The sequence below is a fragment of the Phyllostomus hastatus genome, unplaced genomic scaffold, assembly GCF_019186645.2.
Source record: "Phyllostomus hastatus isolate PE091 unplaced genomic scaffold, TTU_PhHast_1.1 phas_contig_17, whole genome shotgun sequence".
Classification (NCBI taxonomy): Eukaryota; Metazoa; Chordata; class Mammalia; order Chiroptera; family Phyllostomidae; genus Phyllostomus; species Phyllostomus hastatus.
In genome coordinates this window covers 11,358,838-11,499,698 of record NW_025333664.1, presented here as the reverse complement: position 1 = coordinate 11,499,698, position 140,861 = coordinate 11,358,838, and the positions used below count along the sequence as shown (strand labels likewise).

Genomic DNA, 140,861 nt, shown 5'->3' with positions numbered 1-140,861 from the left:
GTTGTTGTTACGCAGCGGTAGGTAACAGGCATGCTGGCTCCTACTCACCAGTGCCCCAACAATTGCCTTTGTTCTGTTAAAACCGACGGCAACTTCTGTGGGTACAGAAATCACAAACTGATCAGCAGAGAAAAGGAAAGAAGGGCAGAAGCAAGGGAAGAAAATTTCTTCCCCCCAACAGCGTGGCCCAAAGCCTGCTGGGAAATTTGCTACCTGGCTGTGCCCTGGCGGGGACTTCCACCCCACATGCACGTGAGTCTGGCTTCACAGACCCTCTGCTGGAGGCATGTGAACACATGGAAAAACAAGATGAAAACACAGGACAACCCCAAATCCCAGATGGGGTGATGACTTGCAGAGTTGCCTGCAAGGGGAGCCTCAGTAGCCTGCTTGCTTCAGGGCCGTCCTTGAGCTTGAGTAGTCGCCGGCTGACTCTGGAGGTCCATGGCCCACTGGGCTTTGTGGGCAGTACTTGGGGTCATAACTGCTGGCCCAGGCCAGAGATCTGGCCTCTTTGACTGGTGCCCTGTGTGTAGCCCATCTGCACGGAGGAGTTGCCGCACTTGTCGGTCCCCAGCTTGGTATCTCAGATATGCGGCCAGGTCCTGGGATCCCTCGTGCCCAGTTGGCCGGCACACGTGTTGGTGCCCAATTGCAAGCGGATGGTTGAGTAGTCCGTGGGTGGCAGGATATGGTTCTTGGGGTTGTCTTTCCGTCCGTCATTATGCCTGATGGGCTGGCACACTTGTTGGTGCCCACCTGGAGCCTGATGACACATTGGCCTGTCCTCACGATGGCGTCATGGAGGTCCTGCACCTGTTTCTCAGAGCACCTGATGCCGACGTTCGCATCGCTCCGCAGCCCCTCTGTCTTGGCCTTCCCTACCAGAGCCAGAAGACACGGCTGCACCGTGTCATGTTCCCGCTGTAACAGGTCATTGGCCTTGAACAAGCCCACAGAGTTCATGCTATAGATGACCATGGCCTCCGTGAAGTTGGAGAGGGTTTCTAGCTGGTGCCAGCTTTGCATGGGGCCGTTGATCTTGGGTACCGAGCCCAGCTGCAGTTTATTGGTGAACGTGCACAAGATGATTCTGTCCTTCAGACCCTTCTGGAAGTCAGGATTGATGGAGAGGCTCGTGAGTCCCTCAATCCAGCTGCAGAATGCTGCCTCCTGCTAGGATGCTGTTGGGACAGAAGCCAGTTCTTGGCCTCAGCCGAGAGCCTGCAGAGGCCCCTTGTTGAACTGCGTGGAGCTCAGCTACGATGCGACGAGCCAATGTGTGTGTATATACTGTGAAAGTGTCACCAGACAGGCTCTGGGCCCAGAGCGGGTCTGCCTCGGGCCAGCCAGTAGCGAGTGGGTTCTTGACTTTGTGTAGAAAAGATTTCACAGCACGAGTCCATGTGATTTGGAGAGGATGTTTATTAAAGCTGGGGACAGTGAGACAAAGGAAGGGCTTGGGGTAGAGGAAACAACAGGAGAGAGAAAGTCAGAGAAAAATGTGGCCTTGGAGACAGGGTCGGGGGGAGGACCGGGGACCAGCTGGTCCCCGGGGACCAGCCTGCTGCCCCCTGGCTGCAAGTCTCCTGGGGTCTCTGCGTGCAGGGGGCAGGCAGAGGAGATACAAGGGGCGGGTGTGCTCCAGCGAGAGCGTGTCTGTGTCCTTCGTATCAAGGCTTTTTCTCTTTCTTTGGCCAGCAGGAGTCCTAGGGGAGGCCTTAGGGGAGGGTCTTAACAAAATTTTTATCAGCTTTTCAGGTGTGTCCTTCAATATGTGAATTCATCAAAGTAGGTATATACAGAGGTCAGGGGTTATTTTCTAGTTATTTTTATTTATTTATTTTTATATTATACTGTAATTTCGGTTAGAGCATTTTTAAAAGATTTGATTTATCTATTTTTAGACAGAGGGGAAGGGAGGGAGAAAGAGAGGGAGAGAAACATCAATGTGTGGTTGCCTCGCACACACCCTGCACTGGGGACCTGGCCCACAACCAGGCATGCGTCCTGACCAGGAATCGAACTGGTGACCCTTTGGTTCACAGGCCGGCACTCAACCCACCAAGCCACACCCTCCAGGGCTCATTAGTTTTATCTTTAACGAACGTCATCAAGAACGTCACCGAAGAGGGACGGGGACTGAAGCCAGTCTGTCCTGGGATATGTCAGCCACTTGCTCCTAAGTGTCCTTGGTTGGGAAAAATAAAACTTTGTGATTCATTGGCTGGCTGTAAATTGCTCAGGCTGTGTGGCCTTATTTATTATTTTTCCTCAGTTTCCCTTATTCTACTTGTTAGGGATTTCCCTAGCTTTATATTATCCTGCTTCAAAAGAATTCTCCCATCAGGTTAATTAACACACCCATCACCCCACATATTCTCTCTCTTCCTTCCTTCCTTCCTTCCTTCCTTCCTTCCTTCCTTCCTTCCTTCCTTCCTTTCCCTCCTTCCTTCCTTCCTTCCTTTCCCTCCTTCCTTCCTTCCTTCCTTCCTTCCTTCCTTCCTTCCTTCCTTTCCCTCCTTCCTTCCTGGTGAGAACCTTTTAGTCGTACTCTCTTAGCACAGTTTAGTCATACAAAAGTGTTATCAGTCAGCCGGAGTTACCATGTTGTATGCAAGCACCTCAGACTGTATTCACCTGACAACTGTCAATGTTCAATAACGCCTTTATTGAACTCTCCTCAGTTACTCAGTTTGACTGTGTTGCCGGGTCCTGGCCAAGACCCGGGGGACACAGGCTGGCCTTGAACTTCACCCTGTCCGTCCACACACCACGGGCCAAAGTCTCCGGAGCTGGAGGAGGAACTGAGAGAGATGCTTCCCCCACACCGCATGCCATTCACATGTGCAGACAAGAGAGGCGCCTTCTCAAACACGCAGGATTCCCTCGCGTGTCCTTCCTGAACAAAATCTAGGTCACGACCTCGTGCCGGCCAACGGGAAGAAGCCCGTGCAGACAGAAGGCACGAGTGAGGCTGCCCGGATCTGCAGCTGCGCGCTCCGATCAGGGGTGGCGGCGCCAGTTAAACAAAGACTGGAGCTGTGACCATGGCGTCAGCAACTGAGTGCTCGGCACCAAAGCAAGTGTCAAACTTGTGCAGGGGAAACATGAGTTCTGTCGTGAAGAAAAGCGGGCTTCAAAGGCAGATGGATTAGTGAGGACAACCCTAGCTACTGCAACACATCGACTTTTACAAAGACCTGGCAGAAATAAAGTGTGCTAGAAATAGCGTTCTTGCTCATGTACCTACCAAGTCCGGGTGGGTGGTAACTCTCTGCTCAGTCCTTCTGGGACTTGGGCTGAATCTTGTGGGTCTCAAGGTCGCCTTGAGGCTCGTGCTTATTCCAGCCATTCAGAGGGGGAGAGAGTATCAAGGGGGCGGTTAGGGTTTGCAGGGGCCAGGCTCAGAAGTGGCACATATCACACGTCAGCCCCCATCCAGTCCCCACAGCTGGGTCACGTCGCCACAGCAAGCTGCGGAGCCCGGGGAAGGCCCCCAGCAGCCAGTGCGGGAGGAGAGAAGGGTGGGGATGTGGGTGAGCTTCTTGCATCTCTGCTGAAGTGGGAAAACGTGTTCCTTGAGGAAGCCCTTTTGCTCTTTCTTTTTCTTTTTAAGCTTTTTTTTAAAGATTTTATTTATTTATTTTTAGAGAGGGAAGGGAGGAAGAGAGAGAGAGAGAGAGAGAAACATCAATGTGTGGTTGCTGGGGGTTATGGCCTGCAACCCAGGCATGTACCCTGGCTGGGAATCGAACCTGGGACAATTTGGTTCCCAGCCCGCGCTCAATCCACTGAGCTACGCCAGCCAGGGCCCCTTTTGCTCTTTCCACACGACTTGTCATCGTCTTCTGTGTATAACGAAGTCATGTGACCTCGTCTGACCCCACCAGTCAGGTAAAGGGTCTTCACAGATAGGACAGGCTCAAATGATCTCGGATCTCCAATACTGACCCAGGGCTGGGTAGAGAGTGGGAGGGGGTCGTGTGCTGGTGGAATGATGGGGTGTAAGTGGGCGATTCAGGTCACTGTTCCCAAGCTCCTGAGATATACGGGAAGCCTTCACCTGAGCCCTTGACCTGTGTCCAGGCCTGCCCAGGGCTCAGGCAGCCTTGGGTTACAAGAGAGCAAGTCAGCGCCTGAGGAGAAAGATTTCAAGATAGGCAACTTAGGAGCTTCCCTTTCTGGGAAGCACGCCCTTGCCTTCCCCTTCCCCATCTTCGTCTCCCACCAACGTGTGTCTCATAATCTCTAAAGGTTCCCATGACACTTGCAACCAGGGGAGCAGTGGGCAGCAGCAGCTCGTCCCAGGCTCACCCGCTGAACTTGTCCCCAAGGTCCCCTTTTCTCGGACTTTCCAGTGAGTCAAAGCAGGCCTGCCTGGGCTCATTTTTTCCTATAACATTTCTGGAAAGTCGAGGCAGCCCCGTCCAGCCTCTCTCCTATTGTTTCTTCTGTCCTAAGCTTTTTCTTGTTCCCTTGCCCCCAGGTCATATAAACATACCCTCAAAAAAAAAATAAAGACACAGGCAAATTAATCCGTCCCATCCCACACACTCATACAAAACATATGTCACAATAATAGCTACTATTTCTCGAGCTAGTCACCAGGGGAAGGGATTAACGTGCATCATCTCTGCGAGGAAGGCACCGTCATCAGCCCCACTCACTAGAGGAAAAACCAAGGCTCCCAATGGTCACAGAGAGTCACAGTGAGAGATGACACTGGAATTTGGGTGTGAATATGCCAGACCTCAGAGCCTGCGCTCTTGACCTCTGTCAGTACTCAGGAAAAAGCAGCGCAGGTTGGACAGCAGCCAGGTCTGGGGGCAGAGCCCTGGCAGGCGCCTCTGCTTGGCCATCCAGCTGTGTGGCTGAGGGCAGGTCACGTCGTTCATTCAGCACACGGCTCCCCAGGCTGGCCCTGCCCCGGGCACGGAGGTCGTGGAGAGAAAACCCACTCCCTGGTCGGCTGGCTCACGATGCCGTAGGGGAGCCTGTGCCGTCGATTTGCTACCGTATGACCAGGGTCATTAAGTGTCTCTTCCTCCTTGGTTCTGCTGTCTTCCCCTGTGAACTTCGGGCAAGTGGTGGGGAACGAAGGATTGCAAAAACGCAAACGCTGACAGAGCAAGTGTGAAACGCAGGCGGTCTGCGGGCCCGGCTTCACCTCGGACAGTTCTGTGACTTTGCACAAGTTCTGTCCGGGCCTCAGCTTCCTCCTCTGTTGAGTGGGGATAACACACGTAGTGCCACACTCACAGGGTAACACACAGACACACCTAGTTCGTAGGATAATCCACATAGACACCTAACTCATAGGATAACCTAGCTCATGAGATAACCTACATTTGTACGTGTGGGCTGCATTTTGCCCCTGGCCCTGTGGACTCCTTAACTAAGGTCTCTGAACGAAGGATTCTGATCTTCAAGGTTCTCCGAATCGGAAAGAGGGCAAGGGAGGGATGTCTCCATCTCAGATTTATCAGCCAGGATGGGGATCAGATGCATACAACACCAAATCCTAAATTAACCACAGCAAAAAGTTTACTTCTCTGTCATGTAAAAGGAGTCTAGGGCAGGCGATGCGCGGCTGGTGCAGCCGCCCCACACAGATAGGCCCTTCCATCTGTCCCCTCCGCCGGCCCTCGCACTCCGTCCTTATCCTTGGGGCACACGACGGCTTTCCTCCTTTAAGGCTACCACCTGGTTTCCCTGCAACAGATTCCACATCCACAGTCCCGTGGCCACTCCTCATTGTAAAGCAGATTGGGGAAATGCCTTGAGGCTGGAAAGCGAGGTAGAGAGCCAACCCTTTCCCGGCAAGCTAGGAGTGGGTGGCAGGTAGGAGAAGGCAGCCGGCCATGTCTGCCGCATCAGATACCCTGGCTTGTGGGAAGGGCGTGTGGGTCGGAGGAGGGGTGTTAGCAGGCAGCCAGACTCTGCCATCCAGTCGCCTCTTCTGCCTCATAGCTTCCAACCCCGGCGATCAATGAGGTGACAGATGTCGCAACCAGATCGCCCTCACATCCTGCCTCATAGCTTTCAGACCAAGACATTCGGAGAACAAGACAGAAAGAGGCCATCGGAACGTAATGACGCCAACAGCTCGCCCAGGACCTCCTCTATTCCGGGCCCCGTGCTGAGCTCTGCAGGGAACGTTATCTCAGATTTTCATCTCCCAGCTTCTCCCACGAGTGGGGCCCCCTGCGGCGGTGGGGAGGGGTCGTGTCCTGCCTGTGTCCGCTGGGGCAGGAGACCTCCAAGCCCACTTGTCCCCCAGGTGGATAGCCATCCAGTCCTTCCATTGTCAGTCCTGCCCTGCACTTTTCTGAGGATCTCAGACTGCCTTGGGTTCTGATCACTCCCCCCAAACAGCAGGTTTCACCTTCTTGGGTTTCTTAAATCAGCCCCTGCTCAACATCTGCTTTCCAGCTTCCGGAATTTGGTTGATTCTTTTTATCTGCTGTTATTTCTTCCCAGGTTCTCCTTGTCCCCGTGGGTGGGTGTGTATTTTTTTAAATGCCTTTATGCATTGTTTTTGGAATTTCATCCATATGTTATTGGAACTTCAGAGAACAGTGGCGGGAGATGTGTTCAGTCGGCCATGTTTAACCGGAAGCCTCCTGCCCGTGTTCTGGTCTGGAAGAGCCCTCAGCAGTTGTGTGGATGGTGTGGCATTAGCACCCTGGCCCCCTCCTTTCTCACTCAGCTCAGGAGCCCTTGGGACCATCAGCACACAGGGCTCTGTTTCTCCCTCTCTGAGCCCAGGCTCCTTCCTCTCCTGCCTCTGCAGCCCCAGCCCTGCCTCGTCTTCTCTGCAGAGAGACAGCAGCGGGTGTGAGTCCTATGCCAGATGGGTGCCAGGTGGGTGTGAGTCCTTGATGTGGTTCATTCCTGAGAAGTCAGGTATCCAGTGTAGGCGTTTAATGGGTTAAAATTTAAAGGCGGGGCTGAAATCCAGACCTTTCTCATTTGGAATGTCAGAGTAAATTCCCCCCCACTAGAATATCACCTCTGTGTTTACCATGGAGTCCAAAGTCAGAGCTCAAAGGAAAAGCCCGCTATGGTTGCACTGGTCCTTGCAAACCCCTAAAGCAGGTGCTAGTTTTATCGCACACACACACTGTCACTCAGTGAATGGGACACAGCCAGCATGCCCTCCCTGTGTCTTGGATGAGTGCCTGCAGGAGAACTTGGTTTGCATCGAGAAGCCTTCCAGTGGGAACAACTTGCTCCTTCAGATCCTAGAATCCCCCTCAGTGGGTCGTGACGCTCACGATGCTCCTGGGGGAAGAGGCACGAGGTCCCCAGGACCTAGGGCGACAAGCCATCCCTGCGTGGTGGGAAGGAGGAGTCTGCTGGGATGCAGGACCTTCTGTGCTGAAACTAAGGCAGTTCCAGTGCAAACCAGGACGGCTGGTCACCCTCTGACAATGCCTGTCATTGCAGGCTGGCTTCTCACAAAGCCTCCTGGGCATGTCCATGTTGCAAAGGCAGCTTACAAGGGCGATTCTGTGCTGTTTAACCCCAACCTACCACCCCCACCTCGCTTGGCAAGGCAGATGGGGGTGGTGCAGAGGTGGGCTCTAGAACTAAGGCTCCCCAGGTCCAAACCCCAGCTCCAGCACCCACCAGCTGTGAAGCAAGTCACTCCACCCCTTTCTGCTTAAGTTTCCTTATCTACAACATGGGAGGAAGAATGATAAGTTCTGTTCCACAGGGTTATTGCAAGAGTTGGATGAGTTAACAGATGGAAAGGACTTAGTCACACCTGGACTTGACTAGTGTGACTCAGTTGGGTGGGTGTCATTCTGCAAAGTGGAAGGTCGCTGGTTGATTTCTGGTCAGGGCACATGCCTGGATTGCAGGTTTGGTCCCCAGTAGGGCATGTTTAAGAGGCAGTTGATCGATGTTTGTCTCTCACATGGATACCTCTCTCCCTCTTTTTCTCTCCCTTCCCCTCTCTCTAAAAACAAACAAGCAAACAAACAAACAAACAAGCAAACCCCTGCTGTCTCAGGGCCCTCCTGAGTCATGGGATTAGGGGAGTTTGGGGGTTCAGAAAGCACATGCCGTGTGTTCACAGAGCTGTGGGATCTGGGTGAGCCTCCCCTAATTAGACTCCTTCACGTTTCTGCAGAGAATAATGTCTGGGTATTCACATATCTGTTCAAGTTCGGTTTGGGCCACCAGATGAGTTTTGGCGCTAAACTGAAATGAATTTGTTCAGAATGTTTGGCCTCAGAAGTGGGGGGCACTGCTGTAGACCTGCGTGAGGGTCTGCTGGCATTAGCAGCATTTCTGGTACATCCGGTGTAACTGCCCTGGAATCACTTCTTTCCATTTTTTTTTTAAATTTTGAGAGTACATTTATGAGAGCTGCGGACAGTGAAACAAGGAAGAGCTGAGGACAGAAGAAGCAACAGGAGAGAGCCCGGGTGGGCCCTGCTTTGGCTCTCTGGAAATGTCACAGGCAAGAAATGGGCCAGGGGTGGGGCTGCTGTTAGCTCACTGAAGAGTCAGAGAAAAGGGGACCTTGGGGGCAGGTTCAGGGGTGAGCCTGGGATGAGCTGCCACTGCCCATTGCTCCCCTGGGTGCAGGTTTTATGCGGCCCCTTAGAGTTCAAGAGAGGCATGACTGTGCGGGGTGGGAAGAGGAGGACGGGCAAGACAGCTGGGATCACTCCTTGAGGACGACTCAACTTCCATGCCCGAGGCCCCCGTGGTTTGTGGAGCTTTCTGCTGAGGCCCTCCTGCACCAACAGCTCCAAACGGCCCCTGAACACCGAGGACACAGCCACTTCTTCTTTCTCTACGTGGGCCTTCAGTGTCACGATGTCTTCCTGTCCCTTCCAGTGTGGTGATGGTGGGGGTGGTGGGAGGGCAGTGGTTGGAAGGGGGGTGGTTGCAAATTCAAGTTTCCGAGAGCCTTTGTCTGTCTGAGCCAGAGGAGCCGGGCCGAGTTGGGGGGACGTCAGCCGTGGAGAAGCGATGAGCAAGCTGCGTTTTGGCCAAGCTGCTGTGGGTTCCAGGCAGCGGTCTGGTCTGAGCAGATGAGATAGTGGAGCCAAAGGGGGGCTCACGGGCCCTCGGGAGCCCCTGGGTGTCCACAGATGTGCTGGCCTTACAGGAAAGTGTGCAGAGGGGGGCCTGGATGCTTCTTTAGCTGGGGTGCGTATTTTCTGAGCCCTCCAGGAAAGGCATGGTGGACAGGCGCCCCAGGCGGTGGGGAGTGGCGGTGGGGACCAGAGTGGGAAGAGAAGCCCCGGGCATAGCCGCAGGGGAGGGCTGGCGGGAACCCAGGAAGCCACCCCCACCCCTCGCTCAGCTCCCTCCAGCCCTCTCCGCGGGAACATTCCTGGGGCAGTGGCCTGTCACGGAATCATTTTGCAAGTGCTTGTCTTCGGGGCGTTAGCAGTCTTGGAGGGATCATTGCTCCTTGTCAGTGGAGTTTTGTGATCAAGGACATGGGCCCTTTCCCAGGATGGAGGGAGAGGGGAGGACCGGGGCCAGGCGCTCCCAGCAGGCACATGGATCTGCCTCGGGGAGGGAACCTTCACTGCCTTCGGCGTTTCTAAGCCTTATCCCAACTGTGAGGTCATGTAAGAGTAGTCACAGCTTCCCCACGTTTCTGCCCTTCACCCCTTCACCATCGGGGTGCTCCTTCTCCTTTGGGTCCCTCAGCTTCCCCACCACTCCCAGAGAGCCCCAGACACTAAAGTCTCCCTCTTTCTCCTACCTCCTACTGAAACCTCCTGTCCGCTCACAAGTAAGACGGTTGCAGCCAGCTGGTTAGTAGGTGGTGTCAGGTCAAAAAGATTTGATTAATAATCAAGGAGACGTTCTCATGCTTCCTGAAACCTTACAGCTCCTGTAGGAAAGAAACCCAAGAGAGGGTTTTCTAAATCTGATGACAATCCTAAAATTGTATGGTACTAGCAATAAGAGCTGTGAATTTGAAAGCAATTTTTCTAAACTATCAACAATAAAAAACGTCTGGTCAATTGCACTAGAGAAAAGACTGACTTGTCTTCTTATTCTAAAAGAAAATGCCACGGCAAAGTCAAGGTCATATAAAGAGGTTACTCTAAAGGCATGTAACCAAAACAAAGGAATGAAAGTTTTATGGAGCCATGTCAGGTGGAGAATGTAAATAATATTGTTCTGAACATTGTGTGGTGTTCATCAGCTTTTAAAATTTGTTGTGGTTTTGTTTCTCGTTCTACATGTTCACATTCTTATCTCATTTTGTATTGTTTTTTTTTCTTAAAGGCCTGCCAGCTTTAGAAGTTTCCGGGACATAGAGTCTGGATGCATCTCTATGAGAAGACACGGTGCGTGCAAAGGCCCGGGGATCGTGGGGTGCGAGCTTAACTGTGCTTGCGGAACAGAAAAGCACGGAGAGGACAGGCCGAAGAGGAGGGGAGGGGACTGTCCCTAATCCTGACTTGCCCTGTCACTGGCTGTGTGGCCACACAAGGGAGGGGATCTCGGGACCCTTGTCCAAAGAGACAAAAGCCCAAGAAAGGGCCTCATCAGGCATTTCCCCCACCTCCCACCAGCGCAGGAGTCCTCTCCCTGGTGTCCGCCCGCTGAGCCCGGGCCCTGCACACCTCCGGGGATGTACGAACCCTCGCGCACACGGGCGACCTTCGAACAACATGGCTCTGAACTGGCGGATCCATTGTTCAGCAGAGTTTTTCCAACAAATACTGTAAACGTATTTTCTCTTCCTTACAATTTTCTTAGTAACATTTTCTTTTCTGTAGCTCACTTTATTGTAAGGATACAGTGTATATAAGACATACAACATACAAAATATGTGTTAAGACTGTTTATCTTATCAGTAAGGCTCTTCATCCACAGTAAGCTATTGGTAGTCAAGTTCTCGAGGGGTCACAAGTTATACGTGAATTCTCAGCTGTGTGGGGGCGTCAGCTCCCCAACCTCCACACTGTTCAAGGGTAAGTGTACATCTTTTATTGGTTGTTTTTTTGGAGAACTCTCACTGATACAGGGTCTGTCTCCTAATCTCTAGTCTGCATGTATCTTTTTTTATAATCTCTGTGCCTTTTTATTTTTTTATTAAGTCAACATACTTGTATATCTTAGTAAGGCATCTAAGATGCCTAATACTTCCCCATCACCGCGTCCTGTGACACAGCACACTCAACGAACTGGTCCAACGTGATACTTGTGGGGCGGTGAGATAGTCACGCAGAGCTGGGGAACTGACCTAGCCTGAAGGGAGGTGGTGGCCGTGACCTGCTGCCCCTGCCCGATGACCTCGACTGCTTCCTGCAGGAGAAGGAGCTTTGAGGATTACTTGGCTGACTGGAAGACACGGGGGAAGTCGCTTCCCTTCTCTGGATCTGTCTTCTTGTCTGTGAGACGGGAGGGTGACGAGATGACCTCCAACGACCCTGCCATTCCTCCTAACCCTGAACTCCTGCCAATGCTCAGAGCTCCGTGTCCGGCCTGCTGTGGGATATTGCTGGTCACTGGTCCTCAGTCCTCTCCCTTGAGAAGGACAGCTAATCGCCTGCCTCTTTGCACGGCCGAGCAGCTGAAACGCGCCGCAGAGGTGGTGGGCACCGCGATCAAGGGCGCTGGCGTCAGCGGTCGGTTGTATTCAACTCTGAGCCTCGGACCCACAACTGCGCAGCTGCTGGCTGCCACCTCGGGCAGCTCACTTCACCGCCCTCAGCCTCAGCTTTGTAACCTGCTGCACGCAGACCAGTGCGCCTGCCTGGAAGGACTGGGGGGAGGGTTGAATGAGATCCTGACTGCAAAGTGCCCTTCGCACCTTAGCCACCTGATGAGTTCCTCGGCCTCTTTTCTGCCTGAGCCCATGTGGCCACAGTCTTTCAAAGCCGCAGCTTCCTCCTGTGTCAAATGGGAATAGAAGCCCCACTCACTACAGCCATAACTTCACATGGTGCTTTAATTCACTAAACGCCACCTGCTAGACAAATATAAAGGTTCACAGTAGTCTTTTCTGCTGGGGAAATGGGCCCAGAAGGATTTTGGGGCAGTAGATGAGTCCAGGTGAGGGGCATGCACTCCGCTCCCTTAAGCACTGGGAAGGGGTGGGTGTGGGCAGGAACAGGCCCAAAGAGCGGAGGGAGAGCGCAAGAACTAAGTATTTGGAGCCTGTGGTGCCCTGTGGCTCTCTGGGGCTCCTCTTGGGAGGAGAGGAGTCAAGTAGGTGACACAGAGACAGTCACAATGGGAAGGGTACCAGGGCCAGGGGCCCCCAGCAGCCTGCCTGGCCCCTCCTTGCTCGGGAAGGGAAGGATCAGCAGTCACCAGACACCTGACCCCCTAGAGGCCCAGCAGCCTCAGCTGGTCCCTGCTCCAGGCCGGGCTGCACCCAGTGCCCATGATCTTAGAGCAGGTCTGCCTTCCTGTTCCCTCCTCCCCTGCCCCTGCGGTGTCCTGATCCCCCAGGAAGCTCCCACTCCGCCCGTTGTAATGACAACCATTCGCACCCACTCTGCCCTGCACGGTGCACCAAACAGGCGGCCTGGCCTGCAAGGGACGCAGTGGAGGGGGAAGGGGCGAGAGAGAGACTGGGCAGATGACCGCGTCCCTCTTACAGGTGAAGAAACCAGGACCCAGAGGAGGGCCTGTTTATGCATCTGCCTCCCCTGGGACTTCGAGGAGAGGGATCAAGTCTTGATCATTCGGTCATTCCTTCCAGGCAGTGGAAACGCCACATGCAAAGGTCCTGGGGCAGAGGTGCAGCTGGCAAGCTGGAGAAGCGGCTGGATCCATGAGCAGAGTGCGTGAGCGATAGAGGAGACGCGTTGAAGACGTGGGCACCGGCCAGATCTCAGGAGGCCTCGCAGGATGCGGACAGCAGTCTGGCTGTTACTCCAGTTGCCGAGGGGGTCACTGGAAGGTGCCTGCCCTGACAGTGAGTCGGACAGGCCTGTCCCCACCTGTCAGATGCAGGAGGCAGCCAGTTACATGAGTGTGACCCATGCCATGCCTGGGGACCCACAGGGGCTGCAAGATGACAGAGCAGGGACCCTGCCTGTCTCAGCCCAAGAGCTCTTCCCGGGTGGGGGGGTGGTAGAGACATTTCCCCTGGGACCTGAAGGCTGAACCAGAGTTAGCCAGCTGGACAATAAGTGAAAAGAAAGGGGGTGGGTTTGGCTGTGGTAGAGGGGGGAGTGGTTGGGGGAAAATGCAAACGACTGTCTTTGAACAATAAAATAATTACTTTTAAAAAAGGAAAAAATAAAAAACAAGAAAGGGGACAGGGCGGCACTGAGGACAGAGGGAACAGTGAGTGCACGTGCCCGAGAAGGGAGAAAGCCTGGGCGTTTGGGGGCCACAGGCAGCTCAGGACTGCCGGGTGGCAGGGTGCGGGCAGGGGCTGGTCCGGGTGGAGGCGGGGCAGCGAGGGTGCCCAGCTGGGGCTGCGACTCTCGCCCAGTGTGCTGCGAGCCCGCTCCTGCTGGTGAGCACGTGTCCACCGCACGAGCTCCCAGGGCTGCACCGTGTTCTTCCCCCGCATTCTGTTGGGAGTAACCATCCCCACCCCCCCGCCCCCGTGTCAGGCAGGCAGGCTCTTTCTGGGCTGTCCCTATTGCAGACAACGCGGTGATGAAAACCTTTGGCGGTACATCTTGTGCACACAGCCATTATCTGTGTATCTTGCAGAGTAAAGATGGGAGGTCTTGGGGCCGGCCCTGTGGACAGGCTTGAGCCTGGCCTCGGGCAGGCCTGAGCCGGCCCTGTTTGCCAAACCAGCCTCTGGGCCCCCCAGGCGGCCCCTTGCCAGGGGTCTGCTTCAGGGCCCCTAAGCAGGGAGATGCTGGGAGAAGGCCCGAGGGAGCAATGAAGACCCCTGACCATGAGCTCCGGCTGCCCGAGCCAGATCAAGGGCCGGGAGGAGCCCCAGATCCTGGGCCCCACATGTCTGTCCGGCTGCCCTGGCGCACCAGCTCCCCGCTCCTTCCAAGGAGGAGACAAAGCCCTTCAGGTTCCAGCTGTGGGGCTCAAACCCTTCGCTCCTCAGGGAGCGGCGCGGGTTGTGCGCTCCCTCCCGACTGTGCCCTCATCCCCACAGTCGGTGGGGAAGGCAGGGCTGTTGTGAAAGTCGAGGGAGATTAATGTGTCCTTGGCCCACAGTCCGTGTTCCCAGTAAATGATGATTTATATTTTCATTGGCATCCTGGTTCTCCGTTCTTTTTTAAAAACTATTCTAACAGCTTTATTGAGATAAAATTCACATTCCATATGATTTACTCATCTATAAAGCAGTGTTATCCAACGAGTGTGCCGTGAGGATTCTTAAAACCGGCAACATGTGACGATTTCTTCAGGGGCACGGAAATCTTTTCCCTTAGATGGTAAGATAAAACACTGACAGCAGCCAGTACAACTCTGGCTGTCCGGGATGAATGCTCCGTCTTTACCTACAAATATATAGGCTATCCAATAGAGTTGCATCTGATTGGTCATGTTGCATAATATAGGTTGCATCTGATCGGTTAATTCTTGGTACCAGAAATTCTTAGGTATAGAAGTATAGGCACCTGATTTTTTAAAAAAGTCACTTTGGAGCAAAAAGTATAGGTAATTATTATTATTATATATTTTTTTGTAAATCAGTAAAAATTTTACCTTTTTTTGTCAGACCGGCAAAAAACATATAATTTGGCGTGCTGCAGAATTTGAGTCACTGATGATGTGTTCCATGAAATGAGAAGGGTTGAAAATCACTGATCTAAAGTGTACAGCTCAGTGGTTTTTCCTAGGTTTATCACAGTCAAGGCAGGAACTTTTCCATCATCCCCCCCAGAAGCCTGTGCGGTTAGCCGTCATTCACTGGCCCCTGCTGGTGTCCCCTCCCCGCACCTGGCAATCACCTGTTCACTTCCCGTCACCACGGATGTGCCTGCTCTGGACCTGTCATGGAATGGAAACAAACACATCAGAAATCCCAGGAAGTCTTTTATTAAAAATATATATAAAATCAATATATTTTATTGATTATGCTATTACAGTTGTCCCATTCCCCCCCTTCACTCCCCTCCACCCTGCACACCCTCTCCCACTCACATTCCCTATTTAGTTCATGTCCATGTGTCATAAGTTCTTTAGCTTCTAGGCTTCCCATACTATTCTTGCCCTCCCCCTGTCTATTTTCTACCTGCCATCTATGCTACTTATTCTCCGTACCTTTTCCCCCTCTCGCCTTCTCCCACTCCCCTGTTGCTAACCCTCCATGTGATCTCCATTTCTGTGGTTCTGTTCCTGTTCTAGTTGTTTGCTTAATTGGTTTTTGTTTTAGGTGTGGTTGTTAATAATTATGAGTTTGCTTTCATTTTACTATACATGTTTTTTATCTTCTTTTTCTTAGATAAGTCCCTTTAACATTTCATAAAATAAGGGCTTGGTGATGTTGAACTCCTTTAACTTGACCTTATCTGAGAAGCACTTTATCTGCCCTTCCATTCTAAATGAAAGCTTTGCTGGATAGAGCAATCTGGGATGTAGGTCCTTGCCTTTCATGACTTGGAATACTTCTTTCCAGCCCCTTCTTGCCTGCAAGGTCTTTTTTGAGAAATCAGCTGACCGTCTGATGGGAACTCCTTTGTAGGTGACTGTCTCCTTATCTCTTGCTGCTTCTAGGATTCTCTCCTTCATTTTAATCTTGGCTAATGTAATGATGATGTGCCTTGGTGTGTTCCTCCTTGGGTCCAGCTTCTTTGGGACTCTCTGAGCTTCCTGGACTTCCTGGAAGTCTATTTCCTTTGCCCGATTGGGGAAGTTCTCCTTTATTATTTGTTCAAATAACTTTTCCACTTGTTGCTCTTCCTCTCCCCCTTCTGGTACCCCTATAATTCGGATGTTGGAACGTCTAAAGATGTCCTGGAGGTTCCTAAGCTTCTCCTCATTTTTTTGAATTCTTGTTTCTCCATTCTTTTCTGTTTAGTTGTTTCTTTCTTCCTTCTGGTCCACTCCATTGATTTGAGTCCCAGTTTTCTTCCCATCACTATTGGTTCTGTGTGCATTTTCTTTCATTTCACTTAGTGTAGCCTTCATTTTTTCATCTAATTTGTGACCAAAATCAACCAATTCTGTGAGCATCCTGATCACCAGTGTTTTGAACTGTGCATCTGATAGGTTGGCTATCTCTTAGTCACTTAGTTGTATTTGCTGTGGAGCCTTGAGCTGATCTTCCATTGGGGCCATTTGGGGGGGCGGTGTCTGATCACGCCTGTTATGTATGAGGGGCAGAGCCTTAGGTGTTCACCAGGGCAGGGCAACCCACTGGGTTGTGATGCTGTATGTGGGGGCGGAGTCCGAGAGGGGACAATGGCGCTTGCTCCACTTTCTGTCAAATTTCAGTCCCTTCCACCACTTCCCCCAAGCAAACTGGGCCCTTCTGGTGCTGATTCCCGTGTGGGTGGGCCTGTGCATGTTCTAGGACCCCATGGGTCTCTCCAATGCACTCTCCTGTGAGGCTGGGCGTTTGTTCCTGTGCCTCAGCCCCCACAGGTGTCTTCAATCAGTGACCCGAGGTTCTATTTCCAGCGCTGGGACCCTGGGCTGCGCGGTCTGTCTTGTTCCCCAGTTTTACCTGGTTTATCTGCGCGTGAATGTGGGACCGCCCAGACAGGCAGGCGCCTTGCTGGGTCTGCCAGCCGCCTGCGTGCCCAGGGTCCGCCCGCTCTGGTCTTGTGCGCCCAGGATGCCTCCTTACATGCCCCGGATGCTTTACGCGCCTGGTGCCACCGCTGTTTGGGTCATGACCCCTCTCTGCCCGGCTGCCCAACTCCACCCTTCCTACCGGTCTGGATGAATGTGTATATTTTAACTCCTTGGTTGTCTGACTTTCATACAGTTCAATTTTCTGTCAGATCTAGTTGTTATCTTGCTTCTAAATTGTTGTTGCTGACCTTATTTTGGTTGTGCAAGGAGGCACAATATGTCTACCTACGCCTCCATCTTGGTCGGAAGAGCCGCATGAAGTCTTTTTGCCTGGCTTATTTTGCTTAGTGTGATTTCCAGGGCCAGCCACGTTGCAGCAGGAATCGGTACTTCATTCCTTCTTTATGGTGAAATAACCTTCACTGTACGGACACGCCATATGTAATACATCCGCTCATCAACCCGTGGACATTTGGGTTGTTTCCACCTTTTGGCTCCTATGAACAATGCTGCCGTGGATGCTTGTGTGTGGGCATATATTTTCATTTTCTTGGATACATATCTAGGAGTGGAACTATTGGGTCACAGAGTAACTCTGCTTGTTAACCTTCGGAGGAACTGCTAGACCGTTTTCCAAAGCAGCGGCACCATTTTACAATCCCACCAGCAATGCGTGAGGGTTCCCCTTTCTCCACATCCTCGCCAACACTTGAGATTGCTCGTCTTTTATAAAATTATTGCCATCCTAGTGGGCAGGTAGAGGTATCTCACTGCAGTTTTCACTTGCATTTCCTTGATGACTAATGTCTTCACCTTTTTTAGTGGAATCGCTTTGTGTCCAGGGACAGATAAATCCTGGGACACCCTATTCCCAAAATGATAATATTCACTTGTCCCAAAGAAAGAAAAGAATCTTATATGGCCATTACTGACTTACCTTTCTTTCTTTTCCTTCCTTCCTTCCTTCCTTCCTTCCTTCCTTCCTTCCTTCCTTCCTTCCTTCCTTCCTTTTCTTTTTTTATAGAGAGAGAGGAAGAGAGAAAGAGAGAGAAAGAAACATTGATCTGTTCTTCCACTTATGTATGTATTCGTTAGTTTCTACTTGTATATGCCCTGACCAAGGATCGAACCTGCAACCTTGGCATACTGGGATGGTGCTCTGACTGTTGAGCTACCTGGCCAGGGCCTGACTCATTTTTCTTTCTTTTCTTGTTTTTAGAATTTATTTATTTATTTTTAGAGAGAGGGGAAGGGAGGGAGAACAAGAGGGAGAAAAACATCGGTGTGCAAGAGAAACATTGATCAGTTGCCTCTTGTGTGCCCCCAACCTGGCCTGTGACCCAGGCATGTGCCCTGACCAAGATTTGAACCCGGCAACATTTCAGGTCATGGGAAGGGCACCCGACCCACTGAGCCACACCAGTGAGGGCCTGAATCACATTTCTTAAAGTGGATCTTCCATAAGCAAACGAACTATATCCCAGTTTCGGGGCATTGAGAAGTTTCTAATCTTCTGCTAACTTCTCTAGCAACCATAAAGACTGGTTGTCATGGCCTGGAAAATGTCCATGATGGGCAAACAAAAGCAGGATAAAAAATACTCACTTTTGTCAGCTAAGGTGAAAAGTATGTCTGATAACCGGTTCAGCTGTGTTTCAATCACCGCCCTCGTGGCGAGCCCTGTGCTAGCCTACCTCTGGATAAAGCCTAGAAAGGACTCTGGGTGACAGGCACCCCACCCCTCCCTACCTCTGGTCCCCAAGCTCTCCCCATAGCTGTCATGTCGTCTTGGCAATGACAAAACTGAGGGCAAAAGCCAAAATGGTGGATCTAAGGATGACAGAAGAAACTCGTCTTGAGCCAGACCCTCAAAGCTACTGCTTCACGGAATCTCAGCACAAACCCTGGGAGGGTAATAGTAACAATAGCTAATGTTATGGCACTCACTGTGTGTCTGGCACCCTTCCACCAGTCAGGTATTATTATTGTTCTCTTTTTACAGATGAGGAAACTGAGGCTGGGCAAGGAGATGCCCTTCCACTTCGGTGGTCTGTCTTTCCACATCACTCACACCCGAGCAGAAATGTATGAGTATGTAAACTCAAGCTCACACTCAAGCCCACGCCTGCACCCACAGACACACACACGGCTGCATGTGCCACAGCCATACACACGTGCACTCACAGGACCACTGTTTCTACACTTATGTGCATGGGAACACATGTGTCCATGTGGGCTACGTGCACATTTACACCCATGTGCATGCAGGCCTTACACTTTTGGACATGCATCTAAGAACGAGGAAAGGGGTGCAAATAAAGGGGAAAAGTCCAGTGCTTGCCTCCTCCCGGCACCCTGAGAGTGCCATCTGCTGTTGGCAGGCGTGGGCAGGTGGCTATAGGCTCAAAGGGCAGAGATGACCTTGCACTAAAAACCCAGGGCCACCCACTAACTCCCCAATCAATGTCCCCAACAGGGCTCCAGCAACTAAGGGACATCATCTGCTGTGCAAACCGCAGCCGGAGGGCCTGAGCTGACTGCCTACATCATGTCCAGCTGCATGTCAGGAGCTCCAGGGGCTTCAAAAGAAGGCATGCTCCAGGTCTCCCAGGGGACCCCAGGGGGTCGAGGAGAGAAAACCCACACCCTGCAGTCCCTCCACGAGGCAGAATGGCACAGTGGTCAGAAGCAAGTGTTCTAGTGACAGACCACCTGGAGGAGAACCCTGGTTCTACCATTTACTCTGTGTGGTCTGGGCAAGTTAGTTAACAACTCATACCTCAGTTTTCCCACCTGTAAAATGGGGACAATTCTAACACCTGCCTCAGGGTTGCTGCTCAGCAACTGGTACATAAATAGGTATTTGTAAAATAAGCTGCTTCAGGCCAAGGGGTGTGGGGGTGTGGGGAGCAGGGACAGCACTGGGTGATAAGGAACTTCCTCAGGACCCTGGTCCTGCACCCACTAGCTGGGTCACCTTGCACAAGTCACACAGCCTGAACTTCAGCTCGTCATCTATAAACTTCAGTCATTCTCGATCACTGAGGAAGTATCTGTGGAGGACCAGGCGCGGTCCTGGGCCCAGAGATTGCAGCAGTGAATAAGCCAGCCAGTCCCTGCCTGCATACAGCTGAGAATCAGAGGAAGGATGAAGCAACATATCTGGCACATAGTAGGTGCTCAATCAATGTTCCTCGCTCTGTTCCTTTTCTACTATCGTAAAGCCGATGCATGACTGTCATAGAGAGTTTGGAGAATTGGGGAAGGGAGCTGAAGTGGGGGAGATCTAAGATCTATCACCCAGAACCTCACCACCCCTAACAAAACTACTGGCTTCGTCTTTGCCCATCTCGTGAGCCAGTGCAGGTCTTGGCTCATGGTGAGGCGCTCAGCAAAAACATTTTGACAAAGCAATACGTTACATCTGTGATCAGCAGGAAACAGCTAATTACACTGTAGTGTATTCACGCGATGGAAAGCCACACGCGCGATCGCCACCATCCCTCTGCATATAGGGATGACATTTCCATTTTATGCAAAACGAAATTGAGGCTCCAAGAGGTCAAGTCGCTTGCCCAGGGCCCCACAGACAGAAACGCCAAGAGCCAGCTCCAGGAGTCGGAGCTCCTTTGCCCACTCTTTCTGGCTGTGGGATGCACCGAGGGATGAACAGTGGGTCTTCGGCATGACGACCTAGCTGGCTCCTTTCCATCCCTTGGAGCCTGAAGTTTGGAGACCCCTTGTGGGCCAGGCACAGCCTGCCCTAGGAGCAGAGGATCCCTACCAAGCTCTCAGCTTGCCTTGGTGGGGGCTCTTTTGAGCCCCCAGAAACCCCTCATTCTTATCCTGGGGAGCTTGGGAGGCTGAGCCTCCAGGGTGCAGAGCACACTGGACAAGTTTGTGAATTCTGGTGCCCTCTAGTGGTAAAAAAAAAAAGAGAGAGAGAGAGAGAAACCTGTAGATCCCTCAGGGAGCTGGGAGCCAGGGTTGAAGTCAGCAGCTCCAGCTGCCAGTGGGGGCTACCGCTCCACCAGCACTTACCACGGGCAGGCACTTTCACACCTGATCTAATGAAGTCCCGCAGCAAGCCTCTCAGAGTAGGAGTCTCTGCTACCCGTTGGTAAAAATAATCTGGGGGACTTGGGGAAATGACTTGCCCTGGCAGAGCTGGATGTCACGCCCTTGGAGCTCAGAGGCGGAAGCAAACTTCCTCAAGGAGGGCTTCCAGCACTGGGAGCCAGACCTGCGCGGTTGGACATGCAGGCAGGTATGCCTGAGGTTAAGGGAGCTTCGGGATGCCTCCCCCTGCTCGCCCCCCACCAAGACCGTCAGAGGGTCTCTGCGACGCCATCACATGGTCACATGCTTTATAAAATGTACAAATCAAGACATTCCAGTTGCATTGGTTAAGATCACTGTCTCTACTCCAGTGTCTAAAATAATAACATCTTTGCATAGTGGGCGATGAATACGTATGAATAAATAAATAGTGTGTTTAGTAAATTGTGTTCAGTGACTAGACGACAGAGGAATGAACGAACAAAGTGGCATTCAGTTCAGTCTGAGCAAAGGGCAGGATTACAGGGACCACTTCTCATGCGGTCTCGGGTCGCCCCCCACAGGCAGTCCAGACTCAGGCCATGGCTGGTCTTGAAGGCCAGGGCGAGAAACTGGACTGATTCGGCAGGCAGGGGGGAGCCATGGGGGGTTTTAGACATAGGAAAGATTCAAGCGCAATCGTCAATTACGCAAGAGTTGCATGTCAGATAAGAGGACAGACAGGTCCCTACGGCACGGGGTCATACGGGGGTGGGGGTCCCAGGCATCGCAGCCCGTCCCAGCCCCTTGCTGTGAAGTGAGGTGGCCGTCCTACAGCAGAGGAAACTGAAGCTGGCTGGGCAGGGCGGACCCGTGGAAACCCAGCGGCACCCCTGCCTCCTTTACTGGGTGTCAGGCCACCCCCTCTCTTCCCGGCTCCAAAACAACCCAGCTGCCGCCTAGTCAGCACTCGCTCCGTGTTGCAGCCATTGTTAAGCACCTTCATGTCTCGTTACCTCAGGATTCCTCCAGCAACCCTGTGGGTGAGAGGAACCGCTGCCATTTTCATCGTATTTCACAGATGAGAGGGTAGCGAGCCCAGAGAGGTGGAGTTACTTAACCAACGTCACACAGCAATAAATGGACGTGACATTGAACCCAGACTCCACAGGACCCAGCTGCTGGGCATCCTCTTCTGGCCCAGGCCGGAGTGCAGGAGCTCGGCCTCGCCAGCAGAGGGAGGTATGCCCTCAAGGGTAAGTGCTGCTTCCAGAGCTCTGGCCACAGAATTCACCTGCTGGGAAGAGCCAGCTACCATTCCCGCAGGATTCAGCGATACCTGGCCTTAGTCCCCGGTCCTGCTGGGGGCCAGGGGACCACAGAGAGGTGTTTATAGAAATATGAAAACATAGCCCTCGGGTGAGGTGAGCCAACAGCTCACAGAAGAGGAAATGCCAGGGCTCTTAGCAGGTAAAACAGGCTCACTCCTACTCAGGGAAACTGGTGTCAGGTGCGCGCTGAGCAGGCACTTTTTATCTATCAGGTGGGCAGTTATACAGGTAGGGGCATGGGGAAACGCCCCACCCCCCACAGGGCTGGCGGGATTAAAACCTTGTGATTACTTTAAATCCTTACCTAAGGATATGTGTATTAATTTTAGACAGAGAGGAAGGGAGACAGAGAGAGATATCGATGAGAGAGAACATCAGCAGTTGCCTCCCACATGCAACCTGACCAGGAATCGAACCTACAACCTTATGGTCTGTGGGACGACGCTCCAACCAACCATGCCACCTGGCCAGGGCAACACTAGTTTGAACACCTGTGGAAGGCAATTTGGTTGTATCTATGGAAACCAAAAATGCACAGGCATCCAGCGTAAATGCACAATACACGAGCCCAAAGACTCGCATGGGACCTGCTCTATCTGCCACGAAAGCCACGGCCCGTGGCCGCTGAGCACTTGAAACACGGCGAGTCGGAGCTGAGATGTGCCTGCCGTCGGTGCGAAAGGCTCGTGGGGTTTCGTTAGTGTGCAAAAAAGTAAACTAACGCCTTAATAATGTTTTTATATCGATGATGTGCTGAAATGGTAATGTTTTTGACCGGTCAGATTAAATAATTTTAAAAGTCAATTCCACTCATTTCCTTTCACTTTTTAAAATGTGTCGCCTAGAAAATTTTAAATTACATAGGCGGTTTGCCTCTGTGGGTTGTATTATATTTTTTATTGTGGTAAAATACACAACACCAAATTTCTCATTTTAACCACTTTCAACTTTACAGATCGGTGACATTAAGTACCTTCTCACTGCTGGGCCACCATCACCACGATCCATCTCCAGAACTTTCCGTCATCCCGAACAAAAACGCTGCACCCGTTCACCCACAGCCCCCCACACCCTCCTCCTCTCCCCAGGCCCTGGTATCCATCATTCCATGTTCCTCACCCTTGTGCCGAGTCTACCCAAGAGGCCTTGCCCCCATCACAGGGTGGGCTGGGAGATGCAGACTAGCTGGGTGGAGGCCTGATTCCCCAGCTGTGAGAGCACTCACTTCTGCTCCCAGGGCCTCCCTCATCTCATCTGTAAAACGGGGTTCAAACAAGAATAATCTCTTCCTATTGATTAGTGGTGACGGAAGCCCTCTTCGTGGAAGCCTCAAACTGCAAAGAAGTGGGTGGCACTGGCCCTGCCCTCGGAAGTGTTAATAACTAGGGTGGGGGTGTCACACTCATTTCCACCGGGGGACACATCAGCCTCGAGGTTGCCTTCAAAGGGCCAGATGTCATTTCAGGACTGTATACATGTGACTGCTCCTTAACAGTTAAGCGAGAGCTCGCCACTGCTGCCCTGGAGAAACAAGGTGCCAGGCCAGGTAAAACCAGGTGGAGGGCCGGATTCGGCCCGGGGGCCTGGTGTTTGCCACCTGTGGGTTAGGGGGGAATGAGAATTCAAGACAGACACCCAGACCTGGGGAGACTGGAGGGGGTGTGTTAAGGTGGGGGGCAGGGCAGCCATCAGAGGGGCGGCCACGGGAGAGGGCCCTCGACCTTGACAGCTGACCAGCAGCGGGGTCAGAGCAGACCCAGGAGCGAGGGGATGGCCGGGCCGGGCGGGGCCAGGGGGAGAAGGGGCCTGTGCAAAGCTGGGGAGGCTGAGACACACGTGGCAATCTGAAGGGTCCTCGGCCCCAGCACCAGAAGCAGAAGTTCCCGGAGCCGGGGGTGGCCCGGGCTGGCCCAGGAGCTGACGCACAATGCACACTTCGTGCTTGTTCCTTGGCAGGAGAGATCCAAAAAAAGAAAAGAATGAGAGATTGAAAACAGATTATTGGGGAGAAAAGTATTTCATGCTCAGGACAGCTGTATCCGCAGCCTCTGGCTCCCCTCCCACCCATCCCCCAGCCCGGATGCAAGGCTGGCTGGAAGAAGGGGTCTCCCCGGGGGCTGAAGGTATTTCTTCAAGCCAAGGGCCCTTCAAGATGAAAGCCTGCTTTGTTCCCTGGCCTGGGCTCTGAACTCCACTTGAGGCTTAAATGTACCCACAGCCTGACAGCGGGCCTCCGGCCGTGGTGATGTTTTCCATTCTCCTTGAATTCTCCCCTCAAGATATGGCCTGTTATTGTCCCCATTTCCCAGATAAGTAAACGGAGGCTCAGAGAGGTTACCTGGCTGGTCCACAGCCACACAGCCAGCCAAGGCTGAATGTGACTGATTTTATTGCCTTAGCGTGGGCCTGGGGTGCAGACAGAGCAAGCAGAGGTTTAGCGCAGCAAGGAAGAACGTTCCAGAGGGTACAAGGGTCAGAGAGGGAGATAGCATGGTGCAGTGGTTATGTGCTTGACACAGGAGTCAGACTTTGGGGGTGTTTGTTACAGCCGCATGACCTCGCCTGCATCCTGACTGACACAAATCACGATAAACTGAGTTACACGTCCTTAACGATGTTGGGACTCACTCATCTCCCTCCTAGAAGCAGTGTTTAAAAGCTTTTTGACTTTTTAAATGTTGGCAAAATGACACGCAACATAAAATTTGTCATCTTAACTTTAAAAAAAAATCCTCGCCAAGGGTATGATCATTGGTTTTCGAGGGAGGGGCAGGGGGAGAGAGAGGAAGAGGAACACTGATGAGAGAGAGAAACATTGGCCGGACCCACAACCTTCTGGTGCCCAGGACGGTGCTCCGACCCACCCAGACGCCCGGCCAGGGTGCCACCCTGACGTGTTTAAAGGTCCAGGTCAGCAGTGCAGGGCATGCACAGCGTCCACCTTCGCCCTCGGGACTCCTCATCCTGCTGCACTGAAACCCCGCACCCACGAAACGACTCTCCATTCCCCCACCCAGCCCCTGGCAGCCACGCTCCACTTTGTTTTTGCGACTCTGAGCACCCTGGGCACCTCTCCCGAGAGGGATCACACAGCATCTGCCTTCCTGTGGCTGGCCTGTGTCACTCAGCATGATGTCCCCAGGTCCACCCACGGTGCGGTGTGGGCCAGATTTCCTTCCCTTTGAAGTCAGAGTGACACCCCATGGGACACCTCCAAGTACCACGTTTCCCTTATCCGTTCACCCATCTGTGGACACAGAGGGGTTGCCTCCACCTGTTGGCTGCTACAAACACGGGTGTGCAGATTCCACGGGTGACGTCGGAGGGAAGGGCCCTGACCACGAAGCTAGGACACCAGGTCTCCAGACCCGACCACTGACTCCTGCGTCACTGTCTGCATCTGACCCGGACTTGCTTCCCCGCTGCCTGGCTCACAGCGGCTCAGCGAGACCCAATGAGACCGCGGATAGGAACGCTGGGCAAAGAGAAGCCACGAGAGACTGTTATTGTTATTACTCAGTGGGGTGAGAGCAGTGACTTCCCAAAGGCGTGAGTCACTAATGGTGACATTCCAGGCATCAGGAGAGGCAGTTCTGGGCAGCTGAGACCAGATTCCACGCAGAGCAGTGACCCTGACCCTGACCCTGACCCCTGGGGGGAGCCACACCCTCTCTCCTTGGCCACTGGCTGTTATGAGGAAGGAGTCACTGAATGTCACAGGCGTCTGAGTCCTCAGGGTGGAGCCTGCAGCCCCATTCCCTCACGTGACAGTAAGGAGGCTCAGAAAGGGTGACGCACTTGCCCGGGGTCACACAGCCAGAAAGTGGTGGAAGGTGGACTAGAATGTGAAACCCTAGACTCCCCGCCCTGCACACACTGCCTCCCACGCGGTTCCAGTTCTAGGAAGAGGGCATCAGCGTGGGGCAGGGGGGTCAGGAAACCCACGCAGACTCGGGGTGAAGCAGAACCTTCCTCTTTGGTATCTCATGGAGACGGACCGAAGGACCTTTCAGCTTAGAGCCCCGTCCGCACCTCCAAAGTCTTGAGACCACAGGCGACAACAACAACTGCTCCTGTTAACCGAGCCCTTCCTAAGTCACAGGTTTAGACCGAGCATTTCACATGGCCGGTCCCATTCCATCCCTCCTGTGAGCTAGGAACCAGCGTCACCCCCTTTGAAAGCCCCCAAACTTTAATCCAGTGGCATTTTCAAGGTCACAAGATGAGCAGTAGAGGTTGGAGCTGGACTGAAACCCAGGGCGGGAGGCTGTGGAGTCTGTCTCCTGAAGCCCAGCGATCTGCTGCGGCTGCTGAGTTCGGCTGCTGCTCTGCGAGGTGGAGACGGGGAACCACGGCGCCCACCTGTGCAGGAGAGACACTCAGGCTCCGGAGCGGACTGTGGCTCGCTGGCTGGCGAGAGGAACCAGGGCTGGGACCGCCCCCCCCCCCCCACCCACCCAGGGCAGACTTCCGTCAATCCAGCTCATCCGCTCCGGGAAGGGGGAAGCTCTTCCGGCAGGGCCCGGGCCCTGGCCCTGGCCACACCTCAGCCTGGAGAGGTGGGACAGGGAGGGGGAGGTGACAGACTCTAAATGTGCCTCCCCCACCAGCGAGGACAAGGGCGACCAGCACTCCAAGGGCACACACTGGGTTCCAGGTCTTCGCTTAGCGCTCTCTGTCGCTGGTTTCATTTCATCGTCACCCATGGTGAAGGAATTAATTTTGCAGATGAAAACACTTCGGTTCAGGGAGGTGAGCTCACCTGTCCAACAGACCAGACCGGGCCAGGAAGCTGTGGAGATGCGAAATCTGGCCTCTTATCCACCGCTCAAATCTCCCTCCCCGGGGAGAGTGGGGAGAAGTGGCCTGGACCACCCTGCGTGCCCAGCCCCCCGGGGCCCTAGACTCTTGAGGTTCCGTGTGCTGAGAGACCCGGACATGTGGTTCTAAGAACCCCAAGTTCCTCAAGTGGAGCCACCATCTGTGATGGCCCTCTGGATGACTCTCTGTCATCCAGGGGACGATGCACGGGGTGTGGTCCAGAGGGCTGCGTCAGCCACGCCCTGGGAGCCCAGAGAAGCTGGTGACCACACTGACAGGCGTGTACAGAAGCCTTCCCCTCCCTGTGTGCGACCCTCTGGCCCCGCCACATGGGGAACGCAGCCATCTCCCGAAGCCCAGCCCCAAACCCCTGCTCACCCCGCTCCCTGCCCTCATCCTTCTCCAAAGCCTGCCTGTGTCGGGTGCAGGTACAGGGAGGGCAGAATACCCAGGCAGAAATCTCTTCCCCAGCCCCTGCCTGAGCCAGGCAAGGTTCTCTCAGGTCCCCTTGGCCGGGCTGACTCTTGCTAGCTGCTGTAACAAACACACCTCCGCGGTGTCGGCGGCTTCACACCACAGGTGTTCCGTAGTTTCCCCCATCACAGCTCCTGAAGTTCGGGAGGGCTCTCCCCTGCGTGGCCGTGGAGGGACTGAGGCACCTCCTGTCTTGTGACCCTGGCTTCCTCGACCTCAGTGTCCTCTCCATTCAGCAGTGTCCTCTCCATTCAGCAAGAATCGTGGGTAGGAGATTTTACAAGTCAGACCTGAAACCGGTGCAGCTAATTTTGCTCACACTCCATTGGCCAGGACTCAGTCACGTGGCCTCATCTAACTGCAAAGGAGGCGGAGACAGACAGCCCAGCCGTGTGCCCCAGAAAGAAGGCGGGGATTGGTGACCACTAGCAACCTTCCACACGACTGTGACCCAGTTCCGGCCGAGGAGACAAAGGCTGCTGCTGGGGGTGGGGGGGTCTGAGAAGGACTTGCCTTGGTTCAAAAGGCCTTGCAGGGAGGTGGTTCCCCTCTTCTTCCGCTTCAAGTGGCTGTGTGACGATGTGATGTCTGAAACCTTGGCAGCCCTGCTGAGACCATGAGGCGGCCCAGCCTGAAGGCTAAAGCCACACACTGAGCGTGCTGGAGCTGCAGTCTGGGTCCTGGGTGGCGGCACTGAGCCTCTGAATTAATCAGTTCTGGAACCACCCCCACTCTGGGTTTCTCGCCCACGAAAAAGTCGGGAGGATCAGGATGTTCCGTTACCTGCAGCCTGAAACCTCCTGAGTGACCGACACTCAGGAACGAAGGCTGAACATCAGGGAGGCAAGCCTACTCTGTGCTTGCCTGGGGGGAGGGGCAGGACAAGGGGCAGTAGTTCAAACACGAATTGATCGCCCACTATGTGCCAGGCCCTTGACACAGTGTCCATGTGGAGGCGAAATGCCCAAGGTCAAATCCTGGCTCTACCGCCTCACCAGCCCTGGGACCTTGGGTCAGTGACTCGGCCTCTGTGTGCCAGTCTCTCCGCCGCTCACATCAGGGTCCCTATAAATAGTCTACCTAATAGTTAGACGACTAAGTGTCCAATTTTGGTCAAGAGTTTAGCACATTGTCAGTAAACATGAACTTAAAAAGTCCTGACCAGACCCTGTGGGATGTGAGTTGTAGGAACTCCCCCGAGAGAGAGGCAGAATCTGAGGCTCAAGACTGCGAGGCCCCAGGTCATACAAACAATAAAAGACAGCCTGGATTTGAACCCAGGCTAGTTGAGCATCTACTATGTGCCAGGCACCTGTTATGTGTCAGGTCTCACACAGGAGGTGGTGTCGTTGCTGCTCTTGTTACTGTTCGTCCTGTCGGACAGGCGGGAAAACCACGGGTCAGAGAGCTAAGACTGGCCTCTGGGCCACATCAGGATGTCAGCGTTTGAACCCAGGCCTGAGTCCACGCCTTTGCTTTTTCCACTATCTATAAGCCTCCCGAATGCAGACCCAGAGACTATTTTGGTGGAATCGAACCTGTCAGAGTAATGATGCGTTTGACCCCCAGGGCAGTTCAGGGCCCCGAAGCTGGCCACCAGTTCAGCCTTCGTCCAGGGTTGTCACGGCGATGGCAGCACCCCTGCACTCCCAGGAGAGCCCTGGAGTGGAAGGCCCTGGGGCGGGGGGGAGGCTGGCTCACTGAATAGAGCAGGACGTTCGAATGATTCGAGCTGGTCCTTCACAGAGCGGGCTGCCTGGCGCAGACATGATGCGCTCCTGGGTGACAGAGACACCTCCTGTGTGGGAAGTGCCATCGGATTCGATCTCCCACAGCCGGGACCGTGGGAGTCTCCCACTCTGTGTCCTCGGCTCATCTAAGACTGCATGACATCCACACTCTAGGACTGTGCGCACTTTGTGCCTGGGGTTCTCTGTCCCCTGTCCAACAGGGAGACCCGGGAGCATCTACTGACTCGGGGAAGGAGAGGACAAGTTTTTAGGTTTCGAAAGCCCTGTTTCATTCCAAAAACAACCATTCCAGAGGGGACTTGGGGCATATTGATTCCTAATGAATCAGAGAGAGGCGTGACCCGAAGCTCCCTCTGTCCCTCTGCTGCACAGCATTCAGGTGGTGGCTGCTCCAGCGGCCTGGGTCCTGGGGTGCGGAGGCACAGGGTGGGGCTGCGGCTGGCCCTCCGGGGAGCGAGGTTTGGGCGTGGTTGTTACAGCACCCTAACCTAGCCGGCCCTGACGGATGCACATCTCTCCCCTCCCGGCTCTCCTTCCCCCCAAATAGAAAGGCTGGGAGGAGAGCCAGAGAAAAAGCTACTAGTGAGCATATTTTTAATTCTGTGGGTCAACGTGACCCCGAGAGCTTTGAAGAATCCAAGAGTAAAGGGGGGAAGACTCGAGAAATGAAATGTCACAGGGTGTGTCCGAGCCAGGAAGGCCCGAGACAAACTCTGAGACACAACCCCCGGGAAAGTGTGTGTGTGTGTGTGTGTGTGTGTGTGTGTGTGAGAGAGAGAGAGAGAGAGAGAGAGGTGGAAGAAAACAAACGAATTGACCAAGATGAATTTTCTTCCCCATATAGGAAATGGGATGCCATTATACAAATTAACTCAAAACAGATGACCTCCTCTGACCATCTGAACTTGGAACTGGAATTGGTACCTGCCACACAGAATTCTACGATTTCAGGATCCCGAGAGTCCTGGGCCTGGGGCTTTGCCGTGACTCCTTCACTGGAGAGGGCTGGACGTGGACCCTGGGAGCGGCCAGGGGCAGACACCGGCCATCTGAGCGCTGCCCTCAGGTGTCACGTCCCCTGACCCCCTGACCACTAGGGTTAAAATGCAACTCCCCCCATCGTCCTGGGCATTTGCAATTCCTCCTCTTAGTTTTTCTTCAAAGAACTTAGCATGAAGGGATATACTGCAAGCTTTACCCATTTGTTTATTGTCTGTTCACTCACTTGTAAGTTTCCAAAGGGTAGATTCCTCCCTCCCTCCCTCCCTCCCTCCCTCCTTCCCTCCCTCCCCCTCCCTCCCCCCTTCTCTCCCTCCCTCCCTTCCCTCCTTCCTTTCCTACTTCCTTCCTTCCATCTCACTTCTCTTTCTTCCTCACATTTATAAAATATTTAAAACATACAGAAAAATCATAGAAAACATATAATGAACAACGGTTTGCCATTCTGCCCATCCCCTGGTCTTAACAACTGTTAACATTTGACTACATTTGCTTCATTTCTTTTTGGTGCCATCATTTTCTAAAGTAAACAATCTTTGTCACAATTTTCGTCTTTTAAAGCGTGAAAGCAGAGGGTTTGGTCTTTTACTTAGTGTCTGATTACTCACCTCGGGGAAGTCGGTAGGCCTTCAATAAGCAGCTGTTGAGTGAATGGATCTCATTTAATCCTCATGACAACCCTATGGAGTAGGTAGTATTAATATCACCCCCACTTTACAGAAGAGGAAACAGAGGCACAGAGAGGTAAAGCAACTTGCCCAAGGCTACACAGCTAGGAGGCGGCAGAAGGGGAGTCTGAGCTCAGGTGGGCTGACACAGGGCCCACCCTTACCGCACTAAGACTCTCTAGGGGCTCCTCCCACTGAGATGTCCATTCATCCGCTCTCTCCACCTGGCCCACCCAGATGCTACCCACAGAGGACACCCAGAGGAGAAGGTCATCCCCATCTGGACACCAGGGTGGTCTCCATGAAGGCGGGGGCCCTCTCTCCCACCCTGGGGTGGAGACAGAACGCTCCTTCCCAGACGGGTGACCTTTGGGTTTGTTATGAATAGAGATTCCTTCTGGGGAGCGTGACGGCCAATGACGGAAGCCTGGGTCCCCAGACTTAACGCCCTGGAATGTAGGGAGAAACCTCCAGGCTTCCGCCCTGCCAACCAGAGAGGAGGGCAGCCCTCCTGGTTGCTCCTGGAGCCAACCTCCTCCACTGCCTGGCTTATTTCATGTAGCATAACGCTCTCGGGTTCCATCCATGCCGCCGCGAAGGGTAGGAGCTCCTTCTTTTATTGCTATTATTCTTACTGGCCGCTTTGCACAGTAGGCTGGGCCCTGACCCGGGTCTCTGTCCGTGGCTTCCACCGTGCGCACCGCACCCCCTTACCGTGGCTCGTTCCCCTCACGGTATTTAATGACTATGAACTTCACTACTTCCCCTGTCCTAGGCCCCTGCTCTCTGCAGTGGCGTCATAACTACGATTGCTGGTGTCTGCTGTGTGCTCACCATGTGCTGGGCACAGTGCCAAGCAGGGCACGCCATGACCCTGTGAGGTAGGAACTACGATTGTGCCCATTTCGCAAATGAGGAAAATGAGGCACTGGAACATTATAAGTAGCTCGTCCAAGGACGTGCTGTTAGGGAGGGCCAGAGAGTGGGGGCAGGGCAGTCGGCCAAGGTGGTCCAACCCCACAACCCACACTGTGGAGCCCAGAACACAGCACCTTCCGCCTCTTGCCATCCTTTGCCCGAGGGGTGCAGGCAGATGGCTGGGTCCACCGGCCCCAGCGCCCGTGTAGGCAGGCTGACTCTCCTGCGCTGGGACAGGTCCCGGGCACCTGGGGACAGTGGGTGGCCCAGATGCCCTCTCGCCTTTTCCAGGCCACTGCCAGAGGTTTCTGAGTTCTCCCCAGGGCCACAGTGGCCTCTGCCTTCAGGCCACAACAGTGGCCTTGAGCTCACAGTGACCGAGCATTCACTGGAACCGGCACTGCGCTCCATGCTTCACAGTCAAGGTCTCAATCCATCCTCACAACAGCCCTCCCATTTATTATTGTTTCTATGTTTCACACGAGGGACACCTCAAGGCCAGGGTCACAGTCCAAATATATGGCAGGTCCAAAAGCTGCACTCCCATCTGGATCGTAGGTGAGCTGGGGGGCGGGGTGAAGGCTTGGCTGCCGAGGGCCCTGTGGGCGCCGGACCCCAGTCACTGTTACCTTCTGTGCCCCCACCCAGTGCTGGCAGCTGCCGTGGCCAAAACGGGGTGAACCCCAAGCGAGGCCATTGCAGGGGCTGGGGCTGCGGCTGGGGTGGGAGGGAGACACGTGACTGGGCTCCAAGGACTCTGAGTCTGGCTGTCGCATGCCCAGGAAGCACGTGTGCCCACATATGCGTGCACGCGTACACACACACACACACACACACACTCACAGCTTTGGATGAAGTGGAACGTAGGGCAGGTAAGTTTTGCTTTGTGGGGAGATAGCTCCTCACCAGGAACGACTCTGAGTTTTGTTATTTGTGCGCATGAGTTTTCCCCGCCTCCCACCTCCTGCGTTTGCAATGCACCTCCGTCCTGCCCCCTGGAGTGGCCGTCTGTCTGGCCTCCTGCAGGCTCTGCTCGGGACTGTCCAGGGGGTCTTACCGCCCACCCCCCTCCAGGACCATCAAACCTCTTCCTGGCTGTCAGAGCTGGTGGCGGTCATCCCCTAGCCTTCCCTCCGGCCACACGCTGGAGTCCCACACGCCACAGTCGTCACTATGCCACAAACAGGCCTTGTCGCGGAGACTGGCGCAGGGGCTGGCCTGGCCTCGCTGCCTTCCCCGGGCTGGTCTCTCTGGCTAGAACGTCCTCCCTCCTCCAAGATCCTTCTGGGTCTTCTCCGGCTGGGCTGGGCCCAGCTCTGAACTCCCAGGCCTGAGGAGGGGGCAGGCTGTGCAATTAGCTTAGTGTTAAAAACCCAGGCTTTGAACTTGGACAGATGTGGATTCCATCCCGGCCCGGCCATGTACCAGCTACGGGACCTTGGGCTGGCCTCCGTGGCCTCGGTTTGCTTCTCTGAACATAGAAAGAATGCAACGACCTCCTCCACTGGGGGTTCGGAGGGGGGTGGAAGGAACCACGCACTCGAAGCTCTGGGCTCGGCGCCTGCAACTCAGTCGGGCCCAGAGAGCGTCAGGTGGTCTCAGACTTGCTGGACAGCCCGGTGGAAATGCCCCCTTGGTGTCGGTCTCTACGCTGCGCTCCGGAATAGAGCAGTCAAGGGACACGTGTGGCCCCCTAGAGGTTGGACAGGCAGACATCCACCAATTAGTTGTCACTGTGACTATAGGTAGGCAGGTCGCCCCCACAGCTCCAGGGTGTGGCTGGAACCTTGACTTTGAACCTCTCCAGGGCAGAATCTAAATCTGATTTAGCTCCATAACCTCAGCTCCTCCTCCTGGTCTAGATGCTCCGTTCGAAAACATTTCTGTAGCAAACACTCGGTGTGTGATAGCAGCTCTTCTAAGCCCTTTACAAATATTAAGTCATGTACTTATATCAACACCCCTGGGAAGTATATACTATTACCACCGTCCCCATCTTCAGATGGGGAAAGTGAGGAACAGAAAAGTTAAGCAGATTTCCCAGAGTTTTATAGCCAGTGAGGGGCACAGGCAGGATTTGAACCCCGGCCATCTGGACCCAGACTCCACTTGACCCATGCCTCTCCTGGGCTGATGCAGCTCTCCAGGGGTGTCAGAAAGGGCTGGTCCCCTGCAGGGCTCCGGGGTCTCCAGTGCCGCTCACTCTGGACTCCTCCTCTTTCCACTCCGAGCAGGTGGGCCGAGGAGGAAAACAAGGTCCCAGCTGCAGCCCGTGGCGTCCCCTGCCAAGCTGGCACTCTGAGGCTTGGGGGTGCCTCAGGGGACCCCAGCCCAGCAGCTGGGGCAGCTCCAGGACCAGCGTTTCCGTAAACACCCAGTGAGCCAGCCTCTCGTGGTGAGTCCACGGGCTGCTGGCCTCAAGGGCAGCGGTTTGGCTGACCCTGTGTGGTTTCCTCTAACATGGCCGCTTCCACCCCCTCTGCCTGGCTGGGCTTCCAGTAATAAAGTGTTTCCTCTGGGACCGGTGGGGCTGGCGAGTTGGGTCATGGGGGCCTCCTGGTCTCACTTGCCCCCTCTTGGGCTCCTGAAAGCCAGTCTAGCAGCTCCTCATGGCAGCCTGGGCAGCCCGGGCCACCCTCATGCCTGCCGGGCGTCCGAGGGCAAACTGGATCCAAGGGGACAGGGCTTAGGCGCTGAGCCCAGGGGGAGGGTGTGGCTGGAACTTGCCCTATTGCTCCTTTCGGAGAGTTTAGGGGGGTTGGTGGAACAACTGGAGACAGAGCCAGATAGCTTGGAGATGGAATGGGATGCCTCAGCTGCAGCGCTTACCTCCTCCCCAGCCAAAGAGAGTGGTTTCAAGGGGCCATGGAGGGAGACGGGGGAATGTCAATCACAGTAAGTGCACTATCTCCTGGATGCAACCAGGCCCCAGCCGTTTAACTCTTACAACCACCCTGCTTGGAAACTGAGGCCCAGAGAGGTAAAGGCACTCACCCAAGGTCACACAGTGAGTGACAAAGCCAGGATGTGAGTCTCCCCCTTCCCTCTGAACCACTTCTTTCTTCCTGTCTGAACCCCAGACGCTAGGAACTGGAGGGTGTGTGCAGGCCATCCCCTAAAAGGCAACATGGTACAGTGGGTGAGAGCAGAGACTCGGGGACCAGCTGCCTGGGTTCAAATCCCAGCTCCACCTCCTATTGGTTATGTGACTTTAGGCAAGTATTTCACTTCCTGGTGCCTCCGTTGCCCCATCTGTGCAACAAGGACAATACAAACAATCCGAGGGGCTGTGAAGATTACATGCATCCACAGCGCACAGTAGGCCCCGACCTGAATGCAGCTATTTCTCATCTCCCAGCCTTCCCACAGCGGAGCTGGGGAGACAGGCCCGGAGATGGAGGCGAAACCATCTGGGTCTTGTGTGGGGCAGGGCACAGCTCTAGCTCATGTCTCTAGGGTGCCACTGAGAAGCTGGCATGTCTCTGAGCCAAGGGGAGTGGTCGCACAGGACACACAGCTTCCCTGGGGGAAGGGAGGCCCACAGAGGGAGGGGGAGGGTGGAGCAGGCGCTTGCTTTACTCTCAGTGCTCCACGTCCTCCATGGCTGGGGAAGGGCAGCGTAGGGGCCCAGGAGAGGAGAGGAATGAGTCAACGTGCTGTGTGACCTCAGGTCAGTCCCTTCCCCATCTGGGTCTCAGTTTCTCCTCCTGAGGGGTGAGGGCATTTGGATTCTTGGACTCAAAGTGGCTCCTTAGGGCCTCGGGGTGGGAGAGCGCCAGAGCCCGGCTGGGGACCTCCACCCTCTGCCTCATCCCGAGCAATCTCCCTTGGGCCTTTTTAAACGTTATAGTTTCATGTGGGATTTTTGTTCTGAACGAGGGTCTTCTGTCTTGAGAGGAAGGGCTGTGGGACAGCAAGAGACACAAGTGGGCCTCCCCTTCTCCACCTGGGGACCCTGGGGCCCAAGCTGATGACTGGTTGGTGACTCACTCCCTTCTTAACTCTTCCTGCCCCATGACTGGGAGCCCCCCAGGGGCAGCCCCTGAGCAGGGTCTCCTAACCAAGGACCCCCACCCCCCACCAACACACACAGGGCCTGGGAGCAATTAACTCCCTCCTCGGGCCCGGCCAGATGTTCACCGGGTATCGGTTTTGCTGACCGCGTGTGACTCAGGGACTCACTCCCTCAGAGCCGGAAGGGTCCCGGGAGGCACAGAGGCCAACCCTGTCATGGCAGGGGACTGTCAGGGGAACCGAGCCCAGAGAGGTGACGGGACCTGTCTAATGCCACGCAGGAGCAGAGGGGAGGGGGAAACTGGCTCACTGACGCCTGCCCCGGAGCTTTTCTACGTCTTCAGACTGTCCCTGGGGGTCCCAAGGTCTGGGTCCCTGTTCCCACCCCCAGCCACCAATGTCCTCCCCAACTAACGCAGCCGGGACTCCGCAGCCTCACCTCCCCCCACCTCCCACCTCCCACCTGGCTCTCCAGGCTTCCTCCCAGCCGGCCACTCACAGCTCCCCATGCAGCGCCTGCTCTCCTGCCGTCTCCAGGCCTTCGTTCTCTGCCCCTCTGATTTAGTTGCCTTCTCATCCTACTCTGGCTTCAAGACTCCACTCAGGGGTCGTCTTCCCCAGGAAGACTTTGAAGGCCTCCTCTCCCACCCCCCAGGCTGGGTGAGGCCCTGCCCCCTCATCACCCTCAGTACCCGGAACTTGCCGCCAACTGTGCCGTCGTCATCTCTTTCCCTCTGTGGGTTCGCTGTGGGCAGAGACCTTGTTCTTGATTCATTATTTAATAGTAGGGCGTGGCCTACTACTTCCAGTGTTTGTTAAATGAAGGCATGAATGGATGGATGGATGGATGGATGGATAGAAAACCACATGGATCAATGGATGGACAGGCGGATTGATAGACAGATGGATGGGTTAGATAGATAATGGCCTCTGTAGGGACCCAGACAGCGAGAAGTAAGTCCCCAGAGACCGGATATCCTGACTGAAGAGGGGCTCTTGGCTGGGGAGGCAGTACCTGTTATTTGCCTTCTCCAAGGGCTATCTGGCCAACAGCAAAGCCATCCCCACCCAGGGTCCTGGTCCCTCCTGGCCAGCTGACTCCAGCTCATTGAGTCTCATTGAGTCTCACTGAGACCAGCTCATTGAGGTCTCTTGAACTCCGGTGATTAGTTTGACATCAGAGAGTCTACAGGACTCTGGCATCTGTAACGCTGCGTGCCTGAGGGCCCTCCCTCCATGCTCCCCCTTGGGCTGGAGCTTCCACTCCAGCAATGCTTCCAGGCTAGACACAGATGCCTGGAGCCAAGAGGCCTAGAGAAGACAGCATCCATCCATCTCCTGTTTCGCAGAGGAGGAAACTGAGGCCAAGCAAGGGCATGGAACTTGCCTCGGACTGTGCAGCAATGAAGCTGGGTTAGGCCTTGAGTCCTGAGATTCATTCATTCATCCATCCACTCATGCAACAAAAATGCACCTAGCACCTAACACATGCCAGGTTCAGTGCCTCTTTCCTGGCATATTAGGTCTGTAAATAAACCCTGGTGCCAATTTCAAAGCCTTTTCCATGTCCCATTATGGCTTCCTGCAGCTCCCCAGCAGGCTTATCTATGCCTCCAGCTGCACCCTTGGCACGGCCCCTGTGCCAACCCCTCACCCAGCAAGTGAGGACAGCCTCACTGCCAGGAACTCCCAGCTCACCCTGGTATGTGCAGCTGTGCGCAGAGTTGGTCACATGCGTGCGCCGAGAGCTCTGCGTCTCACCCTCCGGGCTGGTCCCTGCACACAGAGGCTGGCCAGCTCAGACCGAAGCCAAGTGTGAAACTGTTCAAGCCCCACGGCCGTCCTGGGGTGGTGGGGGGGAGGGTGGAGCTCATCGAGGCACCTGGGACCGCAGGGCCTGGGGCAGGCCTCTGAACTCCCACCCAGCCTGGGGAATGTGTGGAAGACGAGGCCACATGGGGTGCCTGGGGGATGTGTATTTGCAGGCCCGATGAGCAGGCCACGGGCAGCAACCTCCCCCCACCCCCCCCCCATTAGCCCCTCCCAACACTGCCCTAGGCAGGGCAGAGGGAGCAGCCAGTCTCGGAGCACTGAAGCCTTGCGTTCAAGGGCAGGAGCGCAGGCGGGGTGAGCCGTGATGTTCCCTGGGCCCCTCCTGTGGATCTCCCTGATGGAGGGACCTCACTGAAGAGGCGGAACAACTTGGTATCGTGAGGGCCAAAGTAAGGTTCAGCTGCTCCTAAGAGAAAACCTTTGGGAAACAAACCAGGGAACTAAAGAAGAAAAGAAGCATGCGGCAGAGCCACAGATCCCAAAGCTGGCTTCTAGGGTGAAGTTAATACGAGACAGACTCCGCATAGGATTGATCACGACAAAAAGAAAAATGAGGGAGTAAGAGAAAATGCAGAGTAAAAGAGGAGAAGGACATGGGTGTGGCAGGGATTAAAGGTGATTTAAAAACTATTGTGAACCGTTACATGTGACCAGGGATCAAACCCACAATCTAGGTATGTGCCCTGACCGGGAATTGAACCCACAACCTTTTGGTGTATGGAACAGTGCTCCAGCCAACTGAGCCACCCAGCCAGGGCATTACTTTTTTTTTTTTTAATCACGTGCATGAAATCCACAGGTTGAGTCCAGGGCACTCATGGCAGGCCCCGGTGTCATCAGGAACCCAGGCGCCCTCTTTATTTCTCCCCTTCCCTCCTCGGCACAGGAGGACCACCCTTGAGGTGCCCTCTGTTCCCGCAGTACAGGCGGCCCCTCTCTCAGTGCTATGTCCAGCCACAGGAACTCGGACCCTGCTCACTCCTGGCCCTGCTTGGGTCCGGGTCTGGGCCCTGCTTTGGGTTTCTCGGTCCCCGCCACCTAATGTCACCACTGTGAGCTCCCCGGTCGGTGTTGGGCATCTTATTTCCCTGACGTAGCACAGGGCTCGGCATGACGTGGATGTGTGAGGACCGAGACAAATGGAATGGCTGAAACTGACTTCATCCTTTCCACGTCATCCATTTGTTTCATGGCTTTCATACGTCATGCCCTGATCCAGGCGGGTTTCATTTTTCAGATGCATTCCTAGATCTTCGAGTGTTCGGCCTGGCCCAGGTCTGAGAGAACATGTAGGCCACCTCAAACGAAAACAAGGTGGAGAACCGAGAGCCAGAGAGGCCGAAGTATGTGGCCCAGATCCCAAGATACTTGTGGCAAAGAATCTGTCCCATGCTCCTCACTCTGGTTCCTCTTCTGGGCACCCACAGAAAGATCACATTTCCCAGCCCACCTTGTGGTTAAGTTAGGGACATGTGACGAGTTCTGGCCAATGAAATATGAGCCTGAGCAATGAGCATCACGTCCGTTCTGAAGCACCCCTCTTCTCCAAGGTGACCTTGAAGACCTCCAGTCTAGCTCAGTGATTCACAAACTGTAACGTGCATACAAATCACTTGGGGGTCTTATGAAAATGCAGACTCTGATTCTGGGGTGGGGCCCGGGATTCTTAGTTTCCAACAAGCAACCAGCTGATGCGCATGCCTCGGAGCAGACATCTGAGTAGGGAAGGGCCACGGGGTGGAGCTCCAAGGTGAAGAAGAGCTACCCAGTTTCACTGGACCATTCGTGGGCAAAAGAAAGCCTTCGTTGTCTTAAGTCACTGAGATTTAGGGGTTTCTCTGTGACCTCAGCATAGCCTAATGTGTCCCGATAAACACATTGGAATAGGAAATTGTCATTTAGTCATTCAACCAATATTTACTGACTCCCTACCGTGAACTCATTCTGTGCCCTGGGTGCCTCACTCTGAGGGTCGTGAAAGTGCAAGTTCGGCATCTGAGAGTGAGCGCTCTTGACGTGTGTCCCCACGTGTCCCTTTCACCCCTCCGGCCTTTGCTCCCTCTGGGTGGGGAGCCAGGATTTGAAGCTCAGACCTTTTGACTTACGAGCCTAAGTCTGTTTCCAGCAATGCAAAGGGCAGCCAAGCCCATTCTGGGGTCCCATCCAGGGGGCTGTAACGGTAGCCAAAGTATTTATGAGTTCCCTGGACTATCACATCCCTCCGGAGTCAAACTCGGTGGCTGGGGATCTGAACTGCCCGTAAGCAGTCAGCAGAGCGGCGGTTTCTGCTGCAGTCCTTCGACTCTTCGAACTGTGTTTGGAAGGATCGTCCCTCACACGTTCGCTGCCAGACGCCCCGGTGCCAGCTGCGAGCTTCCCCAGCCAGCCGGGCCGCAGGGCCCCCTGCCGTCTCCACTTGCCCATCCTCAGCTACCCGAGGGAACACGTTCCACGCAGAAGCCGTGCTCTGACTCAGACAGGCCCCTGCGGGCGGCGAAGCTTCCACTCCCCTCCTGTCCCCTCCGGGGGCAGCTGGCCCTCCTCCCCAGCTCACGGTCAGCAGAGGGTCCCCGATACTGATGTGGCCGGTGTTACCACTCAGTGGGCCTCTGTCCTGCTCCTCCTCACGCCTCCTTTCTCTCCCGCCTCCTCCCAGCCTCAGAGAAAGGAGAGCTTCAGAACTGCTCCTCCCAGGAAAAATGAATCATCAGTGATCAATAGCGACAGAAGTCAGAAAAATGAGTACCTGGGGGGTGCAGAAATACAGTTTTAGAAAAGGCAGGAGGGAACTTCTTTTGGAAGTGTACCTTGATCTGGGTGGTGGGTACATGGGTATCTACATAGGTAGACAGTTGTTGAGTTCTGCACTTAATACTAACACACTTTAAGCATATATATGTATACACAAGGATATAAATATGTCCCCTCAGTTTTTAAAAAAATAGATTCCACAGAGAGCTCGATGAGCAGTAGCAAAATAAATGACAACAAAAACCACAGTGTAAGTGTGGCGTCACAGGGACCTGTACTGAAAATCTGGCCGTTGACCAGTTCTGTGACGTTAAATAAGCTACGTAACCTCTCTAAACCCTACCTTTCTTATTGAGGTGTGGACTGGGAGGATCAGAAACACCACTTTTTAATAACAAGAACTTGGCCCAGGGCTGGCTCCCACTGGGTGCTCAATACCTAGTCATGTTCATTGTCATTAAAACCAGTGGCCCGCCCTGGCTGGTGTGGCTCAGTTGGTTGGAGCATCTTCCCAACACTGAAGGCATGTGGGTTTGATTCTCAGTTCAGGGCACACACGTAGGTCTTGGGTTCAATCCCTGGTCCAGGTGGGTTCGAGCCCCAGTCTGGGTGTGAACAATTCCGGGTGTGGGCGTGTACTAGAAACAACCAATCGGTGCTTCTTTCTCACATTGATGTTTCTTTCTCTCCCTCCCTCCCTCCCTTCCTCTCTCTCAAAAAAAGTGATGTAAAAAAAATGTCCTCGGGTGAGAATAAAAATAATAATAAAACCAGTGGCCCTATAAGGACAGAATATGGGAGTGGTCTTCCCATTGGGGCACACTGTCCATAGAAAATTTAAAGATAAAATAAAATCGAGGTGAAGCCAGTCTGCTTTCTGTCATGACCACGCACTGGCAAATCTAAACAACGTCAGTCTGAAGTATCCTGTTCCGAAAATATCTTTTGTTTTGGTCTAAGTTCTAACTATTGGATTTTATTAGTATATATGTGTAAGCTTTGAAGTAGCACACGTTAATTTCTTGTCCTTTAGCAAACATAGTCTGCAGGGAAGTTCCCTTGGAGAACCTCTAGGACTCCGATCACCCCCAGCACATGGGAGCTGAGGGACACACCTTCACCGAGAAAGTTCTGGATTCACTGTGTTTGCTTCAGGGACGGCCCCGTCTCCAGCCCTGTGGTGTCACGTATGCCTGCATCTCCAGTGGCTCCAGAGACGCCATGACCATGAATGACAGCAAAGACACAGATACAAGGTGCCCAGTCCTGTCATTCCATGCATCTACTCGGCGTTCTGATTGGTGGTGTTTAACATCGAAAACAGGAAACATGTGTGAAGGATGGTGAGTGTGTTTGGTACGTGCACATCTTGGATTCCCCATGAAATAGGCGTATATGTGCTTCATCTCACAGTTATTACAGAAAGTAACTTCATTCTATAAAGAAGGCAAGTGTTCAAAAATGGTCCACTCTGGGTATAAAATGCCCTAGGCATGCCTCTGACTCAAATATAAGAATTCATCTATCGACCATCAATCAATCACTGAGTCAAGTATCTCTCCTTCCCTCCAAGTCTGTGGGCACCCCACCCCGGCCCCCAGAGGACTTCCTCCAGCAATCCCACCTTCATCCTTGATCCTTGTGAATGCCAAGGAAAAACAGACGCCTACTAAGAAGGGCTCCTGGTGGCTAACTGGGCTCAAGTTTTTATAAAAACAGAGCCTGGCGGCCATTTCTGCACTGGGGCCACTTGTGCAAACAGCACTTAATGGAGAAGCCTGCTCTGGACCTGATTCAGCTGAATCGCCTGCCTGTGCCCCGTGCTTCTGCCACCTGAGCCGGCCCTTGAAAAGGAGTTCCTGGAATCCTATTTTAACCCCTAGGACTGAGGCTTTCTCCATCCAGTCAGAGCTGCACAGCTCTAGCCAATCAGAGCAGCTCTATGCTGACCAATCAGGACAGTGCCTTTTGAACCAATCAAATGGAGAGGATTTGGAGTCCTCATTTGCATGACGGCAAGCCAATTGGAAACCAGGAATAGGGACTCGCATCCACATAAGCCAGCTCCCTCCAGGCTCAGGCCTTTCCATTCCACCAAACCCTGAAGGTTGTGTCTCCCTGGCTGAGCTCTAGCAGGAGAGGGGCCTGACCCTGGGGCTGCCTCACAGCCTTGCTGTAGTCACAGCCGTGCTGTAGCGAGGTGGAGCTGTTTTGCACTGAATAAAATCTCCCTCTTCGCTGCCTCCCAAACTGGGGATTCCTGTTGGCACTGAGTTGGCAGCAGTGAGCATCAGTTGACATCCTTCACCCCCCTCATCTTCTTCCCCTAAGACGGCAACCCGGAGGGCGTCACCCCCCACCCGGATGAAAGTCCCTCTGTCTGATACTGATATCGAGTCACTCTTCTTCCTCACCAGCTGTCCATTCCAGAACCCTCTGCGGTCCAGCTCCCTCTGGCTGAAGTTTGAGGAGCTGGTGGAGATTGTGGGGGCCAAAGGGTTCCCCATTCGCCCTTGGCCTCACCTCTGTTATCTTTGCCGCAGTCCGCAGTCAAAGCTCTCGTCTGCACACCCCCCACCCCTCACTGGCCGGAATGTTGGAGATGTCTCCGAAACACTGGTGGCTTGACTTTGGGTCTCTTGCTCCCCATGTACGACACCACACCCCTCCTCAGAGTCAGCTCCAGTCCCCCCCCCCAACCCCCCACCCCCGGGCACCTGCAGCTCCCAGAACCGGCGACGCTGGCATATCACGCTCTCTCCCTCCTCGAGGTGTGCGTACATGCTGTTCCTTCCACCTGGAACATTCTGTCTTCTCTGACCCCACCTTGCCTTGGCTGTCTGCAAAGGTAGCTCCTTCAGAAGGCCGTCCCTCGCCCTCTGCTTCAACAAGGACCCCTTCTTGGTGTGCCCAGAAATTCCACCTGTTTTCTCCCTGGCACCGCCCACTCTGGGCTTTGACCCAAAGGCTGCGCTGTGTACCCAGTCCCCGCAGGGGCCCTCCGAGATGGCCGAACTGCACGAAACGGACTTGGTCCTTCCAGGTCAGCTCGTCGTGCCCAGCGAGCGCCGGCACTCCACAGGCCCAGCCTGCGTGGGCTCCTCCGCCACAGCCGCCTGCCAGAGGCCGGAAAGCAGGCCCTGGGGAGGGCCCTCGTTGCCAAAAGCAAACAGGCCGCCAGGGAAGTTTTGCTTTGGGTCACACCCGCCTCTGGGTGGCTGCCAATCCTCCTGCCAGAAACCGCAGGCCCTCTGGAGCTGCCCAGAGACCGGGCCACAGGGCTTAGGAGGACTCGGGGCAGCTCAGCGAGGGGGTGTCTGCCCAGCGCTTCCTGGATCCACAGCCCCCCAGGGTCGGGCAGGGGGTCTGGGCAGGGCTGCAGCGGCTACAGCCAAGGCGTGGGGAGGCCCTCTCGGGCTGGGAGGAGCTAAGAGGCCCCTGCCAGCCTGTCACAGGCTCTTGGTGCTGACAGTGGCTCTGGCTTTCGCACACACACCCTGGCGGGCACCCCCTTGGTGGCCTCCATAGTCTCACCTTCAGGTAAACGGTGGGAGGCTGAGGATGGGGAGAGGAGCACGGAATGCAAAGACCAGTGTGCGTGTGTGTGTGCGTGTGTGTGTGCGTGTGGGAGTGACCTCACAGCCTGCAGAACATAAAGACTTACAGGTCCTGCCTCCCAGGCTCAAGGCTGGCTCCGTGGGGGACACAGTTAACATGAGAGGCACACCTCAGACCCACCTCCTGGCCTTCTCCTTCCTCTGCCTCCTCTCAAAGGTAAGGGGGCCCCGTGGCCCCAACACATACTGCTGGCTTCTTGGGTGTGGTGGGGGAGGTGTGAAGTCACTGCCAAGGACCCCTGGCAGGATCCCTGCAGGGCCCCGTGCCGGGCACAGCCAAGTCTGCCTTCTTGTTGCCCAGACCGCCGCCTCTGCTGTGTGACCTCAAGCAAGTCCCTTCCCCTCTCTGAGCCTCAGCTGCTTCCTCTGTGGAATGGGCACGATGTTCATGAGGTCTTTGTGAAGATCACTTTTGATAATTCACCTACAGTGCTTAGCAGAGGACCTGGCACATGGCAAAGGTTCAAAAGAGGTTTTTATGATTCTTACCCAGCCCCACAACCCTCTACAAAGCAGAAGTGCGTGTCCTCTTTACAGATGAGCCTCCAGGTGTGACCTGCTTTGCCTAACAGCCAGCCAGGATTTGGATGGATGTTGGTGTCTAACTCACTGGAAAGTTCAGACTGCAAGGGCATTAATGCTCTTGGGTCCTCGGGCAGTGAATGACCCGCCGATCCAGGCTGGAGGGGACAGGGAGACAGCTCCATGGAATAACGGCGTTCCCTAATGGGACATTTTTCAAAGGGCTATGGAACATCTGCTTTGTCTAACATGCCCAACAACCCTATCAGGGATTACAAGCTCATTTTCAGTCAAGCAAGGCTCAGAGAGGGTTAGCAAGTTGCCCAAAGCCACACAGTAAAGGAACATCAGAGCAATAGAGGAGGTAGAGCACAGGAGAGGCCTGGGTCTGTGGGGATTGGGCTGGGGATTTCAATTTGTGGCTCTTCACCCCCAATCTGGACCATGGCCGCAGTCGCTGGATCCTGTCATTCCCCCAGTGTTTGCCGAGTCCCCGGTCCCCTGCCTCTTGTTCTCTGGACTGGCCCCACCCCAAGCCATGATCTCACGGTACTTTCATGCTCCTTTGAGGAGCTCGGGCAGGAGCTTCTCCCTTCGAATCCCAAGCAGCGGTATGGGGAAGCCCGAGAACCCTACTGGCACCCCCATCCTGCTGTTTGTCCTGCCAAAGGGGGTGGGCAGCCTACAAGGCCGGGGTGGGTGGCTGGAGTAGCTGGAGCAGGGAACTTGGGGTTCGGGGCCCAGGATTTATTGGGAAACCAAAATGATGCCATCTCCAGCTTGCTGTGCGCCCCTTCATTCCTCCCGGGTCCCAGGGAGCCCGGCAGCCTCCTACACAGAACGTAGGGACTTTGTCATCACAAACGTAGAGAGCCACCACACTCTCAGAGAGAGAATGCCATGTCCCGCAGGCAGGCAGGCTCCTGGGCTCAGGGCCGGGGACAGAGGTCGGGCACAGAGACCTGGAAACAAGCAGAGTCGCATTGACAAGAGCTGGCCGTGACCTCACTTAGTCCGATTCAGGGAGGGCGTCCCCACCCCTTCTCACTGAGGAGAAAACAGCTCCCTCCGCACAGAGCACTTAAGGGAAGTGCTCAGAATCACACGGCGGGCCGGTGGCAGGACTCAGATTTCAACCCTCGCCCAGATGATGCCATGTCCAGGGCTCTGACCGCAGAGCCTTGACCCCAGTCACCCCAGCGAGGGTCCAGGGAGACTGAGGTGTGATGGAGCAACTTGAACAGAGGGATGGGGTTGTTAGGGTGGGGGTGGAGATAGAGGGAGACAAGAGAGGGCATATTCCTCCTGGGGCGTGCTGAAACGCCTTCTCTGGCTTGTTGTTATTCCTCCTGAACAAATGGGTAAACCGAGGCAGCAGCTAAACTGGCACCAGAGCCCCAGAGAACAAGAGGCAAGCCTGGTCATTAAGAGCCCAGGCTTTGGATTCCCAGGAACTTGGATTCCAGTGCCGGCTCTACCTCTTACTGGAGACGTCACTACCTTGCCTTGAGCCTCAGTTTCCTCATCTCTAAAATGGGCACAAAGCACCCCGCATCGGGGACTTAAATTAGACAGCACGTCAAAGGGCTCAGCACCTGGCGCATGTCAGCCATGGTCGTCAATAGCAAGAGTAGCCTCTCCTGGGTATCAGGGCCTGTGTGCGGTCCAGCCCCTGCCGGGCTTGCTGGGTAGGAAGAGGCCACAGTGGGAAGCCAGGTGCAGAGCAGAGGTCCCATGTCCTGGCCCCACTGCTCTCAGGGGGGAGGGGCCCAAGGGCCGGTTCTGGGCAGAGTTCCCCACTTCCCACTAACCAGGAAAGCTAAGCCTCTGATTTGCCAGGGAACCCGAAATCCTGGCCAGCCCATGGCTGCTCTGGTCAATGCCATGTGAATCCCCTTTGGATTTATTAAAATGCAGGTTTCAATCATGAACAAGGGCCCTAGGGGCCGCATGTCTGACAAGCTCCTTGATGATGTTGCTGCTCCTGGTCCAGACCACACGTGAGGGGGGAGGGTAGGCCAGGCCATCTTGTCTTGAGTCTCTTCAGTATCACCCAGTCTCCCACCTGGAATTCCTGCAAAGGCCCCAGCACACGGCTGCACACCTGCATCCATCGCCAGAACCATCTTAGATGGGAGGCCTGGGAGGCCCTCCTGCTCTGAGACCCTCACCTCCGCTCCCCTCCCAGAAGCTGGAAGGCCTATTTGGGGCACCCCCTCGTGGCCAGTGTGGGAACTTCAAGTCACTGGTTTGGGGACTGACGGGCGGAAGGACAAGGTGGGAACCCGGGCAAATGCGCCATTGCCTGCCCTGGGGCCACATAGGGGATTTGAGGGCTCTGGTTTCATCTCCCTAACCTGCAAGTCTTCTATCCTCTGGATAAAGGCTCCAGTCCCCCAAGGATTCTGCTGAAGATTGGCTCTCCACAGATGGGGCCACTGGGACTGTCTTGAATCATGCCTACTTCTTGGTCCCCACCTTCAACTGGACATACGGGGAGCCCATGGCATCTAGCTTCTGGTTTGGTTGTTTGTCCTGAGTGGGGGCGGTGGGGGGGCAGTCAGGATACTTGAGCTGATTGACACCTTGACCCTGCCCTCAGGGTGTGGGTCCCCGGCTCCGACTCTCCCCTGTTAGAGGAAAAGTCAACCACCCACCCTGGGACTCTGGGTCGCCAGTGCAGAAGCAGGCGCCCAGCCCTGCAGCTAACACACTGACTTTTGGCAAGTCCCTTCCGTTCTCTGAGCTCAGGTGCCCCATCTGTGCACGGTGGGGGAAGGGGTTAGACTAGAGCAGAGAAATCACAGACCCGGCTGTGCATCAGATGCCCCTGAACAGCCTGTTAAAAAGTCAGATTCCCGGGGCCCTGCCTCTGGAAGTTCTGATTTGGCAAATCCCAGAGCAGGCCTGGGGGTCGGTATTTTACCAAGTGTCCTGGTTGATTCGATGCTTGTCCAGCAACATAGTCTGGATTGTTCTAAAGGTCAAAAACCTCCATGGTACTGTCTGATTTATTCGGCCCCCAAGGTAAGTGCCTCCAGTCCACCTGCTGGAAACGGTGTAGGACCCTGTGGCTTTAACCCTTCACTTTGCTGCTTTTGCCTTCTGTAAGCTCCGAGGGGGCGGGGCCGCAGCCCTCCATGGTAATCCACAATGACGATGGCCACGGCTAACCACACTGAGCATCCGCTGTACACCCAGCCTGTGCTGGGGGTTTCCCAGCCATTGTGGCATGTGCTTCCCCAAACGACCCTATGAAGTACGTACTCCCATTGCCCCCTTCTTACAAATAAGGACACTGAGGCTCAGGGAGCTTAAGTAACTTGCCCAAGATCACTCAGCTGACAAGGAGCAGAGTTAGGACTGGAACTCTAGTTCCAAGTCCATGTTCATGACCACACTGAGTACCATGGGACTGCCAGGGTTCAAGGCCAGGTCTGTGGGATGCTGGGGCCAAGGTGTGGACCCCACACAATCCAGCCTGGCAGAGAGGTGGCCCATTGTGAGGGTCTCACTGCCTGCCTTGAAATATCATGGCTAAGTCAAGTCTCTCTCTCTGCAGGTGTGTGCCCAGCTGTGCCCAACACCATGTGTCTGCCCCTGGCCGCCACCACAGTGCCCACTGGGGGTGCCCCTGGTGCTGGACGGCTGCAACTGCTGCCGGGTGTGTGCGCGGCGGCTTGGGGAGTCCTGTAACCATCTCCACGTCTGTGACCCCAGCCAGGGCCTGGTCTGCCGGCTCGGGGCGGGTCCCGGCGGCCGGGGGGCCGTGTGCCTCTGTAAGCAGGTTTGCGGGACTGATGGAGGGTGTTGTGGGAGACGAGGGGTGGTCAAGGCCATGGCGTCCTCAGTCAAAGGGAAACCCCCTCTCCCTACCTTTAGCCCTCACTTCAGGTGCATCATCCATTTCAGCCAAGTCTGGTGACCCAGCGTTCCTGAGGCCCCCTCCCTGCTTCTCCCCTCTTGTACTTCCTATGACCATGCACCACTCCTGTCCAAATCATAGCCAACTTGCAAAGCCAAACTCAAACACCTCCTCCTCTGAGAAGCCCTCCCAGAGTCTTCTAATCAGAAGTCATCATCCCCTTCTCAGGACCTTCACAGTACTTTGGGGAAGATAAAAGCTCAGCCCCTTATTTAGGGCATAGTGTATGTCAGGCACTGGGCTAAGCACTTGCTACATCAATCACACAATGATCCTGCAAGGTAAGTACTTTCAGGCCCATTGCATAGATGAGGAGACTGAGGTTCCTAGATATTAACTGACATATTCAATATCACACAGCTTGGGACCCGGTCCGACAGGCTCTGAGGCAACATTCTGCCTGTCTTCCTCCTGGAGAGGAAGCCCGCAGCCTGAATTTGGAGTTTGCTTTTGCTTGGGAGCCTGAGCACCCTTCATCTTCCACCACCTCCTGGGCCCTGGGGGCCCCGGTGCTTTAGATCAGGTTCCCAGCTTTGCTCTGGGGACACGTGGGACCAGATCATTCTTGCTGCGGGGGCTGTCCTGTGCTTGGTAGGACATTTAGCCATGTCTCTGGTCTCTACCCACTAGATGCTGGTGGCACCCTCACCCCCAGGTTATGACAAACTATGTTCAGACTTTGCTGAATGTCCCCTGGGGAGAAAGTCACCTCCAACTGAGAGCCACTGCTTTAGAGAAATAGAAAGAAGTAAGGGATCCTCCCTCCCTCCCTGCCTTCCTCTCTCTCTCTCTCTCTCTCTCTCATAATAAGCCTTTCAGAGCAATTGGCCTCTTCCATCTCACTTTTATAACAATAAGAACGAGAGAGAGGGGCCCATGAATCATGGACAACGAGTCCCTCTATACAAAAAAAAAAAAAAAAACCCTGTTAACAATCAAAGCAACAAAACTTAGAGAAAGGAAGCGACTCTTAGTAAATCCTTATTAAATAGTTCATCTAACTGGAGAAGTATAATAATGATGGGCAATCTGTTAAATAAACTTGCAGATGATTGCTAATAAAAACGTGCCTGAAAAAAGACATGAAGCAAGTAGCAGCTTGTAAGGCTGGTATTCAGATGAGCCACGGCATGTGTCAAGTGATGAACAGCAAGGATTTATTGACACCGCGTAGCACTTAGCACGTGCCAGGCGCTAAGGGTTTCACAAATATTGCCTCATTTAATCTCATGACAGCCGTATGAGGTAGGTAGGTACTGATGCTATCCTTATTTTATAAATGGAAAAAGGAGACACAGAGAGGTTAAGCCACTTGTCCAAAGTCACACAACTCATAAGTAGCTGAGCTGGGATTTGAACTCAGGAAGCTGGCTCCTCAATCTTAGTTTCCATCGCTCTACTGCCTGACACCGTGCTTGGTACCTGGTGACTGCTATTGCCAAGAACTTCATTAAGGGGCTTTTCCAATTCCATCTTGATTCAGACTCACCCGGAGGCCAAGGATTCCCTTGGTCCTTGTTTCTTCCTACCACTCCCAGCCCTGGTCGTGCAACATGGTGGGTGCTTGTGAATGTTTAATGATTTGAACTGAATTTAGAGGCTGGGAGCTGGTGAACCCCTCGGGTGGGCTGGAGCCGGCTAAGACCTCACAGGGGCTGAACTCAGTCTTGGCTCTGGGGGAACACCAAGCCCCTGGTCTCCCACACCCCAAAGGAGCGGCTTCCCCAGCTCAGCTTCCCCTGGCTCAGGTTCGAAACCTTGGAGTCCTTGACGTCTCTCCATTTTTGACCTCCCACACACTATCCACCAGCAAATTCTTCACAAGATTTCCAGAGCCTGACACCCTCAGTCCCTCCGTTGCTACCACCCTGGCCTAAACCCCGCCACTGCCTGTCTGGATTTGGGAGCAACCGCACAAGTCTCCCTGCTTCTGTCCCCCATCTATTCGCAAAGGCCCCTTTTAATATAAGTCAGATCACACCCCTCCTCTGCCTGACAGCCCCCAACAGCTTCTCAGCTCCTCAGAGTAAAAGGCAAAGTCCTCTTAGTGCCGACAAGGCCCCCGCGGGGTCCTGGTCCTCTTCACTCTCTTGTCTAATCCCCTCTCTCCGTCCTGTTCGCCGCTCCAGCCACAATGGCCTCTCTGCTGCGCCCTTGATGCTCCAGGCGCTTTCCCAGCTCAGGGCCTTTGCACCCGCTGCTCCCTGCCTGTGTGCTTTGCCCCAGATGATCGGTTCCCTCCACAATGATTGCCACACTTAAAATGCATAACCCTGCCCCGCTCCTTAACCCCGCCCTCCTTTGTTTTTCCCACACTAATCTGACATCATAAACTCTACATGCTTGCTGATTGTGTTTATTTCCATTGCAGCAAAAGCTCCGATGAAGGCAGGATTTTTGCCTGTTTGAGTCATTGCTGAATCGCAGATGCCTAGAACAGTGCCTGGTGCATAGTAGGCACTCAGTAATTGTTGAATGAGTGAATGAATGAATGAATGATAACAATAGTTCCAGTGGGGCTGGCAGTAACAGGCACCGTTTATTGAGCATATACAGTGAGCAAGCCTTAGTAATGAGGTAGGTCCTATTATTACCCCTATTTTGCAGGTGAGGGAACTAGGGCTCAGAGAGGTTAAATCGCCTGCCTAAAGTCACACAGCATGCAGGTAGCTGAAGGCAAAAAAAAAAAAATACCCGTGTTGTTCCTTCTCCTACAAGAGCCTCTCAGAGGGGAAGGAGGATGCAGAAATCACCAGGTGACAGAACTGTGCTTTGAAATTATTTGGGGGAGGCCGCTGGACAAAGGGACACTTGGAGAGGGTCTGGACGGAGTTGTGGGTTTGGGGCAGCTGTGTGTGTGTGTGTGTGTGTGTGTGCGTGTGTGTATGGATGGATGTTGGACAGACCCAAGAGCGAGTAAGTTTGGAGGTGCCTCGTGCTGTCTGGGACGATGCCCGGGTGCCCCAGGGCTGGGGAGTGGTGGCCCAAGCATCGTTCCCCACACCCAGCAAACTCGGAGCTGGAGGACCCAGGAGAGGTGCCAGGAAACCTTGCTAAAATTATCACCCTCCAGCTGACTTTCCTAAACAGTCCCTCTGTTTACCAGGTCATCTCAGTGACCAAGAGGCCCAGGGCTGTGGCACCGGGGCTGGGGGACAGGGCTGGGCCAGGCTGGGGATAGGGACCGAGGTGCAACTGCCCCTGCAGTTTCTAAAAAACAGTGGCCACGTGGTCCAAGCCAAAATGTTGGGACTTGAAGCTAAAGGGCTGTGGCCTGGAAGGAGCAAGGAGAGGGAGCTGACACTGGTCCTGTGCCCCCACAGGAAGAAACACCCCCACTCCCATTTATCGAGCATCTGCTATGTTCCGGGCTAGGGGGGAGGTGCTTTAAGTGCACTAGCTCATTTAGCCCCCCGGCGGCCCTGTGAGCAGGGTGCCAGGGCTCAGAGGGGTGAAGTAACTTGCCCCAGGTCCCTCAGCTTTCAAGTGGGGAACTGGGGTTCGAACCCAAGTCCACCTGGTTCCAAAATCCCTGCATGCATATGGGCCTATTTGAGGTTTTTCTCTGAAATCCTGCTTGCCAACGAGTCCTTTCCCAGAGGCCCAGCTGAACTGCCACCCACATCTCCAGGAACCCCTCCTGATTGCTCCTGTCTTTGTACTTCCCGAGCAGCTGACACGCACAAGCTCTCCAGGACACGTTACTGTATCGTGGAGATGATAACTTTCATATCTGTCTCCCCCACTGGCCCCTGAGTCTCTCCAGGCAAGGGCTGTGCCTTAGCCCTGCCTAGCAGCGCAGTGGCTGGCACACAGAAGGGGCACACTATATATACATCTCTGGGGTTACAAGGAGTCAGAACTATTTTATCAGTGTCTCTCCTGTGCTGGGCCCTGTGCCAGGCAGTCATTCAAAGGACCTGGCCGTGCCGGGGTGAGCACTCTCAGCCCCAGGCTAGCAGAGGAAGTGCTAATAACGCCCAAATCTTGAGGACTTCCTTCAAAGTGTTTCCTGAGCACCTACTCTACGCTTGGCACCGTGCTACAGACTATGTGCAAATTATCTCATGAAACTGAAGGTAGAGATTACTGTTCTCATCATTGCTATTGGTCCGGTGACTCAGAGAAGTTAAGCGACTTACCCAAAGTCACACAGCCAGCCAGTTACACCCCGGCCTGACAGTGATGGCAACAACAAGCAGACGGACGATAACAGCTGGTGCGTGAAATTTCAGCGTGCGTGTCACAGCTGCCTGTTGTTGATCCGTCACGCTCGTGCTAGCAACAACAGAGTGACTAGGGTCTAATGCCTTCCTTGTGCTGTGTTCATTCCCCGTATGTTGCAAGCTCTCTCCACACGCGATCTCGTTTTGTTTAGTCTAGACCACAACCCCACGAGATACAGGGCGGGCAGAAGTAGATTTACAGCTGCAAGGACACGAAACTGAGTTTATTGTTGTATTATGTACATCGCAACCGTAAACCTACTTTTGCCCGCCCGGCTAAGAACCATTACAACCCATTCTGCGGGAGAGGAAGCCGAAGCGTGTCGGAAGAAGTGAAATCGCTTGGCCTGGGTCCAGAGCTAAGAAAGGGGCTCAAACCAGGCCAGGCTGCTCGCGAGCCCTGTGCCAGGATCCGGCTGTGTTCCCGCGGGTGCCAGGGCAGACTGGCCGAGGCCCGGGGTGCGAATCGCCGGGCTGGAGCCCCTCCCCGTGCTCAGGTGCTTTAAGGGTGCTGCTCCCCGATGGGGTCGGCCGCTCTGCAGACAGAGCCGTGGGAGCGGAGGATGTGGCTGGAACAGCCGTGCTTGCAGGAGGAGGGGGGGCGGGGAGCTGGGGTTGGCCACAGATGGAAACCCTGTTTCTCCTCCGCAGGGGGAGACGATGACGGCAGCTGTGAGGTGAACGGCCGCCGGTACCGGGACGGGGAGACCTTCCAGCCCCACTGCAGGGTTCGCTGCCGCTGTGAGGACGGCGGCTTCACCTGCGTGCCCCTGTGCAGCGAGGACGTCCGGCTGCCCAGCTGGGACTGCCCCAACCCCCGGAGGGTTGAGGTCCCGGGCAAGTGCTGCCCCGAGTGGGTGTGCGACCAGGCCGGGGCGGTGGGGGTCCAGCCCCTCCTGGCCCAAGGTGAGTGCGGGGCTGGCCCGGCCTGTGGGGCGGGGCGGGGCGGCTGGAGGGGCGGGGCCTCCGAGGTGTCGGGAGCCCTGGACACTCCAAAGGGAAGGTTTTATTCCCAGAAGGGGGAGGGGGGAGGGCCGAGGAGACATGTGGGCAAGTGGAGCAGAGTCACAGGCCTCTTTAAAACCGACAACACAAGAAATGGTGGGAGAAGTGCGTCATTTTAGTCATAACTGAGTAAGAGTCGAAACTGCTGGCAGCGTGGTAAAGGGGAAAGGGGGTTAGAATACTTGAACCAAACTCGCACATGTATATTATAATATGGATTATTATTGTACTTGTAATATAGGGATACGTATTATGTTGATAGACCATACATATTATATAATACATAATATTAATATCCTATTATTGGAGCTTACCAAAAGAGGAACTCCAAACTGGACGTAGCAAGGTGGCTGCCTGGGTCATGGGCCTAGACCTTGTTGTTGCCAGGTGTTGGGTTTTTAAAAAATTACCATTATACGAATGTGACTTGTTTTTAAAGAGGAAGCTGGAAAGAGGGTGCTGGCCCCATGGACGACGGCGCCACAGGGGAGGCGGTGGAGCGGGGTGGGCGAAGCGTGCAGTCGGCCCGGGTTCGGAGCCCAGTTCTACCATATTCTAGAGGCGTGACTCGGAGAGGTGCTCCGCCTCTCCGTGCCTCGGGCCCTTCCGCTGTAAAATGAGAGCGCCCCCTGCGGGGGGCTGTTGCAAGGACTGGATGAGCGAGCACCGGTAAAGCCGCTGCGCCAGTGCCCAGCACACAGCACTCCTCCGGCGGCAGCTGTGGCTGCCCCAAACTCGGAGTGTGGCGCCCTGTTTTCGTCCACAGGACACGGCCGTGGGTTCACCTTATGTAGAAAAAACAGGATAGGACACCGCGCATGCGATTTTATCTCCATCATGTGTGTGCGTGCCTGCAGGTATGCGCTCGCGCACACACACCATACGTGCTGCACACGTGTGCATGTGACACAGGGTTTTCCCAGCCTCGGAACTTCTGACGTCGGGGCCGGTAACTCTGTGGAGGGACCGTCCTGTGTACTGTAGCGTGTTTAGCAGCACCCCTGGCCTCTGCTCATGGGATCCCAGGAGCTCCCTCCCTGATGGTAACAAACAAAAATGGCTCCAGACGTCGCCAAGGGGCCCCTGGAGGACAAAACCGCCCCTGGCTGAGGTCCACGCATATACAGGACCCGAAGGAAGGACACCAACATATGAGCAGAGAAGAGTAAGACTTGGGGGGTCTGGGAAAAGCTAGACCCTGGCGAACCCGCCGCTCTGTTCCAGGCTCGGCCTCGGAACCACTAGCGTTCCAGTGGCCAAGACACGGCCCCGAGACACGCAGGCCGTGGCCTCCCGGTAAAAGAGGAGCCCACCGACTCCTGGGGGACGGTCCTGGTCGGCGGCATCATGCAGGAGGTGTTTACAAGTACCAGGCACCGTACCTCCCTGCCATTATTTTATGCAGCCCTAACCATCGACTGTGAGGACATGTACAGAGGAAGAAACAGAGGCCCAGAGAGGTCGGGCAACAGGACCTCGACCGACCACGCCACAGCCCTGTGGGCTGATGCGGCTGCCGAGTCCCGACCTCCCAGTGCTGACCCTTTTTTCTCCCCCACAGGACTCCAGTCGTCCGGCCTGGTGGCTCTCCCACCTCCCGCGGCCCCCTGCCCGGAATGGAGCACAGCCTGGGGCCCCTGCTCCGCCACCTGTGGGCTGGGCGTGACCACCCGGGTGTCCAACCAGAACCGCTTCTGCCGACTGGAGACCCAGCACCGCCTGTGCCTGCCTGGGCCCTGCCCGCCTGCCACGGGCCGCAGCCCACTGCACGGTGCCTTTTAGGGCCAGGCCCAGCAGGCGAGCTTAGCCGCAGGCCACCCTCCAGCCCTGGTCCCCCAGCTGGACCCTGGAGGACAAGAATGGCCACAGGCAGCCTGGTCTGCCTGGACGGAGATAGAGCAGGGTTGCATTCATTAGTCCCATCTCCTCTAACTCCCAGCCTGGGGGGGCTGGCCAGGTTTCTAGGGTCTTCCGGTCCACCCCCAGCCTCTACACGGCTGTTATCGAACAGGCACATGCACTAGCTTTCCAGGAGGTGGGCGACCATCTCTGGTCTCAGGCAGGTACTGGGCAGGACTGGCTGTCTCTCTGGGGGTGTGGTGAAGAGGGGCACAGACCCTCCGACTCGCTTGCATCCTTTCCAGGGGTGAGGTCGAACGTCCCTGAGTAGGCGCCTCTGCGCGCACGTGGGTGTCAGGCTCACGCTGTCTGAGAAAGCCCTCCCCAGCCCGGGAAGAACTCAGGGGCCGAGAGAATGCTTTGTGAAAACCACATGATGGAATCACTGCCTTGGAGAAAGTCAGAGGACAGGCCTTGGAGTGACCTATTAACTCAGCGCGTGTCAGTGAGAGCGACCCTTTCCCGAGCCCCTGCCAGGTGCCAGGCACGGAGCCAGGCACCGTGTAGGTCAGTACCCGGCAGTCGCCTGGGCTCCGGAGGAGCAGGGGTGGGGGTCCTCCGGGGCCTGGGAGCTTGGTCTGAAATAAACCGACCTACGTGTGAAGTTCCGTGCCAAGTCTCGTGTTTCATTGTTAAAAACAAACAAACAAACAAACAAACAAACACCTCACCTCTACATTTATGGGCTCCTCTGTGACCTACTGTGTTTGTTTAAAAATAAAAAGTGTTTTCTTCAGGATTCAACTGGGGAATTGGGAAACACACAGTTAAACGCATCGGTCTCAGGCGTGTGTTTAACGAGTCTTTATATTGGGCACACCTCTGTATGCTGCGCCTCAGTCGAGGAGTAGAGCATCTCCATCATCTCCGAAAGTTTCCTCCGGCCCCTTCCTGCTCATCCCTCCACTCCCTGGAGGCAACTGCCGACTTGATTTCCAGCACCACAGATGAGTATTGCCTGTTCTTGAACTTCACATCAGTAGAATCACACAGTAAGCACTCTTTAATGAATGGCTTCTTTGGCTCAATACCAGCCCTGGCATGGAGGGATGGTGGGGTGGAGGGGCCAAGGGGTGGAGGGGCCAAGGGAGGGCAGAGCCCGGAAGTTGGGGGACCAGCCAGCAGAAGGGGGAACCCCAGCGGGGCCGTGTGCTGGGAGCAGCAGCCCCCGAGGTGACGCAGCCATGCAGACCTTACAAAAGGTTGACGGGGTGGGGAGCGGGAATAGACCCCGGCTTCTGCTCTCTCCTGTCCCCCAGTTTCCAGGAGGGCCCCCCATTGGTCAAACCTCCTGAGAAGGTGGAAGGCGGGGACCCTGAGAATGCAGAGCTGGAGACACGAGGCAGAGCAGGGGAGCGCCGGCAGGGCCTGAGAGCGAGGGCGAGTCCGGCCGGCGAGGCTGTAAATGACCCGCCTGCTCGCGTTCCAGTCCTGCGGGTGCCCCAGCTGGAGAACCACAGCCAGCGCTGGAGCCACACCCTCGTCACAGAACAGAACGGACTCTGGTTCGCAGACGGGGAAACTGAGGAAAAGCAGTCTGTCCAAGGGCAGCTGGGATGGGATTCCAGCCCACGCTTACGGTCTTGGGCTGAGTGTTTCGGGGCCGGGCTCAGCATGGGTAAACTCGGAACACGCAGCCAGGAGGAGAAGTTCGGCTAATATCCCGAGAAACGAGGAGGGCAGGGAGCGAGGATGCGAATGTGAACTGGCACTGAAGGGTCCCCTACGGGGCCTCTCCGCACAGAGAGCTTCACCCATGTAATTGCATGTTACCCTTGAAACATTTCGAAGGGAAAATGCTCTTGCTAGTCCCCTTTTACAGGTGGGCAAACTGAGGCCCAGGGTGATGAATGAGTAGCCCCAGGGTTGCAGTGCTGGCCTCCGGGCCAGGCTCACTGCAGGCCCGAGACCTCACACCTGAGCAGCTGCGAGCAGAGCCGTGAAGAGGGAGCCGGCCAACCTGCCGGGCTCTGGCCCTGCTGTTCCTACTCAGGCAGGTGCTTGAGCTCTCCGCGCCCCAGTTTTCCCTTCTCTGAAATGGGGGTGATGGCAGCAGTCAACACAGAGGGTTGTTGAGAGCATTGTGTAACTTAAATAGAAGTTTTAGCTACTATTAGCTTGACTTGATTTCTTGGCACTTCAGTTTTTTCATCTGTAAAATGGGCATAAATAATAGTACCCACCCTAGAGGGTCACAGCAAAGAGTGAGTACCCGCCACATAGGAGTACCGTAAATATCTGGGGAGCAGTTCCTCTACGTTCGTTTTCAGTATAAGCCATTATCACCCGGCCTCCGTGGTTCTTTCCAAGTCAGAGAGGGTCGAGAAGGCAAGGGCTGGGGATCTCCTTATTGGTGGAGAAGAGGAGGAGGCGTTGGGGGCAAAGGTCCCCAGGTGAAAATCAGGCCACATGCACTGAAGCTCACAGCCAGAGGTACCCGACCCCCCAGCCATTCCCATTATATTCGTGCATTGTGTCCCTGGTGTTGTAAGTTGTATCCACATTGTTGCAAGTCACGATGACGCGTTCTTTCTTATATAATATCCTATTGTGTGAACATACCACATTCTATTTATTCATTCTACTCTCCGTGGGCATGTGGGTAGTTTCCAGTTCGCAGCTATTATGAATGGGGCATTGTGAACATTCTAGTACATCGGTAAACATTCCTGCGGAACATACATTCAGAAGCAGAATGGCTTGGTTGGGGCCTGTGACCTTTCTCCCGGGCCGGGCTCTCTCCCAGTGGAGTGGAAGTCTGGACACGTGATAGGTGCTCCGTAGGCACACATTGCATTCATAATAAACTAGGAGCTAACATTTACTGAGTTCTAACCACACACCAGGCTCTGTTCCAAGCATCTTCTATGCAATGACTCACGTGACCCTCACTATAACCCTGTGAATATAAATATGCCATTTCACAGAGAAACAGAGGTACAGAGAAATGAAGGAAATAGCCCAAGTGTACAAGTTCAAAGTTGGCAAAACCAGGATTCAAACCCAGAGAGCTGGCTCCAGAGTCTACGCTCTTGGCCACCAGGCTAAAATGACGAAAGCCACCACAGTGCTCAGGGCTAAGGTGCCTGGGCCTGGAGGAGAACCTGCGAGAGTGGGAAGGAGCGGAGGGGAGGGTCCGCAGGGCCCGACCACACCTGTGGATCTTGTGTGAAGGGTGGACAAGACAAGCAGGGGAAATGAGACACCAGATGCACCCCCGGTATTTCCGCTGGAGGCCGGGGAGACTGGGGGCCACTGGCAGAAACCAGGAAGGGCAACGGTGAGCCCCACGGGTGGCAGACAGGAGGGGGCATTTTAGATGGTGGAGTCTGAAGAGGAAGCAGCCACCACCAGGACAGTGTGGCTGGAGATCAAGGGTGGGTCAGGTCTGACACGGAAAAGAACTCAGGCCGGGAATTCGAGCTGTCTGCGCGGAGGAGCGGAGTGGGTGATCGGATGTTTACCGAGGGAAGGAGAAAGCGGAGCATGTGTATGTCAGTGCGCATAGCCTCCCATCACCCCAGTCCGCCCCCGCTGCCCCCGCTGGCCGGGCCACCATAGGCTCTGCCACAGCAGCGCCGCAGCCTCTTCCTGGTTTCCACCGCTGCTCCCGCAGAGTGCGCCGGAGGGCCGCGGGAGAACCAGGCCGCATCACACCGCTCCTTTTCCCTCGGAGAGGAGCCTCCGCGCAACCTGCCAGCCCCCACTCGGCTCCTGCCACCCCTGCGCCCTCGCACTCAGTTACTCTCCCCCCTGCTCGCGCCACTTACTCCTCGTTGGCCTCCTTGCTGTTGTTCCTCGAGCTCATTAGACGTGCACCCACCGCGGGACCTTTGCACAGGCTGTTCCCGCTGCCTGACGTCACCTTCCAGATGCCCCTGGGGCTCGTCCCCTTGATCTCTTTCAAGTGTGGTGCACAAGTCCCCATTACACTGAGAACTCACTCCCGCCACCCTCTTCCAGTCTCCCTGGTGCACGGAGCACAGACCGCCTTTGGACACACTGCATACCTTACAGCGTTCGTTATTTGTTGCTGAACTCCACAGGCACCAGGACTTGGCCTGTTTGTTCACTGATGGATCCCCAGGACCTAGAACCTCAGGACCGAACCAGGCTCAGGTGTGATCGAATGAATGAAATAATATATCTTGCTTTTTAAAAAACGGGATTGAATGGGGCTTAGAAAAGTAAAATGTAGTTGACACGTGGGAGTGTCTGCCCAGTTCACAGTGATTTCCCCGGGCCACGTCTGTGTGCGTCAGCGCTCACCCAACCGCAACCCCCTCCCCCGCCCCGCCCCCACCGCCCCTGATCCTCATCCTCAGTATTTCTCAGAGTGGGGTTCCCAGACCAGAAGCATCAGCATCGCCTGGGACCTGGTTAGAAACGCCAATATCTTGTGGCCCAACCCAGACTCACAGAAACTCTGGAGGTGGGGCCCATAAATCTGTGTTTTAAAACTCTCCCCCTCATTAAAATCTCTGTACTGGAATCGGAAGAAAACAGTGGTGCCCTGCTGCCCCCTTGTGGCACTTTGGTGCATGAACCGCGGAGAAGCCACCAGCAGGGAGGAGCCTTCTGAGGCTGGTCCCGCTACCTCCTCCGGTTTCACAGATGGAGAAACTGAGCCTCAGAGAAGGGAGGCGCCTTGGCCCCAGTCTCAGAGTGAGGCAGTGACAGAGCTAGGCATGGGATTCTTTTCTATTTGTGACCAATGCAACAGCTTTCTTAAAACATTATTTAAACAGATGCCTACAATGGCCCCTACTGGGCCCGGAGCCAGGCCACCTCCATCTGTCCCCTGGCTGACTCCCTGGTCCCGCTTGCTGCCCACAGTCCAGCTCCCTCCTCCCACTGGCCACGCTGCGAAGCCAGAAGGATCACTGTGGAGCACAATTGTGGTTATGTCACTCTGCCTGAACCCCTCGGAGGCTCAGCCTTGGCCCCTGGGTTCAGTCCAGGCCCCTTCCATGACTCACGGGCCTGCTGTGCCTTCCAGACTCTTCTGTGCTCCAGCCACGCTGGACGGCTCAGAGGGCTACCCGCTGTTGCCCAGGCCTTTCCCCCGGCTGTGCCCTCTGCCCGGGGCACGGTCCCCCCACCACCTGGAGGAGCCCTGGTTACTGTCCTTCAGCCCCAGGGCCCTGGCCCCCGTCCTCTGGCCCCCGCCCGGGTGCTCTCCTCCTACCACTCTGCCCCTCCCGCTCCCACATCTGCCGTGTCTCCGGTTCCTCCAGATCATTCCCGTCAGCGTGCACACATGCTGGGCTGGCCCTTTCTCTAGTGCTGAGAAGGGTGCAGCCCACCAGCCCCTGCCTATCCTGGCTGCTCGGGTAGCAAGACCTGGAGTGTCCTCTCCCAGGGGCACCTCCAGCAGCCTCACTGGGGGGTACCTGGGAAAGGTAAGGCCACACATGGCCACCGTGTCTGATGCATCATCAAAAAGTCCACCTGCCACTTCATGGCTAAAATATGGTCCTAGGGTCTATGGCACATTCTCAGCCATGGGGTCGTGACTTAGCTAACTCTCAAGAACTCGCCTTTTCCCCTCTGCCACTGTCTTCATTGTAATATTAGGGAGAACCCAAGGGCAAGAGCCCAGGCCTCTTGGACGTCTTGGGGTTGGCCAAGGAGCCCGGTTGTTAGTGGCCCCATCAGCTGGCTGCTGTGTTGTCTGTAGCCCACTCACTGGTTTCTGGCCCCTCGCCACTGTCTTCATAAAAACGGCTCCAATCGCATCGCCGGGCCAGGTCTTTTCACCAGCTCTCTCTCGGGCATGAGCTTCTTCAGCTGCTTCTCTACAGCCCTGAGGCCAGCAGGGGGTCAGACACAAGCGGCTAATTTTGATTTCACCCCCCTTCTCATCTCAAGAACCAGACTTCCATGTCCCCATTACCATCCTGCGTCGTCTGTCTCTGAGACGTCCCATTCACGTCCTGTCCTCCTTCCTTCCTCTCTGGATTCCTGCCCCGTGCCCCACTCTCAACCCCATTAAAGCCCAAAGTTTTAGAATGTTGTGGCAGCCATACGATCTCAGCTTACTGCAGACGGTCAGCCCAGGGCCTCAGGGCAACCCCTGTGCGACATAAAGTCCCCCTGAGCCCTTTCACCAGCCTGGCCAGGTTTCTCACACACTTTAACTGGGTCTCCAAAAGAAATGACAAATGTACTTTAAAATTTCATGTCAATAGTCATGTTCTTAATGCTTCCTTAAGCATTGTAGTGTTTGAGCTGCTGGGTCCAGCCATGCCTGAAGCCATACATCCTTACACTTTAGTTATGTGGATCAATAACTTCTCTTTATTACTTAAGCCAGTTTGAGTTGGGTTCCTGTTGCTTGAATTAAAAGAGTCACAACAAATATAATTGTATATAGTCATGTATTGTCATCACTTGTCCATTCTTGACTTTTATGTTAGACTTTGCACCCTAGAAGTTGAATAGATTTTGGATTCATTCCTATGTCCCCGAAGCCCAGCCCGGGGCCTGGTACACAGGAGGTATTTAATTTACTACATACCTACTGGAGGGTGACTGAGGCCTGGGTTCTGGCCTTGACTCTGCCTCTAGTTTGTGGCCTTGAGCATCCAGTTCTCCTTCCTGAGCCCAGCTCCCGACTCTGCACCGTGGAGACGACCACCCTCGCCCTGCCCTGCTTGAGAGCTGCAGGGAGGACCGGACGAGCCCCAGCGTGTGAGGGTGCTCGGCGGACACTCAAGTCCTGCATACACAGGAGCTGTAGTTGTATTTTCGAGGAGGTACATTGTGTCCTAATTGTATCAGCCCCCTCAACAGACTATGGGTTCTTAGGGGCACAAAGCAGACAGCCTGTTGTAACAGCAGCAGGATCTGAGAAGAGCCGCTTCGATGCCCTCCCCCACCCCCCAGCCCCTGCCGCGGCCTCCACGCAACACCAGACTTGCTGTGTTGTGTCTGCAGGTGAAAGGAGCAAGGTGGACACCTGGTGCCCAGTGCCGGCCTCCCACACCCTCCTGCTAGAACTAGCTAAGACAAGGGGCCCAGCGTCTCCTTAAATCTGAGTCATTGCAAGTGATGTGATCGTTGGGCAGAGGCTGGCTGACTGTTCTCTACACCATCTCCCTTTTCCTCCCGGGCACCCAGAGAGAGACCGCACCTCCCAGCCAGCTGACTGAGGTCTGGCCGAGGGGTAGGACTCCAGATCTGGACCCCCCCACCCCACCCCCCGCACAGTCCTCTACATGCGCTCTCTGCCTCCATCCATCCACTGGTCCCACACAGGGACCCAGGGGCCGGGGGGACTCCAGGGTTCTACAACACGGTCCTTAACTTTTCCCTTTGAGCCTAGGACTCCTCGGGCAGCTGGGAAAGTCTCCGGTCTCCTTCTCAGACTAGTAATATTATATAAGATGTAATGCATGGGGTGACTAAGGAAGTAAATTATTGAACTACGATAACTTAGTCAAAAAAGTGAGACAGTCATTAGATGCGCTTCGTTATTAATATTAAACGCCGAGATCCGGTCTAACTACCGTCATTTTAAGGTGGCGATGGAATAAAGGGTAGGTCGGCCTCTCTGCTACAACTGCCACGTGAAACGAAAACACCTGTGACTCCTTCTGGCGACAATAAGTAAGTTGCCACATGCGTAACTGAAGGAAGCTCGGAACGCCAGCCGGAGGTCAGGGTAAGGATGCGGTTACATTCCCCTTCAAGTTCAGGAGCCCCCTGAGTCCATCCTCAGACCCCCCAAGGGGTCTGTTGTCTTTGGGGTGAGAACCTCGGCTTTAGGGCAGGACAAGGCACAAGAAGGGGCCTGGGTCCCTGGGTGACCACACAGGATGGAGGGCCCCCAACACTCAGACCAGAGGAAAAGGCTCCAGCAAGTCCTCACCCAACGTCGTGGGTAGGTTCTGGAAAACTGCGACTTTAAGTGAGACGACAAAACCAATTAGACTAAACTTCAGTGATAGAAACATGTTCGGTTCCTCTGGCCTATTTCTGGCCACAAAAAATATCACCAAACTTCTAAATAAAGACTCGACACCTTCCTAACATTAAACATTGAATGCACATGAGCTACGCATACGTTTGAGAAAGATGAGTAAAAACAAGAAACATCATGATTTTCCAACCTGTTTATTCCAGTTCTGGGTCACGGTGGCTGGAGCCTGTCGCCCGCAGCTCAGGGTGCAAGGCGGGACCCACGCTGGGCAGGACGAATTTCCACTGTGGGCCCGCTCACACTCACCCACACTCCCTCAGACCGGGACGAGGCGCACTCACTAACTCACCCCCTGGGCACGCCGGTGGGATGTGGCGGAAACCAGAGGCCCCAGAGGAGACCTGCGCGGACACGCGGAGAGTGTGCGAACTCCACGCAGACCGTGCCCTCGGCCGGGAATTCATTTACCCGCTCATCAGTGTTATCGTGGAGCAGCTTTAAACAAAACGATGCTACCCCAGGAGCTGCTGTATTATTATTTTTTCCCCCTAGGAACATGGAGACGCCGGGGCCGATTCATCGTTCCGGCTGCATGACCCTGAGCGCGTTGTCTGACCTCTCTGACCCGCCGATGTCCCCACAGAGAAAACGCAGAGGAGGGTCAGACTTACTTACGGGGCCGTCACGAGGGCTCAAGGGGAAAGTAGTCTGAACCCTCGCGCGTTCCACGGTGACTTACAGCGGAGGTCTTCATACAGCAGCCGGGAACCAGCCCTGAAAACACGGACGGTGGTGTCACCTCAGACGGGAAATGGGTTCCATCTGAGACTGTGCTACTTCTCTCTGAACCTGGGACCCTCCTACCTGCGGGGGTTGAGAAACTCATTCTTCTCTAAAGTGAGGAGGAGTATAAATAGCACTTGTGGATTTTTTTTCCCCATTGCGCTTCCTTTGCAAGCAGAGTTGGCGATGTTATTTGAATTCACAATCATTCTATGAAACGTGGTGGTTTTCTGAAGACCAAAGAGTATGAGAATCATTGCTTCCCACCATAAACACAGTCATTCCTATTGCCACTCCGAACTAATAGCGCTGAGAGAGGGTTTGACTCCTGACCTGGCGTGAGTTTGAATCGCAGTATCTAACATGCACGGCGGGTTCTCATGTGTCCCAAACTCAGCTAAACACCTTACGTGTAGAACCGGTTTACCAAATAATCTGAATTCGGTGAAGGACACACACAGATGGGTTTGGTGTTTCTCCAACCACGGCCTTTGAACATGTTCAACCAAATCTCCCCTCTTGCCCTGTGCCTTTTACTTCAGGTTGAACAATGAATCATTTTCTGTTTAACACTCCAGGTAAATCAAGCCTGACCCCCCACCTCAAGAAAGCATTGTTATTTGATTTAACAAACTGTTAAATAGCCTAACTAGGTGAACCTTACAACGCTATGCATCTGACAGATACTAAGGCCCAGAGAGGTGAGGTGACTTGCCCAAGGTCACACAGCTCATAAACCCTAGACACAGGATTCAAACCCCGGCTGTCAGGTTCCAGAAACTTGCCCTTGCTCTCTGCGTACAGTCTTCTGCGGCACTGAGAGCAGTGTGAGGGTCCTTCCCATACCCTGGCCCTCCTACGTTCCAGCTTTTCCTTCTTATGAGGCCCCAGAAGGAGCAGCGAAGGACAGGGGACAGAAACCTAGCAGGCGCTTTCTCAAGTTCTCTCGGGAAGACGGAGTCTTTCTGTGTGGCAGGTGGGCAAAGGCTGGCACTCCGGGGCCATGTGAGCGGTTTGTGTTGGTGTCCTGGCTGTTTGGGGAGATCCAGGGCCCCCTGACCTCTCTGGCACCCGTGTCTACACGTGCACTTCACAGCCTCTTTCTGTCCGGGCCTCTTTCCTGGAGAGCAGAAGGACGGTCTCTGTGGGGCCGGAGACCAGCCTGGCACCCCTCGGCTCAGGGCAAGCTCTCCCATTCCCATGCAGCCCAATGGTGGGGGTGAAGGATGCCCCTCCCCCCGCCCCCACGCCCGCCCTGCTGTCTCTGAGCACGTTCTCCCCACACCAGCGGGCACGGAGGTGTCTCCGCACGCCTGACCGGCAGGCAGAGGATCAGATACCACCCACCCTGCTGGCAGGAACCCCAAACCTCCACAAGTGGGACCTGTCAGGCAGAGCCCACTTTTATCTTCCTCCAAGAGAGCAGAAAAGGTGCATCATTTCTCCCTGTTCTAGAAAATCATTCCCAAACTCCAGTCTTCTGATTGTGGAGGCTATGGGAGGGGGGATCGTGTTCCCTAAGGAGGTATGATGTCCCTAAGAAAGTCCCTCCAGGAGTGTCTGTGGCTTTCTGCAATGGGTGGTGGGGCGGGGGGCATTCAGCACCTTGTGTCCTTGCTTTGGGGCTTTAACTGAAGATATGAGACGGAGAAAAGCCCCATTCACGAGTCTGTTACATGCGTGCCGTCTTAATGTAATCCTCGCAACAGCCCTAGTAGGCAAGTTTATGAATTAGGGTAAGGGTAGCTGCTATAACAAGCCTCAGATTCAGTGGCTTAACATCATACACATTTATTTCTTATCCACACAATATCCCAAGGCAGGTGTTCCTGGTTGGGGGGTGGCATTCCTTCATGGGGTGAGCCAGGAGACTTTCGCATAACAGCTCCACCATCCTCCCGGACCTCAGGGCGTGCTACATCCAGATTGCAACAAGGGATAAACCTGCTTCCCAAAGGCCCCACCTGGAAGAGACGCTCACCACTCCCCTTCACTTTTCATTGGTGGAGAGCAGTCCCACTAGGATGCAAAGGAAGCTGGGAAATGTAGTCTCTGACTGGACAGGCGTCTTCCACAAGACTACTCCACGCTATGATCTTCGACAGAACGTGACCAAGAAGGTCCCTTTACCAAAGTCTTTTACCAAAGTCCCTTTACCAACGTCTGTTTAATCCATCCACCAGGCTAACCAGTGTTCTCCCGACCCCACCACTCCCTCCTGCCCCAGACGTAATGAACGGTCACCCCCGGCAGGCCCCTCCCTGGCATCCTCGCTTCCTTCCGCACCCTCCCAGGGGCTGGTGTCCTGGACTGAAAGCTGGAAGCGTGTACCCCTCAAAGTGTATAGTGTCCAACCCTAACCCCCAAGGCGATGGCTTCAGGGAGGTGGTAAAGGCAGGAGGGCGGAGCCTTGTGGATGGATGGGATTCGTGCCTTCCTGGGAAGAGATGTGAGGGGGCTTGCTTCCCCTCGCCGTCCCCCGCCACGTGAGTTGCCAATGAGAGGCCGCTGGCTGTGCACCAAGAAGTGGGCTCACACCCAGAGCCTCCCCGTGCCGGCGGCGCCGGGCGCTCAGACCTCCAGCCTCCAGAACCGTGAGAACCCAACGTGCGCTGTTCCAGCCAGCCGGCCTGCGGCATTGTTACAGCAGCCCGCGCTGAGACAAGCGGCGCATCTGCCAAGGCTCTGCTGGGTTGGTTCCCAACCAGATTGTGCAGCCGCACTTGTTACTATGCTGCACTGAGGTGCTTTCCTCGGATGTTCCACAAACGGATGAAATATGAGTGCAAAAAGGAAGAGGTTTGTTTTTGTGGAAACTCCACAAAGACGAGTTGCTAAAAAATACTGTCAGATGAGGCGTGGAACAAACGACGACAAAGGATCTGGGGGAAAAGTCACCCTGGGAATCTAGAGGGATCTGCACTCAGATTGCTACACGGGTGCCTTCCAAGTCTTATTCCGCTTACAGTCAACCAAACCCGGGAACCAGGAGGTAGGTTCTGGGTGTCGTTTCCAGCAGGAGCGCAATGTGAGAAGCCCATGAGCCTCACACTCAAAGAACAGACTGGCAAACGTTCAAGCTGTACGGCACTTAAAATGACTCCCTGGGTCTTTGATTAACTGACTAATCCCTGGTCCAGTTAAGCTGGACACGTGGGCTTCTATGGGATTATCAGCCTCATTCTATTGTAAATAACCGGGGCCCAGGGCAGCAGCAGGCCAGGGGTGGAGCCACGGCTCAAAACCCACCACCTGTCTGGTTGCAAAGTCCACTCTTGATGCCAGTGATGTCCAGTTGAACTTTCTCTGATGACGGAGCTGTTCTTTTTTTGTGTTTTTTTTTTTTTAAGATATTTTGGAGGGCTGATGTAATGCTGGGTCTTAGCCTTTTTTCCTTTAATTTTAATTTTACTTTATTTTATCTTATTTTACTTTAGAGAAAGGGGAAGACAGGGACAGAAAACTTGATGTGAGAGAGAAAGATCAGTTGGTGGCCTTTGGTCTTCTGCAAGCACCCGACAGGGGCAGAGCACAGAGCCCGCGCTCCAGGCCTGTGCCCCAACCAGGAATCAAACCAGGAGACCTTTCAGTTTGCAGGACGACACCCAAACAACCGAGCCATGCCAGCCAGGCCTGGAGCTTTTCTATAGCTGCCTGTCCAATGTAGAAGCCACTAGGTATGTCTCGTGTGACTGGATAACTGAATTTTAAAACTTAATTCAATTCGAATGAATAAACATAAGCACCCCCCTAGAGCTAGTAGCTGCTGTATCAGCCAGCGCATCTGGTGCTGCACTAATGCAGCACACGCCTTTGTCTGTGTCTCGGGCACTTTTATGCCTTTGCTTTGACCCTTTGCAGCCACGGTGTCTTCAGAAATGCAAACCCTGCCCCCCGAATCCAGGCCTTCAGACGTCTCTTGATCCAATCCATCGTGTGGTCTGGAGAGAGGGGCAGGCTTCCATCATTGTTGGCTGACCTCGCAGTGCCACGTGGCACCCTGTGCCAGGGCCTCGCTAGGCTCCTCGGGTCAGGGAAGCGTGGCCTTTAGGAGCAAGAACTTGGCAGAAGGACAGGGTGGCTCTGGCCCCCCACAGCCTGACCCCAAGCAGGCCCCACGGCCCATGAGCTGGGCTTCCTCTCCCCTGCTCAGTGGGGCTCAAAGTGCCCGATGCCACGAAGGGCACAGTGGGGGGCATGTGGGAGGCAGCCGAACGATGTTTCTCTCCCTCTCCCCCCATTTCCCTCTCTCTAAAAATAAAAAAATAAAATATATTTTTTAAAGTATTAACCAAAGTAGCTCTGGCTGGGTAGCTCAGTTGGTCAGAGCGTCTCCCCTATTTTTTTTCTCTCTCTCTGGAATCAATGAATAAAATTTTTAAAAAGATTTTATTTATTTTTATTTTTAGAGAGGGAAGGGAGGGAGAAAGAGAGAGAGAGAGAGGGAAACATCAATGTGCGGTTGCTGGGGGTCATGGCCTGCAACCCAGGCATGTGCCCTGACTGGGAATTGGACCTGTGATGCTTTGGTTCTCAGCCTGTGCTCAATCCACTGGGCTACATGAATAAAACTTTTTTAAAACTACTAACCAGAGTAAAGGTTTCAACATACCCATGAACCCCAAGATGTCCGTCCTCAGGAGGCTGAAGAACACACTCCCAAGAGCCCCACAAACACATGGCAGGAATGTTCCCAGCAGCTCTGGCTGGTCCCTCAGACAATTGTCATTTGTCCCCTGAATAATATCCCATCTTTCTGGGGACAATGGTGCCCCTCATATTGGGCGTGGCTCTGGTGTCTTCCTGGTGACGCTCAAGGCTCCATCTCATCTGAGTGCCCCAAACCATATGGCTTATCTTTCAGCACCTGGAAGACACTGGGAGACCCCAAAATCCCACCAATAACATTCTTTAAATTAGCATGAAGCGGCTTTTAATTTCTCGCAAGCCGCATCCCTAAATGATCCTCAGGCTGCCAGAAGGCCATGGCTACCATCCCAAAAGGGCTGGTTCCTATTGTTCGTTGAGGTCAAAATCATCCGGTATTTTAGGAGAGAGACCTGACCGGGGAAAATCGTCCAGCCCTCTGTCCTCCAGGAAAATTACTGAACTATATTCAAACTATAGAAATCAATGCCTTAAGATGCCAGCGAGCCTGGGGAGTCAGCGGTGTGGAAGAGGAGAGGGAGAAACTAGCTGGGCGGAGGTGGCTGACTGACACGGCCCGGAACCCGCTCTGTGCTGAGTGCGTGGTGCGTCTTCACGCTGTCACTCCGTCCTCGCGGGAACACTGCTGGGCAGAGCGTTCCACCCCCGTGTCACAGATGAGGAAACCGAGACTCAGGAAGGTGGAGTCCCTCACCAAGATGGACCTGAGGTCTGGCTCTCCCAGACGCTCGTGTCCTTTCTTAGCCCCTGCCCACCGTGTGCCCCTCAGAGGACAGTCCTTGCTCTCCGAGCCCGTTCCGTCTCCCTGGTGTGCGGTGGCAAGGTCTGCCCGGCTCACACACTTTCCAAAGGATCTAGACTCATGAGGGACGTAAAGTGCTTTAAAGGCATCCAGGGCCCCACGGGGGCTGGGGTCACCTGTCTCCTTGTCCTCAAGGCCGCCAACCTCGGAGCAGGGGAAGAAGATCTAAGGCCTCAGCAAAAGAAGGGACAGAGGAAAATCACTAGGCCCTCTCTGTGTCCCAAAGGAGGAAGAGGGGGAGGAGGCCGAGGGAGGGGAGCTGCAGGGGTGCCTTGGGGTGTTGCTGTTTTTGGTGACTGCACAGCTGATGGTTTCCAAGCTGCGAAACACACACACACAAACGCCAGCCTCCTCTGGCTTAAAATAGAGCCGCTGAACCGAAAACGCCAAGCACAGAGCAGAGTCACCTGCTTGTCAGGGGCAGGCTGCTCCCCCACAGCCCCAATAATACCCATCCCCAGAGGGCACATTTGACAAAGCACCTCTCAGCTGTGCGTCACAGGGTCCGCACAACGGTCAGGAGTGCGGGCTGGGGGGCCAGCCAGCCAGCACTCCTTAGTCCCATCTTAGAGATGAGGCAGGTGAGGTCCGGAGAGGTGATGGGAAGGTGATAAAACCAGCAACATCTTGCCCAATGGGGCCGTTTACTGGAAGGATCATGACTATGGTGGCCACATAGCCCCGAGTTCAAGTCCTGGCTCGGCCACTGCCTATCTGTTCAGACTTGGCCCGAGGGGCCGCTTCTCCTCTGGGCCTCTGCTTCCTGCACGGGGATGCGAGGGCTCCATCAGTAACTCTGCACCTGTGCTGTGAATGAACAGGCGCTCACCAGTTGTAGCTGTGCCCCTGCTTCTGGGAGAGAATTCTTGACATCTACAGGCAGACAGGTGCAACCAGGGGGGTGGGGGGAGGGTCCCCTGGAAAGGGACACACAATATTTTACATCATTTTTGACATGGTCCTGTGAGGTAGGCTTCATCATCACCCTATTTCTCAGATGGGAAAACCAAGGCACAGAAAATCGGAAGTGCTCTGTCCGCAGACATCTACCTAGGAAGTAGGGAAGCTGGAATTTGAACCCAGGCCTCATTGGCTCCAGCGATGTTCATGACCAGGCCCTTAGTAACGGTCCCCGGCGTGGGCCCAGCCTTCCCCTCTCCGCCCCCTTCTCCACCCGCACCCTGCCCGACAAGCTCCTCTCAGGCCCTTTGGGGGCTGCGGGTCCCTGGGATGCTGCCCACCCCCATCTGAGACTGTAGTGCAGGTCTCTGCTCCTCTGAAATCTGGGCAGAAATCAGAAAGTCAAACTTGCTGATGCCATTGCTAAAAATAAGGCTGAGGTGGCAGCACCAGCACCCAGCTTCTAGGTCACTGGGCTGCAGTCCAGGTTTGGGGGACAAAGGGGTTCCAAGGTCCCCCCCACAGGCACCGGGCCCCCATTCTGCCCGAGAACAGAGTCAGGGTGGATTCTGGGTGCCACGTCCCTGCGGGCCCAGGCCTTTGCTCAGTTGTGGTATTTGTCATGACGGCTGACACTCCTAGACACAGTTCTCGGGGCCTCACGTCTGCTGTCTCATTCAGTGCTCGCAGCCACTGCAGCGGGTTCCTTGGCTGTTGGGACAAATTATCACAAACTCAGCAGCTTAACCAACGCCAACGTGTCATCTTCCAGCTCGGTGGGGGTGGAGGACCACACAGGCCACACTGGTCTGTCCGGAGGCTCTAGGGAGGGGTCCGTTTCCTTGCCTCTCCCAGGTCCTAGAAGTCGCCTGCTCGCCCCGGCTCGGGGCCCCTCCCTCAGTCTTCAGTCCCCACAGGCAGCAGTGTCAGGCGCGTCCTTCTCATCTGGCATCTCTCTGGTGCCCCCTCTTCTGCACCCCTCTCCCGGTTAGAAGGGCGCCTGTGCTTACACGGGGTCCACACAGATAATCCAGGGTTGCCTCCCAGCTCAAGGTCAGCTGTTCAGCAACCTTCCCTCCCCTCTGCAATGCAAGCGAACGCATCCGCAGGTCCCAAGGCAGGCAGGACACGAGTCTGTTTGGGGGAGCCGTTATTCTGCTGACCACAGCCCCTTAATGAGATAGGAACTTTTTAACCCCATTTTACTGGAGGGAAAACTGAGGCATCCAATTTTAAACAGCTGGTAAACAACAGAAGTGGCCATACACCTAGGCGGTCAGGGTGCAGCATCCCTCTGCCTCACCTCTGCATGCTGTGGCTGTTTCTTTGTCCACAGTCACGGGTGTGTCCTCTGGGCTTTGGTTTTGGGTTTGGGGGACACAGAGGTGACCAGAATAGGATCCCTGTCTTCAGAGGGGACACAGGTACGGAATGCAAGGATCACAGTACAGTGGGAGAGATGCGAGGTGGCGGGAGGCCAGGCCACTGGCAGCAGAGGAGGGCCGCCCGGGGAGGGGGGTGTCCAAGTAAACTGAGAGCAGGAGGATGGAGAGGGCAGGAGCCAGCTGCACCTGCCGCACCAGGGGACGTCTGGCCCCTGGCAGGCGTCCTTTCAATGCTGGCTGTTGAATGGATGGGGGGAGGAGTATCCCAAACAGAACAAGAGTTTGTGTGAGGAGCTGAAAGTTTAGTGCAGAGGGGCCTCGGGGAGAGAGACCAGCGAGGTGACGGAAGGCAGGGGACAGGTGCCAAGGCTGCAGCCAAGACCAGAGGATGCAGGTGCTCAGGACAGACCCGAGCCCCATGCTCTGCTGCTCTGCTTGGAATCTCCACGAAGACCCACCCACACTGGGAGGGTTTTACAGGCCAGGCCTGCAAGTGGCACGGGTCACTTCTGCCCACATTCCACTGGCTATCGCTTTCAAGTGCAAGGGGGCTGGGACACATGTCAGGCTGATGGTGCCCAGCTCCCCCTCCCCACACATCTCAGGCCCACCACCGGCTCCTCTCCATCTCCAGTGCTGACCCCACTCCCCACCCCTGACCAGGCCACCCTCGGCTCACATGTGGACTAGGAGAGTCTCCTACCTGGCCTCCACTCCTAGCCATCATCCGTTTCCCACGGCACAGCACAGCCAAAAATGCTCTTCTGAAAAATGTCCATCAGATCATTGGTGTATTTGTTTTCCTGCTTACAGCCTTTCCGATTGTATTGAAGAGTAAACCCAGATAAGGGTCTGTAGGAAAGACCCTCTGTGAAGCTGCCTCTCTGTCTTCCTTCTGCCCCCCACTCCTCTCCCCTCCCCACTCCTCTCCCTCAGCCCCCGGGGAGCCCCAGTTCTCCTAGCTCCAGCCTCACTTCCCAGAGGCCTCGCACTTGCTGCCTGGATGCTCCCTCCCCCCAGCCACTCCCCAGGGAGGCCTTCCCCCATTGCCTTAGCGGCTGGGGCCCACCTCCCCCCAAAACTGATTCCCTTCTTTCTCACAAGTCTTCCGTTATCTTTTGGTTCAGTTTCCAGCCAACCCTCCTTTCTAGGATATCAGCTCTATTTGCAGCAGGAATCTTGTTTGCACCGAGTAGACAGGTGCTTGGAAAACATTTGTTGGATGACTGACTGAACGAATTAATGAGTGGTTACAGGAGAAAGCAGCGGAGGCAGGTCTTTTGCAGACTCGGGCTCCGGGTGCTTTGCTCCAGAGGTCACTGTTTGCAGACACATTAGCCGGGGGCGCCAGCGGGTAAACAAAGGCAGATGTGTGGCTGGCTGGGCGGCGGCAGCTGGGGGAGCCCTCCCTGCCCTCCTCGCTTCCCCCAGGCCCCGCCTCTGGGTGCCCCACCCCAGCCGCGCGCAGCCTGGGCTCCCGCCGCGTGGGTCCGTGGGCGCTGGCTGGGGCGGAGCGGACACCGGGCAGCCGTCGGGGGGCATGGCCCGGGCCGGGGACGTGGCTGGCACGGCGCGGAGCGGGAAGGCGCGGACCGGGACAGCGCGGTTCAGGGCGCCGTCATGAAGCAGCAGAGCGTGCGCACCGCGGCACTCGTCCTGTGCATCCTGTCCTACCTGCTGGTGGGCGCCGCCGTCTTCGATGCTCTGGAGTCCGAGGCGGAGAGCGGCCGCCAGAGACTGCTGGCCCAGAAGCGGAGAGAGCTTCGGAGGAAGTACGGCTTCTCCGCCGAGGACTACCGCGAGCTGGAGCGCCTGGCGCTGCAGGCCGAGCCGCACCGCGCGGGCCGTCAGTGGAAGTTCGCCGGCTCTTTCTACTTCGCCATCACTGTCATCACTACCATCGGTGAGCGCCCCGGGGACCCCCTCGGCGCTCGCTCCATCCCGAGCCGCCCGCGGTGCCCCCGGGTTTGAATTCCCTGCCCAGCTGGGTGACTTTGGAGGAGTCATTTCTGCTCACCAAGCCTCACTTGCCTCCCTGCGCCGAATGGGCTGTCATTGGAGCAAGGCTGGGCTGGGGGACGTCAGCAGGTTAGATTTGCCAAAAGGCTCACACTGAGGAGTGACCAGAAAATACTCCAGGGGCTGGGAACAGATCAGGTGAAACCCGGAAGCCCAAGTGGCTTGTGCTGCATCCTTGGCCACATCACACTAGCTGTGTGACCTGAGGCAAGTTGCATAACCTCTCTGAGCCTCACTTTTTTTCCTCTAAAGTAGGGGTGCTAATTGGCCCTCATGCAGAAAGTTTTAGCACAGGACCTGACATACAGAAAACACTAAAAAAAGTAATTGATTTTTGTATTGTAATTATTATTCTGTTACTCCATAAGAACAGGGACTTAGTCTGTCTTCATCGTTGCAGTACGGCCAGCGCCTGACGCATAGTAGACACTCAATAAACAGTTGTTAAAGGAATGACTGATTTCCACGAGCTTTGGACCCCTCGGGGATCCAGAGCACTTTCTCTGCAGCATCTGGACTGTCAGCCGTTGCCATGGCCACCGTCTGGCTGGTACCTGCGGAGCCCAAGCCCGGGGAAGCAGGGAAAGAGAGAAGCGGGCTCTGCAGGGCTCCCAGCTGGGTGCCCGCCACTCCTGGGGCCCCCGCTGGGGATGTCCAGGCGCCCTTTTGGGCTCGGACCACTGCCCTGGAAGCCCGTGCCTTGGAGAAAATGTCTCCGTAATGTTCTTGCAAGTGGGTGTGAGCTTGTGGGCTTAGCAGCCGAGTTAAAAGCCTGAGTTCTGCAATTACGCGGACCAGAGTTCTGTTCGCATCTCTGTTGCCTCCTGACCCTCCGGTAATTGATTGTACCTCTCCGAGCCCTGGTTCCTTCAACTTCAAAATGCCATTTTTTCCACCTCACTGGCGATTGCCAAGTTTAAATGAGGTCAAGCATGTAAACTGCTTGGCACAGTGCCCGAGGCTAAATAGGCACTATTAATTAGTAATGATGACAATTCATTATTTGCCAACCGTGGGCCCAGCCTCCGTTCAGCCCTTAAGCCCCCTCCTGTCAACACGGGACCCCTGCTTCTCTAGCTCAGCTCAGCCTAAGATCCTCCCTGTCACTGTGCCCACTGGTGTGGGACCCCATCCATCTCTTCTGCTTTCTCCAGCATTCCTTGGAGACCCCCTCCCCCAGCTGGGTTTGGCCTCCTCCCTTGGGTGTTCTCTGCCCTGCCCCACCCCCCTCCCCTGGACCACTACACACACATGCACCTGGGAGTCTGCAGGAAGGACTAAGACGGGGAAACCGTTTTTGCATGTTTGGCCACCTGGGGGCGCCAGCACGTGCTGTGTGGTGCAGGCTACCTGAGTCAGCCTTGCAGACAGCCCACAGAACCGGGAGCTTGAGCGCTGCAGGGACAGAGGAGAGACGCTGAGAAGCAGTGGAGGATAGTGGTTGACAGCTCCGGCCTGGTGACCTCTGGGCAGCTTCATCCCTCTAATCCAAATTTCCCTATCTGTCAAATGGAGGTAATGCCATCTCTTACAGCCATTGAAAGGGTTAAACAAGAGAATCCACGTAAAGTACCCCCTCATGTTTAGGTATCACTACTCATTTCCCTCTCTGCCTAAAACCAGACAGAGCCCCAAACAGCTGGAAACAGCACCGCCTGGCCTCTTCTTCCTAAGGAGCCTCCTCTGTCTCAGCACCCCCCCCAATTCGGTTTATTATGATTATTGGTTATCACATTTCCACTGACCCTTCAGTCTGTGCCAGGATCTGTAGAAGCTGTGGTGACCAGAGAGACAGAGAAGCGACCGGCCTGGTTTCCAGCCTCAGGGAGCTCCCAGCCCGGGGGTGGTGGGCGGAGCCCTCGCTGCCGAGAGAGCAGACAGGGCCGTGCGGTGGGAAGCGGGAGTGGAGCCACTGGCCTTCGAATACATCGGTTGTACTGGCATTTTGAATGAACTATGTACGCACACAGTCCACGCTTCCTGTGGTCGGAAAGGGCACAGAATGAAAGAGAAGGCTCCCTCTTTCTCTGTCCCTCAGCCCGTCAATGCCTTTCCCTGGGTCAGATAGTTACCAGTTTCGGGTGTGTGCTCCTAGATGCACTCTCTGCCTCTGTATCCCTTTAAAACACACACATTGTGCGGGTATTCCATTACACACACTGTTTTTTCTCTTAATTTTTAAACCTACATGCAGGGTGGAGGGGAAAGTAGGTTTACAGTTGTTCGTATGGGAAATAATACAATAATTAACACATAATAGTACAGGAACACACTCTGTGTTTCATGTACCCACACCTGGAAACCTCCTTTTGCCCCAACCCCGATTTTTGGTGATGTTTTCCTGTTAGTTGCCGAAGAACTGTGTCATCTTTTTCACGGCTGTACAGCAGCTCCTCAACCTTGGCACAGTTGACATTTGGACTGGAAAGTTCTTTGTTGTCTGTATGGCATAAAGCTTAGCCATATCCTCGCCTCTACCCACGAGAGGCCAGTGGCACACAGCCACCACCTTCCGGTTGGGACCATCAAAAATGTCTCCAGACATTGCCAACTGTCTTCTCAGGAGCAAGATAACCCCTGGTTGGAGCCCGCCATGTGATAGTCCATCATTTGGTTGCCACCACGATTTACATAGCCAGGCCCCGATGGATGGACACTCAGGCCATCTGAGAGTGTCGCCGTGAGCAACAACACTTCAGTGATAACCCACATGCACACGTCACTCCGCACGTGTGTGTGTCGGAGGACTGACTTCCTAACCGTGGGACTCCATAGGGTCAGAGGGCTTGGGTGTTTTACATGTTGGCAGACGAGGTCAGTTTGCTAGAGGAGGCATGTTCTGTTGGGGAAGGCCTGCCTGACTTTTCCTGGGTCATGGGACCCCCTGAGAATACCACGAAAGCTTTCTCTCCTCTCTCGTGGAAGAAGCGCAGTTATGCACTTACGTTTGGGTCCCCCGCAACAGTCAAGGGGACTGCATGAGGAATCGCTGCACCAGACTGCAGGGGTGTGCAGTGAGAGCTGGCCTGCAGCAGGGTCTGGGGAGGGAGAGCAGATGGGGGCAGGGAGGACAGGGTGGACAGGGCTGCCTGGCAGGGGGTGGGGGTGGGTGGCACGAGAAAAGGCACATGGAGGTGTGACATGCTGGTTGGGGAGACAACATGGGGGGTCTGGACAGGTGAAGGGCAGTCAGATCCAGAAGGAGCTCTAGTTCTTTTTTTTTTCCCTAAGATTTTATTTATTTATTTTTAGAGAGGGAAGGGAGGGAGATAGAGAGAGAGAGAGAAACACCAAAGTGCGGTTGCTGGGGGCTGTGGCCTGCAAGCTAGGCATGTGCCCTGACTGGGAATCAAAGCTGGGACACTTTGGTTCGCAGCCCACGCTCAATCCACTGAGCTACGCCAGCCAGGGCGGAGCTCTAGTTCTTTAGACACCGTGTGAGAACCAGTTCTTCACTCTGTGGGTGCAGGGAGCCGTGGAAGATTTTACCACTTTAAAAAAAAATCAAAATACAATTCACACACAGTAAAACTCACCATTTTTCAGTGCACACTCCGTGGGTTTTGACAAATGAAGACTTGCCCTGTTACAGCAGCCACGACCTATATATACATAGGACATTTCCGTCCCTCTCCAAAGTTTGGTCCTGCCCCTTTGTGGTTAACCCCGCCCTCAGTCTCCGTGACTGACAGCCACAGATCTGTTCTCTGTCCCCATAGTTATTTTTGCCAGCATGCCATTGAAATGGAACCGAGCAGTTCGTACCTTTTGAGCCTGGCTTCAGCACAATACATTTGAGAGTCGTCTTTTGTTGCTGCAGATAACCTCAGTTCATTCCTTTCTGTTGCTCCGAAGAATTCCATTGTGTGGATGTACTACTACCTTAGATTGTTTATCCGTTTTCCAACTGAGGGACATTTGGGTTGTTTACGATTTGGGGTGATTATGGATAACTGTGCAAGGTTTTTGAAACCAGAGAGTGACCTAGGTAAATAGAACCAGCATTTTCAAGATGCTCAGCCCTCACTGGGGGATGGGAGACCAGGCAGGCAGGTGTCAAGGTCGACAGTCTTGTTAGACGGCACTGGGTACTCACCGACCCTCCCCTCCGCTCTCCCTCCAGGCTATGGCCACGCCGCGCCAGGCACCGACTCAGGCAAGGTCTTCTGCATGTTCTATGCGCTGCTGGGCATCCCCTTGACGCTCGTTACTTTCCAGAGCCTGGGTGAGAGGCTGAACGCGCTGGTGCGGCGCCTCCTGCTGGCGGCCAAGCGCTGCCTGGGCCTGCGGCGGCCGCGCGTGTCCACGGAGAACATGGTGGTGGCAGGGCTGCTGGTGTGCGCGGCCACCCTGGCCCTCGGGGCCGCCGCCTTCGCGCACTTCGAGGGATGGACCTTCTTCCACGCCTACTACTACTGCTTCATCACCCTCACCACCATCGGCTTCGGCGACTTCGTGGCGCTGCAGAGCGACGAGGCGCTGCAGAGGAAGCCACCCTACGTGGCCTTCAGCTTCCTCTACATCCTGTTGGGGCTCACGGTCATCGGCGCCTTCCTCAACCTCGTGGTCCTGCGCTTTCTGGCGGCCAGCACCGACGCGCCCGAGCGCGCTGCCCACCGCACCAGCCCGCTCCACCTAGGGGCGCTGGAGAGCCACGGTTCCGCCCTGCGCCGCCGCCCAGCGCGCCCCGAGGGCTCCTCCGTCTCCTCCCGCGTCCACCAGCTTGAGATGTGGGCCCGAGACAATCTGGGCTTCTCGCCCCCGGCAAGCCCTGGGGCTACGGATGGCCGCGGCAGGGCAGGCAAGCTCCAGGTGCGGCGGAAGTCCGTCTGAACGGACTCTCCACAGCGCACCTCTCTGCCCGGGGCCTGGAGAGGGGTGAGATGGCTGCAGAGCCATCTGCTGCCACTGGCAGGCTCTCATTCCCTTCTGTGGCTAGCCACTCCCTCCTCTCCAAAAAGAAAGTCGCGCCGTCACACAAGCATGACTCTAAAGTCACCTCATAGGTGCAGATCCCTGTGGTCCAAACTGTTTTAGGAAGACATGACCAAGTCAGTCCCCTAAGAGAGGCTCTCCATGGCCCATGGCACCATCTGGCCCTCCGGGGTGGGAACGGGCGGCTATTCTCCCGCACGAAGGGGCCGGCTTTCCGTGCTGCAGGGGAAACGCTCCATTTCCAACGCTGGAATCCTACCCTGGAGGCCGGCTGCTCACACCACCAGCAGCACAGACAGGAGATGGACCAGTGGGAACCATCCACCACCCAGCGAGGACCGGCGGTCGGACCACTGCACTGTTTAAACGATCGAGTTCTCTTGCTCGGCATGCACAGTAGATAGGACTTGGCCCCCGGGGGAATGAAGCGCGCTCTTTGCCCACCCAAGCGGATGTTCTGTCTTCGGCCAGCCCCACTTCAGGACGACGGGGCCTTGCTGACGCCCAGCATGTCCCTGGGGCCACCTGGGCGCAGCTGAGTGAGACCAGCTCTTGTCTGGGGGTGTGAGAACGGGGTCCTGCCAGTAACCCGAATGTGACTTTGGGGCATCTCATCCCCTACCTGGTCCTCAGTGAAATCTCATCTGTAAGGCGACTGGGTTCATCCCGAATCCTGCTCCCTCCCGAGCACCTCTGTAAGGGCTCCCAGGACAGGCCCCGGTGCGGGGTGGGGGTGGGGGGCACGGCATTCTGGCAGCACGCCGGCATCCCCCCAACGCTCAGCTCTTTAAAACACCAGCGACCCTTGGCTTTCCAGACACGACCGTCTCAACACAAAGCAGAGCAAGACGAGTTAGAAAAGCCAAAAACTTTAATTTTCAACATGAGCTACATGGTTGTGAACACAATGCAACGTGACCCACTCCGACCCAGGGGCCGGGGACACCCTCCCTCCCCGAAGGCCCGAGGGGCTCCTGCTCCTGGGGGTGAAGGAAAGGTGGGTGGATGGAGAGGCCTCAGCCCAAGGACCCGGGGCCCTGCCTTCCCGCCGCCTTCTCAGGAGGCGGTCTAGGAGAGGACACCACAGACGGGATGTCCAAGGCCCTGGCTTCGCGTCTCCACTTTGCTCTCACAGAAGCTATGAGTAAATGGGCACAACCAGCCTCCCCGCAGGGTGAGTCAGATGAACTCGTGGACATGAAAGCTTACTGTCACCGAGGCGCTGCCTGCCGCACAGACATGGGGCCCTCCCGGAAGGCTGTGGGAGTCCTTGCAGGGGGACTGGGGTGGCTCGGTCCCCCGGGCCTGGCACGGCGCTGCTGCTCAATAAATAAACGCAGGTGGCCTTGCCTGACGCAACAGCTGTGCTCCGAGGGGCGGGGGCTCAGCGCCGTTCCGAACACCGAGTGCGCCCGGGAGTTCCTGGTTTAAGGAACTGGATGGTGGCGAAGCAGCTTGTAAAGTGCACAACCACGCACCCCTGAACCTCCTTACCGACCTGTGGAGGGGGAAGAGCTCGGAACTGAGTTCCGGCCTGAGCCTGGCCGCTCGCTCACAGCGGGACCAGGACCGGCAGGCGCCTTCCCCTCCCAGGGCCTCAGCTGCCCCCTCTGAAATGGGGCTGAGAAGAGGCCCCCCACCTACTGCCCAGGGGCTCCTGTGAGAGTGCCCTGGAGGTAAAAGCACTTTGAAAACAAAAAAGTTTGAGAAGTACTACAGGAGGACCAGGTATCACTGCAGCCGAAGGTTTTGCAAGGATTTCCTTCAGGTGTGGCATGCCAGAGCAGCCTCACACCTACGCAGCGCCAGGCAGGGACTGGTGCTTCCAACCTCCCTCCAGTTGGTCCTGGAGGGTTGCGGCCCCTCGGTGGGGGCCCCCACCCACTCACTGAGGCCTGGACCAAGCCCTCAGTCAGCTGGGCCGGCCCCCACAGGGGAGCTAGGTGTCTATGGCAAACCCTCTTCCCCAAACCCGGGCCCAGAAAAATCGCTGGCCCGTGGAGATGGGACCACACAGGGCTGGGAGGCCCGGGGCTTAAAGGCCACAGATAGTAATCCCAGCAGGCACGCCCTGGACCAATGGTCTCCTGTCCCCTGGAGGGAGGGGGCACAATGGAGCCCTGTTCTGTCCCCCCCCGGCACACGTGCCGAGGGGTCTTGGGCAGGTCACTTCCTGTTTCTGGGCCTCAGTTTCCTCACCTCTCAGACGGGCTACAATTTGCCCTGCCCGCCTTTTCAAGGCCACAGGGAGGCTCCCGTGAGAGAGGGTAGGAGGGGTGGGGGGAAATGGTGGCCCCACCTCATCCTGCCCCCGCTCCAGCTCAGCCTCCGAGGAGCAGGAGGAGGCGGCGGCCCAGGCTGGAGGTGCCAGTGAATGTACAGGTGACCCCCGGTGCAGTGATTCCTGCACTGGCCGCAGTCTCCTCGTCAGTAAAATGGAAATGGCTTTACCAATGGTCCCAAAGCCTCTTTCCCTTCAGTATGAAAAGTGGATTCTGGAGAAGGAAAGTGGAGACAACTCCCTCCAGGTTACCTCTGCATGTGACCTTCGGACCAGAGACTGAAAAATAAAATCATCCCTAGCCCCTCCCCACCCGACTCCCCCAACGCCACCCTCTCCGATCCTCTCCAAATGCTGGAGTCGAAGCTACAAAGGATCCGACAGCGGTGGGGACGGGCTGGGTCTGAAGGTTCCCGAAGCTAATAATGAGAACCCTCACCCCCTCCCCAAACCCCTATCCCTGGGTGAGGACGGATGGTGGTTCCCACGCCAAACGGGCAGAGCCCCTCGGCAGGGGGCACGCGCTAACAAGGATGATACAAAGCAAAAGGGCTCCAGCCCTCACTCACGCCACCCCTCCAGGAGGTGAGCTGAGATTTCACAGAACACACAGGAAAGTCAGTGGGGGGGCCCTCGGGGACCACCCCCAGGATGTTGTTATTGCTTTGGAGCTCTCTCTCTCTCTCTCTTTATAAAGGCTGTGCAGACACCAGAGGGTGGGCTCAGGCTGGGGTGCACCGAGCCCCTTCTCCCCTCGGCTGGGACAGCCAGGCTTTGCCCCGTCCTTGACAACGACCCCTGTACAACCAGAGCGGTGATGGCTGCAGAGAGAGGAGGTGCTCTCCTGGCTCAAAATATTCCAAATGGCGAGTAATAAACGAACAGCAGAGAAATCACACTGGTTTAAAAAAACAAACCAAAACAGTGAGGGGTTGATTCTGGGCCTCAGATGCGAGTCCCTCCAGAGCCCGGCTGCCTCCTGCCCGAGTCCTGGGGTTCCACCTAATCACCCGGGCACCTTGAAGGCCTCCTGGATGGAAAGGCCTCCCCGTCACCCCTTCCCAGTGCAGTGTGACAAGATCCCTGGAGGCCATTGAACTTGACCAGACTTGGAAGGATGCCCAGGGCTCAAGCGGGCTGCGGGGGGTATGGAGGTGGGGGTGGGGATGAGGGACTCCAGGTGAAGGAGTCACCTGGGCAGTAGCCTATAGTGGAACCAGGGACAAGGTGGGACCGGACACAGCCGGATGTCCGCAGTAGAAAACGCCCCCCCTCTGATAGCATCCGGGCCCCGCCACCAAGGCCCACATCCTCAGGGTTGCCTCATAAATGAAACTGGTACCAAGGATAATAAATCAGAACATCTGAGTATAGGGGGCAGCTCCAGCTACAACCCTACAGGGGGAGGGGGAGGCAGGGGAGACGGAGGGGCTGGCCTCCCAAGGCCCAGGCCCAGGCCAGCGAGGAGATGGCCATCTCCTGGAATGTACTCGTGTCTCCTCTCCGCCCGGTCCTGGGGCTCTGCGAGAACTATGTGCAAGCTAAGAACGGGCCCCAGGGCCTGGAACACTAACTCTACCCAGCTAACCTGGACTACGCCCTACACAGCAGGGACTGGGCAATGAGGGGTGGCGGGCTGCTGGGGGCCTCCCGGGGGAGGTGGCAGAAATGTGCTTCTATAAAGAGGGGCCAGCCCGAGTCCTCCCCAGCATGCAAAAGGGCTTCCGGAGGCCCGGGGGAGGGCTGGGCCGGGAAGGCAGCTACCCAGGCCTGCTTGAGAAGGAATCCCACAGTTCTTCGACTCCTACCTCTCCTCTCCTTCTCTCCTTGAGCCAAGGTAACTGAGGCCGGGGCAGTGGGTTCTGCTCTTAGTACACGTGGTTGGTTTAAAAAGACTAAAATAGGGGAGTTGTGTTGCCTCCCCAGGCCCCTAGGCAGGGGGCAGAGGAATAGACAAAATGACCTTTGACCTCAGCCAACAAGAAGGGAGTCTCCTATTTGGGAAACACTCACCTTGGCACCACCAGTCCCAACCCCCGCTTTCCCCAGATTCCCTCTCCAATCCAGCACCCCCAAATGCAGAGACGGTGAGCTTCTCAGGGCTTGGGGTTCTGGAAAACCGGGGTTCTGCAGCTCATCCACCAAAACCCAGAGACAGAGCTCTTCCAGTCCCACAGTTCCCACAGCAGCTTCTTTCGGTCCCACAGAGCAAGGCACCCTGGGGGTCTGTGCCGGGCCCTGGGCACCTCCCCCTTTCCTTTGGTCCCTGCTGGATTCCAATACCACCGGAAGAGGGGCAGGCAGGAGGGGACAGACAGATGGACACAGACAGGCTGCGGCAAAACTCCTTCCACTGGCAGGCGGAAGGAGGCCAGAGCTCCTCTTCAAACGGTGGGGGCTGGGGGCTGTAGGGCCCCCCAGAGCTGGCTCCGGATTCTTGCAAAGCCGCCCGGTCAGCGTCGGGGCGGGTGTAGCTGCCTGAACCCGGTGCCGCAGGAAAGACACTTGCTGGTTATTGGCACCATGGAGACGGCCGCTGGGTTCTGGACTTGGCTCCGGGCAGCGAGCTTCCGAGGACGCACAAGGGGGAGCAGTCGGACAGCGCCTGGGGCGGGAGAGTGGTCTGCTCTGCCACCTCAGCCCTTCCCTTCTCGGCCTGCAGCCACGGCCACCAGGTCACCAACCGGCCAAGTCAAAAGTGCAGCCAATCCCGCTGGGAGAGGACAGGTCTCAGGGGATAGGAAGCAAAGAAGGGGTGAGGAGGGTCCCAAGGGGGGCGGGTCTCCCCGTTCCTCTTCCCCACGGTGGGGGAGAACCCCGTCGTCCTCTGTCCGAGGTGCCCCTGGGCCTGGGATCCCAGGTCGGGGCTGGGTGGTCTCCAGGCCATCTCGGGGAGCCCCTCCCTATCCCTGGCACTAGGATCGCTCGCCGCAGGGTCCCACGGTGCTCTCAAGGGACAACTGGGAAGCCTGCCGGAGCAGGGGGCCCGTGGCCGGGTCCACCATGGAGGAGGTGGGGAAGAGCTTGTACCAGCCCACGGCAAGGGTGGTCAAGTCCAGCTCCTCCAGCAGCACGCGGGCCACACCCATGAACTGCTTCCGCTCCATCCGCCCGTAGTTCCCCCACACGATCACCTGCGGGGCAAGAGACACAGCGGTTCCAGCCGTCCAATGCCACTCCCGAGCTCAGAACCGGACCCTGGGGTCACCCCCAGGCCCAATTCACCTCCGAGTCCTGCAGACTGGACCACCTTTAGATTGCTGGCTCCAGAGCTCCCTGGGTGACTGCCTTTCTGCCTCTGGCCTCACCCCCTCCACTCCAGCCCATCCTCCACAAGCCCCACCCTTGAATCCCAGTCTTGAGGGCCGACCCTTTATACTGTGAGCCCCCTACTAACTTCCCCCACGTGCCCTCTGCTTCCGGAACCTCAGAGCCCCCGGCGAAACAAAGTTTCAAAAAGTGGCAGGTGTTGTATGTGCCCAGCATCTGGACGGTCTCCTGGCTGTTTTAAGTTGTATTTGGAGGGTTCTTACAGACTTTCTGGACAGGGAGCATCCTTGCCTGGGCACATACTGGCTTCCCCACTGAAGCACGGACCCCCTCCAAAGAGGACTTACCTTACTGGGAGTGAGACATGGTCTCTCTCCTACCCATTCCGCTGAAAAGCAACTGTTGAGACCAGCTAAACGGATTTCCCAACTCAGTGGTGGGTCTCCACCCACAGGCTGACAAACTCTGTCCTAGACAGGACCTGGGCTTCCCAGTTTAGCAAAAGCCCCACGGTCTTGGCCATGGGTATCACCTGGGACCCATCCTCACTGGCTTTGCCCGTCCAGGTGAGGAGCAAGGAATCAGGCACAGGCCAGCAGTGCCCAAAAGACAGCTCCGGGGGAGAACGGGCACCTGGCTTCTGCAGGCACCCGACCTGGCCCTGTCTGTACCCACACCGGGCAGCTGTTTCTAGCTCCAGGTTTGAGTCACCGCTGGGATTCTCCTGGTGGCCAGAGGGCCGAACGCCTGTCTGCATGCTCAAAAGGCTCCCAGTTTATTACCACTGGGCTTCAGGCCAAGCCCCTGGCCTCCAGAGGTTGATGACGATGATGGTGATGATGATGGCGATGATGGTGATGGAAGCTATTTGCAGAGCACTTACTATAGGCCAAACTTGCAAATACTTTTCTTGCACAAAGCACACCTTTCACCATTACTGCCACTGTTGTCAGCAGGTGCTGCTAGTGTCCCCATTTTACAGATGAAGAAACTGAGGCTCAGAGAGAAACTTGTTCAAAGCCGCACAGCAGGTTGTGGAGCGCTGGTCAACCACTGCGCTGCAGTTCCTCCAGGGGAGGCCCTCCCCCGGGGCACCCCTCTCCTCCCCAGTACTGCAGGTGCAGGTGCACACACACGCGTGTGCACACCCTCGCCCCTCACCTGCAGGACCTTGCCCTGGGGACTCTCAGGAAACAGCAGCACCTGGTTATACAACGGGTCCAGTGACTTGCGAGCGACTTTGGTCTTCTTCTTGGCAATGCAGACGCCATTCTCCAGCAGGTAGGCCTTGATGTAGGCGGCTGGGGACAGAGGCCAGCAGGTGAGCCCTGGTGTGGGCCTCAGGTGGCGGGCATGGGGCATGGCAGAGGGGGCTGCCCACCACTAACTGCTGGGGGTCAAAGTGCCTCCCATGGAGTCTGGGGAGGAGACAACAGGGCCGTGCCAGGAGGTGGGAGTGGTGCTGGGGTGCAGCCAGGGTTGGCGAGGCCTGCTCCACCCCCTCAGGCGGTCCTGCGAGCCTCCCCCTTCCCCTGCTCACTCTGTACTCACCTGCTTCCTTTCTCTGTCTCTGACTCACCCGCTCCGCCCCTGCCTCACACAGTCATCGCTACCCATTCACCGAGCAAATGCTTTCTGATCACCCACGGCACGCCAAGCACCCTACAGGGCACTGGGGTAAAATCATAAACAGGAAAAATGGCCTGCGCCCTCCAGGAGCTCCGTCCAGCAGAGGGTGCTGACGAGGTCAGCCGACAATCTCTACCGGGACTCCTGAGTCACTGGCAGTTCTTGGTGAGTCACTGGGGCTGGAACAAAGGACTCCCCCACCGTGGGGCTCCATGTTCTCTCTTCTACACCCAGATATCCCTCCAGACAGGCTCCCCAACCTCCACCTCCCCCTTGCGGGGGGAGGGCGCCCCCACCTGGCAGTGTCTTGGAGCCTGGCTTGGCCGTCAGTCCCCGAGCCTGGATGATGTCCACTTCAAGCTGGCCATTGCGTTCCTGCAGGCCGATCTCCACGTCCCCTGCAAGAAACCCGGCCAGGTGAGACTGGGCCGTGGCGTCTAAGCTCAATCAAGGACTCGGGTCCTCCTCTCTGCTTACGACAAATCCCCCGCACCCAGCCCAAAGTGAGGCGGGAACCACGTCCCACGCCACATGCCCAGGCTCTGCAGAGGGTTGGCAGGTGCGGGCCGAGCTCCAACGGGTGCTCAGCAGATGCAGCTGAGGCAGAGGGGAAGAGTGGGGAGACTCAGGGCTTCCGGTGGGACCCCCCTTTGGCACAAGTCTTGGGGCACTCACCCATCGGCGTGGTGGCCAGGGTCTGGCGGCCCACGAACTGCGCTGGCCCCATGCTGCCCAGGAAGTCACTGAACTGCGCGTCCGACGCCAAGCAGACGCCCCCGTAGTTGAGGCTGTAAGAGGAAAGGATAAGAAAATGGCAAACGTTCCCAGGGGCAGAGAGACCGAGGACTCAGGTGACTCGGGCGGTCAACCCCAGACACCCCTCCTGCCACGATGATTCTGTCCGCGTCCACCACCCAGCCTCAGACAGACCCAGGTCCTGTCTCTCCCCCCTTGCTACCTCCATGGCCCTGAAATCTCCTGTACCATCTCCCTAGCTCTCCTCGCTGGGCCTTGGGTGCCACCTGCCTGAAATGGGTCAGGAGATACCTGCCTCTCGGGGTGGCTGTAGGAATCTCGGGAAGGAATGCTCGTCAGTGCCTGGCTCCTGTGGTTTGATGCCGTGGTACCCAAAGTGTGGTCCAGACACCAGCATCCCCGAGAGTTAATCAGGAACAGAACAGCATCCTACTCCACCCCCAGCGGCTGAATCAGAATCTGCCTTATAACATGATCCCCAGAAGAGTCATTTGCCCCTGACAGTTTGAGGTTCATGGGACAAGTGGCTCAACCTTGGAGGTCTGCATTCGTTGCTACTGTGGGTTGTCAAATGTCTGCCCTGTTCCTTTGGGGGCAAGATCTCCAATCTCCTTTGCGGTGCCCCTCCCCCAAGGTACTGATTCCTATGGACAGGAGCAGACTTTGCTCCACAGGTTGGTGTGAGCTCAGCCTGGCCAGTCCTTCCCTTGTTCAGTGATCGGCTCAAATGGGTGTGTGGCCCAATTCAGCCCACAGGACTCTGGCTGGGAAGCTTTCTCTGACCTGTAGGGAGTGAAGAGCACTTTTTCCCCACCAGACTTGAACCTGAAACAGACTGGGGCCTCTGACAGCTATCTTACTACCACCTGTGGTCCATGAACAAAGCCATCAAACTGGTGTCTTTGTGTGAGCTCCTGGATCGAGCTCTGCCTGAAGCAAGTACTTTTTTTTTTAGTTGCACAAGTCAACAACAACAACATTACAATGATATATTTTGCTTAAGCCAATTTTAGTTAGTTTTCTCTTTCTCAAATGGGAATAATAAAGTTCCCTTCTCCTAGGTCTGAGCCGTGTGAATGGCCCACCCTCCCAAAGGGCCTCAACTACCAGCTACCCAGTGCTGGCTGCTCAGCTCTCCCTCAGTCATGTGAGACACCCTGGCATCATTCTGATACATTGTTTTTACCTGGGTTATCAACAGAGTTGCTGGCAGGATAATAATTTGACACTTTGGCCTTTGTGCTTCTCACTTTCATGATTTCCTACCACCCCTGCCACCCTTTCCCTATCCAGGCAGTAGGCAGTGAACAAGTCAGTCCGATTCTCAGGTTTCGAGCTTGAAATCCAAGAAGAAACAGACTTAGAAGGACAGATGCCAAACTAGGCTGCCCTGCCTCCAAACGAACAAGTAAACCAACCAACCGCAGCCTGGGAGAGCAGAGGATGTCACAGGGGGTCGGGGCGGGGCAGCGGGGAGAGGCCTGGGAGGCTGGAGAAGCCTGGAGGAAGGTCTGGGTCCCCGAGCTGGGCTGGCCGTGCCGAGGGATGACAGGAAACCCCAGCCAGTGGGAGTGAAGGCAGAGAGGGCTTGCACCCATCCTCCCTATGGGTGGGGCTGAGTAAAGGGCATGCTGCTTTGCAGCAAAGGCTGCCTGGAGTCCCGTGAAGTGAGTCTGTGAGACTCCGAGCTCCATGGTCCCTCCAGGTCCCAGAGGGGAGCGCCCACTCCCACTGCCCACCAGGGAAGGCCAAAGCAAGACAGAGGCAGAACGGTGTTTGCATCCCAGCAGCCAGGCTCCCGAATCTCTCAGCTCAACAATTATGCAACAGCATCACCGAGAAGCTACGGGGAAAATAACTTAACGATCTGGGCACAGAAACAAGTGCCCACTATTCTTTCAAACTCAAAGATCCTTCGTTAACAGACCATAGCTAAGACCCAGACTCGCTCACCAAGGCCATGGTCATGGCCTTCCCTCCACCCCTGCCTCTTTTCTGCCCCAACCTCCTGGCCACCTGGGGGCTCCAAAAGCCCCCAAATGTTGGTGCCTCTTGAATTCCAAGTCCCTGGAGGGGCCCAGCCTCCCAAGCAGAGCTGGCCTTCTACAGCCTGAAATTGAAAGTTTCCTCCAACATCGTCATTGTCTGCTCCTCAGTTCCCGGTAGGATTGTGAGCAGACAATGGGGAACTGGCAGGCCTGGTAATTAGCAGTAATTGTTTATAATATCTGGGCGGCTGCCTGATTTCCCATTCCAGGGTGCCTCGCTGGCTGCCAAGGAACCAGGCAGACGCCCCAGAAACCCTGAATGGGTTGTCACACCCTCCATGGGGCTGGGGGGAGGAAGAAAACAGTGGTGGCAGGCCCCTGCTGGCCAGGGACCAACTGCATCGGAGACCCCACGCCACCTCGGGGTCTTCTCAGGAGCAGGACGGGAAGCAGAGGGTGCAAGGTCAGAGCTGCTTCTACTCCTCACAGTCAACCACCGGTGAGCTGCAGGCGTCTCTGCAAATGAGACCACACCTACCTCGTGGACAGTAGGCAGCCATTCCATTGGTGGGTGCTGGTGCTGTATCAGTTCTAAATGTGTCCCAAACCCCTGCTCATTGGATACATTTGCAAAGGGGTAGGAAAGAGCTTGCTGGGTGATTACCACATACAAGCCACTACGCAGACCATGCCTTATACACAGTAGGAACGCAACAAATGTTCACAGGCGAACCCTTCAGCGGGTTCTACGCTGGGACAATACGATGGTTAAGACTGGACTTCGGCATAATACAGACCTTGGATTCCAGTGCTGTGCAACCTGGGGTAGGTTTTGTACCCTCTCTGAGCTCCTGTCTCCCCGTGTATAAAATAGGAATACACTGTAATCGCCTTGCCGACTGTTGCAGAGAGGCAGTGAGATCACGCAGGCGCACTGCTTGGCAGGCGACCTAGCGCACGGTACTTGCTGACTGGATGAAGGAGCGAGATAGCACAGCCTGCTACCCAGCCCGGGGCAGCCTCTTCTCCCTGTGTGGCCTTTTCCCGGCCTTTCTGGTTCCCGACATGTCAGGAAGGGCGGCGTCTGGATGCCAGAGACCAAGCCCGAGCCACGGGGCGGAGAGAGTGGGGGCTGCAGCAGGGGGCTCCAGCAGGGGGCTCCTCCCAGGGGCCCACGCCACGCGGAGGCCTGAAACAAGATTACAGCCCACGCTCTACCGGCCTTTTATTGTGTGCTAATGGTGAAATGAGATTATCTGCATTTCAAATCCTGTTAGTTTTGTTTGAGGAGCCGAAACCCATTTGTCTTTCAATATTAATCTCTGAGCTCGGCCTGGCCCTGGATTTTCCACGCCCTCCACAGTCAAAGAGGTAATTGGGTTATTGGAGGCCTGACCCTATTCTCTCTTCCAGACGGATCCCTGGTCCCAGCTGCATCTGAAATGAAAAGGCAGCTCAACCGTCATGGCGGTTCTGGGTGACGTGGTCCTGAAAGGCTTCAAGAGTTGGTGGTCTCTCTGTCCATCCGTCTACCCATCCGTCCACCTTCCCACAGGCTGGCTGAGCCAACGGTACAGTTGGTTCTGCTGTGGCATGACACCCGCCTTCCTAAAAATGACTGTGCATGCAAAATCCTGCGACAAAAATCACAGAGCTTATGGGGAACGTGGGGCTGGGACATGGTGCCCAACTGCTACATCAGTATCACATCCAGAAAAAGAAGAGAGACACGGATGTAGTAAAAACGGTGGCAATCGTACACGTTAGAAGGCTAAGAAATGCCTGCGTCCTATAGTAAATACGCTGCTTGACCTTGGAGGTGGCCCAAAGTTTGCGTGTGGAAATGAGCATCAGAAACATCGCAGCCCGGGAGGCTCTGCGAAGGGGCGGAGGCCTGCGGCGAAGGGGCGGGGCGTCCTGACCCAGGCTGTGGGCGGGTCCCAGCCGGGGGCGGAGCGAGCGAGCAGGCTGCGTCAGAGGCCCGCCTGCACCCGCGCACTCCTACGTGGGTTCAGAGTTCCCGTGTTCACCTGCGTTTCCCATGGATGCGATCGCACCTGAGCAAAGGTAAAATAGTGTGCGCTGTGCTCAGGTTACTCCCTGACACTTCCGCCGGGTTAGAACAGACTACGTTTCCCAAACAAGCGCAGCAGAATGGACTGAGTGCCGGGGTGCACAGCAGCACACGGTCCCGACTCCGGCCTCTCCAGCCTTCGAGACGTTTCCAAACCTGCCCCCTCCCCACAACCCCACCCCCACCTGCCATCAGAGTGTGGCTCATGGACAGGAAGCCAAGGATTCGATTTATTTTATCAAAAACTTGTCATGAGCCAAGCACTGACAGTATTAGGTTATCAACATTAACTCACTAAATTCTCATTTACCGGTAACAACACTGTGAAAGCTAGGCACTTGTCGCCAGTACCCATTTTACGGAAGGGGAAACCAAGGCACAGAACGGTCAAGTAACCCAGTCAGGCAGGCCCGGGTTTGAATGCTAACTCCCGCTCACCAGATGTGAGGACACATTCTTCAGCTCTCAGAGCCTGGGTCTCCTTTCCGGTGAAGGAGGAATAAACAACGACAGGAGCCCCACTCAGGGCTGCTGTAGATGTTAAATGAGATGGACTTCTCCGAACAGAACGGAAGCCGGCACAGTCAGATGCTAGACAAATACGAGTGCTTGTAACTCACCCCCAGTCCCGTCTCCTAACCCCCGGCCACATCCAGTCCAGGTTTGTCCTCCGGGCTCGTGACTGCAAACAGCCCAGGTGGGCGGGGAAAGGGGCCTGAGGACCCACCCAGCCTCCTGGGTTCTTGGTGATTAGCGAACAGCCACGGCAGGCAGGAGCCCCTGAGCCCCTGAGCCCCGGGGCCCTGCCGTCAGCTCACACTCTGCTTTCTAGGGCTGTGGGCACAGGGACCCAGACACCCAGAGCGCTGGATGCTGACGACCCAGACAACACAGGACTACCAGGAGCCGAGGGAAGGGGCTGGAGGGGTGCTGGCAGCCGCTCTGAGAGCTTTGGGTTCACAGAGAGGATGCTGGGCCCCGACTCTGTGTGATGGAGGAGACTGGGAAGGAGCGGGGAGAAGTGGGGTCTGTGGACGCCTCTGCTCGTGGTGCCTGCTTCATTACTGCATGAAGCTTCCAGGGCATCGTCTGTGGGCCGGGCGCCAGTGTCTGGTGGGACAGACAGACACACACACACGTGACAGTTACCACAGTGTGTGGGGCGCTGTGATGGGGGAAGAACGAACCGGAAGCCGCTGATTCGTCAGAGGAACGGCAGACCGAGCCGGTCCACCTTCCCCTGCCCACGCCCAGGGCAGACATTGCTAATCAACCCCAACACTCCCGCCATGCCCGGACGGGGCTCCAGAACCCTTCTCAACACAGCACTCCAGGGAGCCATTATCCCTTAACTGGGGCTGGCACATGAGATAAAGCTTGTGTGCCAGTTCTTTGCTGAGGTCTGAAGGAGGGAGGAATGAGTCAGAGGAGGCGGCGGGAGCAGGGGCAGGAAAGGAAGTGGCGGGAGGAGGGACAGCATGTGAAAGCGCTAGGGGTGAGACGGGCAAGGGTAAGAGGCTCAGGGCCCGGGGCGGGCGGAGGCCCAGGGCCGGGGATGGGAGCGGCTGGCAGAGGCCGGGGGAAATAAGAGCTGAGGTGCAGACTGTGGGGACTTGCAGGTCTCCAAGCCGGAGTGACAGGCAGCTTCACCAAAGGGGTAGCAATGGGGAGAAGGGGAGTCAAGCGATCAGGAGGAGGGAGGGAGTACAGCCCAACTGTGGACTGAATCTGGGATGTCAGAGAAGGGGAGCCACGTGGGAGAACCCCGGGGCTCTGGTCTGGGCCGCGGGACGCAGTGCGGTGCACTCGGCTGGGGGAGCAGACTCTGCCCGGGCAGACCCCCCCATACCCCCCGATGCCCCCACCATATCACACCGACTTCTGACTGCCAGCACATGCATTCCTCTGGTCCTCGAGGAACTTCTCAGCGCCCCCGGGGTCCGCTGGGCCGCAGGAAGGGCAGGGGGGTCAACCGGAGCAGCCGCCCCCCAGTACCTGACAACAGTCGGGGTGTAGATCCTTCAGCTCCCTCGCCTCCTGGGGGGTGACGCTCAGGCGCATGCTCCACACGGGCTGCGAGTCCCCACCAGGACTAAGCTCTGGTTTCCCACCACGGCAGCCGGCTTCTCAAGGCACGAGTTACTGGATGTCTTAACCCCTGCCCCGTCTCCCCCACGGGCCCCTCCGCCGTGGCTATCTGGAATCACCTCCCATGACCGACCTGCCCTGGGATGCACGTCTCGGGTCGGGCTCTGAGGAACCCGTGCTAAAGCAGATGGTCCCCAGGGAGCACCTCAGGATTCTCCGGGGAGACACTGTCCTCTTGGTCCTTGTGCAGGGGGCTTCACGCCCGCTCTTTGTCTGGGGGAGATGGGCCCGCTGGGGTCGGGGAGCTTGGCGGGTCGCCAGACCCACAGCTGTTCCCTTCCGTCCTTGACACTCAGAACCCAACTTTCCAGCAGGTAGAAGGGGCTCGGGAAGGAAGCCCTTCGCCAGCTTCAGGGGAAAACCAGGATCAGCCCGATATCCTGGGGCTCACAGGGAGAAGACTCAGGGCGCTCGGTGGCCAAAGTTAGCCATCAAACCTCCCTGGGGTCAGCGGCCTCCGGACACAGGCGCAGCCGTTGAATGAGGGAGAGCATCAAGTGTGACGGCTAAGGGCAGACTCCAAACGCCTGGGTTGGAACCCCAGCACTGGAAGCCACCGACCGGCTGTGTGACCTTCCCTGGGCAAGTTCATCACCCTCTCTTGGCTTCCGTGTTTTCGTCTGTGAGGTGTGGACAAGAAGAGTGCCAGCGTCACTGGGTTGCTCTGAGAAGTGAGTGAGCGAGTATGTGTAAAAGCACGCGGCACGGTGTCCGCACACAGCCCGAGCTCTGTGCGTGTCCGCCCCAGACACCACTGCTGCAAGCCAGGCCCACTCTGCCTCTGTGTGCACACGAGCCCCCCGGGGACCCCGCTGACTGCATACGGATTCGGCAGGTTGGGGGTGGAGCCTGAGATGCTGCATTTCCACCAAGCTCTGGCTGGACGCTGATGCTGCTGGACTGTGGACCACACCCTGAACGGCCAGGGCCAAAGCCACTCCAAGCTGGAACAGTGCAACCTGGAGCTCGGGGACCTTCACTGACGGAATGGCCCCACCCACACCCACCCCTCCCCCAGCCCCAAGAACCTGGGTAGGACGCAACATTTCCCCGCTTCTCTCCGCCTGTCCTTTGCAGCTCTCCCCACGGACAGTTGCTTTGTCAGAGAAAGGCAGGGTCCCCAAGGTGCCCAGCCCAAATGTCTGGTACACTGTTGGTGCTCGATCCCATTTGCTGAAACAAAGATCCACACAAGAGCACCCCTGGGCCCACTTGCAGGAACGCTCACGCCCAGTGACCCAGTGCCCGGGGTAGACAGACCCAGGAGCACCCAGGGCCGAGGGCTGGCGGAGGCTGCTCAAGCACCCTGGCTTCCTGGACGCCTCAGCTGGGCTGGCAGGAGCCCAGGAGGAGGACGGCCGCACCCCCTCCTGTTTCAGAGCCTGGCATCTGGGTCCTGCCGGTGCCCAGAATACCCCCAGAACAAGAGGATGCCAGCCACACAGCTCAAGGGCCCCACCTGGCCCTTCACCTTCCCTTCCTCACCCAGGTGTTGGGCCAGGGGCAGCCCCTGGCGGAGCTCAGCCCCTCTCAGGAGGGCAAGGCTCTGCCCTCTACTGGACCCTGCACCTTCCAACCCACCCAGTCCCCGCTCCACGGGGCTCAAGACATCCATCTGAAACCTTATTTAATCATTGTAAAGCCAACATGTATCCTGCGCCCACTCTGTGCTAAGCACTTTATAGACACGATTGTATTTAGCGGGGCTCGCTGTATCCGTTAGGATGCAATTGACCTGAAGGAGCAAGATACTCAAATAACAGCGGCTAAGTCAACAACAAACACCGTGCAACATAGTGAACAGTAGTGCTTGCTACGTGCCAGTCGCTATTCTAAGTGCCCCCCCGTATATCGACTCATTCACTCCTCGCAACAACTTCATTTCCTTCCCACGCTGCTGCCCTTGGTGACGGCGGTGTGGCATTTCCGAGTCTTCGTTTCCTGTTCTATATATAAAATGGGAATATGGGTTGACTTCCTGCTGCTGCTCACCGCACCGCCCTGCCCTCCCATGGCCTGGTCCTCCGACCTGCCTGGAAAGCAGCAGACGAGATGCTTGCCGGCCTCCGGATGCTCGGACAGGCCAAGGAACGCGTCCAAGGCCCCTCGGGGTCAGTGGCGGAGCCAGGACTAGGACCCAAACCTCCTGACCCGCTCCCGGGGGTCAACAGGGACCCACTGCTACTCAGATACCCCCAATACCTTCCTCCAGGTTTTGTTGCCTTGCCAGTGTCTCAGGTTAAAGAAAACATTTGTTCCCTTCCGCCTGTCTTCCTCCTCCTCCTCCTTTCGCCCTCCGGAAAGTCTCCCAAGGAGGTGGGTGGACCGGCAGTATCTGCCAAGGTCAGGCCACTCACACAGGCCGGGGATGCCCAATTTAGGAGGGGCTGGGGGTGGGATGGCTTCCAGCCAGCGGGAGCCCCAGCTGCAAGACAGGGCCCGAAATGGGGGGGGGCAGCCAGGAGGAGGCCGAGCTCTGCCCTGTGCTTTTTATAAAATTGAGCTTAGTCTTGATGACACCCTATGAGGTTAGTGTTTATCCTCACTTTACAGATGGGGAAACTGAGGCACAGGCAGATGACCTGACCGAGGTCACACAGCCGGTGAGTGGTGGAGCCAAGACCCAGACCCAGGCAGGCAGGCAGGCACCAGAGTCTGGCTCACCCCGCTCTTCCTCGCAGCTTCCCGGGGTCATCACCCCCGCTTCTGGAGCTGGGTAGCCCAGCAACCCTCAGGCCCCGCCCCTCCCGGGCTGAGTCCTCCCGCCCCGCGCCAGGGAAGACCTGGAGCCAGGGAAGACCAGGAGCCAGGCCGGGCTCCGGGCTCGCACTCACTTGCCCTCCGAGCCGTAGCTGTTCATGCTGTCCTCGATGGACTCGTGGCTGGCCTGGCGCAGCGTCCGGCTGGGCATCTCCACCGCCAGGCCCGTCTCCGTGCTCCTCTGGATCCCCTTCAGCCTCCGGCTGTCCCCTTCGTGGCAGAGGCCGAGGGAGGAGGAGAGAGACACAGGGTGGGAGGGGACAGAGGGGCGAGACATCTGGTTAGCATTTCGGTGGCTGGTGGCTGCTCAGCTTCAGCCCCCACCCCCCATCCATCCACCTCCTCCCTACCACCAGCCTCACCTGCACCTGCCCGCCCCCGGCAGTCTGCCCTTCACACCCACCCAAAACTGTGTCACCAGTGTCCTCTCACGTGACGGATTCATACACACGGACTGTTTCTCCCCTTTGAATGGGAACTCACTTCTGCCTCGCAACCTTCTCCAAATCCTTTCTCCTCTTTGGCTATTGCTTACTGAGCACCTACTATGTGTCATACTCTTGTGAAGTGCTGTGCAGGGTTTCTCCGCCCCAGCACCGCGGGCGGTTCGGATGTGATGCTGCTTCGTCGTCAGGGGCGTCCTGCGCATCGTGAAGGTGTCCCTGGCCCCCACCCAGTAAATGCTAGAAGTGCCCTCCAATCCAGCAGGGCAGTCAAAAGCGTCTCCAGACATTGCCCAGCATCCCCTGGGGGCCAAAGTCACCCCCGGTTGAGGACCACAGATTTAGCCCTTTGGCTCTGAAACCAGGCTGCCCAGGTTCAAATCTTGGATCCCTTCCTCATCGGCTGTGAGACTCCAGGCAAATCACTCAGCCTCTCTGTGCCTCTGTTTCCCCAACTGTAAAATGGGAGAAGAACACGGTTCTTGTAAGACAAATGGCCCTCTGCCCTGGCTAGTTCCTCTCCTGGGACAGCCCCTCCCCCACAGCCGCTCAATCCCTGCTCCCGCTCTGTGACCACACCTCGTCCTACCCAAGACCTTCCCTGAGCACGCCCTGGCCCTCCCACCGCTGCCCCTCTCCGCCCTGTGGCACCGCTGCGGCTCCCTCCCTAACTCACCACCCCCCACGCAGGGTGGCTCATGGACAACCTTTCTCCACAGAGAAGGTTGAACCCTGCAAGGACACGGCCGAGGACAGGTCCCGTCCCGGCCGGGCTTCAGCCACAACCTGCTGGCTGACGGCGGCCCTGCCCTGAGAGCGGCCCTGACTGTCCCCAGCCCCACGAGGTGCGTGCTCCCACTCCCGGCTTTAACACCCCCACCCGAGGCACGGAGGCTGAGTGGCACGTCCACTTCTGTAGAGTCAGGGAGAGAGGGAGCCAGGCTTCGGCCCCAGGGGGACCCCTCTGCTCCGTGCCCCGAGGCCTGGCCATCATCGCATGGTTTCCAGCTGCCACCGCCCTGTGGGGGCTGTGGCTTTGCTAGAGGTGGGGTGGACCTTTAGTGGGATCTTCCCCACGAAGTCTGGGGTGAGCTGGCAGACCTCCGGGGTTTCACCAGTGCTTGCTGAGCCCCTGGGGGACAGCAGCGCCACCCAAACCCCATCATCCCGCTGGGCAGCTGGACAGGACAGCTGGGTGTGCGTGCCGGGAGACAGAGCAAGCCCAGATGCCCGCCGCTGGCCTTCTCCCAGCCTCCCTCCGCCCAACACAGCAACGGCATCCCCTTCCTCCTGGCGCTGAGACAGACACACAGACGCAGACGCTCTGGGTGTGTATCTCAGAGCGTGTGCCCACATGTACGTCTCCCATACGGATACAGGTGCCCACAGACTCAGGAAAAAGCACAGGAATACACGTGCAAAGATAGTGTGCGTGTGCACGTCTCGGTGCCTGTCCCCGTGTGGCCAGGGGCTTCCACGGACCCCTCGAACTGTGCTTCCAGGGCCACTCACTCAGACACATGCACCCACATCCGAGGGGCCTGGCAAGCCACTCGGGAAAGCACATGGGAAAGCTGACACTGTGCGTTCCCGTGCGTGTCGCCCAGGCACACGGGAGAACATGTATGTCCCTGTGTCTGTGTTCCCCTCACTCCACTGTTTGTACTTTCACTAACTGGTACCTGCAGCGACGCCCCACCCCCACCACTGCTGTTTCTCTGCGTAGAGCAGGTACCGAGGCGCCGAGAAAGATCCCAAAACACACGCGTGCTCACTCAGAGACACTCGCAGGCACGGAGACGGCCCTCCTCCACTCATGTGCCCACGAGCACGGTCCTGGGGCCGGGGACCCACACCGGACCCCTGCCTGTGATTTCTACCTCCCCTCCTCGCCCTGTGCTGGCTCGCCCCCGCCCGCCAGGGTCTGACACAGGTCTCTTGGGAAAGGGCAGGACCGAACATGGCGACAACTCAGTCCCCAGGGGACCAGGGAGGATGATTGGAGAACTGGGCTTCACATCTGAGGGACACTCTACGGTCCCCAAGCATCCCACACCCGGTGCCCTCTTTGGGCCCCAGGACAGGTGCACGGCCACACAGGGGAGCCTGACTTTGCAGTGATCAGCCCAGGCACGGTCACAGGCCAGCTGACCTTGGCCAAGCCAGGTAGCATCTGCCCCATGGAGCTCTTGAGATGGTTAAATGACAGAATGTGTACCACAGTGCCTGGCACACAGTAGGTGGCAAACAAAGGTAACCGCAGCCACTGCAGAGAAAGACCTCCGGCGTTCCCCAGGTACCCCCAAGCCAAGATCTAGTGTGTCTCCCCGACATGCCACCCTCCCCCTCGTGAGTGCCCAGTCTGGGACCACAGTTGGACCTGGCCACACCAACAAGGTCTACCATCTAACCCGTCCACTGGCCATCGCTTGCTCATGCAGTCACAGTCCCCCAGGTGACGGTCCCAGTGCGTTCCCACTCACTCCCCGCCCCAGAGCCCCCTCCGCCCCAACAGACGGCCTTTCTCCCACTTGTCCTTTCTCATTCCCCGAGTTCACCGACCGCAGACCTTCCCACCTGCCCCTCCCCTCCCCTCCTCTCCCCTCCCCCTGGAGCGGGAGGGCTGCCCTCTCCCTGCCTCTGCCGTCTGCTCTCCCTCCCCACCTCCTCCCACCCCAGCGTCCTCTCCGGACCTAGAATCTGCCACCTCTCCGTCTTCTGGCTCTTTCCACGCCCCCTGCAAGTCTGCTCAGCCTTCGCTTCTTCCACCACCCCCTTCAACCAACACCTCTCCTCGGAGAACAGCCTCTCCCACCACACCACCGACCACGCACTCCCGTCTCCCGCGGTGTGGCCGCCACGCCGCCTCTCCGTTCGCACGGCTCGCTAAACCAGCTCAACCACAGCTCCGACCGCAGCCGCGCACCGGGGCCTGCTCCCCGAGCCCCCTTCGGGGTGAATGAAAGCACCCAAGAAACATCTAGTGGGTGCCTTCCTGTTCAGTGGGAAGCCCCCAGGAAGCTGCTGAATGCACTTCTGAGCCTGGTCTCCACTGAGAAGAGAGGCTCCATCCTGCGTGGCTACAATGCTCCACCACAGAGGCCTGGGGCGGAGCCGTGAGCTCTGGGTCCCCGCTGTGGCTGGCCGCTGTGACACACAAGTACACGGACTTGGAGTGACCCATTTTGGGCCACCCACTCACACTGGCTGCACCCAGCACTCAAAACTGTGCAGCTCCAATGTTCTCCCACAAGTCCCCAAGCCCCTCTTCTCCCAGCAGAGTGGTGCGTGTGGGGCTGGGGCCCTGCAGGAGGCAGCGAACCCGCCAACACTAGGGAACCAACCCCGCCCTGTGCTGAACACTGTGTCCGACGCCCGGGACGCAGAGCGAGAGTGGCGTGAGGCCACAGTTCAGAGAGGGAGGTGGGCATCACCCAGGTGATCACGTGGACTAAGCACAGGTGTGTTAAGTACATGATGCAATGGTAACACCCACGGGGGGCCAGAGGGGCGGGGACTGACACAGCCTCCCGATTACTTCATCCTTGGAGCTCCAGTCACTTCGGACCCTCCTCTTTGGTCTCTGTGGTCTCGAATTCCAGCAGATGTCCTCTGTCTCTTCGACCGCTGCCGCCATCCCTGTACACCGATCCCGTCTCTCCTCTGGACCCTCCCCCTCGCTGACTCCATCCCCCCGCAGCAGCACGAGGACCACCTTGATCGAACCCCGTGCCTCCGTCTGGAGCCCTTAACTCTGTCCAGAGCAACACTTCCAGCTGCGTTCTGGACGCCACCCCCCGGATGACGCACCAGGCCCCCTGGACGCAAGCCGACCAGAACTGAACCCGCACCTGGTCCCACATCCCACACTCAACTCCTTCCGACCTGCATCCCCAGACCTCCCAGTCCCCCAGTCTCAGGACCCCAGGACCTCCCTGACTGTCCCCCTCTCCCATCAGTGCCGAATCACGTAAAGTCTTTGCCCTTCACGCCTCTCCTATCCCTCCCTGCGCATCCCCTTCGCACCCAACCACCCTCGCTACCTCAAGTCTAAACTATTTTAACAGCCTCCTACCTGGTCTCCCTGCTTCCAACCCACCAAACGAGCCATTAACAGATTAACTATCCTGATTTACCACCTCAGACGGAGAGAGTCCACCCCTACACTAACGTGTTCTCCACGGAGAGTCACAAAAGCACACGGAGACATGCACGCAGAGGCTCCCCACAGAACGGCTGGCGCCAGTGAAAGGCCGGAATGAACTGTCCACTGAGAGAGGACCAGTCGACAGAGTGACACGCCCCACAGTAAAATGCTGAGTAACTGTTCCAAAAGAATCATCAGGCTCCACGTGCACACAAACACAGGAAGGCCGCCTCGAATTATTAAGCTAAAAAAAAACAACACATTGTGGGATGGTATAGAAAATATGGTGCTGTTTTTGTAAAGCTATAGGCCCGTAGCTTCAGCTTTATCTTGGTGCACGGGCTCAGAAAACCCTGGGGGGACTCGAACTACACTGCTCCTGGGGAATGACTGTGGGGAAAAACGATTTTAGAGGAGGGAGGTGGAAGGTCATTTTGTGGCCTGTCCACATGTAAGGATAAGACATACAGAGAAAAGTGCACAAGCCCTAAGGGGACAGCTTGATAATCGTTGCAAACTAGACACCCCCAGGTCACCAGCTCCCAGGGGAAGAATCAGAGCTTTTCTAGGGTCTCCGAAGCCCACTGCTGCCCTCCTCCAGTCTCCGTCTTGCTCCACCAGGGCGGCCACTCTCCTGATCGCTAACACCAGAGATTAGTTTTGCCTGGTTTTGAACTTGATACGCAGAGCATGATTTTCTCTGGGGGGGTGGGGAGGGTGCTTCTCCTGTTCCATATTATGTTGATTGTATGAGATCCATCCATGCTTTTATATGTAGTTGTAAATGGCTTATCATCACAGCTAGGCAGTATTCCACTGTTGAATATACCACAATCTATTTATGTCCTGCTTATGGGCATTTGATTTTTTCCAGTCTGGGACTATTAAAAATAATGCCGCTGTAATTACTTTAGTGCATGGCCTGGTGAACATCTGCACCCAGGTCTCTGAGAAATACACCTCGGAGCAGAATTGCTGGGTCACAGGACAGGCATTTGTTCAGCTTTAGCAGGCATCGCCAAATAATTTTCCAAAGGAATTGGACCAATTTATATACTCCAAGCAGCACACTGGGGAGATTTTCTCTTTTGTATGCTTCTATGCCTCTTGAAGTTTTACAGATAATGTGTTAATTCTGTAATACAAATTCATAAATAAGTCACACCTTCCATCACGCTATAATCCTATTTGAAACAGAATGGCTCCACACTGCCTGCCAAACGAGGTTCGTCTTTGCACCCCAGCATTCGAGACTCTCCATCCCCTGACCCCCTCCCCACCTGCTCCCGGCCTCCCTCCGCCTCCACACCCCAGACCCGCTCGGCACCTCTCCGCTCACATCCACCCTCGGTGACCTCCTCACCCTGGCGTTCTCTCCTTTACCTCCCTCCCTCCCTCCCCTTCCCTATAGAAGTTCTAACCGTCCTCCAGAGCTAAGCTTTAAATAGCACTTACAAATTATTGGGCATTCATCAAACTCTTAGGGCTTTTGTGAGGATTAAACATCACAATAAGGTCATGTAATAATATAATAACGTCAGGGCATCCTCGGTGGGTGGTGGTACTCGGTAAGGAGCGGGAAAGGGGGCTATTATTAAAGTTACTGGTACCATTTTGCCCGATGCTACGCCACGTGTTTACGCAGGCATCATCTCATTTAGTTCTCACAAGGAGTCATGAGTGAACTACTACCTACCCAGTTTGGGGGCAGGGGGAGAAAACGAGGATGGAGAAAGTTAAATAACTTTCCCAAGGACACACACAGCTACGGACGGCAGAGCTGGAACTCAAGGCCCGGTCCTTCCAGCTCGAACACCACGTCCGACTGGGTCATGGACTCGCTTTGCCCTGCCACAGGATTCAAAGGCCACCTCTTCCACGAAGGGTCCCCTGATCAAACTCCTTGAGCCCCAGGGCCCCCGTATTCTCACCTCTCTGGGGGTCTCTATTCCACTGCGTCTTGAAGCACAGTCCTCAGTCTGCCTGGCTGGTGTGGACAGCGTGAGCCCACTCCGCCTTCACTCTGATTCCGCACCCAGCGCGGCCCACCCTTCCCACCGTCGAGGAGCGTTTGGGTGGTTTCCGATTCGGGGACGTTGCAAATAGCTCCATCACACACATTCCCGTGCGTGTCTTTTGGTGACCGTTTGTTCCCATTTCTCCTGGGCACACACCTAGGAGTGAACTTGTCAGGTCACGGGCTCTGCGTTTGAAATGCTTTCTGACCGGGTTCAGCATCATGTGGACTGAAAAGGTTAACACGTGCGATTACCTTCCAGCAGGAGGCAGCGTTCTGAGGCAACAAGGCTCGGGCCTGGAAGACTGAGGGAAGCAGGGCGGTGGGAAAACCGTTCGTGAACTGTCTGCGTGCTCACCTTCGCCTTCCCCAACTGTGATGTCTGTTAAATAAACCGACAGAGGGCAGACAGCACCCGGGACAGGGAAGCAGCAAGACAGGGCTGGGGCACAGCAGGCATTCAGTAAACACTGGCTATCACAACTAACCTGTTCAAAGGGCAGTCAGTGGTCAGCTGCTCACTGATACCGTCACCCATAAGTTATCGTCATTTCATAGATTCTCAGACATACATTGTTTCAACACTCCTCAAATTAAGATATGAATGACAGCCGATGGTAAGCTAGACGTAAATGCTGACATGTTTCCGTTCTCTTGCGGTGCGTATACAATGACGCTATAACTTGTGATTCAATGCGGCTCAGACGTATTCAGCGCAGCAGCCGCACAGCCGGCGGGACGCCCGGGAACTGTCCGTGGTGCTGACTCGGAGCGGAGGCCGAGGCTTGCCTGGGGCAAAGGCGGTGCTCAGCCGGAGAAGAGATCCCAAAATAACTAGGCCATCGCAACCCATGCTGATACTCAACCACAGCTCCTTCTCACTGGTGCCTCTAAGTCCCCCATCCTGCGATGGACAGGAACTCCCATTTGCTGAGCTCGACCTGAGCCGGTGCTGGGCGCTCAACTTGTGTGACTTCATCTGGGCCTCACAACCACTCCTGTCTCCATCTTCAGAGCAGAGCACAGGGAGGCCCATGAGCCTGCCCCAGATGGCAAAGCTGCTCAGTGGGAGCACGAGCTCGGGTTGGAGTGGAACACAGTGCAGTTTATCCTTTCGGCGGCTTTACACTAAGGAAGGGGGCAGGGGCGGTGAATTCCTCAGACCTTCTTCCAGATGACTTGAAGAATAAAAAGGGAGTGATCGATCATAAAGATGCAAAAATTAAATAGATAGGAGCAAGGGAGCCAAAGAGCCTGTGATAAGGACTTAAGAACTCTAGACAAGGAGAATCTGAATATTTTGGAAGGGTCAACTGGGCCATGTACAGGAATGTCCTTTGTAACCCTGACCCTGGAATAAGATATATTCTCACTTACCCATTAAAGTAACATTTACTGAGCTCCTTCCCTATTCCATGCTTTTTCTGGCATTGGGGATTCTAATAAGACACAGTCACCGTCTCTCGGGAGCTTATAGTTAGTAGAGGGGGAGGGGAGATGAAACAGATAAGTAATTATCATTCCTTCAGCAAACTCTTACTAAGTGCCTGCTCAGGGTCTGCGCTGGAGTCTCATAACACACGAGGAATTAAACCCAGACTTCGCTGAAACTCCCAGTCTGCCAGGAGACAGACAAGCAAAGGGGCGATTATAATACAAGGTGTTTCCATTGCAACACAGAACGGTCCAAGGGCAGAATATACACAGGGTGGCAAGAGTAATAAGAGGAATAGATGCAGCATTGGAAGTAGGGAGAGGGCTCGGGTTGTGAGTAGAATTATTTCAATACTGAATTAGAATGGATGGCAAATAAAATCGTAATAGGATTTTACTGCAGATGCCAGTACTTCCTCTGGACGTTGGCAACCGAGAACTCCACTGGTACGTGCAAAACCTGGAGGAAGGAGGCAAACGTGTGGAATCGAGTGTAAACTGGGGACGAAGAGTTCTGGATGCAGGGGAAATGCATCTGGGGGACGGGGCGGGCCCACGCCTAGCAGGAAGGGTCACGGGAAAGGCCCTCCCTCTATTCCAGCTAGCATGGGAAGAGTTTCTGAAGAAGGGGCCGCTCAGCCGTCGGCGGGAGGAAGACAACTTACAGTCCCCACACGTGCCTGCCCCTCTCCGGGAAGCCGCTGCCGCCTGCACCGGAAAAGCCGAGCAAGCTCTGGAAGAAGTCGGGTTGCGGGCCGCAGGCAGACCCCATGGGCACAGCACTCAGGGCTTTCACCGCCTGCCCGAAACCTACACTGCGAGGTGACGCCACGCACTTACCAGGTCGCGTGCACATCCGCACTGGGTTGCCCATCCTCCCCCAAACACGGCCCACATGCTTCTGTCTTCTCAGAAGGATGGGCTCCGGAGGCAGAATAACTGGGTTTGGGACTTGAAGCCTCCCTCCGCTACTTTCTTGGTAAACTAAAGAAAGTCCCTGAGCTTCTCCGAGCCTCAGTTGCCTCAGAAAATAGAAATCATTATAGCACCCACGTCATCTACTGTTGTAAGGACTAACTGTAGTGGTCAGCTCTCGCTAGGTTATGCTGCAGTAACAAGTGACCCCCACATTTCAGCGGCTTACGGAACAAAGGTTTAGTTCTTGCTCATATTGACCGCCCCTTGTGAGTCAGCGGTGGCTCTATCCCACGAATTCTTCTGGGACTCGGGACGAAGGAGCCAGCCCTTTCTGGGACGCACCGTTGTCAGGGCAGAAGGAAAAGCAGGAATGATGGCACCAGGACTCTTCCTGCCTCTGCACTTCTCTCCGTGTATATTTTTAAAAAAATTTTTAAGTACGAAAGAAAGGGAAAGATAAGACATAGGCCCCCTAATGACGTGAAGAAGCCAAAAAGTAGAGGGAGGTGTGGGGAAGTTCTCACCCCCTGCACACACACTGAAAAGAGAACGCAGCAGACTCTGAAATGATTTGCTGTAACAAGGAAGCATGTTAGCCCGTCACCATCGTTAACTGTGAAACAAATAAATCCTCTGGTGCCCCCGGCGGGGCCGAACTCAATGATGTAACCTATGCACAGTGGCTGCTGCGATAAAGACAAGGGCACTCGGTACATTGTAATTGCCATTATGAACAAGTAGCATCTCCTGTCTGCTCTGGGCTGGACAGCAATGTCCCCAGGTCCCAGAAACTCTCAGAAACTGAGGCTCTGAGGACTGAGGCAGGCTGCTGCCGGTCCCACAGCTGGCTAGGGAGGGGGAATGCGGAACAAATCCACCCGCTCCGCACACAGAGCTGCACGCAAGGTTCACAGCAGCACGATGCCCACAGTCGCGAGTGCAGACCGTCGAGGGCTCAGTGCTGATGAACGAACGGAATGCAGGCTATCCCAGTGCTGGAGTATTACTCAGCCATAAAAAGGACCGAGTACTGATAAAGGCTGCAGCACGGGCAAACCTGGAAAATAAGCAACATGAAAGGAGCCAGGCACAACGCACCACGGATGCCTCGACTTTACGTGAAATGCCCGGAACAGGCGAAACCACTGCCATGGAGGGCAGACTGGTGGTTGCCAGGGCCTGCAGTGAAGGGGGGACCTAAAGTGAGGACTAACGAGTGTGAGGGTTTCTTCTGGGGGCGATGAGAATGCTCTGAGACTCTGGTGATGAGCACTTAATGAATACACAAAAACCCACTGAGTGGTCCATTTAAGTCGGTGAGTTGTAGGCTATGCAATGATATCTCGATAAACTGCATGTGTGTGTATATGTATACATCCATCTCATCCCCCAGACCCCGCTCTTGACCCCTGTTCTACATGGAATAGGAGCGTTGAGGAGCCAGCGGTATGGGGGTGAGTAGGGTTTCTTCGGGTCACACTGGCCTCTGTCAGCACGTGAAGCCCGTTGCAAAGGCCAGACACGGCCTGGGCGGTGGGGTTCGAACCCCAGGCCTGCCATCCTCCGAGCACACACAGGCACTAGTATCCCCGCAAAGGCGCACGGGAGAAGACACGCAGGGAGCACATGCGGGAGAGGAGGTGGAGTTCCTCACTCCCAGCCCCAGCAGGGCAGGCCTTCTGTCTGTGCCCCAGGCTGCCCACTGCCACCTTCCTCCGTCTACACATGGTCAGCTCCATCAGAGCCCAACAGACCCAGAAGAACTGGCCAGGATCAGCCGAGACCAGTCGGCACCAGCTACAACCACCTGGCACTAGCACTCACCGGAGGAAACCACCCCCCGGGATGAGCTGTTCTCAGCACCAGCGGCTGCTGGTTAAGTCGGCCTCCAGCGCACATTCCCTGCTCCTCCCGCTCAGCTCATCCAAATGCCACGGCTGCTGAAAAATCCAGTCTCTGCCTGCACCGCTCTGCAGGAGGCGGCTAAGGGTGCTCACTAAGCCTTTCCAGGCAAGAACCTGCCTGCACACCTGCCTCTTGCAGGCGGGGGCTCACACTCCTTGGATAGAAGTCCAACCCTTTATTTGCAAACAGATGAAACAAAGACCTCCCTTGATCTGGCCTTGGCAGAGCTGCCAAGCAGCTGGGCCCCGTCTTGGCTGAGGAGCCTCCGTTTCCTTCCAGGTTCTCAAAGGAGGGCAGGGACACGACTTGCAAAGGTGCCTGGCACTCGGCAGCTGTCCCGAACCCATCCAGGAAACCACAGCCTGCTCAGGCTTCCGAATTCCAGCTCTGCCTTCTCCGACTTGAATGTGCAAATGAGTCACGCAGGGGTCTTGTTAAAATTCCGATTCAGCAGGCGCAGGTGGGCTTGAGTTTCTGCATTTCTTTTCTTTTTTTAAAACAATTGGATTATGTTATTTTTAAAAAGATTTTATTTATTTATTTTTAGAGAGGGAAGGGAGGGAGAAAGAGAGAGAAGAGAGAGAAACATCAATGTGCGGTTGCTGGGGGCCATGGCCTGCAGCCCAGGCATGTGCCCTGACTGGGAATCGAACCTGCAAGATTCTGCATCTCTAACAGCTCCTCGGTGAGGCCGACGCTGCTGCTCTGTGGTCCACACTTTGCACGGCCAGACTTCGGCCCATTTCACTCACTTGCTTTTTCCCCCAATTCCTCGCCTTTCTGGGTTGTGCAAGGATCCTCTTGAGACGCTGACGAAAGCTATTCTCTCTTTCCTTAGAAAACTACCCCACCCATATACACAACGTGTTGCATAAAATGTTGAGGCCTGCAGTCCGTGGGTTAAACACCTTTCTTTTGTCCAGTTCTCATGGGAAAGAGGATGCAGCAGAGACCAGAGGGGAATGGGGTGGGGAGTCTCGTCAAAGAGTTAGGGCTCCGGGTCCGGTCCCGGCTTCGCTATGGACTTCCTAGGTGACATCACACAAGTTTCTGCCCCCCGCCCCCAAGCTTTAGTTTCTCCACCATGAGGGGACTGGACTAGATTATGATGATAAATGCCTTCTTATTTTTGTCACCTCTGGTAGCTGTTACCTAAAATACCCCATGTTAAGAATTCTTAGACTGTCTAGACTTGGCAGAGAAGGGTGCCGTGATTGATCGGTGGTTCCTGCCGCCGTCCCAGGAAGGGGGGCGGGGGTGAGGCAGCTTAATTAACTGGTGATGTCTGCCAAGGTCCCAGGCCTGGAGGGCCCTCCGAGCTGTGACATCCTATAGCTCATTTAGAGCCGTCCCCGATGGGGAGAGAAAGAGGAGTCTGTGCTTCTCCTCAAGGGGGCAGGAAGGGGTAGCTCTGCGAGCTGCTGGCCTCGCAGACCTGCCGCCCAGCAGCCCCCTTCGAGGCCGAGGCCGGGCAGCAGAATCCCCGCTCCCTGGTGGAGACAGGCCGCGTGGCCTTGGGCTGCCATCCTTGGCTATTTTTAACTCCAAGGACAGGCTCAGGCAGACATCAAGATGCAGAAGGGCTGCCACAGGCCACCCAGCCTCCTGTAGGAGGGGAAGCCACCACCCTCCCTTTGTCCCCAAGTTGCTCCATCGTTGGCCAAGTAAGAGTCAAGGCGAGCTTCCCAGGGACAGGAGACTCCTCACCTCGCCTCGTGTGTGAATTCTTCTATGGCTCTGCGCCCCCTCTCCCCAGGCTGGCCAGAGCCCCTCCTCGGGACAGCCACAGACGCTCTGCCAGTCCCTATATCCCACTACACCTGCATCTATTTATTCGTGCATCCAGCCCACATATGTGTGCCGGGCCTTGTACTAGTGCTGAGGACACAGCACCGAGCAAGACAGAGGGGGTCCTTGTCCTCTGAGCCCTTCCAGGCTGGGGTGGGAGAAATTGCATGAGACATCTTCTGGAGTTTCAGGCTCTGCGGGAGTCTGCCTCAGACACAACGAGATTCATTCATTCACTCCCTCCCTCACCAAGCCTTTTCTCGAGCACCTTTACATGGTAAGCACTGTGCTAGGTGCTGGTGCTGGAGCAGAAAACAAAGTGAGGGGCACAGAGCGCCCTCCCGAAGCTCCAGTGCAGACGAGGCAAGCAAACCTGAAGCCACACAGACACATAATGACAGAGAGGGCGCCAGAAGGTGAGTGGAGGGACGGGTGTCTCGTTTTTAAACAGAGGCGAGGGAGGCCTCACCACGGTATGTGGGGAAAGACCTGAAGGAGGTAAAGAAATGGGCCAGGTGGGTATCTGGGCTGGCAGGGGCCGGGGGCTGGCAGGGGGTCCGGCTCCCAATGCAGACTCTGCGCACAGAGGGACCCTGGGGCAGACGGGCGTCTGTACACCCGACAAACAACCAGGAAGTGCCCTGGCTGGCATAGCTCACTGGCATAGCTCAGTGGATTGAGCACGGGCTGCGAACCAAAGTGTGGCAGGTTCAATTCCCAGTCAGGGCACGTGCTGGGTTGCAGGCCATGGCCCCCAGCAAATGCACATTGATGTTTCTCTCTCTCTTTCTCCCTCCCTTCCCTCTCTAAAAATAAATAAATAAAAATCTAAAAAAATTTAAAAAAAAAACAACAACAACCAGGAAGCCAGAGCAGCATGAGCACCGTGAGCGATGGGGACGGTAAGAGATGAACTTGGAGATGGTGTGGCCGGCGAGGAAGCACAGGCCTCGGAAGGCGGACACACCCCGCATCAAGCCTGGCGTGCAGTGAATGGAAACAATGGTGATGAGGAGGAGGAAGAAGATGATGATGGTGATGGTGAAGAGGATACAAGCAGCTAGCAACCCCTGGGCGCTGTCCACGTGCCAGGTGCCACACTACGCAATGAACGCGAATTCGTTCATTTAATCCCCACGACCACCCATGAAATAGGTCTCCCATCTAGTTCCCACTTCACAGATGAGGAGGCTGAAGTTCAGCCAGGGGCACACGGCTGGGAGGGGGCAGGGCTGGGACAGGGCCGCTGGCTGTCTGGAGCCGGGCCGCCGCCTTCCTGGCTACACCGGCCCCGTCACACACGCACCGTGAACACCGGTTTCTTCCCCTCCCGGAGCTCTGAAACCGCTTGGGTCCCTTGGAAAAATCTCTCGAAAGATGTTTTTCTCCATTTAAAAAATTCTGGTTTTCTCCAGAATAACAAATAGACACACTAGGACACAACTTATACATAATTTCGGGGGCGGGGGTGTCAAGGTTATGAACTCAGGCCCTGAAAGTAAGTGCTTTGTAACCATTTGTAGCAGAAAGTTGCCTAAAGTGGCAGGAGAGAAAACGGGTTCCCACAACACCAGCGAAAACTACGTCTACCATTTGTCAAGAGCCTCCTGGGGGCGAGATTTGTTGCATCTTTAAACCCCACTTTAACCTGGTGAGGAGACTGTGATTACGTCCCTTTTTACAGATGAAGACGCTGAAGCAGAGAGGTTGTGTGATTTGCCCGGGATCACACAGCTGGCGTTCGGCACAGTGGGACTGTGCTCCAGCCTTAGCTGGTCCCAGACCCCAGCCTCTGCTCCAGACAGCTTCCATCTGGAGCCCCTGGCCGTACCCTTCCATCTCCCCAGGGAGGGTTCGAAACCTGCTTGGGGTCCTCTAGTTCAGCACATACAGAGCTGAGCTGCCCAATACACGGCCTAATGGTAGCCAGTAGCCACACGTGACCACTTCAATTAAAAGTTTAAAGATGAAGAGTTTGGTTTCTCCGTTGCACTAGCCACGTTTCAAGTGCTGCATAGTCACCTGCGGCCAACAGAAGTTTCCGTGGAGCAGAACTGCTCTGGAAGTGGTCCCTCGACTCTCAACTCGGGCTTTTCCCACTGTCAAGAGGCTACTAAAAATCAGCGTTGCGCCATTGATGAAGGGGATGGAAGGGGAGAAAGAAACGGGGCAGCCACTCGCGGTGCGAGAGAGCGAGCAAGCTCAGAGCAAGGCTCACAGGAGGGAAGCCCGAGCCAGCATCGCGTGCAGGGCAAAGGACATGAGAGCCCCGGGCTGGGGACCGACCTCGCCAGCAAAGAACAAGTCTGTATGTCCGATTGCAAGGACCCTTTCCTAGTTACATTTCTCATCCCCTGGTTGATGTGTATGGTTTCTTTACTTGGGGACAAAGCCTTTCGACCAGTGGAGGAAGATCAGGCTGAAAGGCAGACCTCTAGGAGAGGACTCAGTGGCCAAAGCTCCTGCTCGCTTCCCTGGAACAGTGAGGAGGCCAAGAGCAAGGGGCATTCTACGCCAGCAGCGGACAGCCTGGGACCCAACCAATGGGAAGCCACCCTGTGGGCGCTGGGCAGCGACTCGGGGAAGAGCGGGGCTGCAGACAGTGGGCGAGGTGTCAGCTGCACGTGGCCACCGAAGCAGATCTGAGAACCCAGACCACATTCGGGCTGCAACGCAACCAGGGGCCACGGGCTGAGCAGTCAGGCCGCACGGAGCTCCCCGAGGACTCCTTTATGCCTGTAAGATGCTCGGAGACATCAGAACTGGATTTCTCTGCTGGGACACGGTGGAGGGAGAGAAGAAAAGACCACGGAGCTGTCCCGAAACCGCCTGGCACGGAGGAAGTCCTGGAGGCCAGGCCGGGGGAGACTCTGAACCCTGAGCCTAATGGTCCCTGCCGCCCTCCCTCCCTTCCTTCCTCCCTTCCTCTCTTCCTTCATGTAGGCGCGACCGCAAAACACCAACAGAAGATGCATGGAAGACAGATAGAATCACTTCCCATCTCTTATCAGCCGAGTGAGGCTTCAGAAACCCCCTAATGCTCTGAGCTTCATCTTCCTGCCGGTAGAAGGTGGGTGATTTCACTACCTACTCAGTATCTCAGCTCAGTGTAGCTCGAATAATACTAACAACACTGATAATGATGACAGCCATTTAGTCAGAACTTCTTCACGGCGCGCCCCGTCACCTACAGCGGGGCTGGGCACTCATTCAGCACTCGATAAAAACCTCTAGAAGATTGAATTTACCATGCAAGTGTTTTGTGTAATAGTAGTGATAATAATAAATTGCTATGAAGTGTCTTATTACTGTACCGAGCCAATAACACACACGTTATTCAATGCTTCCAGGGATCTGAGAGGTGTGCACTGTGATTATCTACATTGAGGAGACGAGGACGCTGAAGCACAGGGCGGCTAACGCACTGGTTTGAGGTCACAGCTAATAGGGTAGGGCAAGGAAAGGGGAGTGGTTTAAATGCCGGCCCGTCTGACTTCAAAACCAGTGTGGTTCAGCCTTCGAGTTAAATAAGCAGTTTGTAGACAACAAGGGACTGTGCAAAGTTGATTTGCAGGGTCCCCACTGCGTTAGAATGAACGGTGAAGGCGACTCGGGGAGCAAGGGAAGAGGCGCTTCCCGTAGCTGGGGGTCTGTCAGCAGAGGGAACCGCCTCAGAAGGTTGTGAGCTCCCTTCGCTGTCCTCCCAGAGAGGCCGGGCTGGGGACCAGGGCCCAGTCCCCGGACGGGAGACGGGTGGGCGCTGTGAGTCCCAAGCGTGAGCGGTCGAACGTCAGCATCCCCTGGGGGAGCTCACTGTGAAGCAGCACCTTCCAGGTCCATCAGAGGAGACTTTCAATGGAGTTGTCTGGGCTGGAGCTCAGCATTCCGGTTCCAGAGGGGAAGGCGTGTGCAGAGCCCGTTGAAATCGATCTGAAATGCTGAGCACCCTCTTTTAGCCAATGTCATTGGCTTCCAGAAGCCCTGGGAGCCACCAAAGGAACCCAGGACATGCTGGCAAAACAGCTTGCGATCACTTGTTAATAACGAAAACTTGCTCTGTGCCAAGCATGACACTCCTGGCCCCACAGGGTCCTCCTCCCAGGCCACTTGCTCCCCAGGTTCCCTGACCCCTTCTTCCCTTTTTCAGCTCCAGCATCTCCTCCTCCAGGAAGCCTTCCCTGACTCCCAGACCTAGGGACCCCTCTTCGGTGGGTCCCACGATGACAAGATTTTCATTTGTGGACGCCTACCCCCACCACCCCAGGTCGTGATGGAGCTGGCGGCACACTCACGTGCGTGCACCCAGCACCCAGGCCCAGGGGAGGGGCTCTCTGACTCTTGGAGAAGGACTTGCTCTTCTCCGTGAAGGATGGGCAGAGGAGGCAGTGAGGAAAGCAGCCGCGCAGGAAGTAATCCAGGTCACCAGGTTGGGAGGAAACAGAACCTACAAATTCTCCCCGCCGCCGTTCAGAAGCAGCCTGGGCTATTTATAGCTCCCAAGCCTTCTGCTTCTTGCATTTAAATGCAGGGCCAGGCATGGAATAAAATCCTGAGTAGGTCTGTCAGTTTCTTAATTAATTAATTTATTTGTTTTACAGGAACAGGAGCCGAAAGCAGGGAGGAAAAGGAAGCGTGGCTGTGAGGGTGAGCTGCCTGGGCCTGTCTGGGCAGGTCCGTGGTCTACACACCGATCGTACGCGGCTCCAGGCCCGATCCTAGAAATCGCTGTCCCTGGGGAGACCAGCCTGTGAAGGTCTTTTTAAGGTGGTTTTTAAATAGTGGCTTCAGTTTACAGAACAGTGTCACAGCACGGCCCTGCCTTGGTTTGCACATGCACCCCTGCACACACACACACACACACACACACACACACACGCACACACACACACACCCCGGAAAAGAAATGCGTTTCCACTGGTTAAATGTTCTGCTTTCGGATGACAGAACGGAAGCCACTTTTATTTTCTCGTTGTGTGTTTTCTCTGCATCTTTCCAAAATTCCCACCACCGGTATGCACAGCACAGACGGAGGACCTTGGATGCAAGGTTCTGCCGGTTGCTGGTGTCTGACCTTGGAGGAGTTCGTTAATCGCTTCGTCTATAAAACGGGAGCAGCAAGAGGACCTTCCTTGGAGGTTCGCTCTGAGGACTACACAAGGTCACGTGCGTGAAATCCCAGCACGGCATCTGGAACACACGTGTGCGCGGGAAATGCCAGCTAGCACAACCGCACGAGTATTTGCAACTTGTAAGAGTACGATATTGTTCTAAAAAATTAAAACGACGGTGGCTCTCCCACTCCAGGTACAGGCCTTGGCCCGGGAGGGCTCAGAGGCCCGAGCTCCGTGTCCACCCTGGCTGGAATGTTCCAGACGACCCTTCCTTCCCCTCTCGATCTCACTTTCCCAATTTTGGAAAGGACGGTGGTAGTGGTGGTGGCGGTGGTGGTGGTGGCGGTAGAGAGTCCTGAAGGTGACAGCACAGCTCTGGCCTTCAAGAAGGGCCCTTCCTAACCCACCCACACCTCGGTCCTGGTCCCACTTCCTCCCGCGCCCTTTCCTAACGCACCCACCTGGCCCCGCCGAGGCCCAGAGAAACCATAGGAAGCTCCCCCAACCCCCCCGACCACACAGGACCCTCGGGAGACTGAGCACCGTCCCCGGGGCGAGACTGACAAGCAGCTTCTCCTCCTCAAGGCCGCACGCCTCACCCCCTGCTCAATCGGGTCACCCAGTTATCTGCTCTGCTTGTCTTTCCTCCCGCCTCAGGGAGCCCCCACCCTCGCCTGTACCACCCCTTCAGTACCCAGCACATTGGAATAGAGGTCAGTAACCAAGTTCACTGCACCCAGAATGCTTTAAAACATTGTGAACAGCGGTGCAGAGCAGCGGTCAGGCTCACAGACTCAGCGCCAGCGGGCCCGAGTGCGACCTTCCTGTGGAAAGGCCCTGGGCCGAAGATGAGCCTGTCCTCTCCGAGCCTCGGTCTCCTCGTCTGCACAATGGGCGTGACGCCTGTACTCCCCTCACACCCTGCCGTTTCAGTAGGATACTCCAGGCAAAGTGCTCAGAGCACCTGGCATGCGTAAAACACAAAATAAACGTCCGCTCTCACGATCAGGGGAATTATTGGAAGTGTAGGGAGTGACAGACAAACGGATCAAGATGCGGCACACACATGCGGTGGGAGCTCAGTCATAAAGAAGAATGAAATCTTGCCACGTGCAGCTCCACGGAGGGACGGACGGAGAGGGCCTCACGCTCAGTGGAGGGAGTCGCACCAACGCTGTATGACTTCACGCACACGGGACGTCTCAGCAACGAAGCAAACACACAAAACCAAACAAAACGTGCAGGATGACGTCATGGTCGTGTCGGGGTCCCAGTGAGTCAGCACTTCGCCTTCCGGCCTTGCCCGGGGCTCCTCCCTGGTTTGGGCCGGCGGGGCCCTGGGAACCATGGCACTGGCCGCTGCCCGCACACAGGTGCCCAGTGAGGGCGGTCACAGGGCTGAGACGCACCTGATTCACTTGCCCAGCTGTGCACCCCTCTGGTCCTAGAGAAGGGGGGGGGGGCTTTTTCTAATGCATCCTCCTGCAGGAGGTACCAGGTGAATTCCATCGTGTGGAGTGCAGGTAAGGGGGAAAGCGTCTCCCTCTGATTCGCACAAAGGTGCCAGATAAACCGCGTGGCTGCACCAGGCCCAGGACACGGGACCACGCGGGGAAGGGCCGTGCCTGGCTCGCTCTCGCTCTCAGTTCAAAGGACGATGAGGAACCGGGGCAATGCAGGCCCTCATACTTGTTCTAAATATTTAAAAGTTATAAATCAGGCTATTAAATAAAATATGTCCTCCCCTTCCACTTTGACAAATATGCCTTGGTAATGACTTTGAGGGCCAGGACAGGCTCAAACTTCAAGTCCTCGGAGTTCCAGGGCCGAACACGCAGAGCGAGGGGAGCAGGCCCTCAGCTGCGCCTGCCCCTTCCCTTCGGCCCCCTCTCCCCACCCCTACACCCCACCCCAGCCCCCCACACAGCAAGGGGCCCCCTCTGCACATCCATATTCTGTTCTCACTCCCACAAACTGCCACTTCGGGGCCACCCGTCAGGGCACCGGTGATGGGCAGAGCCCACCCTGGGTGGAACTAGGGAAGCGGTCTGAACAGATCTGGGGAGCGGACTCAGAGCCCTCTGGACAGGGAGTTCCGGGGCCCACGTACCCAGAGCAGGGGCTGAAAGGAGGGCACAGGGTGGGCACGCCCCGCTTTGCCCCAGTGAGGAAGGCTGCAGAGCGACCCCACGGTGACCACAGATGCGGGCCTTCCTTCCCAGTCCAAAGGCAGCAAGGATGCAGCCCACGGCTCCACCGGCAGCCGGGTCCCCCACCAACAGGTGGCAAGAAAACTCTCAAGAGCCTGACGTGGGTCGATTCTTTCAGGGACCGTGGTCCAACTTTTACCAAACCCTTTCACCAATCAGCACATCTGCCGGCCACTTCGGGGTGAGGTGGGCACGAGGCCACTCTCCCCGGGATTGAACTCTCCCAGGCAGCCCCGGGCATCCGGAGGCTGGGCCCCACTCTCAGCCCCTGCTGGGGCTGGAGACACACAGACCCCACCCCCGATTCCTGGCCGGGATCAGGGTCTCAGGCAGCCGTGCGAACCCAACCTTTCACTAAAGAGTGGTTTTCCTTTATTTTTTATTTTAATTTTTTAAAAGACATAGACATTTCCCTCTGGAGAGAAATTATGGGTTTCAAGAGCTCTTGACAAAGAGCTTCATTCCCGAAATGCAGAGCCGGCATTTTAAATTTGGTTCTTATTCGCTGCTGGAAAGTCTTAGAATGAAGATTACAAATTTAATAATGTAACACGGCAGGAACTGGCCCGGCCTCGTCTCCAGGAGACTAATTTGTTCCTGCCTCCGAACTGGCACGTCCCGGCCTCCCAGCGTCACCGGACCAACCCGGTGACACACTCCTGACTTGTTCGTGTCTTGTGCTCTGGCCCACGCAGCCCGTCCAGCCACGAGACCATCACCATCACCGTGGTCGTGGATTCAATACCGGGCCAGTCAGACTCACATGGGGACAGGGTGTAACCAAAGTGAGCCAGCCGTCCTTGGGCCCCTTGGCTCTGTTCTTCCCACCTGCAGCCAACGAGGTCTCTGCACACCCCAGATCGGAGCCGGTCACTCCACTGCCGAACCCCAACAGGGGCTCCACTGTCTTTCAGCTCGAGTCCAAGAATCTCGACTTTAATGACCTCGCCTGTGCCAGTCCCGCTATTTCCCCAACCACGAGCGTCTCTCCCCGGGCTTTCAGAACACTCCATGCCCACTGCGGGGCCTCTGCGCAGCTGCTGATAATAAGAACTAAGGGTTATTTTAGATTTTTTATTGATTTATTTTTAGAGAAGGGAGGGAGATAGAGAGAGAGAGAGAAACATCAATGTGTGGTTGCTGGAGGTCATGGCCTGCAACCCAGGCATGTGCCCTGACTGGGAATAGAACCTGCGACACTTTGGTTCGCGGCCCAAGCTCAATCCACTGAGCTACACCCGCCAGGGCAATAAGAACTAAGTCAACAGGGCACTACCTACACGCCAGGCGCTGCCCTACCCTGTGAGGTGGGCAGTAGAGCCCAGGGGTCCAGCTCAGGCTCTGGAGTCAGACAGCGGGGCTTGAATCCTGCCCCTGATCCCATACTACATGACCTCAGGCAACGTACATAACATCTCTGTGCCTTTTCCCTCATCTGTAAACAGGGACAGGGACAGTACCTACCTCCCGGAGGTAGCCATGAGGCTTGAACGAGTTAGCAGAGGTGGTGCGTCAGAACATGACGGGCGCTGTAGGCTGACCGTCATTGCCCCCATTTTACAGCTCGAGAAACAGAGGCACCGAGCGATGAGACAGCGTGGTTGAGGCCACACCACTCCCGGTGGGGGCGTCGTCTCCAGACCCCGAAGCCCTCGGTTTTCACCATGACACGTCCATTGTAATATCTGGGAACCATTTAGAAGGTGCAGACTAGAAAGCAAAAACTACCCATAATTCTGCCATGCAGAAGTAATTATAGTTAATATTCCCATCTGTGTGCATGTGTGTGTGTGTGTGTGTGTGTGAGAGAGAGAGAGAGAGAGAGAGAGGGAGGGAGAGGGAGGGAGAGAAAGGGAGAGAGGAGGGAAAGGCAGAGAGGCACAGAGCCTGAGAGAACAGAGGATTTGGCCCCCCAGCCCCAACGGACTCCCAAGGCCACGGTCTCAGCATCATGGCACCTGTTTCCCCTCCCCTGCCTTCACTTGGCCAACTCTACTCATCCCTTAGGTCTCTGCCCTTCCCCTGCTCGGCGCCCCAACCCCAGACAGGTCAGCTCTCCCAGCGCCAGCCTCTCTGGCTCCCTGCAGTTGTCTTACGGGATGCTCATCACAGCAGCGGTCAAGTTCTTGGCTGTTCCTGTGGGTTATGGAATGTGTTATCCCGCTTCCCCCACCACCAGACGGTAAACTTCATGTAGGCAAAGGCTGGGCTCGCCTAGGGTCAGCAGCACCTAGAATAGGGACTGGCCACCAGCAAATACTGGCGGAAGACCAGGAAAAATGGAGGGCGGAGGTGAGTGAGAGGGAGGAGAGATGGGAGAGACAGGTTTGGGATTCAGGTCCACCTTTCAGCTCTAAGTCACTGTGTGCTGGGTGAAATGCAGCTGACAGTCACACAGTCCCTGACCTGTAGTCACTCACAGTGTGACGGCAGTCAAGTGACAGAAGCTGGCATGAAAAGACTCCTGCTCCCCCCTCCTGGGATAACCAAGGTGCGTGTTATCCTGCAGGGTCTGGAAACTATGGCCCATGAGTTAAATGCAGCTCATGAGCCTATTTTTGTAAATAAAGTTTTATTAGAACACAGCCTCGCCTAGCAGGTGCACGCCGTCTGGGGCTGCGTTCGTGCTCCAACTGCATAAATTGCAAAAGACATCTTCTGGCCCTCGAAGACTAAAATACCCACTCTCTGGCCCTTCACAGAGGTTTGCTGAGTCTCGCTGACAGTCCCCAGAAGCTCGGTTGCCCTCACTCAGACTGGCAGAAATGCGGTCTCAAATGCAGGCTTTCTTAGGACCAATCCCCGGGGCTCCCTCCAGAGCCAAATCCCTACCCCTTAAACCTTTCAGCTCAGGCAGCTTCCAGGGCCGCTGCCCAGCTCTCTGTAGCCAGGGCCGGTGTTCTATGAGGCTCAGGGGCCATCACACAGGCAAAAATGTTGTTCGACCTGAAGGGCTTTGCGTTTGCAAGGTGTCACGTAGAAAATCAAGCCAGATGCACTTCCAAGAAGTGCTTGGGGAGAAGCCCGCTAGGAAGCACAAAATGTACATACAGATGCATGAAAAAAAAATGAGATGCAGCACAGAATATGGAAAGACCACAAGTGTTGGGGGCAGACCTGGGTTTGAAGCCCTTCTTAGCCCTCACTGGCTGTGTGACCTTGGCCGGGTCAAGAGTTCATGCAGACACTCGGTTCTTCCAGCCCACCCAAGGCAAGGCTCACCCTCGCCTCTGCAGAGAACCGCCTGAAGTAGGGATTTCTGCACAGAGCCGGCCACACCCGCTCTCCCCGGGCCCCAGACAGCACGTGGGCGGAGCTGGCCTGGCCAGACCCCCTTTGCCAAGCAGGAGTATCTGTATCTGCTGTGAGTCGCTGCGGCTTCTGGCTCCCAGCTGCCCCTTCTTTGGAGAACTGCCCTGAACTGATGGGCGCTGCCTTGCCCCCCAAGTTATGACCTCCCCCTGACAGCCTAGACGAGTGTCCAGAGCCGAGACGAACTGATGCAGGAGCACAGAAGGCCGGTCAACGCTGATGCCATCTGCTCCCTAGAACTTCCCACGGATCGGGCTGAGGTTGGCCTGCGGCTGAGTGCCCATCTTTAGCCACTGCTTTTCCTGCCTGTCCACGTCCCTCTCACTGCCCCCCACCACATGTCCCACCTGACAACACACGCCCAGCGTGTCCCCTGCACAGAAACCCGTGTCGTAGGCTGAGACGACGGGAACGGGCGGGAAGAGCTCTCCTGTCTTCTGTATGCTTTTGAACTTGGAGATTGATGGGAGCAGTCTAAGAACACTATACAGGTGCACCTCAGAGATACTGTGGGTTCGGTTCACAATAAAGATTCACAGGAACGGGAGTCATGATCTATTTGCTGATGGAGGGCCTTCAGTTTGTAAAAAAAAAAAATCCTCAACATCTGTGGAGGGCAATAAAGTGGGACTCGATGAACCGAGGTGGACCCGTCCCTGTCTATTTTTCCCTCGCTGCTGGCACCCACCTGAACCCAAGCACTCGGCACACCCCACACAACCCGGGCGGAGACAGAAGCTTCCTGCGGCCAGATGGCTTGGGGGTGGGTTGGCCTGGGCCTGGGCGGGCCCCAGAGGCACCTGGTCCAGTCTTGGTGTGAGGCCCTGGCAGATGAAAGATGTTTTTCAAGACATTTGCTGAATAACTCATTAATTTCCATTTCAGGCCCCAATTAGTGACACATTCTGCCACCCACTTCCAGGGCGTCTCCAGGTGGCATTTTCCAGGGACACCAAGTGCCGGTGATGCAGGGTACAGACTTGGAGCCTCAGGTTCCGACCGGCTCCGGGGTGGCCGCTTGGGACACGTCGGAGGGGAGAGGAAGGCCCAGGCAGGGAGTCCGGAAAGGTGGTTCTGTCCTTGGCCTTGCCAGAGACCTGTAGTGAGGCTGTGGACAACCTGTGCGACCCCTCTTTGGGTTCAAGAGATGATGGGTAGACGACCTCAGAGAGACTTCACCTTGAAGGCGCTGAGACAGTAACAGCTAACACTTCTGACACACTTTCACTAGCACGGGCTCCCTACAATGCATTGTACAAGTACGTGCACATTTAATCCTCGTGACACCTGCAAAGCGGGGGGTACCTGACCACTTCACAACTGAGGGAACTGAGGCTCAGAGCAGTTAAGTAACTTGCTCAAGGTCACACAGCTAATAAGCGGCAAAGCCAGCACTCAAACCCAGGCCATCTGGCTGTGGAGCCTGTACTGCAACCGCTGCCATGCCAAACTGCCGTATACCCTGACTATCCCCGAACCCTCGGTGTCTGGCACAGGGTTTGGTACCACCCCAAGGGCTTAATTACCCTCTTGTGCTTTTAAAATGGTGTACCATCTGCACAGCCTACCTAATCCAAATATGACTTATTCTTTTAAAGATTATTCAGGGACCCATCAGCCAAGGGCCAGCTAGAGAGAAACTCTGGCAGGAGGGGACACTCTGGGGACAAAAGTGACTGTGCAGGGGCTATCGCAGAGGAGGGGCCGGTTCCAAAGGAGGAGCTAGGGGACCTGGCCTGGTGTCCTCTGTTTTCTGGGACCACCTGGTTGTATCTCCACCTAGCCCACCAGGCCCTCGCTCTGCAGTCAGGGATTACGAGGCCTAAAGACAAAGGGGAGCGGCTGGAGGAGACGCTGAGGCTCAGCAGTTGTGCAGAAGCCTCCTCCCCTGACTGCTCACGCAGCCTCTTGGGCTCCCCTGGGCACGCAGTGGACACGGTCCACCCAGACCAGGGCCAACATCCAGCCCCAGGCAGCGCGCTCCCGTTGTCCCTCCCTCCCTGCACCCAGGACGTCCACAAACGCAGGAAAGGCAGCAGCTTCCACTCCCCAGGTGCCTTCTAACCCTCACAAGGCAGGAGGGATTCATTCCATGTTGTGAAGGCCAAGGCCAAGGCCCAGGCCCAGAACAGATACACACCACAGTCAAGAGACACAGCCAAGACAGGGCAGAGGCTTGGACCCGGGTTTGGGGCCTCCGACCTCCGTGCTCTCGGAGAGTTATTTCCCATTAGTTCAGGACAAGTCCCACCTGGAAACTATGTGCCAATGCCTTTGTCTTCGCACTCTGAGTTTTACAAGACTGGGTGGGAATCTAACCACCTCATACGGCTTGTCCCCGCTGCCTCCAATCCGAGCTAAATCGCAACCTTTCCTAGAAAATTACCAGCGACCCCTTTCTGAGAAATATCTAAATAAACCAGCTCAGGAAGCTTCCTTGGTAGCATTTCCCAGCATTCTGCTCCTTTGCACGGATAATTCCTTGATTCCTTTGATTTACTTCTTCCCAGCAGAGGCTCGTCCTCAAATGAACTCCTGGTTTTCACACACAACCCGGCCTTCCCCCAGCGCAGGAAAGGGGCCGCATCCTGTCCTCTCTGTCCAAAGGTGCCAGACCTGAACCCCCAGAAGTCCCCGATGTCTGAGTCCTGCGTCCCGTAAAAGGACACTGAGGCCCGATGTATGATTCATGCCTGTTCGCTTATCATCTGTACAGATGAAGGCTTCCAGAATGATTTACGGGGTCCGACACCTTAAACTTGGTGCAAAGCAGGGCAGCAGTAGCCGAGGTTCACTGGACCTGAGACCCTGTAACGAAAACAGGGGCGCCTGAAGCCTCTACCTGCGTGCTGCGTTTGTACCCAAAGTCCCAGCATCTAAGACACAAGTGACATCCCAACTTCAACTCTCTCCGGCTTTTCCTTCTAACCCCGTGGTTCTCAAGACGGGGTCCCCGGGGCCAGCGGCATCAACACCAGCATCACTGGGGAGCTTGCTAGAGATGAGATTTTCAGGTCCCACTCCAAACTGAATGAGAAACTGTGGGGTGGGGCCCAGCAATCTGCATTTTAACTAGCTTCCCAGAAAATTCTGTCCCATTGAAACAGACAGTAATAACCAACAACTGCAGCAGCTCCCACTAACTGAGCACCTACTATGCGCCCGGCATCACACCCAATCTCATTGGTCCTCACCGCTGAGGAAACCTGAATTCCGCATGCCCGGCTCTGGGGAAGGTGCACGTTGTGCGTCGTGTCCTTCTTCCTCACAGTCACCCTTTGGGGGACCTACTATTCTCATGCTCCCATTTTATGGGTGAGAAAACTGAGCCCCAGACAGCTGGCACCCCTTGCTCAAGGTCACACCATTTAGAAGTGACCGAGGCAAGTGAAACATCCGATCTGTTGGATTCCAAAGCCATGTTCTTTCTGGCCCAGCACAGAAGCTCCCCGGTGTCTTTCACAGCTGCGTCGGCCCGGGACGCTATAACGCCGGGGCGGGTGAGGTTGGAAGAGGGGAGCAGGGCAGGCCGGGTGGCCCCCCCTGCCGACCTCCACTGTACGCTCCAGCTACAATGCAGAAGGAAGCCACGAGGTGCATTCAAAGGAATGGCCGTCTCTAAGGAACAAACACGACTGGGCGCAGGAGGCTGGCTCTCAGGCTTCCCTCTGGCTTTAACCAGCGTGGGGTGGGGAGAGCTTTTCTCTTCCCACTCTGGACCCCGGCTTCTCCCCCTGGTATTATCACTGTGCACAAGGCGGAGCGATCTGCCCCCCCCGCCATTTCCTTCTCTGACCTCGTCTCCCCTCTCCTGCTCGGTCTGACCGTGCTGGTCTGATTTCTGTTCCCTGAACAACCAAACTCACACTGACCTCAGGGCCTTTGCACCAGCTAGTGCCCCCTGCCTGGATCACTCTCGGCCCTCGCATTTCCACTGCTGTCTCTCTGTCATTCAGGCCACAACTCAAACGTCACTTCCTCAGTGAGCCCTCCCTGATTGCCTTACCTAATGTTGTCTCCTATCCCATTAACCTGTTCTACTTTCATTCCACTGAACACTCTGAAATTCCTTATTTTTTCATTGCTTACCTGTTTACTGTCTGTCTCCCCCACCCCAAAACATACCTCCATGAGAGCAGACACCGTGTCTACCACGTTTGCCAACACATCCCCAGCACCTGTTCAGCACGGAGCCGCTGAGTAAATATTAGCTGAATGAATAAATACCAAAGGAGAAAACCCAGACTCAGAGGCCAGAGTCCTGGATCCTTAACATGTGACCCCGGCCAAGCCACTTGGCCTCTCTGAGCCTCAGTTTCCCTCCTTGCCTACTGAGAAGAATGGACGAGATGCTGACAGTTCTTCTAGGACTGCTAGTCTTGGAAAGCCAGGCCTGGAACCTGCCCCGTTGGGCCATCCAGCAGAGGCAGCTGCCTGGCCCCAGAGCCCTCTCACACCCCCTTTGCAAAAACTGTTGATGAAGTGTGCACAGCTAACTGCAGTTACAATGATGGGGGCTAAGAATAAGGCGCTGACATCAGCCTCTCGGTTTCTGAGTGAATCGGAAGGGGAGGGGGAAGGCAGGAGAAAAGGGGAGGGGGCACGCACTCTGGAGCTGTCAAGTGGAAATAGCACAGCGTTAAATATAATCCAGCGTTGGCCTACATCGGTCTGGAGAGGCAGGTGATGGCTGGCCCCCAGGGCCAGGGCAGGCAGCGGGATTCTTCAAGGAGGCCAGGCAGCCCCACGATGGGGATCATCCGGGAACTGATGGCCAGGAAGGCACGCCAGGGGGCTGCGGCCGATTGTAACAGGATGGCGGACCCTACAGGGGTGCCCGTGGATGTGAGCAGGTCCCCACGCCGCCACCTTTGCCACTTGCTGTTTTGCCGGCACGAGCACAACCCGAGGACTCACGCGGCTCTTTCCCACCTGGGATCTCATTCCACGCCTGGAGGTGGAGGGCGGCCTCCGAGCCAGACACATCTGGGCCTGCATCACCACCAGGCGACCCAAGGGAGCTCAGGTGCTCTGGGCTGCCCGGCTCTTCCTCGCCGGCCAAGTGGGTGCGCCTGCCGCAGCCGCTGCCTTCCGGTGGCTGCGGGGTTCAGCGAGGTTGCGGAAAGCACAGCCAAGGAGCCTTTCAATTGCTTCATGTTTCCAACCCTCAGAGGTGCTCAGACAAGGAGAATTCACCTGATTTCTTTTTCTCTTTTCAGAATAAGGAAACTGAGGCCCCAGAGCCAAAGAGAAGTCAGTTCCAAACCCCAGGGGGTACATGGGGCTGGGGAGGGAGAGCACTCCCGTGCAGCTGCTTGGTCATTCCAGGAGACCACAGGGCGGGAGCTGGCGCCCTGACAGTAAGACAGGGGGCTGACTGTGCCCTTTGGGGGGGGGGGCAAGGAACAGATGACAATGGGGGAGACGTCTGAACCTTTTCAAGCACATGCTCCAAAACTGCCACCTTTCTAACAATTCTTAAAAGACACGCTAAAGGGACGCTTGTGAAGCCGTAATGACGTTCGAGGAGGCAGACCAACAGAAAGACCCGAGACAGGAGAGGTCAGCTGACGAGAAAGCTCTCCTGTCCTCTCCTCCACTCCCCTGCCCGTCCTCACGCAGCCTCCCGCTGGAGCTGGGCTCCACCTCTGGGATGGAGGTGGGTGGGGAGCGAGGCAGCAGCATCCTCGAAGGAAGACAAGGTGGATGGACCCCTCCTCCCCGCTTCCCACCAGGCAGAACCGAGTGGGCCTCCCGCAGCTGCAAAGGCAAGGAAGCTGGAGCCCGGAGTCTGGCAGTGTGGGGAGGCGAGAGGGAGGAGGAGATGCCCGAGGGAGAGAGAATTCAAGAAAAGGGCTCTGGCAGCATCCGAGGAGCAGGTCCTCTAGTCGGTGACCCGTGTCGTGGGGGAGGGGGTGATCCCCATGCACCTGATTTTTCTGACACACTTCTCTCAGGGTAACTGGATTACGATAAAGTAGTTTGGGTCCTGATTCTCACCCCATGCCACCACTTGAACTATGGGAATAACTGGTGTAATTCTTTACCGCACCTCAGTTATCCAAATCTGGAAGAGTTCTACCCAGCTCCCAACACATCAGGGAGGTGATTGTACTTGGTGGTAAACTGGGAGGGGGGAGGGGACTGGAAGTGGCCTGCTCCAGGGATGAGGGTGGGAAGGGAGGCTTCCAAACCCCAGCCTCAGGCCCTCAAGTGGCCCTGACCCCGAAGGGTATTTTAAGGCCTCCCCCGCCCCATCGCCCCTCTTCCACCCAGCCCCTCTCGCTCGCTCGCTCGCTCGAGGGCTGAAACACTCTGTTCCCACCGTCTCAGGGGGAAGGGGTGGGACAGCGGGACATTTTGTTTCCCAGAAAAAGCTCAGGTCAAATTTCAAGGACAAAAGTTAGCCCTTGGTCTGGGAACGAAAACCCTGCCAAATGGAATGAGTGGGGGAGGGAGGGGACTGGAGATCGGATTCCCCCTGCCGGGATCTGTCTGGCCAGATATGGGTACTGTCTCCACCCCGCACCCCGGCCAGGTAACTCAGACTACCTCCTTCCGTTTCCCCTCAGTCCAGAAAGAAGGGGAGGGGGGCTTTGGCACTTGTCTGGGGGGCCCATCCATCAAGCCACCCCACCCACCAGATTGGCCTGAGCAGAAGAGGGAGGTGCCATCAAGGGCTCTCTAGCCCAGAGATGTGGCCCAAACCGCTAGAAAAGGGACCGGTAGCCAGCCGGTGTTGCCATGGCAACATCCTCCCTGCACTAGATCGAAGCGTCCTATAGGCAAATCAGAGCTGGCTGCTCCAGCTTCTCCGCCCTTCTCCCGGGCGGGGGGGGGGGGGGGGGGGACTGGACGCCAAAACCACTTGGTGAGACTCAGGGTCACCATCCTCAATTCCAGCCCCTGCTGTAACAACCCCCTTTGGTATCCGCTGGAAACCGCAGACACCCCTCCTCTCAGCGGTGCCCCCAGGCAGAGCGAGAGGGCTAGGACTGTGGCTGTGACGGAAATTCACTGCTTGGGAAGAACAGGGACACAGGGAGCCGGACTGCTCCCTGCCCTCTTGTTCCGCATGCAAGTCCCCCAAACCCCCATCTTTAAGCCAATTCCAAGAAGGAGGGCTCAGCTCTGCCTTACATGCTGTAGCAATGCAATAAAATTAGCTCATTAAAAATGATAACAACTAACATTTTTGAGAAACAGATTTTCCCCTTCCCCAAACCCACAGATTCTTCCTCACGGTCCTGTTCAGAAGCAAGCCTTACTTGATGATGAGACAGATAATGGCTAACAGATACACAAGCCTACCTGGCGCCAGGTACTGACTGGAGTGAGCCTTTGCAACCACAAACGGCATAATGATCAAAAGCAGAGATGCTTGGGTCGGATCGTTCAAGTTCAAATCCTAACTCTCTCACTTCCTGGTTGACTGACCTTGAATGAATACTCTCTCTGTGCCTCGATTTTCTCATCTGAAAATGGGGAGCTTAAATGTTAATTGTATAGGGTTGCTATGAGAAAAGCATTAAAATAATATATTTAAAGTGCCTAGGACGATGCCTAGTCAGAGGTAATCATTTTTTTAAAATGTTGACCTTCTGTGGTCAATGATACTATTTTCTTTATCATACAGATGAGAAAGCTGAGGTCCGTTTCTAACGGCTCCCCGCCACCCTCCCCAGTTATAAACCCAGAGCCAGCAAGGCTGGGAGACGGAGGCACAGGCACAAAAGCGGCCCCAAGTGCAGACCTCCCGGAAACCCCAGCACCTTTGTGACAAGGGGCACAAGCAGCATGAGAAGGGAGCCCTGAGTGTGCCAGGGAAGATGCCCCTCAAGAGGAATCCTGGCAGTCTGCAACGGCTAGCATCCCGAGCCCGAGGGTGGCTGGAAAGGGGTGGGAGGAAGGGCAGCTTCTTTTGCCCACAAAATGTGCAAACCTCCCAGGCCCAAGAGAGCCAAGTGCTCCGGCCCAGTTAAGGCCAATGAAACAGTCTCCTCCTCACACGGTTTCTCAGGAAACCAGCTACAGGGCGGCCTGTGAGCCCTGGGGGTGGCTCCGGCTCCATGGGGCTGATGGGGCTGACGGAAAAGATGTCTTCGACAGGAGTGGCAAACAGCAAAAAGGGGAGGCACCTAGACCAGCCAGAGGCCCTTCGGGGGCACGCTTCTGAGCCACCCAGGGGACCTGGGGAAGGAACGGACGCGAGGACGATGCAGTGAGGCCAGTTCTGACCACCCTCTTCCTGGAGCTGCCTCGGCCCCGTGTCTGAGAGATTATTCAAGCTGCTTTTAGAAATTAGTTCAGCGCGATGCTGCTCTACAAGAATAAATCCGAAAGGCTTTTTTTTTTTTTTGGAGAAAATCAATGACTTGGAGGAGACCAAGAGAAACTACGCACTAAGACAACGCTCCCGACTTCCGATTTTTGCCAGACACTAGTTAGTCTTCTGGAGATGAAACTTGACTTTCTCCCTCCCCCTCCCTGACTCCAGGCCTCCCTGAGGCCCAAGACGCCCCAAACCAAACTCCTGGTCATCAGCGGCTCCCTGGGGCCTCCTCACCTGGGAGGGAACCGTTTTCTACACAGCGAGGTTCGGCTCTGGAAAAATCCTCTTTCTGAGAGAGGGCTGGTGGTTTGCTGGAAAGAGAACCTGATTCTCATCTCGGCTCGGTGCCTGCCTGCCTCCCTGGGTGACCTTGGGCTGCACACAGGCACGCCAGGGCTTTCGTCTCTCACACACATACACTCACACGCATTCTCTCGCGCGCACGTCTGAGAGAAAGAAAAGAAAAAAGGATGGACAGGATGATGTCTAGGTCGTTCCCGAGTGAAAAAGTTAAGAACTTGGAGAAACCCCGGGGGAAAACATCCTGTGGACCCTTTGAAAATTCTCCAGTAGTACACGAAGTGACCTGTTCTGACTTAAGTAAAGTCACCGTGAGTCACCTTGCAACGAGCAAGAGTCACCAAGGTGCATGACCCACGGCATGAAGCGCGACTCTGGGGAAAAGCCTGGCTGTCCCCGCCATGGATGCTCCCACAATCCCATGCGCTTGCCCAGCCTGCGACTCGAGGCCCAAGTGGCCGGTGGAACTTCAGGAGAGCCCCTGACCATCGAGTCAGGGGTAGGGGAGCCAACTCACGGAGGCCGCGGGGCTCCCTCCCCCAGCCCCCCCATACCAACCTGATTTCTTCTGTCTGATGTTGCTCCAGTGGAGGCCACGGTATTGGAGAGCCCCCCCCATTCCTCCTCACCTTGCCTTGTCCAGCATGACACAACCAATCTGAGCTACATCAAGGAGGCAGTGAAGCCCTTGAACCTCAGTTATGTTTTTTCTGTAACAGGGTGATTCTGTGCAACGGCTCTGCAGGAACCATCTTCACCCCACCCCCTCCTCTAGGTCAACAGCAAGACAGGTCTGCCCAGGTCTGCCTCACGCACCCGCGTTCGTTCACTGAGCCGACGGACTCTTCCGGAGAACCTTCTCCCCTTCCCCCCACCTGCCCCTGCTCCAGCAAGAAGATGTGAGCCTTCGTCACCCACGTGGCTTATCAGACAACAGGTTGGCCGGGGAGTCGTAAGCAAGGCCCATGAACTCTCTAAAACTACGGACAAATTTTTGTGGATGTGCATATGTGTATTTTTTTGAGAGATAGTCCATTTTTTCATCGGGTTCTCAAACGTGCCCATGTAGCCATTTTGCTCCTCCTCTCCACACATGCCCTCTTCCCTTCTGCACCCTGGTTTTATGCAAATACTCTCCGACGTTCTGTTTACAAAACACTTTTAACTCCGCCCTAGTGTCCGGGGCGCCGTCATCCCATTTTACAGATGAGGATATGGAGGCCGGGGTGGCCTGACTTGCTCAAGGTCACAGCTGGTAAGTAGAGAAGCGAGACTAGTGCCTGGTCCCGACTCCCCAGCTGGCACTCTTTGGGGAACTCGCGGCCAAACCCTCTAGCTTCCCCACCTGTTGGGGAAGTCGCTGCCACAGGCCAGAAGCTGGTCCTTCTGCGCCCTCTGCCTGGTCCCAGGGCCCCAAAGAGCAGGTTTCCCTACATTTCCCCGCCCCTCCGGCTCTTGCTGAGGTTGCGCGCAGGCCAGGGTGCAGAGGTTCGGGTCGCTGGCTGGTACCCGGGTTCGGCCCACCTAGAAGGGCTTCTCCAGGGACAAGAGCACCCAGGGTCAGGGGCACACTCCAGAGAACACGGAGGTCTAGAGTTGGCGCCGCCCTACGTCTACCTCCAGGACCAGCGAGCTGGAAAGGAGAGGATAGGCCGTCACCCAGCCAGCTCCCCCTACTCCATGGCCGGGATCCGCTCCAGTCTGATAAAAAAAAAAAAAAAAAAAAAACCCGGAGTCCGGAGACCCCGCCTCTAGGAGAAGCGGAGAAGAGACGAATAGGGTACTAAGGCCCTGGGCCGCAGGGCAGGGGGTCTAGGGCAGGGAGCCTCTGGATGCAGCCGAGACAAAGATGGAGAGTTAAGGTCTGCGCGCTGCCTCCAATGGCGGGGGGCGCGTCGGAGCCCCAGGGGCGCGTTGGAGCCCTAGGGTTTAAGGAGTGGGTAAACGCAAGAGGTTCAGGAAGGGTGATAAGTCCGATCCAGGGACAAGACGGGGGCATCCAGTAGGCGCAGGTGAGTAGGGAGAGCCGGGTCCAGGCGACCCAAAGGACCCACCTGCGGGAAAGCGGTGAATGAATGCAGAGGATCTAGGGGTCCCTAGGGGGCGGCGGAAGGCTAGAAGGCATCGCCTCCCGGAAACCCTGAGGTCCTGTGGGTGGGAAAGAAGACCCTAGGGCGCATCCTCGAGAGGGGTTGGGGGTGGGGAGGAGAGAGAAGCCACCTCTAAAGGAGCACCGGGTCGGGGACGGGGCCTCCGGATTTGGCCCCTTGGAAGCTTACCCGCGTCCTCATCGTCGAAGGAGTTCATGCACGGGAAGTAGATGGCGAGCGCCTCGAAGGAGGCGGACAGGCTGAGGCGGCTCTGGGAGCGCTCCATGCCGGCGCCGGCGCCGGGCGCCTCGGCCGCGGCCGCAGCGGCGGGCGGCTTGGGCAGCTTGGCCGCCCCATTCTTGACGCGGAGTACGGCGCGCGGCGTGGTGGCGGCAACCCGGGGCCAGGCCGGGGCTCCGCGGCGGGGCTGGCGGGGGCGGCTGGGCCGGCGGACTGGCGGGCCGGGAGCTGGCGGTACGCGGAGCCCGAGGCGCGCTGCGCTCCCGGTGGCAGTGGCGGTGGCGCTGGCGGTGGCGGCGGTGGCGGCGCAGCGCGCTCTGGCCCGCGGCGCCCCCCGCCGGCCGCGCGGGGCGGGCTCGGAGCCGCCGCCGCAGCAGCCAATGGGCGCCGCCCGGGGGAGGGGGTGCCGCGCGCCGGGGCGTGGGAGCCTGGAGGGCGCGGGCGCGGCCTCTCCGCCGCCGGCGCGAGCCCAGCAGGTGGGTGCCGGAGGGACGAGAGCGCCAGGCTGTCTGCGACCCGATCCCGTGGCCCTGCCATAACGCCATACGCTGCTCTCAGACTGGTCCTGACGCAGGCATCCAGTCACCCACCGAGACAGGCCTCACCCGGGGACACAGTCTCAGAAAGGGCACACTCAGAGCAACCGGCAGGCATGACCCTCAGATTCACACGTGAGCCCATGGAAGATCTCAAGCAGGCACCCACTCTATTGCATTCGCTCTGGAAAATGCTCCACAGCCACCCTCGCTCACAGAGACACCTGCCGAACCAACCACAGACTCCACACACCCAGAGACCCACCTAGTTAGATACAACTGGAGACACCCACAGACTCAGACCCACACCGGTAGGCACACCCGTGGCCACACACAGACTCGCACCCAGAGACTTGGCAACACAGAGGGGCTTCCATGGACACCCTTGGCCACGCAGTGAGACCATCAGATCCCACACAAACCCACAGAGAAGCTCAGACAGGCGCCCACACTCTCGTGCACCCGCTCTACTCACAGACGGCCCAGAATTCACACACACGGGCACTCTCGGACTCAGATGATATACACCCTCAGACCTGCAGAGATGCTGAGCCCGCAGCCCCCGCCCTGGCACCCACAGCGCTGATTCACGCAGACACGCAAACACTGGCAAACATTGTCAGACCCACACACAGTCACCCTCAGGTGCAGACCCTCCACGAGAGACACTCAGACGCACTTCAGCGGGCACACACACACTCACACGGAGACACAGCCACATGCAGACTTAGTCACTCCCAGTGACAGATACACTCTGATGCACAGACACACTCAGACTCGCACACAATGTAACACACTTGCCAAGCTCACACAGACACGCCGCATGTACACCTTCAGGGACTCACGCACAGGCTCAGACACTCAGAGCTCCCAGTCGGAAACTCAAGCTCCATTCCCTGGCCTTGACCAGCACCTGAGGTCCCCACCAGGTCAGGTCCCAGGCGTCCAAGGTCTGCCAGCTGCTCTGACACCCTCTCTGTGAAGCAGCCTGGGGCATGGCAACATTCCACAGTTTCAATCCCAGCTGTGGCACTCTCCTGTGGGACCTAGGGCAAAGCCCTTGACCTTGCCTGCCTGTTCCCTCCTCTGTACAATGTGGATAGGACCCTCCATTGAACGGTTGGGAGGATTCAGTGAAATAAGTCTCTACTGCTCCATAACAAACTACCAGGCTTACAAACAACACCTATTTATTAGTTTACAGCTCCATAGGTCAGAAGTCTGAGCACGTTCAACTGCATCTGTTGCTTAGGCCTTCCACACAATGTAACCGGAGCCGAGATATCAGCCAGACTGGGCTCTTAGCTGGAGGCTCTGGAGAAGAATCCGCTTGCAGGCTCACTCCTTCGCTTCCTTGTGGCTGTAGGACTGAGGCCCCTGTTTCCCTGCTGGCCATTGGCTGGAGTCACTCTCGGCTCCTTGAAGTGGTTCTCTGGTCTTTGCTCATGGTCTTCTCCAACTTCAAGGTCATCACAGGATGTCAACCATTTCTCCTCCTTTGCCTCTAACTTCCCTTCTGCTTACTAACTTGAGAAAAGTGTACTTTTAAAGCATTCTTGTGATAAAGTCTTCCTGGATAATCTCCCTTTGTTATACAATGTGACATAATCACAGCAGCGATATCTCATTATGTCCATAAGTTTTACCCACATTCCAACAGGAAGGGCTTGTACCAGGGCCAGAATCTCCCGGGTCATTCTAGCAATTCTGCCTATGGCAATATGTGAAACACCTAGCTCAGTGTCTGCAACAGGTAAATGCCCGTGATCCCTCCCCTCTCCCCAGGAACCACACCTAGCTCGCAGGCAGCCTGCTGTGGAGATTAGGAGTCAACCCTCCCCTCCCCCACTCATCTTCCCCAACTTGGTCACCGGCAGCTCCATTTTTCCCACTGTTGAGGCCATAAATCTTGGAGTTATCTCTGACTCCTCTCTTTCCCTCACCTGCCACATCCAATCCATCAGCAGTTCCTATCAATTCTGCACCCGAAATGTATCCAGACTCTGACAACTCTTCCTCGCCACCCTCCTCTTACCACCCCGAGCTAAGCTCCTGTCTTTTTGCACCAGAGTCTTGCAGCGTCTTCCTCTCTGGTGTTCACACTCCTGCCCTTGGCCTCTACAGCTCACCTGCATGCAGCAGCCCGAAGGACCCCGAGAAAACAAGCCAGAGGCTGCCTCTCCTCGGCCCAACACTCTCCCGTGGGACCCATGAGCAATGTCGGACAGACCAACGATGAGCCAGCCTTTGCAGGTTCAAATTCCAGCTTTTCCACTTACCGGCTGAGTCCCCGTGGTGGCTTTAAAACATGCGTACACATTCTTTGTCCTCCCATTGAGAAGTGAAGTCTATGTCCCTGTCTCCTAAACTGGGTCAACCTTAGGGACGGGCTTGTAACCATGGGATGCAAAGGAAGTGATATGTAGACTTCTGAAGCTAGGTCAGAAAGCTTCCTGCCGCTCCTTTCTGGCTCACTCAGGCTACCCACTCCGTAGAGAGCCGGCCTCCACACAAAAAGCCTGGACACCCTAGATGGTTGTGCTGGAGAGGTCTCGGCAAGCTCCGCTGGCCTCCTAGCCAACAGGGATGTGGCATGTGACTGAGTGATCTTGGGCATCCCACTCCCACGGAGCCCCAGCTGACATCCGAGGGCAACTGCATGAGAGAGCCCACCCCAAATTCCTGACCCACGGAATAAATGGCGGTGGTTTTACCCCCCTAAGTTTCGGGATGATGTTATAGGCCACAGTGGAATAGTAACCTTGAGGGAGGGAAGGAGCCTCTCTGGGCCTCGGTTTCTTCAACTGTAAAGTGGCGACAGTGCCTCACAGTGTGTCCTCATGGGCTGGGGGACAAATGCAGAGTTCTCAGAACACTGCCCAAACGCAGTAAGTGCTCCGTGAGTGTGAGCTCCTACTAGGAAGCACAGGACAGCCCCATCTGGGTCGAAGGCAGACGTCAGCGCTGGAAGGATCAGAAAGGTCATGCACCTGCCTCTTCTGGAAGAGAGGGAAACTGAGGCCCAGGAGGTGCAAGGGCCTGCCTAATGCCACACAGCACATTGGGGCAAAGCTGCGGGCAGGACAGAAGCCTCCTGATGGAGGCCAAAGCTTTCCCTTCTGCACTCCAGTTGCCTACTCACCTGGCAAGAGCGGCAGGTGGTCCCCAAAGCTGACAGCGTGGAGGAGGAAGGGCAACCGATGAGGCTGACTCAGCCTCTGGCCAACAACCTAGGCGGGAAGCTCCTGGGGCGATCTCTCCTTTCTTGGTTAGCTCGTGCCCACCAGCAGGGTTTGCATCGTAAGCTGAACTCTTTGGTCCCTTGCAAAGATGTCATTTACCCGTGGGAAACCCACCATTTGCGCCTGAGTATAAATAGTGTTCTATGGACAAGACGGACGGTAGGGGGTGTGCGAGGCGGGTGCAGGGTGGGGGGGGGTGCTCAGTGCAGGAAAGGGACGGGGGAGAAGTCAGGGAGGCGGAGATGCCAAGGGCTACACGGCTGCGGGGACTGGAGATGAAGAGGTAGTGCTTGCCTTGGGTGTGTCTGTCCTTATGTTAGCTGGGGGACCTTGGAGGGGCCCCCTCACTTACACGTAGAATCTAAAGAACAGAATGGAAACAGACTCATAGACACAGAGAGCAGACTGAGGGCTGCCTGATGAGTGGGGCTGGGGTGCTGAGTGAGGAAGGTGAAGGGACTAGGAGGTGCGGATTGGCCAGTACCAAACGGCCGCGGGGATGTGGAGCTCAGCAGAGGGAATCCGGCCGGTAACATCATGAAACAGGGCCAGGTGGGCACTTGCATTATCAGGGGGACAACTCTGTACATTGTGCAGTTGTCTGATGCAGTGATTTCCAACGTTTGTCATCTCATGGCACACATAAACTAATTACTAAAATTCTGCTGCACTCCTCAAAATATACTTTTGCCAATCTGACAAAAAAAAATAGGTGTAATTTTGATTCATTCACACCAGATGGTTATTGTCGTGTTGGCTGTTGTCATTTTTCAATTTGACAGTCTGAGGGAAAAGAGGTCAGTGCCCCTGACTAAATAATCAAGTAGGACATGTGTTAAAATTGGCCGGGGGCGGTGGGTACCAGTGTTCCTCTTGCAACATGCCCGTTGAAAATCGCTGGTCTCACCACTGTGCTATATACCTGAAACTAATATAAAATAATATCAAATATCACCTGTCATAGAAAAAATTTTAAATTCTTAAATGAACATGATTAACCCTCACTTGGCAAAGGCATGGTGAAGATGAGATGTCACTTAATAGATACAGTCACTGAATAAATATTTCGAGTGCCACCCTCTGCTGGTCATTGTGCCCAGCAGTAAGAACCCAGAGACGGATAAAACAGACTTGGTCTCTGGCTTCCTGGACTTCACAGTCTAGCAAAATTAAATAAAGACCTGTGCCAGTAATCGATGGCAACATTGTATAAAGGCTTCATTATAATAATAATTTTAATTATAATTGTGTCAACTCTCATGCAAGATTTATATCTGTGTACTTTATAATGCATGTGTGTGCACCTGCAAGTAACTCCCACCCCATCTAACCCAGCCTGAGGGGATCTAGGATGGTTTCCCTGGGGAGGTGACATTTAAGGAGAAAATGGCACCTACTGTGTGCCGGGGCTGTTCTTGGCCCTGAGGATCTCTTGGCACACGCACAATAACGTCACTCCCTCTGCACGTGCGTTTTGAAATGATTGGGGGTGCTGCTCTGGGAGGAAGGCATTGGAGTAAATGCCCCCTCTCTTCCGAGGATGCCTTCCCTCTTCTCTTCAGCGAGTCCTGGCTTGAACCAAGAAGCCACTGCTGGCTTTTAAAATGGAAAAGGCAGTGGAGGCTGAGAGAGGATTCCCTGTGGAAAGGTGATGTGGAAGAGGTGGGGGACCGTGGGTCCCGAGGCCAGATGGAAGGCTGTGGGACCTGGGTCAGAGGCAATAAGAGCCAAGGCTGAGGAGAAGGCAGGAAGGGCTGAGCCTCAGAAAGTTCCAGAGATAACTCGAGCAGGATTAAGAGACAGACTGGGCAAGTGAGGATCAGGAAGGAAAAGTGGGGGGACAGAGGCACTGCCTGGCTGCGGCATGTTCAGAGAAAACAGCACGTCTGGGGGGGTACCCCTCCTCTTCAGCGTCTCTCCTCCAAGGTGAAGCGCTGGGGGAAGTGGCCCCTAAATGTTGCACATTTAGCAAGACCCAGGCAAGTGCATTTCCAGAGAAAGTGGGACGTGGCTGGAATGTAGCTAAAGCTTAGCAGGTCCCAGTTTGCTGCTTTGTCAGAGAGAGAAAGGTGGGCCCTCTCTGTGTTCTGCCCGCTGGGGTAGGGGTGCATGTGCATGCGTGTGTAAACGTGTCTGTGTGTGTGTGCATGTCTCTGAACAGATGGGCATTCCTGCATAGCTGTATCCTTGTCTGTGAATGACCTTGTCTCTAAGCATGTCCTTGCAAAGCGTGTGTTCTTGTGTTAAGTGAGCCCAGTCTGGCTTTAAATGCAGCGTGCAGCCTGGTCTTTGTATGTACTGGGGGGCGTGAGAGAGAGAGAGAAGGGAGGGGGGACTGAGAGACAGAGATACAAAGAGTGCTTGTCCAATCTCCGTGCGTCCCAATCTCTGTGTGGGTCTGCATCTGCTTGAGTGGGTACACGCTGGTATCTTCTATTCATAGTGTGTCCTTCTCTGTGTCTGCCTTACCTGTGAGTGTATTAGTGTCTCTGTGTGTGTGTGTGAGAGAGAGAGACTGAAATAGACTGGGTTGTGTTGGTTATATCTGTGTATCAATGTAAGCTTTCTGTTTCTAACCATCCTAGCCATTAATTCATTCTTCCATCCATCCATTCATTCACCCACTCGCCCACTTATCTCAAATACACTGACATTTACTAGCTATGTAGTTATCTGCCTTAGACAAATTACCAAATTTCTCTGTGTGTCTGTTTTCTCATCTATCAAATGAGGATAGTACAGGTATCTATCTTATAGGGCAGGGAGTGGGCTAGAAGAGGATTAAGTGAGATATTGCATATAAAGCACTTAGCATGTTGCATAGCACATAGTAAGTGCTTACTATATTAACTATCATCATTAACTATCATCATCATTGTGGTGGCCAGTATATTTCAGCAAGTTCTCATCAACAACTTTACTTCCCACCCCTGAGCTAGAAGCTGGAAAAGCTCTACTATAGCAGAGGCCATTAAGTGTTTCTGCCCCACCTTCTTGTGTGACCTTGGATAAAGGCTACGCCCTCTCTATACCCCAGGAATGGAGAGAGCACCCTTGCCCCGCCTCCCCCACGGGGATTCTGAGTGCACCAGTCCTTCAAAAACTGCATTTTGTAGCAGTTCTGTGCATAGGCATGTAGCAGGCCGGGGGACATCCGAAAGCTTCAGAATGTCAGGGTCTTGTCCTGTGTCATCGGACAGTCAGGCAGAGCTGGGACAATGCCAGACCCTGGAGCTTAGTCCACTGCTTCCTGCTGCTTCCTTCCTACGACTTTCGGTCTCTGGTCTCCCTCTGGAGAAGCACCCAATGTGCTCTAGCGGTGGGAGAAAGTGGCGGGGGGGCGGGGGGGTCAGGAAACAAAGGGGACAAGAACACACCTTCTCCATGAAGAGCATCTTCGCTTACTATTGGAGCAGCTTCTGAGGAAGGAAGGAAGGAAAGAAGGAAGGACGGAAAGAAGGAGAAGGGAAGGGAAGGGACAAAGAAGGAAGGAAGGAAGGAAGGAAGGGTAAGGAAGGAAAGAAAAAGAACAGTGTAGGGGGTGTGATTTCTGCCCCCCAAAAACGACCACTTTGGACAAGAGACAGTGGAAGAAGGAAACAGCGGCTAGAAGGAGACTGAGGTCAGAACAGAGGCAGGAAACAGAGAGACACGAGAGACAGGAAACAAGAGGCGGAGGCAGAAACAAGGGAGAGGGAGGGAGGGAACTGGAGGGAACTGGGGACGGGAAGGCGGAGGGACTGAAGTCAGGCCTCACTGCAGCCCTGGTCTGGGCTGCTCCCGTGAAGGCCTCGCCTGCAGCAGCCCCTGCACCTAGAGTTGCCGTTCTTCTTGGTCATCTTTCACGCAAATGCATGCACACGCACAGGGACCCAAACTGGACTGTGATGTGAGCCAGAAATAAAATGTTGTTGTCCGAAGTCACTGGGATTTCTGACATGTTTGTTACAGCAACTAGCCCGGCCTGGCTCACACAGTCACTCAGGGTGCGTGCACGTGAACTGGGAGGAGACGTTCGGGTGGGGCTCAAGGAGCCTCGTCTGGGGCCCGGGCCAGTCCATAGGGGGCAGAGAAGGCCAGACCTCACAGGAAAGCAGGAGAGTGAAGAAGAGCTCCATAGAGATGAACAGACAAAGTCAGCCTTGGGGCTGGTATCTCAGCTCCCAGTCCCATTTCTTCTTCTTTTTTTCCTCCCGTTTCCCCTTGAAATCATCTGAAACATGCAGGGTGGGTTGCCTACCCAAATCCCTCTTCCTGCCCCTTCCTCTGTTTTTATTTCGGTAATTCTCCCTCCACTACACAGCCGCTCCTTTTTCCAGTGTTCACTGCGTGCCTATGACTCAATTCTACCAGTGTGATGGGAGTGAAATCTGGGGGATGGGAGTGAAATCTGGGGGGCAAGCAGCTACCTGGAAAGATCTCCTCACTCTTGGAAAATAAACACTCACAGAGAAACATTAGCTTCTCCGTTGCAGGACATACACTCACTGCAACCAGGAGCGAAGCTAAATTAGGGCAACGCTGAAACACAGTTTGGCAGAGCAGGTGAAAGAAAGAACCCAGATCCTTAATGATGTCACTGAGCCACCGAGCTAACCAACCTCGGCACTGCCCTACTTAGTGTCTTAGTGTAACTGTTAGCGTAAACATTTCATTATTGTTTAACACATATTACTTTGGGCTTTTTTTTTTTTTTGTCACCAAAAGCATCCCAATGGCTACACTCACCTGACGGTATTTCCTGCCAAAGACCCCTTTGACATTCACCTGCCTTCTTCAATAACACCCCCTCCTCATTTTGTCTTTGGAAACCAAGTAACCCCACACTCAGCCAGACCCCCTTCGAGACACTTCTAAGTGTGGATTTCAATAGCGGGTGTCTTTGTTTTTGATTCAGTGAAGAAAGGGGAGACAGGAAGGTGAGTGCCCGCCTCCCGTTAATGCTATCGTGCTACGTGTTTTATTCTATTGCCCCCTTTTAAATAGTCTTTTTATTTATTTATTTATTTATTATCCTCACCCGAAGACATTTTTCTCACTGCTTTTAGAGAGAAAAGAAGGGGTAATGAGAGAGAGAGAGAGAGAGAGAGAGAGAATATCATCGATGTGAGAGAGAAACTTCAGTTGGTCGCCTCTCATAGGCTCCCCGACTGGGGAATGGAAACCACGACCCACGTCTGTGCCCGGACGGGGAACGGAACCCGCAACCGCTCCGTGCACGGGATGACACCCCAACCAATGAGCCTCTCCGGCCGGGGCGCTGTTTCCCTTTTTTGTTCAGTCAGTGCTGTGCGAAAGATCTGTGTTATTTGGTGTAACTCTAATTTATCCATTTGAACTACTGTTTAACCTTTGTCTTCCGTTTTAAAATTCACGCTCAGACTGATGTAACTGGTTGCCATCACTTGGCTGTTATAGACGATGCTGGTGACTGTCTGTATCTCTGTTAGAGAGTCTATACAGAAGGGGGACGGCTAGGGGGTAGGGTTGCCAGTGTCTTTCAAGTGTACTTGACCGTGACCCACAATAGGAAATGCATTTCCCATCATAATCTGGTAAGGCTCCCTCCACACACATGAGTAAAACAAAACTTCCGTGAGATAACACTTAACTTTTATTAGCATTCTGATAAGCTTTGTTCTATTTAATTCAACTTCCTTATTACAGTGTTGCTCACAAATTACTAAACCGATTTTATAACATATTAATGGGACGTGACCCACAATTCAAAAAATAATGGATTAAAATATATTCAGTTTGTCTAAATATTTTGAAATTTCTCTTCAGAGGGGCTATACTAATTTACAAGGCGAAGGTTCTCATCTTTCTACATCCTGGCTGGCACTGATATTACAATGTTGCTGTTGCTGTTACTCTGATGAATGAATGCAGAGCAGTGCATCAGTGTTAGTGTTGTTTTCATTGTTCTTTCTCTGGTTACTAATAAGTTGAGTTTCTCTTCATGTGTTTTATTCACTACTCGAGCTCCCCTGAGAGTGAGTTGGCCCATTTTTCTGTTAGGTTGCTGAGTTTCTTGTGTAATTTAATTTTCAATCCTTTATTGATTGTCGTGGCCAATGCTTTTTGCAACCTGTCAATCATTCATTAGTTTTGTATGAGATCTCATTTATTGGAGAGAAATCCTTCCATCCTTTTCTTTATGGTTTGGACTTTTTGTATCTTAAGAAATGAATATTACAAAGATATTCCTAATTCAATATCATGAAGATTTGCTTTTCAATATTTTACAGCTTCTTAAGCCACCTGAGGTTTGTCTTTATATGGTGTGGATGGAATGTAATTTTATTTTTTTTTTATGTAGAGCGGAGCCACTCCCCCAATACCTTTCAAACAATCCACGCTCTCCACACTGATGTACGTTGCCACATCTATCACATGCCAAATAGCCACGTACACGGCTCTGCTTCTGGATTCTCGTCTTCCATTCCATTGGTCATAGTTCTTGCATCACTAGCACACCGTCAAATTAGAGATTGTAGTCTGCCTCAATGCCTATTTGCGTGACCTCCCACCTCTGCTTTTCATTTTGAGAATACTTGTCGTAGGCACTTGTGGAAACTTGTTCTTCCGTGCACATTTTAGAATTGGCTTATCCAGTTGCTTTCCCACAGATACTTAGTTAAAACTATGTGAATTGACATCGTTCCAATGCTATATGCCTTACCTTCCACAAACATAGGATATTTCTCCATTTATGCAGGACCTCTATTTACCCAGGAGATTAAAAACAATCCTTTAGTAGGTTTTTTTTCTGACATGCTTGATAAGTTTCTAGATAACTCATTTTCTGTCCTTCTCTCTGTCTCCCTTTTAAAAAATATTCTCTAATTTAATAGGTGGAAATGGTGTGTCCTCTTTCAAGACAACTGCTTTTCTATGCTTTTCTGTCGTGGGCCTTCCTCCGGGGTCACCTCTTTGGCAAAGGATGTCCTCAAAGGTCTGAGAAATCCAGGCAGAACCAGCGAGGCACTAGTCAGAGGGCGCAGTTCCCAAGCATGCTAATCTATAGAAGGTGCTAAGCTCCTCT

General features: G+C 55.4%; 3 protein-coding genes and 1 pseudogene across 3 annotated transcripts; 2 read left to right on the top strand and 2 right to left on the bottom strand.

Annotated features, from left to right (window-relative positions):
- Nucleotides 1–378: 378 nt before the first annotated feature.
- On the bottom strand, nt 379–4,218 carry LOC123815003 (annotated as a pseudogene).
- Nucleotides 4,219–43,541: 39,323 nt separating this feature from the next.
- On the top strand, nt 43,542–56,058 carry CCN5 (cellular communication network factor 5). Its single transcript, XM_045833235.1, has 5 exons — nt 43,542–43,812; nt 43,953–44,046; nt 47,974–48,190; nt 53,214–53,468; nt 55,129–56,058. Exons 2-5 carry the CDS (start codon nt 43,987–43,989, stop codon nt 55,347–55,349), a joined length of 753 nt encoding a protein of 250 aa, XP_045689191.1. The 5' UTR covers nt 43,542–43,812; nt 43,953–43,986; the 3' UTR covers nt 55,350–56,058.
- A 17,490-nt stretch (nt 56,059–73,548) lies between these two features.
- On the top strand, nt 73,549–78,780 carry KCNK15 (potassium two pore domain channel subfamily K member 15). The gene is made up of 2 exons (XM_045833605.1): nt 73,549–73,831; nt 78,071–78,780. Exons 1-2 carry the CDS (start codon nt 73,549–73,551, stop codon nt 78,778–78,780), a joined length of 993 nt encoding a protein of 330 aa, XP_045689561.1.
- A 993-nt stretch (nt 78,781–79,773) lies between these two features.
- On the bottom strand, nt 79,774–130,107 carry RIMS4 (regulating synaptic membrane exocytosis 4). The gene is made up of 6 exons (XM_045833723.1): nt 129,985–130,107; nt 95,863–95,998; nt 86,738–86,850; nt 86,359–86,460; nt 85,595–85,734; nt 79,774–84,297 (listed from the first exon to the last, which is right to left on the bottom strand). Exons 1-6 carry the CDS (start codon nt 130,079–130,081, stop codon nt 84,079–84,081), a joined length of 807 nt encoding a protein of 268 aa, XP_045689679.1. The 5' UTR covers nt 130,082–130,107; the 3' UTR covers nt 79,774–84,078.
- Between the last annotated feature and the right edge of the window lie 10,754 nt (nt 130,108–140,861).

Bases quoted from the DNA above. Each gene is read 5' to 3' on its own strand.
- CCN5 (XM_045833235.1), top strand. From the start codon at position 43,987: ATGAGAGGCACACCTCAGACCCACCTCCTGGCCTTCTCCTTCCTCTGC. The intron at 44,047-47,973 runs GTAAGGGGGCCC...CTCTCTCTGCAG, and splicing joins TCCTCTGCCTCCTCTCAAAG to GTGTGTGCCCAGCTGTGCCC. The intron at 48,191-53,213 runs GTAAGCAGGTTT...TCTCCTCCGCAG, and splicing joins CCGGGGGGCCGTGTGCCTCT to GGGGAGACGATGACGGCAGC.
- KCNK15 (XM_045833605.1), top strand. From the start codon at position 73,549: ATGAAGCAGCAGAGCGTGCGCACCGCGGCACTCGTCCTGTGCATCCTG. The intron at 73,832-78,070 runs GTGAGCGCCCCG...CTCTCCCTCCAG, and splicing joins CACTGTCATCACTACCATCG to GCTATGGCCACGCCGCGCCA.
- RIMS4 (XM_045833723.1), bottom strand. From the start codon at position 130,081: ATGGAGCGCTCCCAGAGCCGCCTCAGCCTGTCCGCCTCCTTCGAGGCG. The intron at 95,999-129,984 runs GTAAGCTTCCAA...TCTGCCACGAAG, and splicing joins CTTCGACGATGAGGACGCGG to GGGACAGCCGGAGGCTGAAG. The intron at 85,735-86,358 runs GTGGGGGCGCCC...CTCTGTCCCCAG, and splicing joins AGGCTCCAAGACACTGCCAG to CCGCCTACATCAAGGCCTAC.